This window comes from Panthera onca, chromosome E2, assembly GCF_046562875.1.
Source record: "Panthera onca isolate mPanOnc1 chromosome E2, mPanOnc1 haplotype 2, whole genome shotgun sequence".
Taxonomy (NCBI): Eukaryota; Metazoa; Chordata; class Mammalia; order Carnivora; family Felidae; genus Panthera; species Panthera onca.
In genome coordinates, this window is record NC_138353.1 from 4,705,589 (window position 1) to 4,849,767 (window position 144,179).

Genomic DNA, 144,179 nt, shown 5'->3' on the forward strand with positions numbered 1-144,179 from the left:
GATAAACAAGGGGAAAAATAATGGCATATTATGTAAATCCTAAGGCCGCAGAGAAAACAGATTACTGGGTATGTTATGCCGTTGTGTTAGGAAAAGAGTTATAGATTCCATCAGTTACCTACAACCTTAAATACAAGAGGATGTGGTAACATTGTTGGTTGGATCACACTTCATTCATTACACATCCATGTTAACACATTAAGAACAATATGTTTTATTAATTAAAATATATTAAGTTCACACAGACCGATTTATGCATTTCAAATCCACTCAACAAATCGTTCAAAATATAGAATACAAGTGGTAAAAAAGCATTCATGTGTTGATGTAATGACAGGGGAGTAGTGATTTCCATAAATATCAGACCGGAGGTAATTGTTGAGAGATGTGGATGTACAATTTATGCCATTTGGGGGAAGAGTTAGCTAGGCTCTGGCTGCCATCTGTGAAGATGTCTTCATTGCAGCCACATCAACTCATGTGCTCTGACTATTGCTGTTATAAAGATCTATCAGTGCACTGGACTGCCACCTCTTTTGCCTTTAAGACCTTATCGTAAAACATTTTCTTTCTAATATTCAGGAAGTTTTTAGAATTAATAAATGGACAATGGTGTTCTCAACACCTGTCTCATGACAACTTACATCAATGGTATAACCACAAACAGCATCTCCATTTAGATTTGCTTCAGATGTTGTGCATCAAACTATCCTTTATCTTCTGTGGAAAATTAGACATGCCTGGGTCCCATCTAATAAAGAAGGGCATCTCATACTTTTGATTCAACAAGTCATCCACATGGTTTCACACATCCACCAGGAATAAATGAATCTTCCGAAGGGATTTGAGAGTAGGAAACATTAATATTTGCTAGTCACAAACCCCAAAGAGGGTCAATGTAAGCAAAAAAACCCAAAAAACAAAAAACAAAACAAAGCACATTTTGATATTAATTATACCTATTCAAAAACCGATCCACTAGATCTTTAGGACCAGAATAGCATATTTGTTTTCTAAGTGTCTAACTCTGTGTTATTCCTTATAAGTATTTTGAAGGAATGTCTGAATGAAATGACTGATATACTCCTTTCTACTTGATTTCTGTAACATGATTCACATTTGATGTTCAATGAAATACTTTTGTAAATCTATCTTTCCAGTTACTTTCTTATATGCATCTCTTGTGTTTCCTAAAGTGTATATTTAAAATGAGGGTCTTCATTCATTACATTTCTAGGGTTTGCATCTAGGGTGCATTTTGTGATATCGAGCAAAGATTGAATTCCAGGTAAAGGCATGGCCACTTTCCATTTCACACTTTGGCTCCTATGTGATAACTAGAATGTGGAGTAAGTTGTGACTTGCAGGGAGAGCTTGCACATTCTTTACATTTGTACAGTTACTCTCTAATAGGAATTCTCTGATGTCCCGTAAGGGCTGGGCACCACTTACAGGCACTGACTTACATTCTTTTTACATTATCAGGTTTCTCTCCAGTGTGAATTCTGTGATGTCGAGTAAGGATTGAGGGCTGGGTAAAGAACTTGCCACATTCTTTACATTGGTAATGTTTCTCTCCAGCATGAATTCTGAGATGTTGAATAAGGTTTGAGCGCCTGGTAAAGGCCTTGCCACATTCTTTACATTGGTAATGTTTCTCTCCAGCATGATCTGAGATGTTGAATAAGGCATGAATGCAAGCTAAAGGCCTTGCCACATTCTTTACACTGGTGAGGTTTCTCTCCAGTGTGAATTCTCAGATGTTGAAAAAGGTGCAAGTGCCTGGTAAAGGCCTTGCCACATTCCTTACATTGGTGAGGTTTCTCTCCACTATGAATTCTGAGATGTCGAATAAGATTTGAGTACCTGGTAAAGGCCTTGCCACATTCCTTGCATTTGTAAGGTTTCTCTCCAGTATGAATTCTGAGATGGCGAGTAAGGTTTGAGTGCTGGGTAAAGGCCTTGCCACATTCCTTACATTTGTAAGGTTTCTCTCCAGTATGAATTCTCAGATGGCGAGTAAGGTTTGAGTGCTCGGTAAAGGTCTTGCCACATTCTTTACATTGGTGAGGTTTCTCTCTAGTGTGAATTCTGTGATGGTGAATAAGGACTGAGTGGTAGCTAAAGGCCTTGCCACACTCTTTACACTGGTGAGGTTTCTCTGCAGTGTGAATTCTGAGATGTTGAATAAGGTGTGAGTGCCTGGTAAAGGCCTTGCCACATTCCTTACATTGGTGAGGTTTCTCTCCACTATGAATTCTGTAATGTCGAGTGAGGTCTGAGGGTCCTTTAAAGGCCTTGCCACATTCCTTACATTTGTAAGGTTTCTCTCCACTATGAATTCTGAGATGTCGAATAAGATTTGAGTACCTGGTAAAGGCCTTGCCACATTCCTTGCATTTGTAAGGTTTCTCTCCAGTATGAATTCTGAGATGTCGAGTAAGGATTGAGTGCTGGGTAAAGGCCTTGCCACATTCCTTACATTTGTAAGGTTTCTCTCCAGTATGAATTCTCAGATGACGAGTAAGGTTTGAGTGCTCGGTAAAGGTCTTGCCACATTCTTTACATTGGTGAGGTTTTTCTCCAGTGTGAATTCTGTGATGGTGAATAAGGACTGAGTGGTAGCTAAAGGCCTTGCCACATTCTTTACATTGGTAAGGTTTCTCTCCACTATGAATTCTGTGGTGTTGAGTAAGGTGTGAGTGCTGGCCAAAGACCTTGCCACATTCTCCACATTGGTAAGGTTTCTCTCCAGTATGAACTCTATGATGTCGAATAAGGTTTGAGTGCTGGCTAAAGGCCTTATCACAATATTTACATTGGTAAGGTTTCTCCCCAGTGTGAATTCGTAGATGTTGAGTAAGGGTTGAGCGCTGGGTAAAGGCCTTGCCACATTCTTTACATTGGTAAGGGGTCTCTCCAGTATGGATGCTCTGATGTCTAGGAAGGTAGGAGTGCCTCCTAAAAGCTTTGCCACATTGTTGACATTTGTGATGTCCCACTCTGATACGGATTTGCCTGTGTTTATTTAGTGATGAGTAGTCCTTAAAGGTTTTACCACATTCTTCACATTTGTACAATTTCGTTCCAAGATGCATTCGCTGATGTTGAGATAGTGCCGAGTGCCAATGAAAGACTATGCCACATTCTCTACAAGTGTACCTTTTCTCTCCAGGACCAATTGTCCTATGTGCATTTAGTCTTTGTGACTGACTCAACACACTTCCAGATTTATTACAAATGTATGTGTTTTTTCCCACACAAATTGTCTGATGATCACCAACACTGGAGGACTCCTTCAGATCTTTCCCACATGCATTATATTTACAAAGATTTTCTTTTATAGGCATACTCTTCTGTATAATATGTTTAGATCTTTGAGACAAAACTTCCTTACCTTTATCACATTCAAAATGGTTATCTGGCAAATGAGTACGTAGACATTTGTTAACAATTGAGCCCTGGTTAAATGTTTTCTCAGATGCAGTGCAAGGAACAATTCTATGTCCATTGAAAATACTCTCGTAGGTTTGTAGGGTTGACTTCTTTGTGACGTGCCCCTCAAATTGACACCCCTTAACAATTTCTTCTTCATTTTTAAATTTATGATTTTCAGAAACAGTTGTCTGAAAGGTCAATCCGATCCTATTTTCAAATTGGTTCAAATACTTATTTTCCACCCGAATGAGGTAACTTTCCACATTTTCCAAATTTTCTTTCGACAAATATTTATGTTTGAATCTTTGACTTGAGTTTTTGGTGACGGAAACACACTGCTTTGTAGAAGTAGCTAACTTAAAAGGGGAGGGTTTGCAAAATACTCTATATCCTTCAGCATATGGGTCAGTGAGATTCTTCCTATGGGCAGATGTCTCCGTTTGGAAATGTCCGTCATATGTTTGATGCCCTTCACTCTCCCCATCGTTGTCACAATCTATTATTAAGTGTAAATTCTCAAGGGTACTATGTTCACCCATTGACACTTTTTGGAGAGAAGGTTCTAAGCACGGCTTTGGCAGGAAATTCTGGGTGCATTGTGAAGATACAGCTGAAAGAGATCAAATAACAGAAGAGTAAAATCATCCCACTTACTACTCTCAGATGAATATACTGAAGACTTCTATTATGTAACCTTAGAATCAATCAGAAAACATCGACTAAATGTTTGAGAAGGAATCATCAGGACTTCATTCCTTCACGGACACATAAAGTTGCATGCAACATACTGACCATATGTCCTAATAGATAATTCTGTAGTACTGTCATGCTATCGTAGAAATCATTTTCTTATACCTTGAATGATCAGGAAAACTACCACATGAGCCCAAAATCACCACAGAAGGAAACTTAAACATAAAACTGAAATCAACAAAATAGCATACAGTAAAACTAAGACCATAGCAACCAGAGGAAGCATTGGCTTTGAGAAAAAATGAACAAAATTGATAGACCTTTCAATCAAGTCAGAATGAAAGAGAAACGACCAACTAAAGCAGCAGTGAAGTGAAAGCAGACATGTTATCACTGATACTGTTGAAATAAAATGAATAAAAGAGGCAACAATGGATAATTATATGCCCACAAACTGATACCAACAGAGGATAATGAATTCAAATAAGGTATAACCACCTATACTCCATCATGAAAACAACAAAAAAAAAATCACTACTGCTGAGTAGTAAGTAGATTCAAAGAGTAATTTAAACAAATACAAACAAAAAAACAAACGAACTCTAAACAAGGAAAGCTGTTATGTCCGATAAATTCAGTGGATCATTTAAACAGGCATTTCACGAGAAAGTACTTAAAATCTCTTCTAGTATTTCCAAGGAGTGAAGATAAGGGAAAATATGAAAATACTCTCTGTGGTACCAGCATTACCAGGTTACAAATGAAAGGAATAACTATTTTAAAGAAGGCTACAAACTCCTAAAAATCTTATCTCTGTTCACAGATGACACGATCTATAGAAAACCCTAAAGGATCCTTATTTTTATTTTGTATTATTTTGGTCATCGCTTGAGTTATTTCTGCTAGGTTTTCTACTGCTTTCGAGTTTTCTATTTTTTAATGCCATAAATGCTTCAGTTAAGGAAAACATTGAAATTAACAACATTACACCAAAAGGAACTAGAAAAGGAAGTCTGTTAGCTGAAATTTAGTAGAGGAAGAAGTTACAAAGCAAAATCTGAAAATATTTTATTTAGAAAGAAAAATCAGAAATAAATGAAATAGAGACCAGAATAAAAAATAACATAACATTGAAAGTAATGCCCAGTGTAACAAGAAAAATAACAAAATTGGTAATGCTTCAACTAGATGTACAATGATATCCTAACAAATCAAATAACTTAGAAAAGAAATCCACTGGGGAGCAGTGGAAAACAACCTGTTTCTTTTCTAAGAAAACAACCTGCAGGTGTCTCTATGTCTAAATGAGTCCTTAGAGGCAGCATATAGTTTTTTATTTTTTTGTTTTTATCTATTTTGATATTCCTGGATCTGGAGGTCTCTTTTCTTCCAGGATTATGGAAGATTTCTGCTAATATTTCTTAAAATAAAGTACTTCCCCCCCCTTTTCTCTCCCTTTTGCTTCTGAGACTCCTATCATGCAAATATTATTACATTTGATGGAGTCTCTGAGTTCCCCGAGTCAATACTGTTGCATGATTCTTCTCCTGTCTTTTGCTTAGAGTCATTATTTTTCTTCATTTTTTTCTTCTTCTAGGTGACAAAGTCATTCCTCTGGTACTTCCAGCCTGCTGTTCACTGCTAAGCCTGTTTCCAATCTTTTCCTTTTCTTTATTTAAAAAAAAACAACTGTTTATTTTTTCCGAGAGATACAGAGACTGAAGGCACAAGAGAGGCAGAGCAAGAGGGAGAGAAAATCTCTATCAGACTCCAGAGGCAGTCACTGCAGAGAACAAGTTGGGGTTCTGTCTCTCAAACCGTGACATCATGACCTAAGCCAAAATCAAGAGTTGGATGCTTAATTCAAGGACCCACCCAAGTGTCCCTCAATCTCATTCATTGCACTGTTCTTCTCTGTTTGATTCTTTTTTAGCGGTTTTAGCTCCCTGGTAAGGTTCTCACTATTCTTTTTTCAACCCAGAGAGTATCCTTATGAATATTGTCTTCAATTCTCCATCATGCATGTTACTTACAACCATTTCACTTAAATCTCTCTTCATGGCCATATCTTCTTCTTTGACTTTGGATAAATTCTTCCACTTTGGCATTTTGTCTAAGGCCCTGCCTTCCTCTGTATGTTAGAAAAGACAGTTATGTCTCCCATAGACCATTTAGACAGCGGCCTGTAGATGCTCTCCTTGATTGCTATGGACAGTGTAGGGTCCCTGGCCTGAACATGGTAAGTCATAGCTAGATGCACTGCAGTCTGCTTGTGAATTGAGACCTGACATCAACTCCACCAGAACTGAGGCCCTCCAGAACTGTTTGGTCAGGAAATGAGGTGTGGGCAGCAACTTGTCCAGGTCTCTTGGGGCAGGGACCGACCTGGCTGAGAATGAGGCAGGCTTGACAGAGAAGGGCAGGCCCACCAGAGCATAGGGAGGTGGGAGCTTGGAGTAAGGTAGGCAGACATCCAGAGTCTCTACTGAGTTACTTCCCTCGGGTGGCTCTGTGTTTATGCTGAGGGGCAGGGGAGAGAAGGGGCTCCAGATAGAACGTTTTTGACCTCAAAACTGACATTGAGGGTGTAGTTTTGTGAGATTTCTCAACATCACTAGAGGCAGAAAAAGACAGAACTGACAGAAGTCTGTTCCAAGATAATAATGAGGTTAGTCCATGTGAAGAAATGATTTGTTCAAGACAATGAAAAGAAAGCATGCTCAAACATTTTCAGAATACACTGAAATTTGTAGCCATGTTGGGGAAAGACAAAGAATAGAAATCTATGTCTGTACGCAAACCACACAACAGGTATTTTTAATACATTTCTGATTGGAATCGTAAAGATAATGATATGTTTGGAAAAAGAAAAAGATTTGTGCCTGTGGTTTCAATATTAGAGAAGATTTCTAAAACATATTAAAAAAACCCACTAGCCATGAAAAAGAATTATAGAGGACCAACATTTATGTTTCTTGTTCTCAGTGGATCATAGAGATGTGATCCGTTTGTGAAATTCTACTGAAGTGTTCCCTTATGATCTGTACATGTGATTTCACTTAAAAAGAAAAAACTCATCAAAAAATAGTAGTCAATAGATAAGTATCAGTGTACATATAGTAACAAATTGAAATTAAATGTAGAAAGTAATGTCACACAGTGACTAGATTTTAAAAGCATGCTTCAAAAAAAAAGTATGTTTTAATTTCTACCTAAAGTAATATGTTACTGAGTATACAATGTCCAGAGAAATAGAATGAAATTTAGAACTATTTTCTGAATATGAATACAGGGAAACACAGGAAACAAAAAATAGGTAAGGTATCTGGAAAAAACAAACGTGGTAAATCCAAACCACAATATCTTCATTAGAATTCTAAACGTAAGTAAACAATATGTTCCTGGCAGCTAAAATTTGCTTGAAGATAGTCCATTGAAATTTTCCTAGAACTATACCTACAAGAAGACGATAACAATAGGAAAAGAAGCAAAAGACAACAACCATGCAGTCATAACCAATCAAACAAGCAACAAAGCAATATATCATATAGAATAATCTTTAAAAGGAAGGGCTTTGGTGGCTCCTGGGTGGCTCAGTCGGTTGAGCGTCCGAATTCAGCTCAGGTCATAACCTCACGGTTTGTGGGTTCAAGCCCCGCATTGGGCTCTGTGCTGACAGCTTGGAGCCTTGAGCCTGCTTCGGATTCTGTGTCTCCTTCTCTCTCTGCCCCTCCTCCACTTATGCTCCATCTCTCACTGTCTCTCAGAAATAAATAAATGTAAAAAAAAAAATTTAATGAAAAAAAAGGAAGGACTTTGTCACTGTATTAATAGTGTTATTTTTCAATATCAAGTTACACTATTTTAATATTCTACTCCCTGGATAAACAATCTTAGTGTGTGTGTGTGCATATTTATACACACATGTACACTTGTATTAAGCATACAAATATAAATACATGTATATAGGGAAACCTTTCTTAGCTCATGAGACATAAAAACATTCATCATAAAGAAGTGACATCACAAAAATAGTGACAGAGGTAATTTCCACTCAGTACTTCTCAGAGTAAGCTCAACTGGCAACTATTCACATGAGACATCACTGGGGAAATCTCAATACCCCCAAATAACAGGTATTGAAAAGGAATTCTTGTCCTTCTGTTGAGCCAATGTGAAATGTGGGTAGAACATGCTACCCTACTTTATCTTATTGGTTTCTACAATTGATAGATATCCTCTTCCCACTCAGGTCCGAATGGGTGTAAGGACAGCCCAGGCTGTGAAACATCATAGCGTCATCTAGCCTAAAAACTGGGTAGGCTGTTTAGAGCAGAAATATGCTCAGTGCTGGTGACTGGTGACCAGCTTCCCAAGCAATCAGTGCTCTGCACACAGTTCGGAGCACAGACTTGACTCACAACAGGGCTGAGTGGATGTGAGGAAGGTCTCTGCCAGCTGTGGGTCAGGATCCCTGGAAGAACACCCATCAACACTGGATCAGACCTATGTTGGGCTTATATTCCTGTGATGCCAGTGCTTTGAGGAACTACCCACATGCCTTGTTGGTTCTAACTGTTAGTGTCCAGCAGCCTTCTTCCTCTTCAACACCATCTCTGGCATGTGACATCTTCAAGCTATGCCCACAACGTTCTCCTCTCCATCAACCTCCACAAAACTGGGCCTGGGAAAGGACAGACACCTATGGCATCCAACATCATCTTGTCCACAGTACCACTAGACAATTTAATCAATCATGAGAAAAGGATCTGACTCAATCCCAGAAAACCACCACGTTGATTCACAAGTCCCCATCTCTGTCACATTTGTTCATCACAAGAAGTTTTCAAAGACCTTGCAGTGACCACAGGGAGCTTCTTGTCAGAGCTTTCATCACATTTCAGGAGTTTCTCATACTTGCTTTTAGTAGGAACTATTTTCCTCTCAAAGTATATTATCCTCATGTTTTATCTGTCCTCATAATTCTCTCCATTCTAAGTGCCTGAAGGAATCCTGTGTACAATTGATGTTTTTTTTTTCCTGTTCCTTCCATTGAAGTGGTGTCAACAATGTATTGCGATATTAGAAATGGCTCAGTTGATTCAACTACCAACCATTTCTTTTATATTAAAAAATTCTAGGAACGCCTGGATGGTACAGTCAGTTTAGCATCTGACTTCAGCTCAAGTCATGATCTCACGGTTTATGAGCTTGAGCCCCATGCATCAGGCTCTGTGCTGACAGTGCAGATCCTGCTTGGGGTTCTCTCACTTTCCCTCTCTGTCCCTTCACCATTCTCTCTCTCTCTCTCTGATAATTAAGCATACTTTTTAAAAATTTAAAAATTCTAAGCTACTAAAAACCAAGAAGAGCCAGCATGGCTTTTGTGGGAGGGGGCAGTCTCCCTAACTGAGGAAAGAACAATCGTGATGGCTACATCACTGGAATGGAGATGAGGAGACAGAAGAACTGGAGAGGATTTGGAAAGAAAACGAGTAAAATTTACCCTTCTATAATTCAGAGTCACTCGTGGAGCCTAGAACAGATGTCCTTCCCCACATGAAGAATTCATGCCAATGCTTCAGCCTGAATGTTTTTTTATCTCTTATCTTGAGCTGCATCATCACTCTTAATAGAATACTGTTTTCTTCCTACAGTTAGAACATCTACTAAACTCTCAGCACTGTCCATGTTCCTTTCAAATAAATTTGAAAACAACCCATGACTCACGGTTCTCCAAGTTTTCACCTCAGCAAATTCTTCCACTAAAGGGAGTAACTTGGATGAGGTCACTCTTGAGAAGGGAAAAGAATAGTATCTAAAGAAGTTTTACTCAGTGTTCTTCTCCAATCAAGAAGGAAGGAAATGTATCAAATACACTACATGGAATTTAATATACTCCCTGTAGAATTACTGCCATATTCAAATAACATTTGAACACCATGTCATTTCATGAAAACTAATCTTAAAATCACTGCACAAGTCATAGAAGCAACAGTTTAAAACTTTGGAACATGGCAACAGAGTACATCCTACATGAGTGATAGCCAGGCAGGCACGACAGGATTTGCATGGGGAGATTCTCACACCAAGATGCACAGAGATATAGGACACATACAGCCAATACAAACAATGTAGAGAAGTATTCCCTTTTTTTTTTTTTTAATTCGTAACATTTTTGGTTGTAAGGAAATCATCAATTTTGAGATTTTGAATATCCTCATTTGAACAAATATTCCCATTCCTTCTTAAGATCTATATTTGGGTACACACATATGCACACGTCTACTTCCTCCTAATTAGTACTGTTATTCCAAAATCATTCTTTAACTTAATATAACATATTGCATTCTGTGCCTATCAAAACCATAAAAATCTGTGTTCCACATGGTCACAGAAACCGCAGAAGGAAAAAAAAAAACTAAACTAAACACATAGGTTAAGACTTTAAATAGTGATTGAGTTCGGTAGAGAGGTCTTATATTTGTAGTAACTTTGTTCGGTTAGTAGGTGTTAGGTAGAACCAGTGTGCATCATTCCGTGGGCCAAGGATCAATAAAGAGAAATAAATGACTACTCATAGGCCATGGAGTATGCATATAACACGTCATGGGGGGCAAGATGTAGAGGTCAAGGATGAGCCCAGGCAGAGGGAATGGCAGGAATTGGGACATGTGTCTTTTTTGGAGTGCGTGGTTGGACAGCTGTGGAGCTCCTGGGCTAAGTCTAGAATGCACAATTCACATCAAAATGAGTGGAGAATGGCAGACGCTCTCTGCAGGGGCCTTCTCTAAAGGATGTGACAGGCAAATATACTGAGAGTGGGCACTCTTACACAAATGATGATTGGGGAACTCCTATCAGGAACCTCTGTTTGCTTGTGACTGTGGGGCTATTATTTACTGAGTTTGCTATTGGGTGAAGCTAGAGTCAGTTGAAATCCCTGTAGTCAGTCTGTTTATACAAAATGGACTGCAAGGCAGCAGTATCAGGAAATTGTTCAGCTACATTCTCAATAATACTCCTATAGCATCCTTATTAAAAGCACCTAATGCCCCAGCACTTAAAAAAGGAAGAAAAGATATAATATGTAAACTTTGGGAAAATTAAGTTCAACGAATTTGAGGTTTAAGTCCACTGGAAAAAAAAATTATTAGTGATAGCACCGCACTGCTTAAACAAGTACAAGTGACCCATAAATAAGGCAGGGGTTTGGTGTACCCACCACCCATGCAGTTGAAAATCTGTGTACAAGTTTGACTCCCCAACACGTCATTTTAATAGCCTACTACTGACAAGAAAAGCAGTCAATTAAAATATACTTTGTATGTTATAGGTGTTTATTATGGTATTCTTACCACCAAGGAAGCCCAAGAAAAGAAAACATTAAGACAATTCAAAGGAAGAGAAGTTATATTTACAGTACTGTACTATAAATAAATCTGCCTATAAGTTGGACCCACACAGCTCAAACTCATCTTGTACAAGAGTCAAGCGTACCTTGTGTTCCTGTTTACCTGCAACCTGGATGAAGATGGGGCAGGCTAAGGTTGCATTAGGATACCACTTCTTTCAGTATAAATCCGTGTTAACATATTCAAATCCATTCAGGATGATTAATGAATATATATTAATTTCAAATAGACTCTTAACAAACCACTACAAAATCACTGTGTGATCCTTGGTCAAAATACACATTGAAATCTTTCAAGAACCACTATGTTTTTCTCTAATGTATTGATTTGTGAGTTGTACTTTCCATGTTGTTCAAACTAAGGCTAATTATTGAGTAAAAGTAGATCGACAATCATCTTTCACCCCTTTAGAGAAGAGTTAGCTATACTTCCTCAGATATCCGTGAAAATATCTTGATTTCGGATACATAACTAATATTCTTGACTTGTAACAATTGCTATTATGACGATATACTCAGGTATTTATGAGCTACCACTGTATTTTTTCTACACACGAATTGGCAAAATATTTAAATTCAGAACGTTTCTCTGTCAAGCATTTTTTTGCAAAACATGATGCCTTGAACACTTCTTGGTGGCTGATGTCACTCTTATATATCCATCACAAACAGCATCCGCATGTAAGATTCCTTCCTACGTAGGACATACCAGAGTCCTTAATCTTCCCAGGAAAAAATAGGTAAACATGAATTTCCTATCATAAAAGAGTCCCTCATGTCTGTGAGACAACAAAAATCAAATCATTTTCCATGCACAGAAGCACTAAAGCCATAGCATGAGATGATTTATGGGTAAAATTAGTAATATATGCCATGTTAAATTAACCCTCAAATATGGACAATAGAAAAAAGGAGACAGACTGAGAATAATTGTCCTTCTGCAGACATCCATTCTGCCTTGATCCTTTCAGACATCTTAAAAATACACCTGACCATTCAATAGCATGCATGTAAACTGGGTGTGTCCATTTATACACAGGTTTTTAAAAATATAAACCCATTCACTACTGTAAATGTGTTTTCATTATAGTTTTCTTAATCTTTTGTTTTCTCAAGCTTCCTTAATTCTAACAATACCATTTATACCACAGACAACTAAGAATGGGATGATTGACTGGTAATGTTGTAGGTAAGCCTTGGGGTCAACAATAGGCTATTTCCATGGAATAGTAGGTATGGTTTTAAGTTCCGAGGACTCAAGAGATACTCAGATTTTCCATGATGGAGGGGTTAGTGCCCCTTATGCCTACACTGATGGAAGTGATATCCAGGTTTCAACTTTGGATTTTCCTCTCCATAAACACTCTGATTTAGAATCATGTCTGAAAAGTGGTATTGACTTACTGCTTCCTGGGGTGAATTCTCTCATTTTATTTAGATTTGCCTTTTCATTCCATACTTTGCCAAATGTCTACATCTTAGTAAAGTTTTTATCCTTTATAAAGGCTTTGGTTTTTCCTGAAGTGTATATTAAAACCCAAAATACTTCCTCATTCATTATATTTCTAAGGTTTCTATCCACTATGTTTTCTCTGATGCTGAGGAAGGGTTCAGTTCCATGGAAAGAGGTTGCCAATATTCTTGACATTTGTAAGTTACCTCCCCAGGATGTATTATCTCATTTTGAACAGTTTTGCTTACAAACTAAATGCTTCACCACATTCTTTACATTTGTAGGGTTTCACTCAGTGTACTCTCGCTGATGTTCAGAAATTTTGTATTTGGGCTTAACAACTTTGCCGGGCGTGTGTGTGTGTGTGTGTTTATATATACTTAAATACATTTATTTAGGGTTCTCCCCAGTATGTACCTCCTTAGGTAGAAGCGTATTGAGTGGTAAAGACTTTGCCTCATTGTATAAATTTGTTAGATTTCTTCCCATTATTAAATACATCTCTGCTGTTGAGTGAGTTTTGAAGACTAGCTAAAAGCTGTCCAGAGTGATTATATTTGTAAGTCTTCTCTCCAGTGTGGATACAATCATGTACAATCAGATTTAAGCTTACATAGAAGACTTTTCCACATTTCTTAATCTTATACTGGTTTTCTGGAGATGGAATTCTCTCCTGTGTACTAACATTTCACCCTGGATTCATGTTTCTCCCACACTCAGTGCCTTGGTACCTTCTATCTCCACTATAAACACACAGTAATTACAGAAGCTAGAGGGCTCAACTCAAGGCCTTCCTAAGATCACAGCACATAAATGCCTGTTCCAAATTAAGTCTTATATTGTAACTATTGAACGGTGATGTGTGGATTAAACCCTCCTGTGTTTATCAAAATCAGAGCCTTGGGAACAGGGGGATTACGTGTTGGTGGAAATATAATGAACCCTCCAAACGGGGCTTCTCAAATCAATCACATTTAGAATTTTTATCTTCCTTTCCAAATGCCTAACTCTCAGAATATTTCAGGGAATGGCTAATCCAACTTTATATTTGAAATACTTCCAGTGACTATTTTCAGTATGGACGAGATGACTTTCCAGCATTTCGAAACATCCTTCCAGAGAATATGTTTGTTTAAAAATGGATTTTTGACTACTGCTTCAAAGACACTGTTCTGCAAATAACTGACTTAAGGTGGGGTTTTCTCCAGAAGGTTTTCTATCCTTGATCTCTTCTAGCAGTAGCATTTCATTACGGATAATTGTTCCTGTTTGGTTATACCCATCATAGTAAACACTCTGCACTTCCCTGCACCCCATCACCTTGCCCATCATCCCTTAAGTATAAATAGTCAGGACCACAGTGTCCACTTCTTCCCATATCACTCTACCAAAGGACTCTTGTTGGTTTGTCTACCAACAAGCCTAGGGTGTTATGGAAAGATACAACTAAGAGATACAAAAGCAGTCATCACAGTTAGTACACTGACATGCATATATGTAAGTACGCTAATGTGCAAAAATACCCATGATAGGATACGACCAGCATGGAGAAATAGGAAGCACCTGGACTTTGCTCCTCCATGGAGACAAAAATAGACCAAAGGACCTTTTTGAGGGCTCCAGAAGCCCATTAGGAGAATACAGCACACACAGTCAAGTACAAATGAAGAAGAGTCACGTGGACACTTGCCTACAACAGCTGCTCACCCTCCCTGACACTCTATGACAATACAGTGAGAAAAGTGTTCCCTCTGTTGAGGACAGAAACAAATGTATGTTCGACGATCTGGCTTCTTCGCTGTCCTGAGGGGTTCCCTTCTGTTATTCATGACATGGAAATCAGAAGGAATGAGAGCATCCTCTGGATACTCTGTGTTGGCTGCTCAGACAGAAGGTGAGCATTTGTTCAAACACGGGAGAGACTACAGAGCTGAAGACAAACCGAGACAGGAAGGTATCACGGGCTCTAAAAAGTAACCGCATTTCTAAACTTGGCAGTTACAGAAATTCAGACATGACAAATGCCCAGAACGTGTGTCACTGCCCCAACAATTACTCTATTTTGTGTTCCTCTTTACAAATCAAGTCCATCATCCAGGGCCCGGAGGCTTTTCTTTGTTTTGTTTTATGTTTTTATGGTTTGCGTTGTTTTTGTTTGTTTGTTAATTACCAATTGTCACCCAAAGATATCAAGGGATGCAAAGAAAGAGGAAATCACGTTCCAATTACAGGAACAAAATATATCTCCAAAACTGGTCCTAAGTTAATAAAGTAGTATTAATTGCCTGACAAGGAATTCAAAATAACCACCATAAAGATGCTCATGGAGGAAGAAGAAAAATAGGTAACTAAATGATAGCACGAAAACTATTCATGACCAAAATGTAAAGCCAAGGAAACAGAACATATCACCAACAATGAACAAGAAATTGGGAGATGAAGAGTACAATTGCTGAATTTAAAAATACACTAAGGGGTCAACAACAGACTTGATCAAGTAGAATAAAGAATCAGACAAACTAAAGTACTCTTGTGTTCAATACCTGCTAAGAATCAAAGGACAGGGTCTATGGACTCATGGAACACCAACAAGTGATCCAATATGTACCTTATGGGAACCCCTTAGGAGAGGGGAGGGAAAGGGGGCAGAGCATTGATATGAAGAGCTCAAGTCTTGTATGTGGAAAGAGGAGACAATTGCAACAAGCTCAGTCAATTCACAGTAGGATAAATATCAAGACGTGAACACAGTGACGCCTTATAATTAACCTATCAAAACTCACAGGCAAGAAGAGAAATTTGACCCAGTATGGCAAAAGCAACTCGTCTCGTCCAAGAGAGCTCCTGTAAGATTAGTTGTGGGATGATTAGTAGATCTTATAGGAAAAAGAGCCAGTGTATTTAAGTATTGAAAGTTCAAAACATATCCACTAAGAATACCCTACCTAGCATAACTGTTTTCCATGAATGTAGAAATGGAGACTTTCCCAAGTAAAAACCAGTCTAAGTTTCCAAGTAGACCTGTCCTACAGGAAATATTAAGCAAATCCTTCTGGTTGAAATAAGAGGATTGTAACCAGTAACTAAAACCACATGAGAACATAAAGCTCTCTGCTAAATATAAAAAATACACAATTGGAGTGCCTGGGTGACTCAGTTGATTAAGTGACTGACTTCTGCTCAGGTCATGATCTCAAGGTCCATGAGTTCTACCCCCATGTCGGGCTCTGTGCTGCAGTCAGAACCTGGAGTCTTCTTCAGATTCTGTGTGTCTGTCTCTCTCTACATTTCCCCCATTTGCACTCTCTGTCTCTCTCTCAAAAATAAAAACACATTACGAAATCTAAAAAAACTACACAATTATAGAAACCTGTCACCTTGTAATGAGGTAGAACAAGTCATTTTAATTTCTGCTACAATACTTTTTTCAGTAAGAGCATAAAAAATCAGGGGTGCCTGGGTGGCTCAGTCAGTTAAGCATCAAACTGCAGCTCAGATCATGATCTCGCCGCTCATGAGTTTGAGCCCCATGTCAGGCTCTGTGCTATCAGAGCCTTCTTTCAATCCTCTGTCCCACTCTCTCTCTGACCCTTCCCTGATCCTTTGCTCTAAATAAATAAAAAAAGAAACAAACTTTAAAAAAAGAGTATAAAAAATCATAAATGTAGGTAATAAAGTACCTATGAAAAGATAGAAATTGTGACATCAGTAAGTTAAGGTGGGCACAGGGGTGGAGATGAAAAGTAGAATGATTGTGTATGCAACTGAGAGTATCAGTTTAAAATGAGTTTTTATACCTTGAAGTTGCTTTAAGTAATCTTTATTAAGCCACAAATACTACAGAGGACACACAAGTTAATGAGAATGGTACCAAATCATGTCATGGGAATAGCACCACAATTAAGGATAAAAATTCTAAATTTGATCCAAATCAACCACAAGAAAACATTTGGAAAGGTAACAAATACTTGGAGACTGAAGAACATCCTACTAAAGAATGAATGGGCTAACCAAGAAGTCAAGGAGGAAATTAAAAAGTATATGGGAGCCAATGAAAATGATAACACCACAACCCAAACCTCTGGGACACAGCAAAGGTGGTCATAAGAAGAAAGTTTATAGCAATCCAGGCCTTCCTAAAGAAGGAAGAAAGATCTCAGATACACAACGTAGCCTTATGCCTTAAGGAGATGGAAAAAGAACAGCAAATAAAACCCCAAACCAGCAGAAGACAGGAAATAATAAAGATTAGAGCAGAAATTAATGCTACCAGAACCAAAAAACAAGTAGAACAGGTCAAAGAAACCAGAAGCTGGTTCTTGGAAAGAATTAACAAAATTGATAAATTAGCCAGTTTGATCAAAAAGAAAAAGGAAGGGACCCCAATAAATAAAATCAAGAATGAAAGAGGAGAGATCTCAACACAGCAGAAATAGAAACAATCATAAGGGAATATTATGGGCAATTATATGCCAATAAAATGGCAACGTGGAAGAAATGGACAAATTCCTAGAAACATATACACTACCAAAACTGAAACAGGAAGAAATAGAAAATTTGAACCACACACATAACTACTAAGGGAATCAAATAGTAATCAAAAATCTTCCCAAAACCAACATTCCAGGGCCAGATGGTTTTCCAGGGGAATTCTACCAAACATTTAAGCAAGAGTTAACACCTATTCTCTTGAAGCTGCTCCAAAAGATAGATATGGAAGGAAAACTTCCAAACTCATTCTATGAAGCCAGCATTACCTTGATTCCAAAATCGGAGAGAGACCCTACTAAAAAGAACTATAGACCAATTTCCCTGATGAACATGGATGCAAAAATCCTCAAGAAGTTATTAGCCATTCAGTTCCAACAATAAATTAGAAAAATTATTCACCACAACCAAGTGGGATTTACACCTGGGATGCAGGGCTGGTTCAAATCTGCAAAACAAATAACGTGATTCATCACATCAATAAAAGAAAGGACAAGAACCATACGATCCTTTCAATAGATGCAGAAAAAGCATTTGACAAAATACAGCATCCTTTCTTGATAAAAAAAAAAAACCCTCAGGTAAGTAGGGATAGAAGGATCACATCTCAAGATCATAAAAGCCATATATGAATGACCCAATGCTAATATTATCCTCAATGGGGAAAAACTGAGAGCTTTCCCCCAAAGGTCAGGAATGAGACAGAGATGTCCACTCTCACCACTGTTATTCAACATAGTATTGGAAGACTTAGCCTCTGCAATCAGACAACAGAAAGAAATAAAAGGCATCAAAATCGGCCAGGAGGAGGTCAAACTTTCACTCTTTGCAGATGACATGACACTCTATATGGAAAACCCTAAAGATTCCACTAAAAATTGTTAGAACTGGTTCATGAATTCAACAAAGTTTCAGGATATAAAATCAATGCACAGAAATCGGTTGCATTTTTATACACCAACAATGAAGCAACAGGAAGAGTAATCAAGGAATTTATCTCAATTACATTTGCACCAAAAATCATAAAATACTTAGGAATAAATCTAACCAAAGAGGTGAAAAAGTTGTACACTGAAAATCACTATAGCAAGTTTATGAAAAAAATTGAAGACACACAAAAAATGGAAAAAGATTTATGCTCCTGGATGGAAGAACAAATATTGTTAAAATGTCAATAGTACCCAAAGCAACCTACATATTCAATGCAATCTGTATCAAAATAACACCAGCATTCTTCACAGAGCTAGAAGAAATAATCCTAAAATCTGTGTGGAACCAGAAAAGACCCCAAAGAGCTAAAGCAATCTTGAAAAGTAAACCAAAGGAGGAGGCATCAGAATCCCAGAGCTACAAGCTACACTACAAAGCTGTAATCCTGAAGACAGTTTGGTACTGGCACAAGAACAGACACGCAGGTCAGTGGAACAGAATAGAGAACCCAGAAATGGACCCAGAAATGTGTGGCCAACTAATCTTTGACAAAGCAGGAAAGAACATGCAATGGAATAAAGACTTTCTCTTCAGCAAGTGGTGCTGGGAAAACTGGACAGCGACATGCAGAAGAATCAACCTGGACCACTTTCTTACACCATACCCAAAAATAAACTCAAATGGATGAAAGACCTCAATGTAAGACAGGAAGCCATCAAAATCCTCAAGAAGAAAGCAGGCAAAAACCTCTTTGATCTTGGCCGCAATAACTTCTTACTCAACAAGTCTCCGGAGGTAAGGGAAACAAAAGCAAGAATGAACTACCGGGACCTTGTCAAAATAAAAAGCTTCTGCACAGCCAAAGAAACAGTCAACAAAACTAAAAGGCAACAGACAGAATGGGAGACGATATTTGCAAATGACATATCAGATAAAGGGTTAGTATCCAAAATCTACAAAGAACTTACCAACTCAACACCAAAAAAAACAAATAATCCAGTGAAGAAATGGGCAAAGACATGAATAGACACTTCTCCAAAGAAGACATCCAGATGGCCAATGGACACATGAAAAAATGCTCAACATCACTGATCATCAGGGAAATATGAATGAAAACCACCATGAGATACCACCTTACACCTGTCAGAATGGCTAATATTAACAACTCAGGCAACATCAGATGTTGGCAAGGATGCAGAGAAAGAGGATCTCTTTTGCATTGTTGGTGAGAATGCAAGCTGGTGCAGCCATTCTGGAAAACAGCATGGAGGTTCCTCAAAAAACTAAAAATAGAACTACCCTATGAACCACCAATTGCACTACTAGGTATTTATCCAAGGGATACAGGTGTGCTGTTCGAAGGGACACACGCACCCCAATGTTTACAGCAGCACTATCAACAATAGCCAAAGTATGGAAAGAGCCCAATGTCCATTGATGGATGAATGGATAAAGAAGAAGTGGTACATCTATACAATGGAGTATTACTCGGCAATCAAAAAGAATGAAATCTTGCCATTTGCAACTATGTGGATAAAACTGGAGGGTATTACACTAAGCGAAATTAGTCAGAGAAAGACAAATATCAAATGACGTCACTCATATAAGGACTTTAAGAGACAAAACAGATAAACATAAAGGAAGGGAAACAAAAATAGTATAAAAACAGGGAGGGGGACAAAGCATAAGAGACTCATAAATATGGAGAACAGACAGAGGGTTACTGGAGGGAGTGTTGAGGGGGGTGGGCTAAATGGGTAAGGGGCATTAAGGAATCTACTCATGAAATCATTGTTGCAATATACACTAACTAATTTGGATGTAAACTAAAAAAAGAAAATTCAGATAAACTATAAGAAAAAAATCCTCATAATAAAATTTATGGAAAAGAGTATAATAAAAAAATTCTAAACTTGATACAGTGGTAGAGAATTATTATTGTTATTTATTTATTTATTTATTTATTTATTTATTTATTTATTTATTTTGAGAGAGAACGGGGGAGGGCAGAAGGAGAAGGAGAGAGAATCCCAGCAGGTTCCATTCTCACCTCAAAGCCTGACATGGACTCAATCTGATGACCCTGAGCTCATGACCTGAACCCAAATCAAGACTTGGATGTTTAACATACTGAATCACCCAGGTACTCTGGAAATATAGAATGTTGGACAATTACTTTCAATTCATAAAAGAGATTCTCTCATGCAAGGAGAATATAAAGTCACCAATAAATACAAGATGAAATTAATGGTCTATTATGACAACTAACCAAGACATTAGTTGTCTATTATTATGACAATTCACTGAGGCATGATAAAACATTCACTGACCACTAACCAAGGAAAGAGAAAAATAAGATGAGTCCCAAATTATGTATGGGTCATATTTATACAAAGAAATACATACATAACCTTACTGGTAAGGGGCATGGCTGATTCATACTTGACTCCAACTCACATGTTCTTAAAATGTACTCGATGAACACTGACATCCTGTAACAAGATACACAGGTAAATGAAACTACAACTAACTCATGTGTGGAACGTCCCATACAAAAGAAAGTACATTATTATAGAATGCAAAACCAGAATCAGACAAAATTTAACTCCAACCAGTCTACATAAAAGAAATAGATTAATCCTTTCAAAGGAAATGTACTATGTAACTATAATTTTGAACTGCAACTATGGACCCATGAAAAAGAAGCTTTTGAATTGTCATGTCTTCATTGGCAATTCACAGGAAAGATATCCATTAAAATCAACTACTGAAAAATTTTACAAATAAGCACGTAAAAGACATTACAAAGGTATTATTTTCTTAAGATATTCCTCTTCTTACACAGAGTGTAAGGGTATAATCCATTCTTTAGAACCAAGCTGACTAAAAAAAACCTTTCCTTTTATATCAACAAACACTGCCAAAGTTGGAATATACAGTGAAAATCACTTCATAATCAAATAAATATTTGGGATGAAATTCAGATACATGCTGAGGAAAGTGAGAGAATAATCTTGTGATTAATTTTTCATGAGGTAAGATTACATTTATAAACAATCCTTTTCTTTTTTTAATATGGATTTTAGTAATTATCTACTTCAATTCCTTTTGTTTTTAAACTTTATTTATTACTGAGAGAGAGATCATGCAAACGGTGGAGGGGCAAAGGGAGAGGGGACAGATAATCTAAGCAGGCTCCACATGGACAGCAGACAGCCCCATGCTAGGTTCCAATTCCCCAACTGTGAGATCATGAACTGAGCCCAAGTCCAATGTTCAATTGACTGAGCCACTCAGTCACCCTCTATTTCCTACAAGGCACATACCCAGGTCATAGAGAACTTTTGATTTAAAAAATCAGAGATGCGTCTCATATACAAGTTTTTAGAAAGTGAAGACACATATGAAAAAGTCACAGGAACTTCCAACTATACAAAATTATAAAATGATGCAATTACTAGGAAATAAAGGTAATGATGGAAACTTTATTATAGACTGTGGGTTCTAACTTGTAAATGTTCTAGCTCCCTTATGGCATTAATGTATAGTTAATTATGAAACACATAGATACATTAAATTATTTCACCATTGAGCAGTGGAACACAGAGTGGATTTTTCAAATTTTAATTACTACAAAGACACATAAATTTTGAGGTGAAATAAAGGATTAGATTTTCTCATTTGAAGGATGTGTTCTGTGATCTTATGAAATTACTGAGCCTCAATTTTGTACACTTAAGATTAAATCCTCTGTAACTTTGGAAATCCTAAACCAGAAAACATGAGATCTCTGTCTCCAGTGTTCTCAAGGCTTCTGCCTCAAACCCCAATGGGCCCACCACTACCCTCACACACTTATCACAAGCAGCAAAACAGAATTTAGAAATGACTTAGCATAGAGTTCCTCAGAAATACAGAGAGATCTTCTAGGGCTCTCACAGCAATGGAGAAGCTCTCAGATTATGGAGGTCCTCACCATGGATATGGTGGACCTTCCCTGGAGCTGAAGGAGACTCTTCGGAGAATCAAAGACATGATGTGTTAGAGAGCAGATGTCCCTCTGTAAGAGGGAAAGACATAAAACTCGGCTTTGCAAATGAATTTCCATTCAAGGAGAGCTACCTGAACAACATTGTAAGATCCATCTTCCTCCTTCACATTTGGACCTCACCTGTGTCGTGTGCTTCACTCCCACCTACCTGGGTGTGAGGCTACTGTCTCTTTTCTCTTCACACCCCACAGTTCCTTCTTTTGCTCCAAAACGATGACCAGGTCTGGTTTTGACACAAGACCTGTTTATCAGAACGAAGGAATATAATTATTGCTGGAGTTTCTACCTTTCAACGTGGTAATGTACTCAGCAAACAACAAGGGACATGGGAGAATTCTAAAAAATTATTTCCCAAACACTGTTGCACAAGAAAAAGTCCCTTTACAACATGCAGGAGGACTTTCAAACATTCAATCATGACCTGCCTTCCAAGTGCTACCAATACAATAAGGAGTAAAAGTTGGAGTTTAAGATGTGGGCCATACCGTCTTATGCCACTCAATGTTTAGAATTGCCATTTATCTACAAAAATGATGATGGTACCTTTAAAAGATAGGAGGCTAAACCTGAAAGGGAAATATCATGAAGATATTTCTCTATGTCTACAAATCCCCATTTCTTTCCCTTGCTGCAGGCATCTGAGTCCCAGTCATATAAAGGGGAAGCTTCCAAGAGAGACTCTTCAAGGGAAGGAACAAAACCCGAGCGGGGTTTGGGAAATCTAGAAGGAGATGTCCTCACCCAAGAAGAGGAGGTGTCCATAGGTCTCTAACATCACATCTCTGTACAGTTCCCTCTGACTGTGATTCAGGCATCCCCATTCCTCCTGAGAGAATTCAATGGCCACGTCCCTGAAGGTCAGCAGTGTCTGCAATAAAAACCACAGTTATGAAGTGGCCATTGGCAGAGTTCATAATGGCACCTAAGAGGCAAGAGAAAGCTAATGTCACCAGCTAGACTCCAAGAGTTGTTCTTCACCGCTTACCTACTTGTACCCACAGACCATACTCCATCATTTTACTTCACCTCTTTTTTCTACCTTGTCTTTTACTTCTGGCAAACACCCTATGGGCACAGTCTCCTGTCATGGAAACAGAAAACATACAACAACATGTAATGACTGCCCTAAGGAAGAGCTTGGGCAGGCCAACTTTGCGCTTAACCCCCGACTCATACCTATGTAGATGGACGACTGGGTTAACTCATGGAGTGAGGACTGTTACCTTGACCCCCGTCTAATACCAAAATCTCCACCCGAGGGGGAGTACAAACCTCATTTGCATAACACATGCGTATGTACAGAAGTGTTCTCTTAAGGCACGTGTGCCGCCCTATGCCCAGTTCAGAGAAAATGACATGGCTCCACTTCCTAATTGTCCATCAAAACTTAAATAAAAGGAAGTGATCACGCCCCTCCCTCTTGCTCTGTGCATCTCTCCTTTGGAAGTTATTCCCTCTGATCTGCTTATTGGCTGCAAATCAAGGTTCCTGTGTGTGACAACCTCACGTGCTGCACTTTCTATCTACGACTCTATTATATTTGAGGATTTTAACACACAAACATGTCAAGTATGTGAATCTTGTTTTCATTTTCTGAAAATATAAAGCAGTAAATAGAAGGGTGTTTCTGTGACCAGAGTGTGGAGGTAAATACAAACTTTCTTGGCTTTCTTTCATTTTTGTCATTTTATCATGTTTTGCTGTTTTCTCCTTTTTCTCTCCACCTGGTGACAAGACCCTTTCAGTGGCAGGACTTCAAGGGGACAGATGACTCTTTCTGTTCACGGAAACTCCCACATGTTATCAACTCTAAAGACAACTGCCTTGCCTTTCCAACTCTTACTAAATTCTCAACTGGCCAACCTCCACTCAACGGTAGGAACCGATTCAGCAGGAAGAAGCTACTGAAGAGGAGACCTTCCATCTTTAACAACCTTAAGGATGTAAGGCTGTAATTCGTTCAAGCGGGGAAATGTAGCTTCAATTAAATTTCCTTACACCTTGCAGCCAATGATAGGCACCTAAGACATGCAGGATATGCCCTACCTCAAGGAAATCATAGCTGCTTTCATGCCTCAATGTTTAATTTTTATTAAATACTTGAGACAGGCAGGGTATAACGTTCCTTTATTAATGGGCTTCAAGGTGTAAGGAAATTTAATGGAAGCTACATTTGTTTTGGCTCCGTTCTCCTCACCAGAAACTACAAGCAAAGAGAAACCCAGAAGAAAGAAGTTTCCAGCTGAAATGTGATGATTCTGCACATCACTCAGTAAATCTAAGATCCTTAGCAAAGATGGGGGGAAAGATCAACGTTATAGAGGAGAAATCTGGCAGAGTGAACCAGGCCAGTTAAAGAAGTGAACACGAAGTGTAAGGAGACGAATTGCTATCAGTGCCTAAGACACACCAAAGAACACATGATCCCTGGTGTGTTCTGTTGGCCCCCAAACAGTGAATCTGATTGTCAGTCTAATTATGAGAGAATACAGTGGATTTATACAAACTTCAATCACATATACTTTCAGTAGAGGCTGCTTTGAGGCAAACAGGCTTGAGCACCAGATTGTAAAGGAGTTCACAGGGCCCACCTGGCTGAAGAGAGGCAGGCCCAACAGGTGACCTGCCTTAAAATATCTATAGGCCCTAACGAACTAACAAATGGGTACTTACAACCCATTTGTAACCCATTACAACCCAGGCAGAATTACCACATGAGGGCAAATTCCGTAAGTTAGCATACATACGCAACTTCCCCCTGCAAAATTAGCCCCAAGTCACTGCCTCAAGGCAGGAGCCTCTCCTCTGCTGTCCTGCCCACCACTCCCTTGAGGTGTATTCACAAATCTATCACCTTTTCTGCCATAGGTGAATTCTTTTCACTGCTCATGCCCTCAGCTTCCACAGGATCATTGACCTGCATTTGGAAGCCCCCATCTGAATGAACAGCCACATTTAGATGGCTGTTTCCCTGTCCTGTAATGTCTAGTATATTTAAACGGAGTATCTTTTTCACATTTTACAAACCAAGACTACCCCCCCTCCCCCCGCTTTTTTTTTTTAAATTTTATTTATTTATTTATTTATTTTATTTATTTTTTTTTTCAATATACGAAGTTTCTGGTCAAATTGGTTTCCATAAAACACCCAGTGCTCATCCCAAAAGGTGCCCTCCTCAATACCCATCACCCACCCTCCCCTCCCTCCCACCCCCCATCAACCCTCAGTTTGTTCTCAGTTTTTAACAGTCTCTTATGCTTTGGCTCTCTCCCACTCTAACCTCTTTTTTTTTTTTCCTTCCCCTCCCCCATGGGTTTCTGTTACGTTTCTCAGGATCCACATAAGAGTGAAACCATATGGTATTTGTCTTTCTCTGTATGGCTTATTTCACTTAGCATCACACTCTCCAGTTCCATCCACGTTGCTACAAAAGGCCATATTTCATTCTGTCTCATTGCCACGTAGTATTCCATTGTGTATATAAACCACAATTTCTTTATCCATTCATCAGTTGATGGACATTTAGACTCTTTCCATAATTTGGCTATTGTTGAGAGTGCTGCTATAAACATCCCCCCCCCCCCCCACTTTTTTAACTTTCCAAGTTGTTCTGGACCTTATATCAAGGCTGTGTATATTTGTATTAATTTTTTTACTGCGAAAAAGTGGCTTTATTATGGCACAAGGAGAGGACCTGTGGGCACCATGTGCCACAGTGGGGTTGTGAAGAGTGACTGGTTATATACTATACAGGTGTGGGAGGGAAAAACAAAAGGGTGGTCTCCAGAAGGACTCTCATATGCTAAAGAGGACTCCTAAGATACTGGGGGCCTTGTATTTTTCATTTTCTTAATCCTGCTCTACAGACAGGTACTAAGTGGGGAACTAAAGGGGAACGGTTCTTCTCGACTGAAATCCCAGCACCAGACCCCATCAGCAACAGGAATCTTGGACTCAACACCTTCCCCTTTGGATCTGTCCTAAAGGGAATGTTTGCAATACTTGCAGGACTTTACCTCAAAGTGACAAGTGTTGATGTCCTAGTGAAAGCCTGGTTGGAGAATGTAGAGAAGATCCGTGCTTATACGGGGGAAGAGTTCTAAAGACCTAACCTTGAATATCTTTCCTGAGAAAGTTTTAAAGCTTTGGTGAAAACATACAGCAGAAACACCAAACACAGAGAAATCAACATTTGTGATTTCTAAATGCATGGAATTTTAGGGGGAAAAGGTGACACAGCCTCTGACCTGGGCACCAAGCTTACCTGAGAGCTGGCCATTTCTTATTTCCCCTTGTCCTCTAGATTTCTTTCTCAGAAGGTATTTGTGGAAAAATCTCAGCTACATCAGGAGAAAATGCCTTTAAAGGCACCAATAGAACGTCTTCACCAGAAAAGTGCTCACTGGCAGGGAGGACTTTGAAGTGCAGGTGGGCCAAACTTCCGAGTTTTTTGTGTCAGGAGCTTTTCAGAAATGGAGACTACGTACTTGGAGCCCAATCTCTTGAGTTTTCCTTGTATACTTTCAGTGGCTTCCACTCCCACAGACACCCACAAATTCTGCTACAGCATAGGAACAGTGTGCTGCACAGACCTAATCCTCCCACACTCACGTAGAAGAGATCCTGTTACCTCTCCTTGAGCAAAAGCCTGCACTCAAATCTCATAAATTAATGGGAAGCCTTGCCGACTGACTCTGGCCTTAGGTAGCATCACCTGGAGCACTTAATTAAGCCAACACTGTTGTTTCCCACTACAACAATCGACAGAATCTGAGGAGGGGGCCAACAGCAAGGGTCGGTTTTGAAACTCCACACGCGATCCCATTGGGAACCATTGGGAGCAGTAAGGAAGGCTTTGGTTATTATCCAGGTTTAAACCCATTTCTTCCCCAGTGATCAGAGTTTCTGGACATTGGAAAAAAGAGAGTTACAAAATTAAGAGCCAAACACACTCTTTAGCTCTTTAGCCAGCCTTTTCCATGTCTTCCTAATTCCCAAAGACAGGGCTCCAAGGAACCACAGGTGTCTTCCTAGACCTCCCTGTCAGTTGGCTCGGAGAAACTACTCTGTGCCCTGGGAATAAACCTGTCTTTGTCCTTACTGACACCTGAGCTACACTCTTAATGCTCCAACCCAATGCTACCAGCAGCCCCTGCCTCAGAGAACTAAAACAATTCAAAGAATACAGGTCTTCAATAAATACCAATGGGTCCCTGTCTATGAACTTACTCCTTTTTGTCTAGGCCTTTGGAGCATTACACACCCATTTCTCCTTATTCACTTGCTGCAGTTCTTTTACTGGACTGAGATTTCTTTGGAAAATGTCATGCCAAAATTTCTTTTTCCCAAAAAGGGGGAAAATCTAGGATTTGACAGTAGTAACCACATTTGGAAACAAGGGGAGATAAATGACATTTCAACGTGTTTTCTATGCTCTGTCTCTGATGGCACTTGAGGTGAGGTTAGTGGAACTGATCATTTAGTCCTATTGGATGAGCTACCAACCTTCTTGTGAGGAAAATGTTCAATGGATATTGGCACAGTCCACAGGGCATCACTCATTGAGTTTCAAATAGATCCCTCAAAATCTATGCTTGGAATTATTACCCTATAAGTAAAGAAACAGAACAAGGCATCAAGCACATTATAGTGGATTACAAGGCTTAGGCCCTAGATCAATGGTCATGCTCAAGCCATATTGGGCCACTGCTGCTATGAAGGCCAGGACCTGGGACCATGGTAACCTTGGGTGAGGGGGCAGAGAGCAGGGGGTGGAGGAGCTCCTTTGGGGAAGAGGAGGGGTCCTGGGGGAAAGGGGGTTCCTGGGAAGGAGAGTCCTGGCAAGGGAAGGGTATATCAGGAGGGGAGTTGTTCCAGTCCTGTGTCACCCCTATTGTAACTGTGAGAAAACCCGAAGGCTGAGGATGGAAGTTTGATTAGGACTCCTGAGCAATAAATAACACTCGTATCTGTCTGTGTCCTGTTTTTCCCAACATCCATGCCCTAATGACATTGATTCCTACTGAAAACCAATTTTTACCTGAAACTGGCCCATGTAGTCCTTTTAAAAATAGTCCATTTGACAGGGATATCCAGTATCTTTTTACCTTTACTTGGGAGGAAAGTCAATACACCTGGGCAGTAATGCCTCAGGGTCCCACAGAGGGTCCATCCTATGGATGACAATCTTAAGGCTATATTGGATGATAGTAAGTTTTCTGCAGGCTCTCCTTTGTTATAGTATGTACATAATTTTGTTCTCTGCTCCCCTTCTCAAGATTCTTTGCATGACACCAGCATACACCTGTGAAAACTTCTGGTTTTTAAAGAGATATCAAGTGTCCAAAGAAAAATTGCAGTTTGCTCAAAACCAGCATGGGTATTTAAGGCACTTGCTGTCAGAACAAGGACTAGGTTTCAAGGCATCCTGAAAATCAAAAACCTACCACTAAGTACCAATTCTGAGGCTTTTTGTGACTGTTTGGTTTTTGCCGAAATTCGATTCCAAAATTCTCTCTTATAGCTCAAAGTGTATGTACTTTACCAAAAAAGGACAAACTTAACCCTATCATTTGGAAAGATGGGGATGACATAGTAATTGAGACTTGAATGAAAAGTCTAAATCTATAAAAAACTTCTCAACGTCAACACCCAAAAAAAACAAGCAACCCAGTTAAGAAATGGGCAGAAGACATGAATAGACACTTTTGGGAGAAAGATAGGCAGATGGCTAACAGACACATGAAAAGATGCTCAACATCACTCATCACCAGGGAAACACAAATGAGATATCACTTTCCACTGATGAGATATGTCAGAATGGGTAAAATTGACAACACAAGAAACCACAGGTGTTGGAGAGGATGAAGAGAAGGGGAACCCTGTTGCACTGTAGGTGGGAATGCAAAGTGGTGCAGGAGCCATTCAGGAGAACAGTAGATGAGGTTTTAAAATAACTAAAAATGGAATTGGAGATGTTTGGGAGCCTCACTTGGTGAGGTGTCTAACTCTTGATTTTGCTCAGGTCTTGATCTCATGGGCATGGGTCAAGCTCCACATGGGGCTCCACAGTGAGTATGGAGCCTCTCTCCCCCTCCACCACTCACACTTGTTCACTCTCTATCGCTCAAATAAATACACATTAAAAGCAAAGAATAACTTAGTTTCTGTCCATGGTGGCCAAAATAAGATACTTGTATGATTTTACTCTTCCTAAATTTCCTAAGACTTCTTTTGCAGACTCTCACATCCTCTAGACAGGATGATGTTCCTCACACCTCAGATATTTTGTGTTTAGGACTCATTTATGGTTTTCCTGCTTTGCATGTGCAAGCTGAGGGGCCAACCTATTGATAGGAGTAGTACCACAAGTAGATTGTCTCCTGAAATAACAGCTACCCCAAGCATCCTTGTCCTAGGGAGCATCTTTGTAACCTTTATACCCAAACTCCCCCATCTCATGAGAAAAATGTAGTCTGTTGTTCTTCCTGTCAGTCATTTATATATTCATGCCTCCCAGAATGTTATGCCAATTACATGTCAGTGATGTTGTAAGTAAAATTGTGAATAAAGTAATGTATTCTAGGGAATCCTGGGTGACCCAAGCGGTTAAGCCTCTGAGTTTTGATCTTGGCTAAGGTGATTTCACGGTTTGAGGTTCAGCCCCAATCAGGCTGTGCACTGATGACGTGAAGCCTGCTTGGGATTCAGTCTTCCCTTCCCTGTCCCCTCCCCTTCTTGTGCTGGAAGTCTCTCTCTCTCAAAATAAATTAATTAAAATAAACTAAGAAAAAATGTAATCTATCTAGTAAAAAATAATAAATTACAGGCATAAAATGAAACCTTTCATAATTATCATATAAGCAGCTTGTTATTAACAATTATGTTGTTAATGGTTCCAGCAATAAGGCCAGAGTCTTAGCAGTAATATAACAGTTTTCCCTGTAATAATGAAGAAACACTTGAAATTATCTTTGAATGTGTATCTTCAATATGAGACATTATAGTTTCCCAATTTATCTGGGTGCGGAGTTTGAAGACTGTTGCACAAAGACAGTTTAAAGGTTAGAAGGTCCTTCAAGAAACAGGGGTAAGGGAAATTGTTTCTGAACTGTAATGCAACTGACTACAGGTGAAGCTGTAGGGAAAGCTAGGATTTAGGGAATGCAGGCATTAGAGACCAAGTGGTGAACATTGTGTCTTGTATCCTAGGAGAAATGTTGATGTCTTGACAGATGAAATACTCAAGGAAATCCGTTAGCATGTTTAAGTATTTTCAGTTATAATTGTAATAGTGAACTGCCTGGGACAGAAGAAAATGCAGGTGGATGTGTCAGCTGATACATATAAAAAGAAAGCTGGTGGTAGTCAATAATGAATAGACATTTCCAGGCTGAGGAACTGAAATAGATAGATGTGCTGAAGTTCACTTGGTCTATATTGAGCTTTGATGTCAATTGACTCTTTTGAAAAGAAACAGGTTACAAGGATAGTCTTTGCCAGTCTCAATTTTCTTAAAAATGTTAGTTTATTGATTTTGAGAGAGAGACAAGGGAGACAGAGAGAGAGAGCAAGTGAGAACCAGGGAGGGGCAGAGAGAGAGGGACAAAGAGAATCCCAAACAGGCTCTGTGCTGTCAGAGCAGAGCCTGATGTGGGGCTTGATCTCACAAACCCTGATCTCATAAACAAAATCAAGAGACCCTCAACCAACTGAGCCACCCAGTCTCATGTCAATTTCTTAGTTCAGCCTGAACAACCGGAAAGGGACAGGAATTCTGACACCCCCAAAAGGGGATAGGACATTCGTGTTCCATGGGAGTTTCAGGAGCCAACCCATTCATCACCCTGTTTCCCATTTGTGAACATCTAGAGGTCAGTCAAGTTTTAAAAAGTAAATATATACATAGACTTTGTGAAATGGAAAGAAGACCCAGCAGTGCCTTCAACTGTCTCTCTTTTGACCTTGTCTGTACTTTCTAACTGATTCCATTCTTCTTTCCAGGTCAGCATTTAGCTCAGGAAGAAGCCCCAGCAGGCAAAGCATCCCAGGATGGGGAAGGAAACTACCTCCTCCAGCAATAGGGACTGCCCTGAGCCAGCAGGACCCTACCTGCCTGACAGCAATGCAATGATTGGCCTGGCCTTCACCACCTGCCTGTACCACCACCCTTCGTCCTACATTTTCTTTATATAAACCTGGAAGGATTTTCAGCAGGTTGGGGACAGTGTTTGAGATGTTGGTCACCTCTCTTCTCAGTGTTGGCCTCCGTGAAATCTCTTTCTTGTTTTATCACCACTCATCCCACTGCTGTTCTTGCCTTCTCTGGGGGACCCACACAGACCAGGTTTGGCCACTTGTCACTGACAAAATCCAAAGGCAGAGAGATGAGAGGTGGTGAAACACGAGAGGTAGTTATTTCAGGGAGGCTGACACTGCAAAGATGGCTGAATAACGTCTCAAGGACTGTCTCCAAAGTGCTGGATACACTTCCAGGTGTATGGAAGGGAAAAGGGGAGAGGTGGGTGGAGGGGCAAAAGGAGTCAGGACCTGCAGGTAGACAGTGAAGTCTGTCATTGTCTAGGAGTCAGTCTAGGGTAGGGTCTTTCTGGCTCAGGACAGTCTTTGAGGCTTGAGGGGTAGTTCCATTTCCCCTGAGGGATACTTTGTCCTCAGGGTCTTCCTCCTGAGCCAGGAGACAAGCTGGAAGGAACCCAGTGAACAAGTTTGAGGTCAAAATTGAGGCAGCAAAAGTCCTCTGTCTTGCCCTTGGATTTGGTCAGCCATGAGTGGCAGAACTGGGTCTGTCTGGGGCCACTGGAACCAGGTGCTCCTGTACCCTTGGGTCCTGCTTACAAAGTCATTACCACAATCTAGCCAATAAACATATCCCTCATCTCCCATTGTTAATATGTGTTTGTGTACGCGTGTGTCTTGAGAACACTTCCGATAGCCTCTCTTAGCAAATCTCAAGGGTACAATACACTAGTATTAAGCACACTCACCGAGGTGTAAACATTCACTGCTCACACATCCTGCATTAGTAGTGCCTTTTGCCAGTTGTCCAACATCTAAACATTTCCCCCATCCTCAGCCCCTGGCAACAAACTTGCTAATCTTTAATAATTTTGCCGTTTTTAAGATTTGCGTTTATGTGATTTCATATAGTATATATTTTTCTGTATGTGGTTTATTTAACTTAACAAAATATCCTCTAGCAACCTCTAAGTTGCTGGCAATGGAAAAATGTCCTTTTCTGAGGCTGATACATATACCAAGAATAAATTAGATGAAGGATCTCTACCAGGAAGGAGCTAACAGCAAAGATGAAACTTTAATTTTTATTTATTGTAAAGTTTATTGATTTATTTTGAGAGAGAGACAGAGAGAACGAGCAGGGTTGGAGCAGATAGGGAGACAGAGGATCTGAAGTGGGCCCTTTGCTGACAGCAGAGAGCCCCATGTGGGGCTCAAACTAACCAACTTAGTTCATGACCTAAGCCAAGGAGGGACACTTAACTGACTGAGCCATTCAGGTGCACCCACGATGAACATTTTATAAAGAGTTACCTGCTTGGCAGGGCAAACATATGTTGGATAACATTTGCTCTTTCCTTTCTCTTTGAATGTACTTCCTACTTTTTGAGATGTAAATCCCTATCCCCTTCTCCTTAATTCAAAATGGTATATAAGTATCAACTGCCTGACTTTGAGTCTCATCATCTTTCAGTTTTTCATAACTAAGAAATTATTTTTTTTTCTCTTGTGACCATGTCTTATGTCAGTTTAATTGATAGGCTGGCCAAAGAACAGAGAACAGATGAAGAAAAATATTGTCTTCTCGTACACATTCTTTCTGCTGTTAAAAACTGATTTCTGTTCTTCAGAGCTAAAATATAACGTGAAGACAGAGTTTGGGAAAAGAGGAATAAGAGCTTTATTGTTTTCCCAGGCAGAAGAGGCTGAAGCAGGTTAAAGCCTTCAACCTTGCAAACCCACCCAGAAGAAGGGGCTGGGGGTGGGGGTGGGGGGTTATAGGGAAATACACGATCCATAGGTTTCAACAGGAATTGTGTTTGTGTTGCCAGCCTTTGTCATCATATTTCCAGTGTGGGACTTGGTTCCTTAAAAGAGGGGGTAAGAAGGGATAAGGAGAGGTTTCCCCAATAGAAAAAAAGCTTACTTAGTTTAATAGCAAGACTTGCTGTTGGTTTCATGTCACCATTTTGGCCTGAAGAAAACAGTTGTATACAGGGGTGCCTGGGTGGCTCAGTTGGCTGAGCATCCGACTTCAGCTCAGGTCATGATCTTGCAGGCTGTGTGCTCAAAATCTTGCGGTTTGTGAGTTCGATCCCTGCATTGGGCTTTGTGCTGACAACTCAAAAGACTTGAGCCTGCTTCTGATTCTATGTCTCCCTCTCTGTCCTTCCCCTGCTCATGCTCTGTCTGTCTCTCTCTCAAAAATAAATACACATTCTATTTTTTTCTTTTTTAAAGAAAACCCTTCTATACATACTCTGGATATTACATAGTAAATGAGGTTTGTGCTTACCCTTGGCTGGAGAGTTCAGTATTATAATGAGGTCATGGTAACAATCTTATTCCCTTGGTTGGCACCACTGTCCACGTGCTTAGGAGTGAGTCAGGGGATGAGCTCAGACACGGTGGGTATAAGCTCTTTCTCAGAAGACATTACCTTTTGTTGTAAACCTTCTGTTTCCATCACAGGAGACGATAGCCCTGGGGTGTTGTTGCCTGAAGTAACAGATAAGGTTGAAAGAAGAATTAAAATAAAATGAGGGCCTAAGGGCAGTGGGTATCAACAAGTAAGCAGTGAAGGTCAGGTCTTGGGGTCCAGCTGGTGACATTAACTCCCTCTTGCATCTTAGGTACCATTATGAATGCTGCCTATGGCTACTTGGTAACTGTGGCATTTGTCACAGGGACTGCTGACCTTCAGGGATGTGGCCATAGAATTCTCCCAGGACGAGTGGGGATGCCTGAACCAGAGTCAGTGAGAAATGTACAGGGATGTGATGTTAGGGACCTATGGACACCTCCTCTTCTTGGGTGAGGATAACTCCTTCCAGACTTCCCAAACCACACTCAGGGGTTTGTTCCTTCCTTTGAAGACTGTCTCTTGGAAACATCCTCTTTGCATGACTGGGATTCAGATCCCTGCAGTCAGGGAAAGAAGTAGGGGTTTGTAGATACAGAGAAATATCTTCCTGAGGTGTCCTTTTCAGCTGTAGATTCCCCTTCTCTAAGGTTTGGTAAGAGCATCATGATCTATAGATGAGTGGTAATTGTAAACATTGAGTGGCATAAATTGGTACTGCCCACGTATGCTCCCAACTGCTACTCCTTCCTGTAGTGGTAGTACTTGGAAGTGAGGTCATGATGTGAACACTGGAAATTCCTGTTGAGTGTACTAAAGGGGCTGTTGGGCCACAGCATTTGGGAAATCATTTTCTAGAATTCTGCACTGTCCTCTCTTGTGTACTGAGCACAATATTGGGTTGAAAGGTAGAATCTGAGAAATAGTTACATTCCTTTTTTTTTTCCTGATAACCAAGTGTCACTGTGTCAAATCCAGACCTGGTTATTTTATTTTATTTTTTTTTTAGAACAAAAGAGGGAGCTCTGGAATGTGAAGAGAAAGAAGACTGTAGCCTCACCCCTAGGTTGCTGGGCATGAATGAAAAGATGACAAAAGTGAAATGTAAACAGGGTGAACTAGACCTTAAAATGTGGTGGGAGTAGCTCTCCTTGAATGGAAATTAGTTTGAGAAGCCTAGTATTATGTCTGTCCCTCTCATGGCAGGACATCAGCTATCCAACACATCATGCTCTTACATTCTCTAAGGATTCTTTCTTCTGTTCTAGTGATGGTCCATCATCTCCACAGTGAGTGCCAGGAGACCCCCCCTTGGAGTTTGATGTTCTCCAAAGTCTTAGAGCTTCTCCATTGCGTTGAGGGGACTGGGGAATTCTCCATATTTCTGAGATATTCTATCCTAAGCCATTGCCAATTTCTGTTTTGCCTCCTGTGAGACGGGTGTCAGGGTAGTGGTGGACATACTGTGTTTGGTGCCCAAATCGCAAGAACACTGGGGACAGGGATCATGTGATTTCTGGTTTATGCTTTCCAATGCTACTGAGGCTTTAATTCTTTTCTTAAATTTTTATGTTAGAGTTCTCGGCAGTGTAGAGCATCTGTAGCCCCAGAACTCTATAAATCATGGAAAAGCAAAACAGACAACTGAATGCTCCTCACCCAGGAATGAATTTACCATCTGACTATCCTCCTCAATATCCTTCAGCAACACTCCAAGGACCTCCAGGACATACTGGCTGCCCTGGCCCCAGGTTGGCTACCCTGGCCCCCAGGCTGGCTATCCTGGCCCCCAGGCTGGCTACTCAATTCCACCAGCTGGTTATTCAGGTGCTGGCCCAGTAGGGTTTCCTGTCCAACACCAGCCTGTGTATAATCAGCCAGGTGGACCTGCAGGGGTACCCTGGATGCCAGCACCACCACCTCCATCAGGCTGTCCACCCAGATTGGAATATTTAAGTCAGACAGATCAGATACTGGTTCATCAGCAAATTGAGCTTCTGGAAGTCATAACAGGTTTTGAAACAAATAACAAATATGAAATTAAGAACAGCTTTGGACAGAAGATTTACTTTGCAGTAGAGGATACAGACTGCTGTACCCGGAATTGCTGTGGGGCTTCTCGGCCTTTTACCATGAGGATTATTGATAATATGGGCCAAGAAGTTATAACTCTGGAGAGACCACTAAGGTGTGACAGCTGTTGTTGCCCTTGCTGCCTTCAGAAGATTGAAGTCCATGCTCCTCCTGGTGTACCTGTAGGTTATGTTACTCAGACCTGGCATCCATGCCTGCCAAGGTTTACAATTCAAAATGAGAGGAGAGAGGATGTACTAAAAATTATTGGTCCATGTGTTGTGTGCAGCTGTTGTGCAGACGTTGATTTTGAGATTAAATCTCTTGATGAAGAAACTATAGTTGGCAAGATTTCCAAGCAGTGGACTGGTTTTGTGAGAGAGGCATTTACGGATGCTGATAACTTTGGTATCCAGTTCCCTTTAGACCTTGATGTGAAAATGAAAGCTGTAATGCTTGGTGCATGTTTCCGCATTGATTTCTTGTTTTTTGAAAGGAGTGGAAACACAGAATAAAAAGAAGGAGTGTGGTAGGGGATCAACGAAAACCTCAGAAAGTGTGAAGTCTGTATACTTACTGGGACTTTGCCAAGGAAAAACTAATTGGTTTTCTTTTCTTTATTGAAATGACTTCTAGCATTTGTGAATTCTACTGTGATGCCTGGTATATGTGATGACTTTTCAAATTATAGAGTTTATTTTCTATATCACTTACCTATAAATGTTTTTATGCATTTTGTTTTGTTTTATACATTTTCTTTTTCATTGTGTATTTTAGAGAAAGGATATGTTAATTTTTTTATATTTAATCATGAAACTTCCTGTGGCAAATTGTTCTGAACTACAATCTGTTTTATTTTCAAATTTTACACCAAATTAAGTCCTTATTAATTTTAAAATATAAATGTGCATTTTATTAAATATGGTTCCAATTTATTTCACACGTAACAATTGTTATTTTCCAAATAATGTATGTTCAAAAAAGTTAAAAATGAATATAATTTGTTTCCTTTACAATTATGTTAAACTAATACTTAATATTCATATTACCAAAGAAAAATAAAACATGTATTTGTCTTTTGTTCAGCAAGTCACAGTATATTAAACTTCTTTTGTAAGCTAATCTGCTACTATAAAAAAATTTTCATTATTGATAAGAAAATAAATTACAGATTTTTTAAATGATTTTCTGAAAAAGACATGCCCTAAAGAAGGATGCATTTAAAAATTCATTTAGAACTGGAGGATTGTTATAATTTTTGAAGTAATTATTTACACGTGGAATGTTTAGCTCCAGTATTCATTCTGTCTTTCACAGAGCATGATAGTTAGGAGAGCACTCAGGTGTTCAATAGAACATATATATTCCATCTGAGTAGAAACTGCAGTAACTGTCTGTTATTTACATGAACAAACAACTGAATTAAAAATTATGGATATAAAAAATTTTTATGTTAATTTATTTTTGAGCAAGAGAGAGAGGGAGACAGAGCCATTGTGGGGGAGGGACAGAGAGAGAGGGGCACAGAATCAGAAGCAGGCTCCAGGCTCTGAGCTGTCACCACAGAGCCTGACGTGGGGTTCAAACTCACAGATCATGAGATCATGACCTGAGCTGAAGTCGGATGCTCAACCAACTGAGCCAGCCAGGCACCCCACTGAGGCTTTCATCTTCATCGTACAACACTGAGATTGAGTACTTTCATCAGATAAAAAAGCACTTTCTAAAATGAGAAAATCTCATCCTCTGTTTCACTTCAGAAGTTCATTTTTCTTATGAACGATAAGAAATTTCCACTCTATGTGTTCCATTCCTCAATGGTGAACTAGTCTATGTGTATTCTCGCATTCCTACCAACATTAATGCCACAGGGGAACTAGAACATTGAGAACTTAGAACTCACAATCTGTAATGAAGTCTCAATGGTTACATTATTTCTTAGTAACTTCATCATTTCCAACTTTTTTTCTTGTATAATAGCAAATTCCTGTGTCTTTGTCATAAACGTTTTTACTTTCTGAGGGTTCTTCATGAGATTCATTTCTGATTCATTAGATCGAAATTCTGACATGGCATGCACCTCATGAGGTATGAGGTAGATCATTTGGGTTGACCTGTTGGTCGTGCAGAGTTTTCCTGATATCATTTAGTTACGTGTTCCCTCTTCTTCCTCCAGGAGTCTCTCTAAGATGATCATTTGAATTGTTTGCCATGCTTTATTGGCTTGATATTTGAATAAAATGGATATTTTCATGTTGGCATGTAGACACTGATTACATATTTGTTCTGGACGTTTATTTCACAGCTGTCATATGTGTCCTTTGAAGAATGTTAGGCACTTGATCCCAATGTGACCCATTACAGGTTCCTTATTTCCTGTGTGCTCTATGCTGGATCCCTCCACTAGAAGGTGGATATATTTTCTCTGTTATCATTAAGTATCTTTATGGGAAGATATGCATAATCATCTCATTTATTCTGGAAGCTTCCTCCTTCATTTCTCTTTGTTTCTTGTCTGCTTTGGAATGAAGGATTTCTCCTATGTGTGCTGTAGGAATTGCTGTTTGAAGTAGAGATTGTGAATCAGGGCTCAGTCCTGTAAATTTCCATTGTATTCTGCCGGTGTGACCCATATATACTCTTCCTTATCTCTTTTCTGTTGCTCCAGAAAAAGAAAATATGCATCATATATGTTCAAATGCCTTCAAATTGTAAAATGTAATCCAGCACAAAAGAGAATTGAGACCTAGACTTTCAATGCTATAAAAGACTCAAAAACAATACCTATTTCTATTTGTGAGTGTGTATATTTGTGGTGTTAGCAAGTCACCAAACCCTTCTCCACCAATAGATATATAAGCTTTATGTCATTGAAAACATTTCTTAGTTTTAAGGAGAGTAAACATTTTATTCTATCACTTTTATTCTTTTGTATTCAATTTGTAATATTTGTAATTTATGTGGTATCCTCACTTTTCGTTTTATGTTACTCAGTTTTGTGGTTTTATCATATTTGCATTACCATTGTCATATTGAAACTTTCTGTGAACCTTCTTATAGGATGATCTCTGTATAATGGTTGGTGTGTTTCTCTTAGGTGAATTAAGTCAGATCATCTGGATAAAGACACATACTATACTATTACTGCAATTGTGCCACATATTCTTTTGAAAGATGAAAAACAATACTAGTGTTCTTATAAGTTACTGGGATTGGTGGGTGAATTTATGCAAAACTGTTAGAATGGTCTGTACTGTGTAGTAAGTGTTCAAGGAGAATGGTTGTTTCTGTTCATGATATGAGGAGTAGTAATTTGCTCATTATTCTTCAAGTTCAAAGTCCTCCGTGATTTCTTCTTCTTCTTTTTTTTTTTTTTTCTTGGAATATAGAAGTGTGGCTCTTGAAGTGAAGATGTTGGCATGAGTTTCAGGCTTGTGAGAAATGTAGAAACTCAGGCCCCACCTAAAAATCCAAATCAAAATGTGAGTTTTAAGAAGATGCTCTGTTTGTTTTCATACACATTGACATTGAAGTGCACGTGTAGGTCACCATCACTTTTTCATTATTGCATGCCTCTGTTTTCTTCTGTAGTATATTATTTTGATAAATGATTTTCTAGTATGCTGCAAATCAGGAAGTTTGGTGCCACCAGAGTACTCTTTATGTTTCAAGATTATTGTGGTTATATATTATCCTGTAATATCCATGTGAATGTTCCATTTGGTTGTGATCTTTCTGCCAAAAATGTCATTGGGAATTTGATGGAGGGGGCAAGAAATCAGTAGATCATTTAGAGTATACTGACAGTTGGATAATTTGATGTATTCCAATGTAAGAACATGGATGTGTTTTCACTTACTTCTTTCGATTCTTCACAATATTTTATAGTTTTCTTTTCACTAGTTTTGGCCTCTAACATTATTTTAAGTCTTAAGCAGTTTATTCTTTGTGACGATAATGTAACTGTAATTATATCTTTGGGGGAATTGTTCTTTGTTGTGTATAAAGAATGAATTTTTGTGTGTTGGTTTTGTAATCTCCAATTTTGTAAAATTTGTTTGAGTTTTAATAAGTTTTTCAAAATGAGGATTCTTCAGGGGCACCTGGCTGATTCGTTGGTGGAGTGTCTGACTGCTGATTTTGGCTCAGGTCATGATCCCAAGGTCATGGAATCAAGCCCTGCCTCAGACTCCACACCGCATGGAGCTTGCTTGAGAGTCTCTGCCTCCTTGTGCCCCTCTCCCTAGTTGCACAAACTCTCTTTCTCCAATAAAATAATTTAAAATAAAAAAAAAATAGGGATTCTTCAGAGAAAAAGAAAATAGTATCGTGACAGACTAAGAGTATCCTACCCTCATCACATCCCACCCACACACATGTAGATAACCACCAAGCTATCCTAAGTATCCCAAAAAGTAACCTTAAGACTGACAGAGGAACTACTCAGCTAATGAGAGAGAAGAGGCACATCGAAGATTGTAGGAAGTATAGAGATTTGGCTGGGGAAGCAACAGATTATAGTGCTGCTGAAAGCAGGGAGCAGTGGTTGTGGAGAAGGGTAGGAGAGTGGAGCCCAAAGGAGAATGCACAAGGAGAATATTTCCCTAGTGTCATTGTCTTGGAAAATGAGAAGGCCTGCATTTTTGGTGTTCTTGCAAGCAGTGTGGCTTCAAGCCTCGAGTTTTCAAGATCAGCAAGCTTGGCTGGGAAAGATTCTAGAGGGCTCTGCACTGCTCCTGAACAGAAGGTAGGCCCACAACCTGAGGGTAGACAGCATGGAAACAGCAATGTGAAGAGCACTTGGGGCACACATGAGTGAGATTATTTGATATCCTAGTGGCCCTTCAATGAGGTGCATGATGGGAACAAATGAGCTGGCTCGTTCCATTTCCTTCCCATCCTCCTCAGCAGGAACACAGAGCACCCTGAGAGAAAGGGCACAGCGGGGACACTGGCTGTCTGCCTTACTTACAACAAGCCCCAAGCCCCTATCCTCTGGTGGGACTGCCCATCTCAGTCAAGCCTGACTCAATCCCAGCAAGGCTGCCCCTCCCCAAGAGATTTGCTTAAGCTGTTTCCCACACCTCACATGACCACACAGTTCTGTAGGGCCTCAGTTCTGGTGGAGGTGATGTCAGGTCTCATCTCACAAGCAGCCCACAGCATAACTAGTTAAAACTCAATCCATTGAGGACAGGGTCCAAACCCTGGAAGGAGAGCCTCAGCAGACCACTGGCCACAACGAAAGAGCAGGAGACATAACTGAATGTTTTAACATACAGAGGGTGCCAGAGACTTAGACAAAATGCCAAGATGGAAGATTTTATCCATAATGAAAGAACAAGTTATGGCCACAGCCAGAGTTCTAAGTGAAACCTTTGTCAGTAACATTCTCAATAGTAAACTGAAGGAACTACATTATGGATACTCACTGGGCTTGTGAAAAGACAACAACAGTGAGACTCTTAACACAGAGACAAGAGGCTTAACAAAGGATGAGAGATGCAGAATGCAATAAATGAGATGAGAAACACATTGATTCAATGAACAGCAGGTTGGGGGAATTAGAGCAGCAAATTAGTGACCTTGAAAACAAAATAATGGAAAATAGTGAAGCTTAAGGTGGAGAGAGTGAGACAGACAGACAGACAGAGAGAGGAGACTTAGGCAACATGTAATAGACTTAGGAAATCAGGGGCTCCATCAAAAGTGATAACATTTATATTACAGGGGTCACAGAAGACGATGAGAAAGGGGGTTAGAGAAGTTATTTCAGGGAACAGTAGCAGAAGGCATCCCTAATCAGTTGAAGGAAACAGACCTACAGACTCAGGAGGCACAGAACTCCATTGAAATCACCAAAAGGAGGCCAGCACCAAGACATCTTGGAATCAAGTTTGCAAACGATGATGAGAATGACAAAATCTTAAAAGCAGCAATGTGGAAGAAGTATTTCACCTACCATGAACAAACCATAAGACCAGCTCAAGATTTCTCAACGGAAACTTGGCAAGCCTGATGGGAGGAAAGGTAGATTCAAAATGCTGAATGGGGAAAATATGCAGCTAGGAATACTGTATCCAGGAAGACTATCATCCAGACTAAAGGGGAGAGAAAGCGATTTCCAGTCAAACAGAAACTAAAGGAGTTTGTGACCACTGGAACAGCACTCCAAGGCATGTTCAAGGATAGTCTTTGAATGCAGAGGAGTCCAAAGGGGCTGAGACTCACAAAGTGTCAGATCAGGAGCCACTTGAAAACCAAGAGTCAGACAATTAACTGACTGAGCCAACCAAGCGCCCCCAATTTGGTCTCCTTTTATGTATTTTTTCTTGCCTAATTGTTGTGAAGAGTCCCAGTACTGTGTGGAATGAGAGTGGGATAGTCGCTTCATTACCTTGTTTCTGATCCTATAGGAGGAGCTTTTGGTCTTCTCATTGATTATGTTAGATTTCAGCTTTTCACACATACATGATCTTTATTAGGTTGAGTAAGTTTCCTTTGATTTCTCCTTTATTGAGTATCTTTAATCGTAAAATGGTGTCCAATATGCTCACTTCCTGTCCTGTATCAATTGAGATTATCCTCTCTTTGTGATCTTTAGTCTGTAATGTGCAGTCCCAACTCAGTCCCAACTCGATAGTTTGCCATATGGTGAAACACCCTTGAATTTCAAGAAGAATTCCCAGTTGATTATGTTGTAAAATGTTAAAATGTGCTTTTGATTCAGTTTGGTTTTTGTTTTTTTGAGAAGGAGAAGGAGGAAGAGGAGAATGGGAGGGGTAGAGAGTGAGGAGGAAAGAGGATCCCAAGCAGGTTTCACAGTCTGCAATGAGCTGGACATGGGGTCTGATCTCCCGACTGAGATCATGATGTGAGCTGAAGTCAAGAGTTGGGTGCTTAACTGACTTAGGTACCCAGGCTCCCCTATTTGCTTAGTTTTATGGTGGACTTTGCATGAATATTCCCCACAGGTAGTAATTCATATTCTTGTATACTTGTCGCACCTTCCTTTGGCTTTGATAACCTGTTAATGCTCATATGATCAAGTGGTTTCATAATCTCCCTTCTCTTCCCTCCCTGGAAATGTTTGGGGAGATTTCTAGTACTTTGTCGTGTGTGTCTATGAATGATCCTGTGAATTCATGTGGTACAGGACTTCCTTGTTGGGAGTTTATTTGTTACAGTTTTAATATACTTAGTGGTTGTAAATCAGTTGACTTTATTCTTTTTCTTTTTCTTTTTTTTTGAATGTGAGAGATTCAGTGAGTGGGAGTAGAGGGAGAGAGAGAGAGAGAGAGAGAGAATCTTAAGCAGACTTCATGCTTAGGGCAGAGCCTGATATTGGGGTCCATCACATGACCCTAAGATCATGACCTGAGTCAAAATCAAGAGTTGGACACTCAACCGACTAAGCCACCCAGGCTCCCCTTTCATTATGTTCTTTTCTCCATGATGATGTCAGGTAGGTTATACCTTTTTTGAAATACGTAGTTTTTTTTTTTTTTTGGATACATATTTGTTAGCATGTTATTATCCTTTTTCCCAATTATAATTACTTTTATTTCTATGATATCACTTGCACTGTGTCTTGTTTTATTTCTTCACTTCAGATTTTAGGTGAACTTCAATTTTTCATCCTTACTTGATGGCGTTATAGATCTGTGAAATTTTTGGGTTATTTCTGAAAACAAACTCGTCCTGTTGTTTTATTCCTACTTTTGCTATATCGTATTTGCATAATTTCTGTTTGACTTTTCAGTTAAATGTCCTTCTAAATTTTGGCTCATAAAGTACTTTCCTGATTCTTGTGGCACAGGAATGTGATTTGTGCTACACTGTTAAACAACTACAGAATGATCTATTAGGCTATATCTTCAGCACGTTGTGTTTAAGTTTCTGTGTCAAGGAAGAATGAATTCCCGATGAATCCTTCTCAACATCTTCCTGACATTCTCTGACTGATTTGAAGGTTGTATATTAGAAGTTGTCAGTACATTCATGTGAGAGTAGTAATTGGAATGATGTTCCTTTTTTTGTTATTTGCTATCTTTCAGCTATATCTTCACATGGCACCCAGAGCTTCCTGCCAAAGCCATGCATAGAAGCCTCTTCCCAAAATGTGTCACTGGGTACATGGAAACATCATGCCCTTGAGAATTTACACTTAATGATAAACTGGGACAGTGGAAGAAAGAATGAAGCACATCAGAAGTTTCATGAAGGACGTGGTCCAATTGAGACGACCGCCCATAACAAGAACTTCACAGCTGCAGGTGGCCAAGGACATAAAACTTCTCGGAAAACTGCCCTTTTTACATCCACTATTTGTGCAAAGCACTGTTCACCTGTAAGCAGAAGTTCCATTCAAATATGCAAACATACATATTTGTACAACGAAAATTTGGAACATTTGGAAAGTTACCTCGTCCACGCTGAAAACAATGCTTTGAACCGTTGTGAAAGTGGGATTGGATTGGCCTTTCAGTCAAATATTTCTAAAACTCAGAGATTCAAAAATGAAGATAAAAGGCCTAGGACGTCTCAATTTGGGAGGTGCTTCACAGAGGAGGTGACCCTGCAACATTACCAGAGCATTTTCAATGGAGATACACTGGCTCAATACAGTGAATCTGAGACACAGTCTAACCAGGGCTCCCATGTTAGCAAACGTCTGAGGACTCCTCTGCAAGAAAACCATTTTGAATCTAATAAAGATGAGGAAGTCTTTTATCCAAACTCCAAATGTACCAAGAGTAAGAGTATGCAGAGGGGAGAAAATACTTCTAAGTATGATGAATGTGGGAAAGCTCTGAAGCAGTCCTCCAGTATTGCTGATCATCAGAGGATTCATGGGGGTGGAAACCCATACACATATAATGAATCTGGGAACATGTTTAATCAATCATTAAGCCTAAATACCTATAAGACAAGTGGTACTGGAGAGAAAAGGTACATTTGCAAGGAATGTGGCAAAACCTTTGACAGGCACTCGACACTACCTCAACATCAGCAAATGCATACTGCAAAAAAATTGACAAATGTGAAGAAGGTGGTCAAACCATTAAGCATGGGTCATCACTCCATGCACACAGGCAAATCCATACTGCACAGAAACCTTACAAATGTCAAGAATGCAGCAAGGCCTTTAGCCAGCAAACATCCCTTAGTCAACATCACAGAATCCACACTGGAGAGAAACCTCACAAATGTCAAGAATGTGGCAAGGCCATTAGCTAGCAATTATCCCTTAGTCAACATCACAGAATCCACACTGGAGAGAAATCTCACAAATGTCAAGACTGTGGCAAGGACTTTAGTGAATACTCAACCCTGACTCGGCATCACAGAATCCACACTGGTGAGAAACCTTACCAATGTCAAGAATGTGACAAAGCCTTTATCCAGCACTCACACCTTAGTAAACATCACAGAACTCATACTGGAGAGAAATCTTACACATGTCAAATGTGGCTAGGCCTTTAAGGTGTACTCACAGCTTACTCGACATGAGAGAATTCATGCCAGAGAGAAACCATACAAATGTCAAGAATGTGGCAAGGCCTTTAGTGAGTACTCAATCCTTACTCGACATCACAGAATTCATACCAGACAGAAACCTTACCAATGTAACAAATGCAGCAAACTCTTAATTTCTGTTCTAGCGTTATTCAGCATCACAGAATCCATATTGGAGAGAAACCTTACCAATGTCAAGAATGTGGCAAGGCCTTTAGGTTGCAGTCAAACCTTACTGATCATCACAGAATTCATACTGGACAGAAACCTTAACAATGTAAGACATGTGGCAAGGCCTTTACCAAACACTCAAAACTTACTCGACATGACAAAATTCACAGTTGAGAACCTTACCAATGTAACGAGTGTGCAAAAGGCTTTAATCACCATTCACCCTTTATTCAATATCACACAAACCATTTTGGAGCAAACGTTTAAGACAGAGTTTAAGACGTTGAGAGAACTTTTTTTTATTAAAAATTTTTTTTCTTAGACAGAATGAGTAGGAGGGTGGAGAGAAAGAGACACACAATATCAAAAGTAGGTTCCAGGGTCTGAGCTGTCGGACTAGATACCTCCGAGCCTGAGGCAGAGTTTGAACCCACAAGTCGTGATATCATGACCTGAGGTAAAGTTGGATGCCTCAGTGACTGAGCCACCTAGGCTCCCAAAGACTCTAAGAGAACTTTTAAGGACTGTTCAATGCTACTCCACATCACAGACTCCACATGGAAGATTAACGATACACAAGTAAACAATGTGGCAAGACTTTGCTCAATGCTGATCCCTGATTTCTTGTCAAAGAATGTGTTATAGAAATGATTTTCCACATAGAAAGAATCTAGGAAGCCCTTTAATGGTGCTCAATCTTCATTCCACACCACCAAATTCATACTTGAGAGAACTCTCATAATTGTAGAGAATGTGGTGAAACGTTTCACATGGCTCAAGCCTTAGTCACTATCACATGGTTCATACATAGGAGGAACATTGCAAATGTGATGAATGTGGCAAACCCCTAGGTGGAAGTCCTACCTTATTCAAAATCATAGTTCTCATATAAGAGGAAATCTCTAAAATGTAAAGAGAATGACAAAGCTTTCATCTGGAATTCAATCCTTATTCAATATCTCCAAATGCATGTGAGTTCAAACCATACAAACCTAATGAATGAAGAAAGCCCTTCTTCATAAATATACCATTTGGAAAACAGCAGAGAGTACCAAAAATAACGTAATTTGAATTGAAGAAGATATAAAGAAATGGAAAAAATTTCCGTGCTCATGGATTGGAAGAATAAATATTGTCAAAATGTCAATACTACCCAAAGCTATCTACACATTCAATGCAATCCCAATCAAAATTGCACCAGCATTCTTCTCGAAACTAGAACAAGCAATCCTAAAATTCATATGGAACCACAAAAGGCCCCGAATAGCCAAAGTAATTTTGAAGAAGAAGACCAAAGCAGGAGGCATCACAATCCCAGACTTTAGCCTCTACTACAAAGCTGTCATCATCAAGACAGCATGGTATTGGCACAAAAACAGACACATAGACCAATGGAATAGAATAGAAACCCCAGAACTAGACCCACAAACGTATGGCCAACTCATCTTTGACAAAGCAGGAACGAACATCCAATGGAAAAAAGGCAGTCTCTTTAACAAATGGTGCTGGGAGAACTGGACAACAACATGCAGAAAATTGAAACTAGACCACTTTCCCACACCATTCACAAAAATAAACTCAAAATGGATAAAGGACCTGAATGTGAAACAGGAAACCATCAACGCCCTAGAGGAGAAAGCAGGAAAAGACCTCTCTGACCTCAGTCGTAACAATTTCTTACTTGACATATCCCCAAAGACAAGGGAATTAAAAGCAAAAATGAACTACTGGAACCTTACGAAGATAAAAAGCTTCCGCACAGCAAAGGAAACAACCAACAAAACTAAAGGGCAACCAACGGAATGGGAAAAGATATTTGCAAATGACATATCGGACAAAGGGCTAGTAACCAAAATCTATAAAGAGCTCACCAAACTCCACACCCGAAAAACAAAGAACCCAGTGAAGAAATGGGCAGAAAACATGAATAGACACTTCTCTAAAGAAGACATCCAGATGGCCAACAGGCACATGAAAAGATGCTCAATGTCGCTCCTCATCAGGGAAATACAAATCAAAACCACACTCAGATATCACCTCACGCCAGTCAGAGTGGCCAAAATGAACAAATCAGGAGACTATAGATGCTGGAGAGGATGTGGAGAAACGGAAACCCTCTTGCACTGTTGGTGGGAATGCAAATTGGTGCAGCCACTCTGGAAAACAGTGTGGAGGTTCCTCAAAAAATTAAAAATAGACCTACTCTATGACCCAGCAATAGCACTGTTAGGAATTTACCCAAGGGATACAGGAGTACTGATGCATAGGGGCACTTGTGCCCCAATGTTTATAGCAGCACTCTCAACAATAGCCAAATTATGGAAAGAGCCTAAATGTCCATCAACTGATGAATGGATAAAGAAATTATGGTTTATATACACAATGGAGTACTATGTGGCAATGAGAAAGAATGAAATATGGCCCTTTGTAGCAATGTGGATGGAACTGAAGAGGGTGATGCTAAGTGAAATAAGCCATACAGAGAAAGACAGATACCATATGGTTTCACTCTTATGTGGATCCTGAGAAACTTAACAGAAACCCATGGGGGAGGGGAAGGAAAAAAAAAAAAGAGGTTAGAGTGGGAGAGAGCCAAAGCATAAGAGACTCTTAAAAACTGAGAACAAACTGGGGTTGATGGGGGGTGGGAGGGAGGAGAGGGTGGGTGATGGGTAGTGAGGAGGGCACCTTTTGGGATGAGCACTGGGTGTTGTATGGAAACCAACTTGACAATAAATTTCATATATTGAAAAAAATAAATAAAATAAAAATTTTTCTATTCAGTTAAAAAAAAAGAACGTAAGTTGAAAGAAGTATTTAAAAACATATGTAACTGAACATAAAATGTCAACACGTGTCACAGGATTCACAGCAGAAAGCAGTAAGTCAGTGTATTCAGATATTACATCAAAACACTTATTAGAAGGAATAATACAAAGTTAAACATTTAGATAATGTATACGTTATTATGCTTTAAATGATAAAAGGGATGGAGTTTTGCATAGGTATAATCTCAATGTTTTTACATTAACCTTATTTAAGATTTGTGACTAGTAAACCTTAATATACTCCTTATTCTCAAATCACTTCAGAAAATTCATTTATTCCTACTGGGTGTGTGAAAGTATGTGCCTGAGTGTTGCTACATCGATGATATGAGTTCCCTTCTTCTTTAGGTCGGACTTATACGTATGTAATTCTCCAAGGAATGTGAAGAAGAGTTGAATACAATCTAAATGGAGATACTTTCTGTGCTTCTAACCTTGCTATAATTATCATGAAAGAGGTGTTCAGGACACCATTGTCCATTTATTTCAACTAAACGTGTCTATTACAAATAAAATGTTGTAGTAAATGGTCTTTAAGGAAAAGAGGGTCAGTCCACTCAAAAACGTAATGCGGCTTATCATAGCAATAGTTACAAGTACGGAATATCAACTGATGTGATTGAAAGGAAAAAAAAACATTCACAGATATCAGAAAGAGAATAGCAAAACCTTCCTAAAATGGCTAGGATTCTACATTCACATTTTTGAAGAATCACCTCAGGCCTGAAGGAATTTCAGTAGGCAAATCTAAGGTGTATATAACTTAAAATAGACTGTCATGTCTTCTGAGTCCTCATGGTAACCACCAAGCAAAACTGTTAATTGATACCCAAAAGGTAAAGAGAGAAGAATCAAGGTTTACTATTCTTGAAAATCATCAGATCACAAAGGTAAAGAGAAAATGGATAAGAAAGGGAGCAAGAATTCTAAAGTAGCCAGAAAACCAAGAAAAGAATGACAACAGTAACTCCATGCCTGTATCAATGCTTCCTTTAAATATAATGGGGCTAAATTCCCCAATCAAAAGATAGAGATTGGCTGAATGGAAAGAAATCCAAGACCCAATACTATGCTGCCTTCACAAGACTCACAACACACTCAGCCTGAAAGTGCAGATATTCAAAACGATATTGCATGCAATCAGAAACCAAAAGAAATGGGGTAGCTATGCTTCAGACAAAATAGAATTGAGTGCAAGGACTATAATAAGACACGGCAAAGGTCAGTATTAAACAAACAGGTCAGTTTGTGCAGGGTTTCTAGTTAATGTGCTATTTGGCAGAATTACAATAAAGTTTGTCCCCATTTTGTTTTTGGAGGACAGTAATAGTGTGGTTCTTTAACTCACGTACTGACCACATTGAAAAGAAACACCTTTTTCCATAAGTGTTGGTGGTTTTTGTGCAGGTGCCTGAGTTGTAGTTTGTGTAATGTTTCTGAACATCTGTATCTTATGACTCCTCGAAATGGCAACTTGATATTCAAAAACCGATTGCTCTGTTTAGAGGGTTGGGAAAAAAAAAAAAAAAAAAAGAACGCTAAATGACAATGTTGGAAAGACTAATGCTTCCAGATTTTGAAGTGTGGGGGAAAATACTGTTGCAATGAAAATCTTGGTAATTTACTGCAAAAGCAGCCAAGAGTTCATCAAAACCAACCTGTACAGGCTAATACATCTTTCCCAGATTATTCACTTTTGAAACATCGTGCTATTATACCTTGCAATTTTTTTCACTCACATGGTATTTAATTTTCATTGTTATCTATGCTTATAAACACATCAAGCAAGTTATTTTTTATTTCAGGCAGGGTACCATAATACCTCTCAGTAATGTTTCTGATATTTCTGGGCAGTTCTTTGTATACATTTGCAATGATGGTTTTTTTATGGATCACTGTGTCAATATAGCAGATTTATTTCAAGTTGAGTTATTTCTGAAATGTGTATCTTTCCATAAGCTAACCTTACATTCCACTTGGGTCCCACATTTTAGATTACATTACATGTGACTAAAGTTTTTATACATTATATGCCTATTTACTACATAGAAGACATTCACTCCTTTAATGTAGGAGAAAGGTAGCTATCCCATGTACTTAGGATTTGTTTGTGTTGCATTACAGCTGTAGGTTTGTAAATGTGTGTAGCATTTGTATTGACAAACCATTTAGTTGTGTCTTGCTTTTTGTTCCATGAGTTACATAATACTCTTATTGTGCATTGAATTGTTGTGTTGATTTGGTCACATTTGGATACATACGCATCACTTATTTTTAAAATCACTTTCTTTTATAGATATATAGTAAACTTTTACAGTTTTTTGGAATAAATATAAGCTGCTTTTGCTAAGAAGAAAACTGCAAAAATAAAGGAGTCAACTCCACCAAAGGATAGAACTTGTATATTTACCGCCCCCCCCCCCCCACATAAAAGCACCTATATAAGTATACAGCAGGACTTCAGCACTGCGCTTTCCATAATGTATTGAGTATTCAGACACAACATCAATATGGAAACATCGGACTTCAAGGACATTCAGCAGACGGACTTACAACATTGCATCCAACAGCAACAGAAAACACATTCTTCTCACACGGACACAGAACATTCTCCAGTATAGATTATATGTTGGCACACAAAGCAAATCTTAATAAATTTATGAGTGAAATCCCATCAAGCAGCTTTTCAACCATAATGGCATGAAACTAGAGTCAGTTACAAGGACAAAACTAGAAAACTCACAAATATGTAAAAACTAAACAACATGCCCCATTATTCATAATAACCAAGACATGAAAATAACTTGTGTCCATAGTCAGTTGTGTAGATAATATGCTGCATATATACAATATAGGCTGGCTAAAATGAGCAATGCTGCATTGGTCTCTTAGTCTAAGCACACTGAGGAATTACTATCTCACAGTTCTGGATGTTCTTGAAGTCTGAAGTGAGCAGTTGGCAGAGCCACACTGTACCTCAAGAATTGAGACTTTGCTCTTTCTAACTCCGAGGACTGTCAGCTGTCCCTGGTCTGGCTTGGCTTGTCAGTGTATCTCACTCCATCATTGCCTTCATCATCACATCTTGTTCTGTGTGTCTTCATTTTTCTTTTCTTATAAGGATACCAGTCATTGGAGTAAAATTGACCCAAATCTAGCATGACCTCATTTTAATGTAAAGACATCTGCCAAGAGCTTACTGCCCAATAAGGGTACAATTACAGGTACTGAGGGTTAGCACTCGGGCATATTTATTTGATGCACACTATGTAACCCACACTAAGGCTAAAAGACACTAGGTTGTGAAATGTGACTGAGGGGTTAAGGTGCACTACCGGTTTGAGGTTGGGAGTGGAGTGTAGGCAGGGACAGTAAGGCTGGCCTATATGTGTGGAGAGAATAAGAGGGTAAAAAAAAAATCCTAGGAAGGAGGGGAATAATGGATGACAAATTAATTCGCGAAAGGGAGTGAAGTGGCAAGGTTGGGTTGAGAGCATACAAACGTTTTCTGCCTATGAACGGTTAGAGAACATAGGGATGGAAGGGAGATAGTTGCCTGTGAATGGAGTCCAGAGAGAATTCAGTGCTCCAACCAGAGAGAAAGCGTGGAAAGAAAAGATGATTAGCGTGGGTGTTCGGGGACATTGACAGCTGGGAGAACGGCGGGAATCAGTAAGCTACAGAGCCCATGAGAAACAGTCAGGAAGTGTAGGGGTGGGGATAATAAGTTCTGGGTCATGAGGAAGTAAAGACTCCTGATAAATGTTGGCTGGCACACGAGAGCAGTGGACATAAAAGACACAGGAAGTGGGCTGACGTACTGGAATGGGGAAGGAGGAAAGAATGGAGAATGGAGTATTTAGGGGCAGTGGAAGGGAAGGAAATTCGGGATGAGGGCTCTGGGATCACGTGAAATGTGCTTTGTTTGTATAGAGGTCTAAATACACCTGATGGCATAGGGCTCGCTGCTGTCATGCAGAGCCAGCTTCAGATCCCCTGCCGCTCTCTCCTTTTACCTGTCCCTTGCTCATGCTTTCTCAAAAGCAAATGAACATGTTATTTTATTTTTTAAATGAGAAAGAAACATAGATGCCAGGTGCCTCAGTAGGTGGAGTGTCCAACATTGGCGCAGGTTTGATCTAACGGTTCATGGGTTTGAACCCCACATCAGGCTTGCTGCTGTCGTGCTTAGCCCACTTCAGAGCCTCTGTCCCCTTCACTCTGTGCCCCTCCTCTGCTCAAACTCTCTCAAAATTAAATAAACATATAGAAATAAAAAAAATTGCACCTGATGGACTGAGAACAGCAATGAAGACGACCAGAAGTGTCATTTGCAGGGAAAGAGTCAGGTTTCATGGATATCTAGAGGCTCCAGGAGTGAAGAGATTGCGGTCACAATGTGGGACACAGAGGAGAAGAGGGGTGCAGCTGGGGGAGATGACAATTGCAGGGTCCATTTGTCTGTCATGAATTCATTCTACCCATTAATTCTCTGATTTCACAATTGTGAACGGTTTTGAATTTCAGCCCATGAGGCAAAAACCTTACTTCTATAAAACACCCAGTAAGCCTTTCAACTGAATAGACAATGAAGGACCACAGTTGAAATCTTGAGTAAACAGTGAGACTCAACACTTTTTCTCTTCTTTGGACATACCACGCACAAGGTGTGCCCATGGAGATCATGTGGAAACCATGGTAACAAAAAATGGATTCTGCCAACAACCTGAATGGTCCTGGAAGTGACTGCTCTTGTAGAGGTTCCCAAGTAGATCCAATGCCTCATGAGCCTTGATTTTAACATTAGAGTGTCCTCCACAGAAAGCTCAGCCAAGTCCACTGAATTTCAGGCTTATTAACAACAGAATTATGTTTTTATAGCTCCTCAATGCATGCAATTGATTGTGGTAGTGGTAGAAAACAACGACACATTGGCATGTCATTAAAAGTAAAATGAAGGGGCGCCTGGGTGGCTCAGTCGGTTGAGCATCTGACTTCGGCTCAGGTCATGATCTCGCCGTTGGTGAGTTCGAGCCCCGCGTCAGGCTCTGGGCTGATGGCTCAGAGACTGGAGCCTGCTTCCGATTCTGTGTCTCCCTCTCTCTTTGCCCCTCCCCCGTTCATGCTCTGTCTCTCTCTGTCCCAAAAATAAATAAACGTTAAAAAAAAATTAAAAATAAATAAATAAATAAATAAAATAAAATGAAATCGATAAACTCATAAAATATTTAAATCAAGTAAAAATCTCCATTAATTACCTATATCAATAATAGATCGATCTTCAAACATAACAGTCTGTGAGGTTGAGGTGGATCCTGCCTACTATGCAGTTTCACAGTGTATGTAAATTGCATTTGCAATTGTATAACACAAAGACACTAAAATAGTTTGCACTTGGTTCAACGTTTACATAAGTATTGTCACATTGAACTTAATCAAATGCTTTCCTTAACCATGTTACATGAAGGTGATATTTTCACACAGGTAGAAACGGATCTACTGCAACACAGAAACACCTCATATCCCAAGGTAATTGTAAGGAAAACCTCCATGTGGAAACACTCTTTTTTATACAACTGCATGGTTGAATGTATCTGTCTTCTGTTATCACACACATGTTGAAATGTGGATCTTTGTTTTGTATACATGTGACTTAATTGGGTGGTTCTGGGACAGGGATTTTTGTACCATAAGAACCATTCTTACAATGGGTGGACAATTGCTAAATCACACTGGCAAATGGATAAACAAACCAACCAACCAAAAGGGTGCCCTAGTGGTTCAGTCAGCTGAGAAACCAATTAGTGATTAGAGCCCAGCTCATATTCCCAGTGTTGTGGGATCCAGCCCTGAGTTGGGCCCCACTCTGAGCATGGTGCCTGCTTAAGACTCTTTCTCTGTCCTCTGCCCCTCTCCCCCTGCTTGAACTCTCTCTCTCAAAATAGAAAAAAAAAGGAATGAAAGAAAAAAGGAAAAGAAGAAAAACAAACGAAAAACAACAAGAACAACAGACAATAAAACATATGAATCCGGTAATGTCCTACCAAATGTGTTTCCACTGTTAAATAAATAGTGAAGCCAAAACCTGAAGAGGCTCTAATGCCTTGGTAGACTCTATAAGGAAACCATAACTTAATTCTCAGTATTGCACTTGAATGGAAAAAAAATATGAGCAAATAATTGCAGTCAATTAGGACTCCCAAAAAGAAGGGAAATGCTTAAGATATATCCAATCAAACCCTGCATTTGCTTTGTTTCCACATCGTCTCTATAAAAACCTTACCACAACTTCCTACAGATAGACCATGCCTATTTGAATGGACAAATCAAAGAGCCAAATGAAGTCTTGAAAATTGGAATGCACATCAGTTCATCTTTTAACCCTGCACAGTACCCCTTTTTATTTTGATCGCTTTTCCCACTTGGTCTGAACACCTCGCCCACTTGCACCTTGGACAGAAGACTCAGTATGACACCATTACCAGCATCTCACCATTCCCTTTGCACTGGCACCTAGGACACCAGTGTGATTCTGCCCTCCCTCGCCTAGACCTCACTTTTGGCAAAGGCTCTCCACAGCTCCTGCACAGGTAGAGTTTCTCCAACAAATGTACATGCGCACAGAGGATGGGTGGCACCAACAGCTCCTCCAGCGCCAAAACCTGCATTCATGTGCTCCTTTTCCCACCATCCCAGGTCTCCAGGGCACAAGTCTTGAATCCCATTTCAACCAAGCCCACACACCTGAGTTCACATTTTTGATAAACTGACACCAGAGCCTATGTCCAGACCAATCCTCCCTCTGAACAATGTTGTAACCACACCCAGAGTTTTTCTTCTTCTTCTTTTTAATGTTTATTTTTGAGAGAGACAAAGACAGAGTGCGAGTGGGTTAGGGACAGAGAGACAAGGAGACACAGAATCTGAAGCAGGCTCCAGGCTCTGGGCTGACAGCACAGAGCCCCAAGCAGCACCCAAAACCACAAACTGCTAAATCATGACTTGAGTCAAAGATGGACACTCAACTGACTGAGTCACCTAGACACCCTTATCATACCAAGAGTTTTTGATATCCTCTCCCAATTCTGTCTTTCCTGTTGCCAAAACTTCCCACATGTGCACAAGGTGAATGCAGGTGAAGCCCTCCAGGACCTAGATGAGGACCTTCTCGCAATGCACAGGACCACAGAGAAGGATGGGGAGTGGGGTCTGGCTCCCCAGGACTACCTGTGTAGTAGAAACTCATAAGCCAACCATCAGTTCCACCTCTCCAGTGGAACTTCTCACGTCCCCAGTTGCTGGTTTCATACTTCAGGCTTAATGTTGTGGGTACACAGCTCAGCTGCCCCAGAATATGAATCGGGAATAGTACCTCTGCCTACATGGGGCTTGCAGACCCTAACAGAGACTTCTCCCTTCAGATTCTGTCAAAAATTACCTCTTACACCAGAAATTGTTCTCCACAGCTCCACTGCTAGTCTCTGATCCCCCCCTCTCAAAACAGCTCTGAGAACAGAGTTCCTGACTACTATACCTGCTGGGCGGCCCAAGTTGGCATTCATACTTTTCTGACATTCAGACTAGAGGAGAGAAAGGACTTACAGTTTGGGGAGGCAGTTTCACCTTTATGGTTCAAACTGTGCCTCCAAGGTAATATGTCACATCTCATCTTCCAGTTCTGGGATGTGCATTGACAGTCACACATTCAAATTGACCAAATACACAAATGCAAATGATTGGCCCATCAAATTTTCCTCAGAGCCTCTATTTCAGCCTTCTTTACTATCTCCCACTCTGCTGTGTATACTTGTGCCCTCACCTCCAATATTATTCTTAATATTATTTTTAAGATAATGCAAAAGAAGAGAAACAATCTCTACTCCCAGGAAGGCTCACCCAGCAACCAAACCCTCATTTGATAAATGAACATCTCATACTCATTTCCCAGGGTTTTAGAAGGAAGAATTCACATAAAATAAGATTACCAATCCAAGGTAAAAAAGATTACTTTCAATTCCAAAACCTGTTTGCTTCTCAAAGAGAATATAAATTCACCCACAAATAGGTGATGACAAGAATACCATATGACAGCCTACCCAGGGTGAAACAACCTTTGACAAGTTACCATGAAAAGAAACAAACAAGTTAAGTCATACCGAAAATGTACATTTAATATTGACACAACAAATACACATATAATGTTACTGACAATTGAAATCTGACTGATTCCTATTTGGATTAAAACTGATACAGTCTTCTGCGTGCCTGGGTGGCTCAGTTGGTTAAGCGTCCGAAGTCAGCTCAGGTCATGATGTTTGGGTGTGTGAGTTTAAGATCCACACCTGCATGCGTGCTGAGAGCTCAGAGCCTGGATCCTGCTTTGGATTCTGTGTCTCCCTCTCTCTCCCAAAAGTAAATAAACAACAATAAAAAAAAAAAAAAAACAACTCTACAGTCTCTTCAAAAGTACTCAGGTGAAAATTGTTATCCAAAAGTATAAAAAATAGGTGAAAATCCAAAAATACAATTAATTAATGTAGTGGCTACTATCTTTACAAAGAAGGTTTATAGAGAGCAGTTGACAAAATATAGCATCCTTTCTTGATAAAAACCCTCAAAAAGGAGGGGTAAAAGGAACATACTTCACAACCACAAAGGCCATATATGAAAGACCCGCAGCTAATATCATCCTTACTGTGGAAAATATGAGAGATTTTCCCCTAAGGTCAGGAACACAACAGGGATGTCCACTCTCACCACTTGTTCAACATAGTACTGGAAGCCCTAGCCTCGGAAATCAAACCACAAAGAGAAATACAAGCCATCCAAATTGGCGTGAAAGATGTATAACTATCACTCTTCACAGACGACATGATATTCTATGTAGAAACCCCAAAGACTCCACCAAAAAACTGCTGGAACAGATACACGAATTCATCAAAGTTGTAAGATATAAAGTCAAAACACAGAAATCATTTGCATGACTATACTCCAGTAATGAAGCAGGAGAAGGAGAAACCAAGACATCGATTCCAGAGCCCAAATGTCCATTGACGGATGAATGGATAAAGAAGTTGTGCGGTGTGTACACACACACACACACACACACACACACACACACACACACAATGGAGTATTACTCAGCAGTCAAAAAGAATGAAATCTTGCCATCTGCAACTACATGGATGGAACTAGAGGGTATTATACCCAGCGAAATTTGTCAGTCCGAGAAAGGCAAATATCATATGACTTCACTCATAGGAGACATTTAAGATACAAGACAGATAAACTTAAGGGAAGGGAAGCAAAAATAATATCAAAACAAGGAGGTGGGAAACATAAGAGACTCTTAAGTTCAGAGAACAAATTGAGGATTGCTGGAGGGATTGGAGTGTGGGCATGGACAAAATGGGTAATGAGCATTATGGAGGACACTTGCTGGGAGGAGAACTGGGTTTATCATAGGGGATGAAACACTAGAATCTACTCCTCAAATCATTAGAGCACTATATGCTAACTAACCTGGATGTAAATTAAAAAAAGAATTTAAAAATAAAGAAAGAGATCAATTCTATTTATAATAGCACCAAAAACCGCAAGATATTTACAATTGCACCAAAACCCGCAAAAAAAACCTAGGAATACACTTAACCAAAGAGGTAGAATATTTGTACTCTAAAAACTATAGAAAACTTCTGAATGAAGCTGAAAATGACACAAAGAAATGGAAAAGCATTCCATGCTCATGGCTTAGAAGAACAAATATTCTTCAAATGTCTATACTCTGCAAAGCAATCTACGCATTCTATGCAATCCCGAACATAACACTGATATTTTTTTCAGAGCTGGAATAAACCATTCTAAATGTGTATGGAACCACAAGAAAACATAAATAGCCAAGTGTTGTTGAAAAAGTAAAGGAAAGCAGGAAGCGCCACAATTCTGGACTTCAAGCTATGTTACAAAGCTGTAATCAGCAAGACAGTATGGTATAGGCACAGAAACAGACAAGTAGATCAGTGGAACAGAATAGAAAACCTAGAAGGGGACCCATAGCTATATGGTCAACAAATCTTTGACAATGCAGGAAAGAACATTCAAGGCAACAAGACAGTCTCTTCAATAAATGGTGTTGGGAAAACTGGAGAGTGACATGCAGAGAAATGAAAGTAGGCCATCTTCTGGGGTACCTGGGTGGCTCTGTTGGTTGGGCATCTGAGTCTGGATTTCAGCTCAGGTCATGATCTCGTCGTTCATGGGTTGTAGCCCGGTGTCAGGCTCTGTGCTGTTGGCGTGGATGATTCCTTTTGGAATCTTCTCTCTCTCCTTCTCACTTTCCCTCCCTCTCACCACTCCCCTGCTTATGCTCTCTCTCTCTCTCAAAATAAATAATTAAACTTAAAAAACAAAGAAACTGGACCCATTTCTTATACCATACACAAAAATAAATTCAATACAGATGAAAGACCTAAATGTGACACAGGAAACCATCAAAATCTTACAGGAGAACACAGGGAACAACCTCTTTGACCTTGGCCACAAAAAACTTCTTACTAGACATGCTGGCAAAGGCAAGGAAAACAAAAGCAAAAATGAAGTATTAAGATAAAAACTTCTGCACAGCGTAAGAAACAATCAGCAAAACTGAAAGACAACCTAGAGATTAGAAGAAGATACTTGGAAATGACAGCTCAATTAGTGGGCAAGTAAACCAAGGCTATACACAGGTTATCAAAACCAACTCTCCAAAAATAAATAACCCAGATAAGAAATGAGAAGACATGAGTAGACATTTTTCCAAAGAACGCATCCAGATAGCCAACAGACATATGAAAAGATGTTCAACATTACTCATCATCAAGGAAATACAAGTCAAAACCACAGTGAGCTGCCACCTCACACCTGTCAGAATGGCTAAAGTTAACAATTCAGGAAACAACAGATGTTGGTGAAGATACCAAGAAAGGGGAACACTGTTTCACTGTTGGTATGAATGCATTCTGGTGTAGCCAGTTTGGAAGACAATATGGAGTTTCCTCAAAAAGGGAAAAATAGAACCCCCCTATGACCCAGCCATTACACTGCTAGGATTTACCCAAAGAATACAAAAATATAGATTCGAGGGGCACATATACCCCCATATTTATAGTAGCCCTATCAACAATAGCCAAATTATGGAAAGAGGCCACATGTCCATGGAGGGTTGAATGGATAAAGAAGATGTGGTATATATACACAATGGAATATTATACAGCCATCCAAAAGAAGGAAATCTTGCCATTTGCAACAATGTGGATGGAACTAGAGTGTATTAGGATAAGTGAATTCAGTCAGCCAGAGAAAGACAATTGAATTCCCTCATATGTGGAATTTAGGAAACAAAACAGATGAACATAGGGGAAGGAAAAGAAAAGTAAAATACAATAAGAACAGAGAAAGAGGCAAATCTTAAAAGACTCTTGAGTATAGAGAACAAACTGAGGGGTGCCAGAAGGGAGGTGGTAGTGGGCTGGGCCATATGGATGACAAGCATTAAGGAGAGGACCTGTAATGAGCACTGGGTGTTGTATGTAAGTGAGGAACCACTGAATTCAATGCCTGAAACCAATACTATACTATATGTTAAGTAATTGAATTTAAATAAAAACTTGGAGAAAAAAAAAGATATTTTAAAATAAAGCTATTTTCCTTTCACAAAAAAGGAAGCTTTTTTATTGAAATACAAAACAACAATAAGAGTAGTTGTAACAAAAAAATCTGAATAAAACATTTATTATTTTAAAAGGATCCTTTCATATCAGTATAAACTGAGACTGTACACTCAAAAATCCCATGCATTTGAGGCACTAGCATATGTTATATGACATGAATTGCTCAGAATGGGGTGACTGTGTGGCTCATTAGGTAAAGTGTCCAACTCTTAATTTCTGGCTGGACACGATCGCATGGTTCCGGGGATTAAGCCCCACAGCAGGCTCCTCACTGAGAGCCAGGAGTCTTCTTGGGATTCTCTCTCCACCACTCTGTCTACCCCTCCCTGCCCTCTCTCTTAAAACAAAGAAACATTAAAGAAATAAATTTCTCAGACAATCCATTATTACTGAGCATGGGTTGTAATAACTGAGACTGAAATTGGAAGTAAAGAAATGGGTGGTAGGAAAAATTTTATGATAAGCCTTTAAATGACATTAGAGAATTTTTTATTAAGAGATAATCTCACTGTTACAGAAAATGCCAAGGGTGTTATTCGTCCTTTGCAAGCAACAGCAACAACAGTAAGAAATTTCTGCATAAAGAAACACTATGATTGTTGTTAAATATGCTGAGTAATATATATAGAACACAGTCACAGGAACTTCACATAAATAAAACTAGAATATCCTACTTGTTAAGAAATACGGTAAAAAGCAACTTCTGTCATGAGGGCAAAATGGAACTTAGAAAATGGCTAGTGTAGAGTTCCTCAGAAAATTGCACAAATTTCCCCAGACCCGCAAAAACCATAGAAAAGTAGACAGATCCTGCAGACCCTAACTGCTTATGGAAAGTTCTTTGCCCCTCACTTTGAATATGATGGAAGAGCAGGGGAGAAGAACAAGAATCTCACAGGATGTAAAAGCTTGGTGAGTGTTAGGATTGTCTGTTGGTGACAGCAAGATCAATGAACGGAAGCTTCTTGAAAATCATTTCCATTCAAACTACATGGCAAGGTGCAGTCTCCTCCTTTGCCTTTGGACCGAACCTGTGTCATCTGCTGATTCATTCCCACCAATCTGGATGTAAAACACTTTTTCTTTACATCCCAGGGCTCCATCTTTGCTCCAAAATGGTGACCAAGTATGGTTTAGATAGAACAAAATCCATTTATTTTAAAAATAGGAATATGAGTTGTGTTGGAGATTCTCAAATTTCCAGCCCAACATTGCCCTCGGTAGATAGAGGAGAGAGGGCAATGTAGAATTCTCGAAAATCATTTCCTAAAAAAGCTAATACTTGAAGGATTTGAATCGAATGCTCTTATGGCAAGTACAAGTTCTCCTGGTATCTGAATTATGACAGCAATCCATTTTAAACATTAAGTAGTCACTAGACAGCCTTGTAACAATTCTTTGTAAGTTAATGCAAAACAATAAATACAAAAATAATTTGAGACCAAATATATAATTCCTTTGGCTTTTATGACAGTATTTTGCCAAACAACCAACAAATGGAAAACAAGCTTTTACCAAGGTTATCTGACCTAGAGTTTATCTAACATGATGCACAGCTCTGTATGCAGAGAATACCTTAAAGCAATGTTCCCTAGGGGCCGAGGATAGGTTGCCCCAAGATGAGTAACTTTGGCATAAAGGATTTTGGGGCCAAAGACAACTGATACACTGTAGGCCCAAGAGAATTTTTTTTTTTTTTTTTTTTTTTTTTTTTGGTGTTTAAGTAGAGGCCCAATGTGTGGCTTGAACTCACCACCCAGAGACCAGGACCGGAGCAGAGAATGCACACTACAGGTCATATGTGGCCCCAGTCCCAGCTGTGCCAGCCAAAGATTATGCAGCCGAAGCTCAAGAGATAGTAATGTAACCCCACTAGCTTACAAGCAGTTAATCAGCACTACCCTACAGATTGAGCTACCATATGCACCTAATAAATCCTTTAAGAAAAAGAAGAAGATATTTTTGTAACTCAAAGTCTTTTGAGATGGAATACACCTCTGGGGTATCAGGCAAAGTGGCAGCAGAAGTTATCAAGTAACATCTGCTAACATGGCCTCACAGGTCTCCAATCAAGGACACCCAGTTTCTTAGTGATCCTCAACTAAACCATGCCCTTGAGCTCTCTAAGCAACAGAAATTGCTAAGAAACAAAATCAGAGTTTCAGGCAAGTTTTTTTCCTTAGTGTCAGCAGGCTAGGATTATTCTGTTTCTCAGATGTTCTTGAAAAGACTTCATGTTTTCCCAAATGTTCAAGAGAAATGTATTGCACCTCTGAGCTCTACACAAGCATGTATGTGCTTTGCTCTTGAATGCAGAAGAATGGTCAGTTTTGAAGATTTATTTTACAAATTTATACCATCTGGACAGTATTGGCCTGAAGAGAGGTCACCAACCTAAACAATATTTGGTATTAAAAATGGACTTAAGAAAACTAACTACGAACCAGAAGTAATGCATTTATAATGCAAGGAGTTTTTAGCAGACTAATATTTGTGACATTTTTACATTTGTTGTGATACAGACACACCACAAATGTCACCTGACCCAAACTTTATGCATCTGCTTTCAACCTAAAAATATATACATCAGGAAAATTCATGTCAAAACAATTGTTCTATATTAAAGGCACACAAAAAAATTTAGAATTAGGTTGTCAGGAACACACACACACACACACACACACACACACACAAAGGGTAGTTCATTTTTATTTTTATCATTTTTTTAAGTTTATTTCTTTGAGGGATATAGAGACAGTGAAAGTTGGAGAGGGTTTGAGAGGGAGAGAGAGGATCCTAAGCAGGCTCTGTGCTGCCAGTGCCGAGCCCAACTGGGGCTCAGATGCATGAAACTGTGAGATCACGACCAGAGATGAAACCAAGACTCAGACTCTTAACTGACTGAGCCACCCAGGTGCCCCACAAAGGGTTAGTTTAAAATGACTGAGCAAATAAAAAAGTTACCTTTGAGAAGACTATGAAGGAAAATGTGAAATGTCTCTTGACTATGGTGCTTTCATTTTGCAGTGAGAGAAATAAGGAATCTGGCTGGAGAGAAATAAGGAATTAAGAAAGTAAAGAACTTTCTTAATTACTTGGTTGGTGTTTCATCATCAACTCATTTTCCTGAGGACTGGTTCTCTTCTGTTTATAGCAGGTTTCAGCATCTGAGATGCTCTCTCATTCTAGTTTTCTGTGTGTGATGTTTCAGTTGCTTCTTGGCTAGCAATGGGCAAGTGTTGCTGATTTGGCTCCCCACGTGCAGCCTGTGAGGCTGCATGTTACACAATCAATTGGTGTTCCCTTGGGACTCTACTAAAAGAAAGACAAATTTGTTGGTAACACTGCACGACCACAATAAACTTTATGGTCAGGAAACCACAGATTGCAGGTGTGTGGCAGAAATGACTCTTTGTCTTAGAAACTTAAACTTCTTCACAGTGTTTCCAATGTAAATGCTTGATACATTCTGTAGATGAGATTCTGAATGAATCCAAAGACAAAGGGCATTAGCTCCATCATTAGACAGGGGCAGAGTCAATAGCACCCAAAAGCCATCCTACAAGGATTCCCATTCACAACACAAATAATTTAGTTGCACTCTCACATCAAGAATAGACAAATGAGACCCGTAACATTTGTAGCACTGTGAATTTAGGCAGGCTAAGTCCAGAGAAAACCAAGACACAAAATACAATCAACCAACTCCAGAATGATGCCTGAGGAAGCAAGATCATTCACAGCTGAAACTCCTAAAGTAGTGCTGAGCATCTAATCCCACTAGGAATCAGAATAAACCATCACAATGAGGAAAAAGGATGGAGAACCACCTTCCAACAATCTGGTGGGACTCGTGTTTAACACACACGGAGGACATGTTTGCAAAAACCTAAATAAATAGAAAATGATCCTAAGGATGATTTCAATGCTCAAGTGGCTTAAGTGAGGTCCCTTGAAACATTTAATCTGTGTGCTTAATCACCCACCTTCAGAGAGCCATCTAATCGGCTAGACAAATTGAGCGGGATACATATTTTGAGTGCTCCTTAGAAGCTTTTAAGGAAAACACTGACAAGCTAGTGTCCACACTGATAATAAATAAGGAATCTGCTGAAATAGTGACAAAAACTGTGCTCAAAAAGATGAACTCCTGTGGAAGTACTTTCTACTGCCCCAGCATCTTTTTATACGTGAAATGGAATGACAGGAAATGAGGCATTAAAGTCAAACCCTCTGTCAGAGAACAAGAATTCTTGTCTCCCCAAAGGTCCTTCTAGCTGGATGAGAAATCAAATGGACATGAGACAGATTGACAGGCGAAAATCAAATTTAATACACATATGTACAGGAAATCCACACAAACATGGAAATTCCAAAGACTGTCCAGCAGCATCAGGGCCAAATATCATGGTGAACTAAGGAAAAAGGGATAGGGGCCTGAAGCTTCAGAGGAAAGCAATGCACTTCACGGGGTGATCAGAAGAGCCCATTCTTGGTAATTAGATGTTTGTCCTACCTTACAGATGGGTCACTGAGGTAACTTTGGCTCTGTTAATAACTCTTTTTCTGGGAAGACTCCCCAATTTAGACTCTTCTGGGTGGTTAAGGGGGAAAAGCTTCTCCTGAACCAGCAGGTTCTCAAGTACCTTCATGTCAAAGTATCTGCATGACAAAGTGGCCATCCTGGGGGTGAGGGGACTGGAAAGGCTGTCCTAAACCCCTTCCATTCCCCCATATGAAACTTCCCTGGAAGCTGCACATATTAAAATTGGCCTACATTGTTTCACGTCACTGATCTAGCATTTTAGTCCTGACGATAGAACTGTTTAGTCAAACTTGTTTTAGGAGGCCACGATGAAGGTGCCTTTTCAAAGTTAGCCCTGTGGTTCATGTAATGTTATTCAATGAGCCATTTCTATGAAAACCAAAGAAAACAACTATGCTTCATGATGAGATCAACTCTTATGCCAGTCTCTGACTTCTCAGGGTAGCCAGAGGCACAGACGTGTAGATGTCAGACTTATATCATCTTCAGATACAGTGAGGGCAAGTAGGAGCAACCTGAAGGATCTTCCTGGTTTATAGTTCAAATGCCTCTGGTAATCTTTTCAGTGGCCTATACAGCCACAGAACTAAGATTGTCTGTACATGAGCTATTATGACGATTTCTTTCCATCAAGTACTTATATAAAGTTTCCAGAGCTTCAGGAAAGAAGGCAGTTTTAGTTCTCAAATGATTCCAAGACAGAAAGGTAGGAGAAAAATCAAAATATTCCTTTATGGGGGTGGTGGGCCCATGGGTGGCCGAGTCCATTAAGTGTCCGAATCTTGATTGTGGCTTGGGTCATCACTGCACAGTTGCTGGCATTGAGCCAGCCTTGGGCTGTGCCCTGACTGACAGCACGGAGACTTCTTGGGATTCTCCCTCTCACTCTCTCTCTCTGCCCCTCCCTCACTGGTGCACTCTTTCTCCCTCTCTCTCTCTCTCAAATTTAATGCAGATTTAATAGAAATTTTCTTCTCAGGATTTCTAGCCACTCATTGGAGGACACAAGAAGAAAACAGGATCTGGTACAATTTATGATGAATACTATTAAAGTCTAAATCTACAAAGATGTGTTATTGAAACATTTTTGTCTATAATCATCCTCAGTTTACCAAGTAGAGCCAAATTAACAGTAATGGGATTGCAAACTCAGTGTATTTGGAGAAAAAAATTTGACCTCCTTATTTACATAAGTGCAGCCACAATAGAGATTTGACCAATAGACTCTTTAAAACCAGCTTTGCTGGAATTTTTCATAAGACGTCACTAGATTAAACTTTTAGTAGCCTCTCAAGGGCAGAAACGAAGCCAAATACTTGCCGTCAGGTTTCACTTGCAACATCCATAGTTTTGGGTGAATTTCTATATTCTTGAGGTCTCTAAAACATGCCAAGATTATTGAACCTATTAGGAAATAAAGTTCTTGATTCACCTGGGAAGGCTTCCAGGGACTCTGTAAGCAAGGAATCATGCTCATACTTCCAAGGGGGCTTGATTGGGTCCATGAAGTCCATCAGAGATCCTTATAGCCGTCTCCTCATTTCTGAATCGATTTCGGTCTTTCTCAGCTATGACATTCTAGTCAAAGTCTTGGTTACCTAACAGTGTTTTCCACTGCGTCTTGTCACACGGAGAAATGATTCTTATGGAAATTACGCAAATACATGTATTAGAATAAACATATAAGAATAGAGAGTTTCTGAGATCTGGAAGAACCAGGTAGGAAGAAGAGATAAATGTTTCCATTTGTTCACCAAGTTATATTCTGTGCACTTGCTGAAGTCAGTTAACCTAAGAGGAAAAGGTTCCTCAATCAGTAAACAACAAAACACTTCCCAGAGGTTTTTTCTTTAACTTCCAGGTAGTTAACATACAGTGTAACATTAGTTTCCTGTGGACAATATACTGACTCAACAATTCCATAGAACACCCAGGTCTCAACTCACAAGGGACCTCATTATTCCCCATCACTTATTTAACCCATCTGCCTACCCATTTCCACTCTGGTAACCATCAGTTTGCTCTCTATAGTTAAGCATCTTTTTCTTGGTTTGCCTCTCCCTTTTGCTATTTTTCTTTCTCTTTGCTCACTTGTTTTGTTTCTTGATTTCCACATGTGAATGAAATCATATAGGATTTGTCTTTCTCTGACTGTTTTCACTTAGCATAACACTCTCTAACACCACCCATTGATACAAATGCCAAGATTTTAGGGATGCCTACGTGGCTCAGTTGGTTGAGCTTCTGACTCCAACTCAGGTCATGGTTTCCCACTTCATGAGTTCAAGCCCCACATTGGGCTCTGTGCTAACAAACACCTCAGAGCCTGTAGCTGGCTTCAGATTCTCTATCCCTCTCTCCCCCCCTCTCCTACTCATGCTCTGTCTCTCACAAATAAATGTTAAAAAATGGCAAGGTTTCATACCTTTTTGTGTCTACTAACATTCACATACACACCAAATCTTTATTCTTTCAGGAGTCAGTGAACACTTGTGCTGGACTGTTGGAATCAGGAAAACTCACTGCCTGTCACAGTTGAACTGCTGCTCCAACAAATCTGGGCCCTGGACAGAGCAAGAGGACAGGACTATACTCATCTTGAGGCTGACTGATGACAGGAATATCCCTCACAACAATGAATTGTCTTCACCCATCTACACTGGATCTCACTTTCATTGGAGTTATATCTTGGGGTATTAGTGCTTGAACGACCACAGCACACGTCCTGCTGATCCCATTACAGTGTCCAGAAATCTTCATCTCCAAAAGTGACTCTACCATGTGATATTTTAAAGCTATGCCCAAAATGTTTGCATCATCTAATACCCCTCCTCCATCCACTGCCTCTAATCTAGGCTTGGGCAAACCAGTAATCATTGTCATCTGACAGCTTCTGGGCCTCAGTAAGACAAAGGAATTCAGTACAATCATGGAGATAAAGGAGGACATCCCCAATCTTCAGAAACCCACCATATTTGCCAATTCCTTATCTCCATGACACTTATTCATCCAATGACACCACCAAGAACTGCCTAGGACCCTGGGTGACTAAAGGGTACCACCTCCAGGTACCTCCCTGCATTGGAAAGAGTTCTTCAATTTTATTTTCATAGGTCTTAGCTTACTCTCTGAGGATGATGGCTTCATCATGTTTTACTTATATTCCCACCCATCATCCCAACACTACAGGTCTGAATACCTACAGACTTACATCTCTCTCATCTCAACTAAGCAGCTAGTGAGGACACTCTCACCACAACACAGGCACAGAAGAATGTTTGTGATGTCTACAAATCTGGCACCAAAAACAAACAAACATAGCACCGGAGATATGGTGACAACTGGGAAATAAAGCAAGTAGAAGTTATGTTTCTATATGCATTCTCAGTTGTGCAACCTGGGACAGGTGTTTCCTCCACACGCAGAATCCACTATGCTAATTCTTTACCTTGTATATTTTCTATGTCTCATCTGGGCTACATTATCACTGCTATTGGAATTTGTTTCTCCTACTTATGGGGTATCTATTACACACCCAGTACTAGCATATGTGCATGTTTGCTTCATATGCACATGAAAACAACACCCACCCCCCAATGACTGGAGGCTAGCTGTCTTAGCTGCCATGATGGCATGCTTTAGAGCCCCGGCTAAGTCCAGATTTTGCCAAACTAAAGCAGGTTTAAGCATGCTTTGTGCCTTCTGTAGGGGACACAGAGGGGAAAGCACTGGGAGAAAGCAGACCCGGTTGGTCACAGGGGCAGATTAAAACGGTCTTATCAAAAGTTACATTATCTTGTGAGTCTGTAGGGTGTTGTCTAGGGAATGTACTAGTGAGAGGGGCTGGTGTCAGTCAAGACCCTGTAAAACTCCTGGCTAGGGGCACCTGGATGCCTCAGTAGGTTAAGCATGTGGCTCTTGATCCCACAGTTAATGGGTCTGAAGCTTGTGTCTGGCTGTGTGCTGACAGCAGAGTTGCTTGGGATTCTCTCCCCACTACTTCGCCCCTCCCATGCTTATGCTCTGTCTCAGAATAAATAAACTTAAAAACAAATGGACTGGCTGTGCAAAATGAATGCCAAATAGCGTTTCACGGGGGACCTTAGGTAAAAGGTCAGCAGTACCCCTCTAGACTCCATAATATATCCATAATAATATCACAGTATTCACAAAGAGGAGAAAATGGTATCATGGATAAACGAGAGGAAAAATAATGGCACATTATGTAAATCCTAAGGCCGCGGAGAAAACGGATTACTGGGTATGTTATGCCGTTGTGTTAGGAAAAGAGTTATAGATTCCATCAGTTACCTACAACCTTAAATACAAGAGGATGTGGTAACATTGCTGGTTGGATCACACTTCATTCATTACACATCCATGTTAACACATTAAAAACAATTATGTTTTATTAATTAAAATATATTAAGTTCACACAGACCAATTTATGCCTTTCAAATCCACTCGACTCAACAAATCGTTCAAAATATAGAATACAAGTGGTAAAAAAGCATTCATGTGTTGGCACAATGACATGGGAGTAGTGATTTCCATAAATATCAGGCAGGACGTAATTGTTGAGAGATGTGGATGTACAATTTATGCCATTTGGGGGAAGAGTTAGCTAGGCTCTGGCTGCCATCTGTGAAGATGTCTTCAATGCAGCCACATCAACTCATGTGCTCTGACTACTGCTCTTATAAAGATCTATCAGTTCACTGGACTGCCACCTCTTTGCCTTTAAGACCTTATCATAAAACATTTCCTTTCTAATATGCAGGAAGTGTTTAGAGTTAATAAATGGACAATGGTGTTCTCAACACCTGTCTCAGGACAACTTACATCAATGGTATAACCACAAACAGCATCTCCATTTAGATTTGTTTCAGATGTTGTGCATCATACTGTCCTTTATCATCTGTGGAAAATTAGACATGCCTGGGTCCCACCTAATGAAGAAGGGCATCTCATACCTTTGATGCAACAACAGTCAGCCACATGGTTTCACACACCCACTAGGAAGAAATGAATATTCTGAAGTCATTTGAGAGTAGGAATACATTAATACTTGCTACTTACAAATCCCAAATAGGGTCAATGTAAAAAAAAAAAAAAAAGCACATTTTGAAATTAAGTATACCTATGCAAAAACCTATCCCCTAGATCTTTTGAACCAGAATAGCATATATGTTTTCCAAGTGTCTAACTCTGTATTATTCCTTAAGTATTTTGAAGCAATGTCTGAATAGAGTGACTGGTGTACTCCTTTCTACTTGATTTCTGTAACATTGACATTTGATGTTCAATGAAATACTTTTGTAAATCTACCTTTCCAGTTACTTTCTTATATGCAGTCTCTTGTGTTTCCTAAAGTGTACATTTAAAATGAGGGTCTTTGTTCATTCATGACATTTCTAGGGTTTGCATGTAGGGTGCATTTTGTGATAGTGAGCGAAGATTGAATTGCAGGTAAGGTGTGGCCACTTTCCATATCACAGTTTGGCTCCTTTGTGATAGCTAGAAGGTGGAGTAAGATGTGACTTGCAGGAAGAGCTTGCACATTCTTTACATTTGCATGGCTACTCTCCAATAGGAATTCTCTGATTTCCCGTAAGGCCTGGGCACCACTTATAGGGACTGACTTACATTCTTTTTACATTATCAGGTTTCTCTCCAATGTGAATTCTGTGATGTGGAGTAAGTATTGAGGGCTGGCTAATGGCCTTGCCACATTCCTTCCATTGGTAAGGTTTCTCTCCAGTATGAGTTCTGAGATGGTGAGTAAGGATTGAGTGCCTGGTAAAGGCCTTGCCACATTCCGTACATTGGTAAGGTTTCTCTCCAGTATGAATTCTGAGATGTTGAGTAAGGATTGAGTGCCCGGTAAAGGTCTTGCCACATTCCTTACATTTGTAAGGTTTCTCTCCAGTATGAATTCTGTGATGTTGAATAAGGTTTGAGTGCTGGCTAAAGGCCTTGCCACATTCCTTATATTTGTAAAGTTTCTCTCCACTATGAATTCTGAGATGGTGAATAAGAATTGAGTGCCTGGTAAAGACATTGCCACATTGTTGACATTTGTCAAGTCTTTCTCTATTATGGATTTGCTCGGTACTATTTAGTTATGAGCAGTCCTTAAAGGCTTTACCACACTCTTTACATTTGTATGATTTTTCTCCAGCATGCATTTGTTGATGTTGAGATCGTGTTGACTGTCAATGAAAGACTATGCCACAGTCCTTACACATGTACCTTTTCTCTCCAGTACCAATTGTCTCATGTGTATTTAGTCTTGGTGACTGACTAAACACACTTCCAGATTTATAACATCTGTATGGGTGTTTCCCCTCACACATCGTCTGATGATCACCATCAGAAGACTGCTTGAGATCTTTTCCACATTCATTATATTTATAAGGATTTTCTCTCATATGTGTACTCTTCTGTATAATACATTTAGATCTTTGAGAAAAGACTTCCTTACCTCTATTACATTCAAAATGGTTGTCTGGCAAATGAGTACGCAGACATTTGTTAACATTTGAGCCCTGGTTAAATGTTTTCTCAGATTCACTGCAAGGAGCAATTCTATGTCCATTGAAAATACTCTCATAGTTTTGTAGGGTTGACTTCTTTGTGTCTTGCCCCTCAAATTGACACCCCTTAACACTTTCTTCTTTATTTTTAAATCTATAGTTTTCAGAAAGGTCATTCCAATCCTATTTTCAAATTGGTTCAAGTACTTATTTCCCACCTGAATGAGGTAACTTCCCAGATTTTCCAAGTTTTCTTTCGACAAATAAATATGTTTGAATCTTTGACGTGAGTTTTTGGTGATGGAAACACATTGCTTTGTAGAAGTAGCTAACTTACAAGGGGAGGTTTTGCAAAATGCTTTATATCCTTCACCATATGGGGCAGTGAGATTCTTCTCATGGGCAGATGTCTCCATTTGGAAATGTCCATCATGATATGTTTGATGTCCTTCACTCTCCCCATCGTTGTCCCAGTCTATCATTAAGTGTAAATTCTCATGGGTACTATGTTCACCCATTGACACTTTTTGGAGAGAAGGTTCTAAGCACGGCTTTGGCGGGAAATTCTGGGTGCATTGTGAAGATACAGCTGAAAGATATCAAATAACAGAAAAGTAAAATCATCCCACTTACTACTCTCAGATGAATATACTGAAGACTTCTATTGTGCAACCTTAGAATCAATCAGAAAACGTCAGCCAAATGTTTGAGAATGAATCATCAGGACTTCATTTCTCCATGGACACATAACCTTGCACACAAGACACTGACCATATAGCCGAATAGATAATTCTGTAGTATTGTCATGCTATCCTGAAAATCATTTTCCTATACCTTGAATAATCAAGAAAAGTACCACATGAGCCCAAAATCACCACAGAAGGAAACTTAAACATAAAACTGAAATCCTTAAGACAGGATACAGTAAAACTAAGACCATATCAACCATAGGAAGTGTTGGCATTCAGAAAAGATGAACAAAATTGATAGACCTTTCAATCAAGTCAGAATGAAAGAGAAAAGACCAACTAAATGCAGCAGTGAAGTGAAAGTAGACACATTATAACTGACATGACTGAAATAAAAATAATTATGAGAGGCAATAGAGGATACTTATATGCCCACAAATATATACCAAGAGATGAGAATGAATTCAAAAAATGGTAGAAGGACCTGTACTCCATCCTGAAAAAAAAAAATCACTACCGCTGACAACTATGTAGACTTAAAGAGTAATAAAAAACATGCAAAACAAATGAAAAACAAAAAAATCAAACTAACTCCAAATAAGGAAAAGTCCTATGTCCGATGAATTCATTGGAGAATTCAAACAAACAGCTCATGAGAAAGTACTTTAAATCTCTTCAAGTATTTCCAAGGAGTGAAAAGAGAAAATATGAAAATACTCTGTGGTACCAGCATTGCCAGGTTACTGAATCAAAGGAATACACTACTCTAAAGAAGGCTACAAACTCAAAAAAAAAAAAAAAAAAAAAAAAAAAAAATCTCTGTTCACAGATGATATGATCTTTAGAAAACTCTAAAGAATCCTTATTTTTATTTTATATTATTTTGGTCATTGTTTGTTTCATTTCTGGTAGGTTTTTCACTACTTTCGATTTTCCTATTTTTTAAGGTTTTAAATTTTAAAAATTTATTTTTTAAATAAATGCTTCAAATAATGAAAACATTGAAGTCAACAACATTACACCAAAAGGATCGAGAATAGGAAGACTCTTAGCTGAAATTTAGTAGGAGAAGAAATAACAAATGGAAATCTGAAATCATTTTATTTAGAAAGATAAATCAGAACTAAATAAAATAGAGACCAGAATAAAAAATAACATAACCTTGAAAGTAATGTCCAGTTTAACCAGAAAAATAACAAATTGATAATGCTTCAACTATATAAACAATTGTATCCTAACAAGTAACTTAGAAAAGAAATCCTCTGGGGCTCTTGGGTGGCTCAGTCAGTTGGTCACCCAACTTCAGCTCAGGTCCTGATCACAGGGTTAGTGAGTTTGACCCATGGGTCAGGCACTGTGTTCAGAGCTCAGAGTCTAGAGCCTGCTTCTGATTCTGTGTCTCCCTCTTTCTCTGCACCTTCTCTGCCTGCTCTACTCTCTCTTTCTCTCAGAAATAAATGAACATTAAAAAAAAAATCCACTTAATTCCTAAAAATGTTACTAAGATTAAATTGTGAACCTTAAACCCACAAATTTAGAAATCTTCTTATAGGTAAAAGAAGAATGAAAGTTGAATTCAGAATCAAAAATCTCTCAGCACAGAAAAGCCCAAGATCACATGCATTCCATGGTCAATTCTAACTGACATTTAAAAAAATAATAACTAAAGGTAATCTTTTCAAAATCCTATAAAGCGTGGAAGATCAGGAACACATTCCAAACTATCCTGTGAGGCCAGCATTACTATGACACCAAGCAGGATAAACACAATAGAAGAACAAAAAAGTCTTGTTTGTCTGATAGAAGTATTGCCACTCTGACTTTCTTTTGACATCCGTTGCATGCTATGTGTTTCTTCATTTCCTCATTGTCAATCTGCAGGTGAGTTATGTCTGAATGAGTCTCCTAGAGGAAACATATATTTTTTTGTTTTTATCCATTTTGCTACTCCTGGATCTGGAAGTCTGTTTCCTTCCAGGATTACCAAGATTTCTGCTATTATTTCTTTTTTTTTCAATATATGAAATTTATTGTCAAATTGGTTTCCATACAACACCCAGTGCTCATCCCAAAAGGTGCCCTCCTCAATACCCATCACCCACCCTCCCCTCCCTCCCACCCCCCATCAACCCTCAGTTTGTTCTCAGTTTTTAAGAGTCTCTTATGCTTTGGCTCTCTCCCACTCTAACCTCTTTTTTTTTTTTCCTTCCCCTCCCCCATGGGTTTCTGTTACGTTTCTCAGGATCCACATAAGAGTGAAAACATATGGTATCTGTCTTTCTCTGTATGGCTTATTTCACTTAGCATCACACTCTCCAGTTCCATCCACGTTGCTACAAAGGGCCATATTTTGTTCTTTCTCATTGCCATGTAGTACTCCATTGTGTATATAAACCACTATTTCTTTATCCATTCATCAGTTGATGGACATTTAGGCTCTTTGCACAATTTGGCTATTGTTGAGAGTGCTGCTATAAACATTGGGGTACAAGTGCCCCTATGCATCAGTACTCCTGTATCCCTTGGGTAAATTCCTAGCAGTGCTATTGCTGGGTCATAGGGTAGGTCTATTTTTAATTTTCTGAGGAACCTCCACAGTGTTTCCCAGAGTGGCTGCACCAGTTTGCATTCCCACCAACAGTGCAATAGGGTTCCCGTTTCTCCACATCCTCTCCAGCACCTATAGTCTCCTGATTTGTTCATTTTGGCCACTCTGACTGGCGTGAGGTGATATCTGAGTGTGGTTTTGATTTGTATTTCCCTGATAAGGAGCGATGTTGAGCATCTTTTCATGTGCCTGTTGGGCATCTGGATGTCTCCTTAAAGAAGTGTCTATTCATGTTTTCTGCCCATTTCTTCACTGGGTTATTTGTTTTTCAGGTGTGGAGTTTGGTGAGCTCTTTATAGATTTTGGATACTAGCCCTTTGTCCGATATGCCATTTGCAAATATCTTTGTCCCATTTCGTTGGTTGCCTTTTAGTTTTGTTGGTTGTTTCCTTTGCTGTGCAGAAGCTTTTTATCTTCATAAGGTCCCAGTAGTTCATTTTTGCTTTTAATTCCCTTGCCTTTGGGGATGTGTCGAGTAAGAGATTGCTTCGGCTGAGGTCAGAGAGGTCTTTTCCTGCTTTCTCCTCTAGGGTTTTGATGGTTGCCTGTCTCACATTCAGGTCCTTTATCCATTTTGAGTTTATTTTTGTGAATGGTGTGAGAAAGTGGTCTAGTTTCAACCTTCTGCATGTTGCTGTCCAGTTCTCCCAGCACCATTTGTTAAAGAGACTGCCTTTTTTCCATTGGATGTTCGTTCCTGCTTTGTCAAAGATGAGTTGGCCATACGTTTGTGGGTCTAGTTCTGGGGTTTCTATTCTATTCCATTGGTCTATGTGTCTGTTTTTGTGCCAATACCATGCTGTCTTGATGATGACAGCTTTGTAGTAGAGGCTAAAGTCTGGGATTGTGATGCCTCCTGCTTTGGTCTTCTTCTTCAAAATTACTTTGGCTATTCGGGGCCTTTTGTGGTTCCATATGAATTTTAGGATTGCTTGTTCTCGTTTTGAAAAGAATGCTGGTGCAATTTTGATTGGGATTGCATTGAACGTGTAGATAGCTTTGGGTAGTATTGACATTTTGACAATATTTATTCTTCCAATCCATGATCAGGGAATGTCTTTCCATTTCTTTATATCTTCTTCAATTACCTTCATAAGCTTTCTATAGTTTTCAGCATACAGATCTTTTACATCTTTGGTTAGATTTATTCCTAGGTATTTTATGCTTCTTGGTGCAATTGTGAATGGGATCAGTTTCTTTATTTGTCTTCCTGTTGCTTCATTGTTAGTATATAAGAATGCAACTGATTTCTGTACATTGATTTTGTATCCTGCAACTTTGCTGAATTCATGTATCAGTTCTAGCAGTCTTTTGGTGGAGTCTATCGGATTTTCCATGTATAGTATCATGTCATCTGAAAAAAGTGAAAGCTTAACTTCATCTTTGCCAATTTTGATGCCTTTGATTTCCTTTTGTTGTCTGATTGCTGATGCTAGAACTTCCAACACTATGTAGGTCAGCATGAATTTCCCATCATAAAAGAGACCCTCGTGTCTGTGAGACAATAGTCAAAACATTTTGCATGACATAAGCAATAAAGCCATAGCATGAGATGATCTATGAGTAAAACTAATAAAATATGGCATGCAGGGGCGCCTGGGTGGCTCAGTCGATTGAGCATCCGACTTTGGCCTAGGTCATGACCTCGCCATTTGTGAGTTTGAGCCCCGCATCTGGCTCTGTGGTGACAGCTCCGAGCCTGGAACCTGCTTCAGATTCTGTGCCTCACTCTCTCTCTCTCTGCCCCTCCCCTGCTCACGCTCTGTCTCAAAAGTAAATAAACATTAAAAAAAATTAAAAAATTAATAGAATATGCCATGCAAAAAAAAAAACCCTCAGATATGGTCAATAGAAACAAAGAGAATAATTATCCTTCCCAGATATCCATTACCCCTTGATCCTTTCAGGCATCTCCAAAATATAGCTGACCATTCAATAATAAGGGTCTAAACAGTGTGCATCCATTTATACAGAGATTATTTTAAATATAAATCCAATGAACTACTGTAAATATGTTTTCATTATAGGTTCCTTAATCTTTTGTTTTCTCAAGCTTACTTAATTGTAACAATACCACTTATAATACAGACAACAAAGAAAAGAATGGGATGATTCACCAGCAATGTTCTATGTAAGGCTTCAGGTCAACACTAAGCTATTTCCATGGAAAAGTAGGTATGGTTTTAAGCTCTGGAGACTCAAGAGATACCCACATATTTTCCATTGGGGGGAGGGGGGTTAGGGCCCGATACGCCCACACTGATGTAAGTGTTCTCGGTGTTTAAACTTTGGGTTTTACTCTAAATAAACACTCTGATTTAGAATCATATGTGAAAAGTGGTATTGACTTATTGCTTCCTGCTGTGAATTCTCTGACTTTCTTAGATTTACCTTTTCATTCCATAGTTTGCCAAATGTCTACATCTGTAAAGTGTTTACCCTTTATAAAGACACTGGTATTTACTGAAGTGTATGTTAAAACCAAAAGTCCTTCCTCATTCATTACATTTCCAGAGTTTCCGTCCAGTATGTCTTCTCTGATGTTACGTAAGGGTTCAGTTCAGGTCAAGACTGCCAATATTCTTGACATTTATAAGTCATCTCCACAGGACGTATTATCTCATGTTGAATAGTTTTGCTTACAAACTAAACGCTTCACCACATCCTTTGTATTTGTAGGGTTTCATTCAGTGTGCTCTCCCTGAGGTTCAGAAAGTTTGTAGTTGGGCTTAACAATTTTGCTCATATTTAAATATTTTTATTTAGCCTTCTCCCCAATATGTATTTCCTTAGGTTGATAAGTTTTGAGTGGTAAGGACTTTGCCTCCTTGTATAAATTTGTTAGATTTCTTCCCATTATGAAATCTCTGCTGTTGAGTGAGTTTTGAAGACTAGTTAAAAGCTGTCCCAGAGTTACTACATTTTTTAAAATTCTTTTTGCAGTGTTTTAATCCATGTAGGCATGCAACTATCGTAATTTAAATGATACTGCTTAGTGCTTAGTAATTAATTGGACTGTAAGAAAAAACTCTACCACAAAATTACATCTCTAAGTGATCAGGGTCCTCAGAATCTCTACATTTTTAAGTCTTCTCTCTAGTCAGGATACGATGATGTACAAGAAGATTCGAGCTTACATAGAAGACTTTCTCACATTTCTTACTTTTATACTGGTTCTCTGGAGATGGAGTTCTCTCATGCTTATTAGCATTTCACCCTCAATTCATGCTTTCCCCACACTCATTGCTTTTGTAACTTCTGTCTCCACTATAAACACCTCAGTAATTACAGAAGCTAGAGTCCTCAACTAAAGGCCTTTGTAACAACACACACACAAATAGTTGCTCCAAATCAAATGTTGTATTGTAACTATTGAACAGTGATGTTTGGATAAAACCCTCCTGTGTTTATCAAAATCAGAGCCTTGGGAACAGGGGGATTACGTGTTGGTGGAAGAATAATGAGACCTCCAAGCAGGACTTCTCAAATCAATCACATTTAAAATTTTTATCTCCCTTTTCAAATGTGTAACTCACAGAATTGTTTCAGTCAGTGGTTAATCCAATTTTATATTTGGAATACTTTCAGTATGGGCTAGGTGACTTTTCAGAATTTCCAAATGTCCTTCCAGAGAATATGTCTCTTTAAAAACTGGATTTTTGACTTTTGCTCCAAAGACATTATTCTCCAAATATAATGAGTTAAGGTGAGGTTTTCCCCAGAAGGTTTTTTATCCTTGATCTCTTCTAGCAGTAGCATTTCATTACCAGTAATTGTGCCTGTTTGGTTATATCCCTCATAATAAACATTCTGCATTTCCCTACACCCCATCACCTTCCCCATCATCCCTTAAGTTTAAATACTCAGGGCCACAGTGTCTACTTTTTCCCATATCACTGTACCAAAGGACTCTTCTTGGTTGTCGACCAACAAGCCTAGGGTGTTATGGGAAGACACAACTAAAAGATACAAAAGAAGTCATCACACTTACTACATTGCATATATGTAAGTATGCTAATGTGCAAAAGTAATATCCATGATAGGACATCAGCAGAATGAAGAAATAGGAAGCACCAGGACTTTGCTCCTCCTTGGAGACACAAATAGACCAAAGGAGTTTTTGAGGGCTCCAGAAGTCCATTAGGAGAATACAGCACACCCAGACAAGTACAAAGGAAGAAGAGTCACAGTGAAAAGACAAAGAACGTTTAGGACACTTGCCTACAACAGCTGCCCACTCTCCATGAGAGCTGCCTGACACTCCATGACAACACAGTGACAAAAGTCTTCCCTCTGTCGAGGAGAGAAACAAATGTACGTTCAACGATCTGGTTTCTTTGCTGTCTTGAGGGACTTGTTTCTGTCATGCACGGCATGGGAAGCAGAAGGAATGAGAGCATCTTCTGGATACACTGTGGTGGCTGCTCAGACAAAAGGTGAGCATTTGTTCAAACACTGGGGAGACTACAGAGCTGAAGAATGAGAGAGGAAGGTATCATGGTCTCCAAAGAGTAACTACACTTTTTACCTTAGCAGTTACAGAAACTCAGACATGACAAATGCCCAGAACATGTGTCACTGTACCTAGAATTACTGTACTTTGTGTTCCTCTGTACAAACCAAGTCCATAATCCTGGGCCCAGAGGCTGTTATTTTCACTTTTCTGTTTTGTTTTGTTTTCATTGTTTTCGTGGGTTTTTGTTTGTTTGCTTTTTAATTCCCAAATGTCAACCAAAGATATAAAAGGATACAAAGAAATAGGATTTTGTGTTCCAATTGGAGGAACAAAATACATCTCCAAAAGTGGCCCTAAATTACAAGCACTATTAATTGACTGACAAGGCATTCAAAATAACCGTCATAAAGATGCTCATGGGGGAAGAATAAAAATAGGTAGGTAACTAAATGATAGCAGGAAAACTATTCATGACCAAAATGTAAAGCCAAGGAAACAGAACATATCACCAACAATGAACAAGAAATTGAGAGATGAAGAGTACAATTGCTGAATTTAAAAATACACTAAGGGGTCAACAACAGACTTCATCAAGTAAAAGAAAGAATCAGACAACCTAAAGTACTCTTGTGTTCAATTACCTGCTAAGAATCAAAGGACAGGGTCTAGGGACTCATGGGACACCAAGAGCCATCCAATATGTATATTAAGGGAACCCCTGAGGAGAGGGGAGGGAAAGGGGAAGAGCATTGATATGAAGAGCTCAAGTCTTGTATGTGGAAAGAAGAGACAAATGTAACAAGCGCAGTGAATTCATAGTAGGGTAAATGTCAAGACGTGAACACGGTGACACCTTATAATTAGCCTATCAAAACTCACAGGCGAGAAGAGAAATTTGAACCAGCATGGCAAAAGCCACTCATCTCGTCCAAGAGAGCTCCTGTAAGCTCAGTGGGATGATTAGCAGATCTTATAGGAAGAAGCGCACAGGCCCGTGTATTCAGGTATTGAAAGTTCAAAACATATCCACTAAGAATACCCTACCTGGCCAAACTGTTTTTCATGAATGTAGAAATGGAGACTTTCCCAAGTAAGAACCCCTCTACGTTTCCAAGTAGACCTCTCCTACAAGAAACATTAAAGGAGGTCCTTCAGGTTGAAATAATAGGATTCTAAACAATAACTAAAAACACATGAGAACATAAAGCCCTCTGCTAAATGTAAAAATTTATACAATTGGGGAGCCTGGGCGACTCAGTTGGTTAAGTGACTGACTTTGGCTCAGGTCAGGATCTCAAGGTCCATGAGTTTTGCCCCCACTTTGGGTTCTGTGCTGACAGAGCGTGGAGTCTGCTTCGGATTCTGTGTCTCTGTCTCTCTGCCTCTCCCCCATTTGCAATGTCTTTGTCTCAAAAATAAAAACTCATTAAAAATTTATAAAAAATACACAAATCTGTCATGTTGTAATGAGCGAGCACAAGTCACTTTAGTTTCTGCTACAGTATCTTTTTCAATGAGAGTATAAAAAATCAGCGGTGCCTGGGTGGTTCAGTATGGTAAGCAACAGACTTCAGCTCAGGTCATGATCTCACAGGTTGAGTTTGAGCCCCACATCAGGTTCTGTTTTGTCAGCACAGAGCCTACTTCTGATCCTCTATCCCCACCTATCTCTGCCCCTTCCCTGCCGATTGTCTCTAAATAAACAAATTTAAAAAAAAAAAGAGTACAAAAATCATCAATCTAGGTAAGTACATATTAAAAGACAGAAATTGTATTATCAGTAATTTAAGGTGGGTGCAGGGGTGGAGGTGATATGTAGAATAATTTTGTATGCAATTGAGAATATCAGTTTAAAATGTGTTTGTATACATGTTTTATGTAATCTCTATGTAACCACAGAGAAAATACTACAGAAGTTGGAAAAGTTGAAGAGAATGGTACCAAAGCATGTCATGAGTATAAGACCACAAATAAGGATAAAAAATCTAAATTTGATACAGAGGTACAGAATATGTGTGTGTGTGTAATATACACACATACATACATGAGAGAGAGAGAGAGAGAGCAGGGGAAGGGCAGAAAGAGAGAGGGAGGGAGGAAGCGAGAGAGAGAGAGAGAGAGAGAGAGAGAGAGAGAGAATCCGAAGCACGTTCCATTCTTAGCTCATAGCCTAACAAGGGACTCAATCTCATGACCCTGAGTTCATGACCTAAGCCAAAATCAAGACTCAGATCCTTAATAGATTGAGTCACCCAGGCACCCTGCAGGTATAGAATGTTGAAAAATGACTTTCAATGCACAAAAGTAATTCTCTCACGCAAGAAGAATATAAGGTCACCAATAAATACATGATGAAATTATTTATCTGTTATGATGACTCACCAAGACATTAGTTGTCTGTTATTATGACAATTCACCTAGACATGATAAAACATTTACTGACCACTAACCAAGGAAGGAAAGAAGATGAGTCCCAAAGTATGTATGGGTCATATTTATACCAAGAAATACATACATAAATTTATTGGTAAGGGGCCTGGTTGATTCATAATTGACTTAAACTCACATTGTCTTAAAATGCACTAGATGAACATTGTCATCCTGTAACAAGATACACAGGTAAATGAAACCACAACCACTTCGTGGGGAAAGTCCCATACAAAAGAAAGTACATTATTATAGAATGCAAAACCAGAATAAGACAAAATTTAACCGCAGTCTACATATAAAAAAAATAGATTAATCCTTTCAAAGGAAACCTACTATATAACTATAATTTAAACTGCAACTACGTACCCATGAAAAAGGAGCATTTGGATTGTTGGCATGTCTTCATTGACAGTAAAACAGGAAAGGTATTTTTTTTATATCAAGCATAAAATGCTTTAACGAAAAATTTTACAAATAAGCACTTAAAACCCATTAAAAATGTATTATTTTCTTAATATATTCCTCCTCTTACACAGAGTGTAAGGGTATAATCCATTGTTTAGAACCAAGCTGACTAGCACAAAACTTTCCTTTCTAAATCAACAAACACTGCCAAAGTTGGAAAATATCCTGACAATCACTTTATAAACAAATCAATATTTGGGATGAAATTCAGATACATTCTGACAAAGTAGAAGAATAATCTTGTGATTAATTTTTTTCTGAAGTAAAATTACATTTATGAACAATCCTTTTTTATATGGAATTTCTTCTTTAAATGTTTATTTATTATTGAGAGAGAGAGAGAGCACACGGGCAAAGGAGGGGCAAAGGGAGAAGGGACAGGTGATCTAGAGCAGGCTCCACAAGGACAGCAGACAGCCCATGCTAGGCTCTAATTCCCCAACTGTGAGATCATGAACTGAGCCAAATTCCAATGCCCAATTGACTGAGCCATTCAGGCACCCACTAACTCATGTCTTATATGGCACATACCCATATCATATAGAACTTTTGATTCAAAAAATTTCGAGATGTGTCTCATATACAAATTATTTCAAAGTACAAACACTTATGAAAAAGTCACAGGAACTTCCTACTAAAGTATAAAGTATTTAGTATACCTACTAAAAGTATAAAATGATGCAATTACTAGGAAATAAGGTAACCATTGAGACTTTATTATAGGCTGTGAGATCTAACTTCTAAATGTTATAGCTGCTTTATGGCATTAACATGGAAACATGCTAGGAGACACAGAGATGTGTTAAATTATTTCATCATTGAGCAATAGAACACACAGAGTGCAAATTTCAAATGTTGGTTAATACAAAGACAAGTGAAATTTTGGTGTGAAATAAAGGATTAGATTTTCTCATTTGAGGGAGGTGTTCTGTGATCTCATGAAATTACTGAGCCTCAATTGTGTACAATTAAGATAAAATCCTCTGGAACTTTGGAAAGCATAAGCCAGAAAACATGTGATCTCTGTCTCCAATGTTCCCCACATTTCTGCATCAAAACCCAATATGCCCACTACTACCTTGACACACTTGTCACAAGAAGCAAAACAGAATTCAGAAATGGCTTAGCATAGAGTTCCTCAGAAATACAGAGAGATCCTCTAGGGCTCTCACAGCAATGGAGAAGCTCTCAGATTATGGAGGTCCTCACCGGGGATGTGGTAGACCTTCAATGGAGCTGAAGGAGAATCCTTGGAGAATCAAGGAGCATGATGTGTTAGAGAACAGATGTCCCTCTGTGAGAGGGAAAGACATCAAACTAGGCTTCACAAATGAAACTCCATTCAAGGAGAGCTACCTGAACAACATTTTAAGATCTATCTTCCTCCTTCACATTTGGACCTCACCTGTGTCATGTGCTTCACTCCCACCTACCTGAGTGTGAGGCTACTGTCTCCTTTCTCTTCACACCCCACAGCTCCTCCTCTTGCTCCAAAACGATGACCAGGTCTGGTTTTGACACAATGAGACCTGTTTATCAGAAGAAAGGAATAGCAATACTGCTGGAGATTCTACCTTTCAACTCAGTATTGTACTCAGCCGACAAGAGAGGACATTGAAGAATTCTAAAAAATGATTTCTCAAACACTCTTGTGCAAGAAAGAGCCCCTTTAGAACATGCAGGAGGAGTTTCAAATATTCACATCATGACCAGCCTTCCAAATACTACCAATACAATAAGCAGTAAAAGTTGGAGTTTAAGATGTGGGCCATACTGTCTTTTGCCACTCAATGTTTAGAATTGCCATCAATCTACAGAAATGGTGATGGCATCTTAAAAAAGGGAGGCTGAAGCTGAAAAGGAAACATCATGAAGATATTTCTCTACATCTACAAATCCCCATTTCCTTCCCTTGCTGCAGGGATCTGAATCCCAGTCATACAAAGAAGAAGCTTCCAAGAGACAGTCTTCAAAGGAACGAACAAAACCCTTGCTGGGTTTGGGAAATCTAGAAGGAGATATCCTCACCCAAGAAGAGGAGGTGTCCATAGGTCTCTAACATCACATCCCTGTGCAGCTCCCGCTGACTGTGGTTCAAGCATCCCCATTCCTCCTGAGAGAATTCTATGGCCACATCCCTGAAGGTCAGGAGTCCCTGAAATAAATACAACAGTCATCCAGTGGCCATTGGCTGTGTTCATAATGCTACCTAAGATGAAAGGGAAATGAATGTCATCAGGTAGACTATAAGAACTGATGTTCACCGCTTACCTGCTTGTACCCAATGACCGTACTCCCTCATTTTACTTAACCTCTTTCTTCTACTTCTGGCAAAACACCCTGTGGACACAGTCTCCTGTCATGGAAACAGAAAACATTCAACAAAATGGAATGACCGCCCCAAGGAAGAGCTTGGGCAGGCCACGTTGAGCTTAACCCCTATGCAGATGGATGATGGAGTGAACTCAGGGAGGACAGTTCCCTTGACCTCCTTGTAATAGCAAAATCTCCACCCAAGGGGGAAAACAAACCTTGCGTAACACACAACGTATGTATGGAAGTGTCCTCTTAAGGTACGTGTGCCACCTTATGCCCAGTTCAGGTAAAATGACAAGGCTCTACTTCCTAATTGTCCACCCGAATCTTAAATAAAAGGAAATCAGGGGCGCCTGGGTGGCTCAGTCGGTTGAGCGTCCGAATTTGGCTCAGGTCATGATCTCTTGGGCCGTGGGTTCGAGCCCCGCGTCAGGCTCTGTGTTGACAGCTCAGAGCCTGGAGCCCGCTTCGGATTCTGTGTGTCCCTCTCTCCCTGCCCCTCCCCTGCTCATGCTCTGTCTCTCTCTGTCTCAAAAAAAAAAATTAAAAAAAAATTAAAAAAAAATAAATAAATAAATAAATAAAAGCAAATCGTCGCCCCAACCCCCTTACTCTGTGAGTCTCTCCTTTGGAGGTTATTCCCTCTGATCTCCTTATTGGCTGAAATCAAGCTTCCTGTGTGTGACAACCCCAGCTGCTGCACTATGACTCTATTATATTTGAGGATCAAGACACACAAATATGTCAATTTTTTTATTCTTGTTTTCATTTTCTGAAAATATAAGGCAGTAAATAAAAGGGTATTTCTGTGACAAGACTGTGGAGGAAAATAAAAATTTACTTTGGCATTTTTTTTCTTTTTGTACTTTATCATATTTTGCTGTTTTCTTTTTCTCTCCACCTGGTGATGAGACTCTTTCAGTGACACAACTTCAAGGGGACAGATGATTCATTATCCTCAAGGAAACTCCCACATTTTATCAACTCTAAAGACAGCTGCCTTAGCCTTCCTAACTCCTACTAAATTCCCAACTGACTAATCTTCACTCATAGGTAGGAACCGATTCATCAGGAAGAAGTTACAGAAGCAGAGACCTTCCACTTTAACAACCTTAAAGATGTAAGGGTCTACGTTGTTCAAGGGGGGCAATGATGAGGGACACAAAGTCAAGAGTTGTGTAGCTTCAATTAAATTTCCTTACACTTTGCAACACAATGACAGGATATGCCCTTCCTCACGTAAATCATAGCTGCTTTCATACCTTAATGTTTAATTTTTATTAAATACTTGAGACAGGCAGAGTATGACATTCCTTTATCAATGGGCTCCAAAGTGTAAGGAAATTTAATTGAAGCTACACTTCTTTTGCCTCAGTTCTCCCCACCAGAAACTACAAGCAAAGAGAAACTCAGAAGAAAGAAGTTTCCAGCTGAAATGTGATGGCTTCTGCACATCGCTCAGTAAATCTAAGATCCTTAGCAAAGGTCGGGGTTGGGGTGGGGGGGAAGGATGAACGTTACAAGGGAGAGATCTGGCAGAGAGAACCAGGCCAATTAAAGAAGTGAACACGAAGTGTAAGGAAACAAATTGCTATCAGTGCCTAAGACACACCAAAGGACACATGATCCCTGGTGTGTTCTGTTGGCCCCCAAACAGTGAATCTGATTGTCAGTCTAATTATGAGAGAATACAGTGGATTTATACAAACTTCAATCACATACACTTTCAGTAGAGGCTGCTTTGAGACAAACAGGCTTGAGCACCAGGTAGTAGAGGAGTCCACAGGGCCCACCTGGCTGAAGAGAGGCAGGCCCAGCAGGTGACCTGCCTCAAAATATGTAGAGGCCCTAACTAACAAGTGGGTACTTACAACCAGGCAGAATTACCACAGGAGGGAAAATTCCATTAAGTTACCATACATACTCATCTTCCCCCTTCAAAATCAGCCCCAAGTCACTGCTCACAGCAGGAGCCTCTCATCTGCTGTCCTGGCCACCACTCCTTTGGGGTGTTTTCATCAATCTAACATCTTATTCTGCCACAGATGAATTCTTTTCACCACTCATGCCGTTGGCTTCCACAGGATCATCGGCCCATATTTGGGAGCCCCATCTGAATGGGAGAAACACCACTTTTAGATGGCTGTTTCCCTGTCCTGTCATGTCTAGTATATTTTAAAGAGTATCTTTTTCACATTTTACAAAGCAAGACTGCTCTCTCCCTGCTTTTTTAACTTTCCAAGTTATTCAGGCCTCATATCCATTCTCTGTTTTTTTGCATTTATTATTAGGTCCAAAAAGTTTGTTTTATTATAACACAAAGAGAGGACCTGTGGGCACCAAGATCCACAGTGGGGTTGTGAAGAGTGACACTGCAGCCAGGGGAGGAAAAGGCAAAAAGGAGGTCTCCAGAAGGATTCCCATATGCTTAAGAGGATTCCTAAGATACTGGGGGCCTTGTATTTTTCATTTTCTTCATCCTGCTCTACAGAGAGGTACTAAATGGGGGAACTAAAGGGGAACAGTTCTCCTTGACTGAAATCCCAGCACCAGACCCCATCAGCAACTGGAATCTTGGACTCAACAACTTCCCTTTTGGATCTGTCCTAAAGGGAGTGTTTCCAATACTTGCAGGACTTTACCTCAAAGTGACAAGTGTTGATGTCCTAGTGAAAGCCTTGTTTGAGAATGTAGAGAAGATTCCTGTTTATAGGGGAGAAGAGTTCTAAGGACCTAACCTTGAGTATCATTCCTGAGAAGCTTGTAAAACTTTAGTGAAAACATAAGGCAGAAACACCAAACACAGAGAAACCAACATTTGTGATTTCTACATGCATGGGATTTTAGGGGGAAAAGATGACACAGCCTCCGACCTGGAACACCAGACTTACCTGAGAGCTGGCCATTTCCTCTTCTTCCCCTTGTCCTCTAGATTTCTTTCTCAGAAGGTATTTGTGGACAAATCACACATGCATCAGGAGAAAATGCCCTTAATGCACCAACAGAACATCTTCAAAAGAAAAGTACTCACTGGCAGGCGGGTTTTGGAATGCAGAAGGACAAAACTTCCTAGTTTTTTGTGTCAGGAGCTTTTCAGAAATGAAGACTATGTACTTGGAGCCCAATTCTGAATTTTTCTTCTATAGTTTCAGTGGCTTCCATCCCAAAGGCACCTGCAAATTCTGCTACAGCATAGGAACGGTGTGCTGCGCAGACCTAATCCTCCCACACTCACGTAGAGGAGACCCTGTTACCTCGCCTTGAGCAAAAGCCTGCACTCAAATCTCATAAATTAATGGGAAGCCTTGCCAACTGACTCTGGCCTCAGGGAGAATCACCTGGAGCACTTAATTAAGCCAACACTGTTGTTTCAATCCACACTAATTGACAGAATCTGAGGAGGGGGGCAACAGCAAGGGTCGGTTTTGAAACTCCACACAGGATCCCTTTGGGGACCATTTAGGGAAGTAGGGAGGCTTTGGTTATTATCCAGGTTTAAACACATTTCTTCTCCAGTGATCAGAGTTTCTGGACATTGGAAAAAAAGAGACTTACAAATTTAAGAGCCAAACACACCTTCAGCTCTTTAGCCGACCTTTTCCATGTCTCCCTAATTCCCAATGACAGGGCTCCAAGGAACCACAGGCATCTTCCTAGTCCTCCCTGTCAACTGGCTTGGAGAAACTACTCTCTGCACTGGGAATAAAACTGTTTCTGTCCTTACAGCTGACATACACTTTTAGTGCTCAAACCCAGTGCTACCAGCAGCCCCTGCCTCAGAGAGCTAAAGCAGTTTGAAAAATATGGGTCTCCCATAAATAACAATGGGTCCCTGTCTATGAATTTATTCCTTTGTGTCTAGGCCTTTTGAGCATTACACACCCATTTCTCCTTAGTTTATCTGCCCCAATTCATTTACTGGACTGAGATTTCTTTGAAAAATGTCATGCAGAAATTCTTTTTCCCGCAAAGGGGAAAATATCTAGATTTTGACAGTAGTAACCACATTTGAAAACAAGAGGAAATAAATGACATTTCAACGTGTTTTCTATGCTCTGTCTCTCATGGCACTTTAGCTGAGGTTAGTGGTACTGATCAAATGATCAGTCCTATTCGATGAGCTACCAACCTTCTTGTGAGGAAAATGTTCAACTGATACTGGCACACTCGACAGTGCATCACTCATCAAGCTTCAAAGAGATCCGTCAAAATCTCTGCCCTGAGTTAATCATTGCCCCATAAATAAGGAAACCCAACAGGGCAGCAAGCACATAATAGAGGAATACAAAGCTTAGGCCCTAGATCAATGGTCACGCTCAAGCCATCTTGGGCCACAGCTGCATCGAAGGCCTGGACTTCGGCCCATGGCAGCCATGGGGGGCAGGGGCTGGAGAGCATGGGGTGGAGGTTCCAGGGGATAGGAGGTTCCTAGAAAGGAGAGTCCTGGCAAGGGAAGGGGATACTAGTCCCTGTATGACCCCTATTGTACCTGAGAGAAAACCCAAAGGCTGAGGATGGAAGTTTGATTAGGACCCCTGAGCAAAAAATAACATTGCTATCTGTCTTTATCTTTTGTTCCCAACATTCATCCACTAGTGATGTCGATTCCCACTGAAAACTGATTGTTCCCTGAAACACCCATGCAGTCCTTTTCAAAATAGTCCAGTTGATAAGGATAGCCAGTACTTTTTACCTTCAGTTGGGAGGAATGGCAATACACCTATTGAGTAACGCCTCAGGTTTCCACAGAGGGTCCATTCTATATGTGACAAACTTAAATGTTATACTACATGACAGTAAGTTTTCTGCAGGCTCTCCTTTGTTATAGTATGACATAATTTCATTCTCTGCTCCCCTTCTCAAGGTTCTTTGCATGACACCAGCACACACCTGTGAAAACTTGTGGCTTTAAAGAGACATCAGGTGCCCAAAGAAAAATTGCAGTTTGCTCAAAACCAGCTTAGATATTTAAGTCACCTGCTGTGAGAACAAGGACTAGATTTCAAGACATCCTGGGAATCAAAAACCTGAAACTAAGTACCAATTCTGAAACTCTCTGGGACTGTTTGTTCATTTCTGAAGTTTGATTCCAAACTTCTCTCTTACAGTTGAAAGTGCATATGCTTTACTAAAACAGGACAAACCTTACCCAATTATTTGAAAAGAGGGGGATGACACAGTAATTGAGACTTGAATGAAAAGTCTAAATCTATACAAGCTTCTCAAAGTCAACACCCACAAATCAAGCAACCCAGATAAGAAATGGGCAAAAGACATGAATAGACACTTTTTGAGAGAAGATAGCCAGAATGCTAACAGACACATGTAAAGATGATCAACATCCCTCATCATCATGGCAACACAAATCAAAACACGGACGAGATACCACTTCCCACCTGCCAAAATGGGTAAAATTAACAACACAAGAAACCATGGGTGTTGGTGAGGATGAAGAGAAGGGGAACCCTGTTGCACTGTAGGTGGGAAAACAAAGTGGTGCATCAGCCATTCAGGAGAACAGTATGAGGTTTTAAAATAACTAAAAATGGAATTAGAGGTGCTTGGGTGCCTCAGTTGGTGGAGGGTCTAACTCTTGATTTTTCTCAGGTCTTGGTCTCATGGGCATGGCTCAAGCCCCACATGGGGCTCCAAAGTGAGCATGGAGCCTCTCTTCCTTTCTCTGCTACTCCCCCATTCACACTTGCTCACAATCTCCCTCAAATAAATAAACATTAAAAACAAAGAACAACTTAGTTTCAATCCACGGTGGCCAAAGTAAGATATTTGTATGATTTAACTCTTTCTACATTTCTTAAGACTTTTTTTTTTTTTTTTGCAGGCTTGCACATCATCTATACTGGATGATGATCCTTATACCTCATATATTTTGTGTTTAGGACTCATTTATGGTTTTCATGCTTTGTGCATGCACAAGTTGAGGAGCCAACCTATTGATAGGAAGTAATCACAAGTACATAGTGTCCTGACATAACAGCTACCCCAAACATCCTTGTCCTAGGGAGCATCTTTGCAACTTTCTATACCCTGTTCCATCATTACAATTTTTCTGTTTTTCAGTAGGCCACCTGGAAGGAAGTAAAAACTGGGGCTTAATCAAGGCATTTTTCCCAACTGTCAGGACATTTGTCCTGAGTGACAATCACTACGTGTTCACGCTCTTCTCTGTAGCCTGGAGAAATTACAAAACCTCCCATCACATGAGAAAAATGTAGTCTGTTGTTCTTCCTGTCAATCATTTATATATTCATGCCTCCAAGAGTGTTAAGGTCAATTATACATCAGTGACCTTGTAAGTAAAATTGTGACTAAAGTAATCTATTCTAGGGACGCTTGGGTGGCACAAGTCAGTTCAGCCTCAGAGTCTTGATCTTGGCTAAGGTCCTGTTTTCATGGTTTGAGTTACAGCCCCACATCAGGCTGTGTGCTACAGGCATGTGATTCTGTCTTCCCTTCCCTGCCTCCTCCCCTTCTTGTGCTCTCTTTCTCACATACACACACACAAAATACATTAGTTAATAAGCTAACCAAAATATATCTATTCTAGTAATAAATAATAAACTACAGGCATAAAATGAACCCTTTTATAATTGTCATATAAATAGCTGTTCAAATACGTTGTTAATGGCCCCAGCAATCAGGCCAGAATCTCATCAGTAATATAACAGTTTGTCCTGTAATATTGAAGAAATACTTTGAATTATCTTTGAATGTGTATCTTTCAATAGGAGAGATTATAGTTGTGCAACATTTATCTGCGCATGAAGTTTGAAGACTGTTGCACAAAGACAGTTCAAAGGTCCTTCAAGAAATAGGGGTAAGGGAAACTGTTTCTGAACTTTAATGTGACTGACCACAGTTGAAGGTGTAGTGAAAGCTAGGTTTTAGGGAATGCAGGCATTCGAGACCAAGGGTTGAACACTGTGCCTTGTGTCCTAGGAGAAATGTTGATGTCTTGATAGATGAAATGCTCAAGGAAATCCATTAGCATATTTAAATGTTTTCAGTCATAAGTGTAATAGTGAACTGTCTGGGACAGAAGAAAATGCAGGCGGATGAGTCAGCTGATACATACAAAAAGAATGCTTGTAGGTAGTCAATAATGAATAGACATTTCCAGGCTGAGACACTGGAATAGATAGATGTGCTGAAGTACACTTGGTCTATATTGAGCTTCGATGTCAATTGATTCTTTTGAAAAGAAACAGGTTACAAGGATAGTCTTTGCCAGTCTCGATTTTCTTAAAAATGTTAGTTTATTGATTTTGAGAGAGAGAGAATGGGAGACTGAGAGAGAGAGAGAGGGAGAGCAAGTGAGAACCAGGGAGGGGCAGAGAGAGAGGGACAAAGAGAATCCCAAACAGGCTCTGTGCTATCACAGCAGAGCCTGATGTGGGGCTTGATCTCACAATCCCTGATCTCACAAACAAAATCAAGAGATGCTCAACCAACTGAGCCACCCAGTCTCATGTCAACTTCTTAGTTCAGCCTGAACAACTGGAAAGAGACAGGAATTCTGACACCCCCAAAAGGGGATAGGACATTCGTGTTCCATGGGAGTTTCAGGAGCCAACCCATTCATCACCCTGTTTTCCATTTCTGAACATCTAGACGTCAGTCAAGTGTTAAAAAGTAAATATACATAGACTTTGTGAAATGGAAAGAAGACCCAGCAGTGCCTTCAACTGTCTCTCTTTTGACCTTCGTCTGTACTTTCTAGCGGATTCCATTCTTCTTTCCACGTCAGCATTTAGCTCAGGAAGAAGCCCCAGCAGGCAAAGCATCCCAAGATGGGAAAGGAAACTACCCCCTCCAGCACCAGGCACTGCCCTGAGCCAGCAAGACCCCACATGCCTCACAGCAATGCAGTAATTGGCCTGTCCTTCACCACCTGCATGTACCACCACCCTTCGTCCTACATTTTCTTTATATAAACCTGGAAGGATTTTCAGCAGGTGGGGACAGTGTTTGAGATGTTGGTCACCTCTCTTCTCAGTGTTGGCCTCCGTGAAGAAAATCTCCTTCTTGTTTTATCACCATTCATCTCGCCGGTGTTCTTGCCGAATCCGGGGGTCCCACACAGACCGGGTTTGGCCACTTACCACTGACAAAATCCAAAGGCAGAGAGATGAGAGGTGGTGAAACATGAGAGGAAGTTATTTCAGGGAGGCTGACAGTACAAAGATGGCTGAATAATGTCTCAAGGACTGTCTCCAAAGTGCTGGATACACTTCCAGGTGTATGGAAGGGAAAAGGGGAGAGGTGGGTAGAGGGGCAAAAGGAGTCAGGACCTGCAGGTAGACAGTGAAGTCTGCCATTGTCTAGGAGTCAGTCTAGGGTGGGGTCTTTCTGGCTCAGGGCAGTCTTTGAGGCATGCGGGGTAGTTCCATTTCCCCTGAGGGATACTTTGTCCTCAGGGTCTTCCTCCTGAGCCAGGAGACAAGCTAGAAGGAACCCAGTAAGCAAGTTTGAGGTCAAATTGAGGCAGCAAAAGTCCTCTGTCTTGCCCTTGGATTTGGTCAGCCATGAGTGGCAGAACTGGGTCTGTCTGGGGCCACTGGAACCAGGTGCTCCTGTACCCTTGGGTCCTGCTTACAAAGTCATTACCACAATCTAGCCAATAAACATATCCCTCATCTCCCATTGTTAATATGTGTGTGTGTATGCGTGTGTCTTGAGAACACTTCTGATAGCCTCTCTTAGCAAATCTCAAGGGTACAATACACTAGTATTAAGCACACTCACCGAGGTGTAAACATTCACTGCTCACACATCCTGCATTAGTAGTGCTTTTTGCCACTTGACCAACATCTAAACATTTCCCCCATCCTCAGCCCCTGGCAACAAACTTGCTAATCTTTAATAATTTTGCCATTTTTAAGATTTGCGTGTATGTGATTTCATACAGTATATATTTTTTCTGTATGTGGTTTATTTAACTTAACAAAATATCCTCTAGCAACCTCTAAGTTGCTGGCAATGGAAAAATGTCCTTTTCTGAGGCTGATACATATACCAAGAATAAATTAGATGAGGGACCTCTACTAGGAAGGAGTTAATAGCAGAGATGAACATTTAATTTTTATTTTATTTTTTTATAGTTTATTGATTTATTCCAGAGAGACAGAGAGAGAATGACCAGGGTTGGAGCAGATAGGGAGACAGAGGATCTGAAGTGGGCTCTGTGCTGACAGCAGAGAGCCCGATGTGGAGCTCAAACTAACCAACTGCTAGTTCATGACCTAAGCCAAGGAGGGGCACTTAACTGAGCCATTCAGGTGTCCCCAGCGATGAACCATTTATAAAGAGTTATCTGCGTGGCAGTGCAAACATGTTTGATAAACATTTGCTCTTTCCTTTTTCATTGCATGTAGATATAGTTCCTCCTTGAGTTGTAAAGCCCCACCCCCTTCTCCTTCATTCCAAATGGCATATAAGCATCGATTGCCTGTCTTTGAGCCTCAAATCTTTGAGGTTCCCATCATCAAGAAATTTTTTTTTTTGTCTTTTGAACCTGCCTGATGTCAGTTTAATCGTTAGACTGGCCAAAGAATAGAGCACAGATGAAGGAAAATGTTTCCTTCTCGTACACATTCATCCTGTTGTTGAAAACTGACCTCTGTTCTCCAGAGCTAAAATATAATGTGAAGACAGAGTTTGGGCAAAAGAGGAATAAGAGCTTTATTGTTTTCCCAGGCAGAAGAGGCTGAAGTAGGTTAAGGCCTTCAACATTGCAAGCCCACCCAGAGGAAGGGGCTGGGGATTTTTATAGGGAAAAACAGGATCCATCTTGTTTTGACAAGAGTTGTTTTTGTGCTACAAACATTGGTCATCATATTTCCAGTTTGGTACTCTTTGGTTAAAAGAAAAGGGGGGGGGGGTGGTTAAGAAGGAATTATGGGAGGTTTCCCCAAGAGAAAAAAGGTTACTAAGTTTAATAGGAAGCTTTGTTGATGTTTTAATGCCACCATTTTGAATTGTTTAACTTTATGCTTTTAAGTGGTTTCAGTTTCAGGCAGCAGCACAACTGTCTTAGATCACTCTATATTTTACTGTGAGAAACCACTCAATATTTTCTAGAATGGCCAAAATAAGGAAAAGAGGATAACACCAAATTTCAGTGAAAATAATGAGGAATTAGAAATCTCAAATATTCCTGGAAGGAGTTAAAAAATGCATTCAGTTGGGAAAACTGTTTAGCGGTGACTTAGGAAAGTAAACTTTGCTACTGAATGGGAGCATTTTACCATTCCAAAATGCGTCTCTTTGGCATAAGAATTACTTTAAAGGAGCAGACAAAGGAAAAGGTCTGAAACCCTTTTGAAAGAGGCATTTGCATGTATAAGGGAAAGCTCCCTGTGGAAGGGTGTCTCCCACTGCATAGAAGAAAGAGGGGGGGTGTGTAAATCTCCAGAAACTCTGATCAGTGGAGAAGGCATGGATTTAAATATGGACAAAAACCATAGCTATGATCGTGCTTTTTGTCTGGTCACCTTCCTAAATACTTCCCAATAGGATCACTTGTGGAATTTCAAAAAATGATCATATCGCCCCCTCCCCCCCCCCCCAGATTCTGTCAATCAATGTTTGTTGAAACAATGGTGTTGTTTTAATTAAGTGCTCCAGGTGATTCTAAGAGAATCCAGGATGAAGCACAAAGGTTTCCCAACAATTTAGGAGGGGTGAGTGCAGGCTTTGGCTCTAGGAGAGGTGCCAGGTTCTCCTCTATAGGAGTTGGAGAGGATCAAGGCCGTGTAACAAAGTGTGCCTATGGTGTAGCAGCATTTGTGGGATGTAGTGGCATCTGTGGGAGGAGAAGCATCTGTGGAAAGGAGAAGAGGAAAACTCAGAGGTTGGCATCCAATTAGGAGCTCAAAATGTTCTGAATAGCTTTTTACACAAAGGAGTAGGAAGTTGGGCCTTTTCTACATTTCAAAGTCTGGCCTGCAGGTGATCAGTTTACAAGTGTAGAGGCTGTGTTAGTGGCTTGGAAGACATTTTCTGCTGATGCAGCTGTGAGATCTCCAGCAAAATCTTCAGAGAAGAAACCCAGGGGACCAGGTGAAAGAAGAAATGGCCAGTTCTCAGGTAAGCTGTGCATCTGAGGGCAGGGACCCTGCCCTGTTTTTCTCTTGAAGGCCCATGCAAACTGAAATCGCAAGTGTTGGTTTTTCTAGTTCTGAGATTTCTGCTTTATTTTTTCACCCAATTTTTAACCTTTTCAGATGATACTCAAGATTAGGTTTGTAGAACACTTTTCCCTTGTATCGCTGAGCCTTCTCCCCCTTCTCCAACTCCAAATTAAAGTTCTGCAAGTATTGAAAATATTCCCTTTGTGAACGATCCACAGGGGAAGGCGTTGAGTCCAAGATTCCTGTTGCTGGTGGAGTCTGGTCCTGCATAGCACTCAAGGAAAACAGTTCCCATTTAGGTCAGATCTGGATGCTTAATCACCTCTCTGGAGACCAGGATGAAGAAAATGCACAAATACACAGGATGGATATGAGGCCCGGATTAACTCCAAAGTTGTCAGATAAAAGGAAGACTCTTGCTGCTTAGAATGTTGAAAAGATACCCCATTTGCAGGTTGTTTCATTACAATTTCATTTCAATTTATTTCATAAGGTAGATTTACCGAGTGATATGCAGAAACCATCCCATTTCAACTGGAACAATCTTTCTTCTGGCCAAGTTTCTCTTTGCCTGTAGTTTCTGATGAAAGGAACAGAGGTAAAAGAAATGTCGATAGGATTAAATTTTCTTACAGTTTGTCATCCATTGATAAACACTAGATATAGGCAGAGTATGACATTGCTCAAGGAATTCACAATTGCCTTCATGTGAATGCTTTGCCAGAGGCAAAAGGGAAGCTCAGCTTGAGGAGAGCCAGACTGCCAGTATCCTGTAAGTCTTCTTAACTATCTGAAAATGCTTTAGAAACTTCTTTTATCTCTATGCCTCCAACTTAAAGCATACCATCAGTGTCTCCTCAAATCCTACTGCAGCCCTTGGCGCCCACAATTCCTCTCCCTGTGCTTTCATGAAAACAGCTTTTTTGACCAAAGAGGTCTCCAGAATCCTTTCTTGACCACTTGCTCCCAACCCACATCCCACCCGTTGCCACTGGACAATGAAGACTCTCACCTTTGTGTAGTAGAGATAATGACTTCTGGGAGTGGAGGTTCTAAATCACTCGGACCTCCATCCTGTAGACAGTTTACTCCACATTCTTGATGCAAATCTATTCTTCTATTTAGTTTGTATTTTCAGAACAAGAAAAGAAGAATCCCATAGTTTACATGCTTGCACCTTCGAAACCTGAAACAGAATAGAGCAGAAATGAGGACTGAAACAAAAGCTTTCAATGAAACAGTATATGGTGGGATCATCAAGCACAATGGTCAAGAAACAATTCTGGAGATGTTGGATGATGCAAGATAGCTTATTGGAGTCGCACAGACACTGGACCTGTGGGCAGAGGGAGCCATATGGTGGCTTCATGAAGCTTATATGTCCTGGGGGGGAGGGGAGCTGCACGCAGTATTAGATCACAAATGTTCCTTTTATTTTTTTTTAAGTTTATTTACTTATTTTGAGAAGGAGACAGAGTACGTGAGCGGGGGGGGGGGGGAACGGGGAAAATTTGGGAGAGAAAGAATCGCAAGCAGGCTCCACATACTCAGCAGCATGGAGCCCTCCTGGGGGCTCAAACTCATGAACTGTGAGATCATGACCGAAACCAAAACCAAGAGACAGAGGCTTAACCCACTGAGCAACTCAGGAGGCCGTTCCTTTGAATTTCTGAGTGTAAAACTGCTTCTGCAGGATTTCTCTGGTGATTACCATTCAGTTCAAGGTTACTTATTGAGACATATAGGCAGTCAGGAGACCCCTTAAGAATGTAGCAACCAGCACTTACTTGATGCTTATTAAAACTCTGCAGGCTCTAGGTCAGGCTTCTCTGGTGGAGGTGCACATTTTGCTGTTTGTATCCCTCATCATACTAGATTCAGAAATAATAGCTGGTTTATGTATATCATTCAATGTGTTTGTGTTGACAGTGTGAATAAAAGACCTAAGCATCATTATCCAAAACTAGATTTATGAGTGTAATGTCATTGAGGATGTTTCTTAGTTTCCACGACCATTTTCTGCTCTTCCCTTGTTTCCTGTAGTTTGTGTGAGAGACGGGGAGATTGAGAGAACAAGTGGAGAAGGCGCAGAGAGAGAGAGGAAGAGAGAGAGACAATTTAAAAGCAGGCTCCCTGTTATCATCGCAGAGCCCAATGTAGGGTGCATACACAGGAGCCTGGAGATCACAATCTCAGTCAAAATCAGAAGTCAGATGCTTAACTAACTGAGCCACCCAGGTGGCCCTCCACTCTATCACTTTTAATATGTATATAACTGCTTTCTAAATGTATGGGTGTGTGCATGAAGTGTAAAACAGAAGACCAATTTTGTGTGGACACTTTCTGGTTTCCATCATTCTTTTCAGCTTTCACACATGTTACTAACGTTGCTTTAGGGTCCCGTCTGGATATTGACCACTGTGTCGTTTTAGATCAACTCTAGGTCAGATAACCCAGGTTAAAACGGAATCTCTTCCATGTACTGGATGCTTGACAAAATATCCACAGAGAAATAGAATAACCTGTTTGCTCTCATAGATGATAATTGTTTATAATTATGATTATTATTCATTTTCCATTAATTTATGAAAAATGAGTAGATGCTATCTACTAAGTAGGAAATGCTCAGAAAGGCGCCTTGTTGCCTTTTTTGCTATTCTAGTAGAACCTGTGGTTGTTATAAAACCCATTTAGTTCCAAGTACTCCATGAGTTCCTGCCTTTGAATTCTTGCTCTTTGTTATTCAAATATCTATTCCCTGGCCAATAGGCTAATGTCTTGTCAGCAATGCAGAATCTGGGGGCACTTGGGTGGCTCAGTCAGTTAAGCATCTGACTCTTGATTTCAGCTTAGGTCAGTAGCTCATGGTTCCTGAGATGGAGCCCCAAGTCAGGCTCTGCACTGTCAGTGGGGAACCTCCTTGGGATTCTCTCTCTCTCCCTCTCTACCCCTCCCCCACTTGCTCTCTCTCCCCCTCTCTAAAAATAAGCATATAAACTTAAAAAAAATAAAGCTCTTCAATGCACCATTGTGAAATTGTAATTCATATTAGAATATGCTACGTACATTGTAACACACCCAGACTTTCCATCTAAGAAATAGACACCAGGTATACTACGTGATATGAATATAGTATGTAAAAATGTGGATGCCTTTGTTGATGCCTTCATTTTATAAATTCGCTTGAATAAACACAATATTTACACTGGTTCTTACCTCAAAGTAAGAAAATAGATGAAAGCATATCATTGTGTTGAAAAATGTCTTCCTGCGGAAAGCAGGAAACTCCTCAAAGTCAGAACCAGTTTTCCCAATATACCTAAACAAACAAGAATTCACTTCTTGGTGAGTCACAGATAGAATATATACCAGCTGGGGTTGTCACACAAAGGAAACGTGATTTTCAACAATTAAGGAGATCACAGGGAATCACTTCCAAAGCAGAGACCCCGGGAAGGGAATGGTTTCATATATAGTCAGGGTGGAGAATTAGAGGGAGAGCCCATCACCTTATGTAAAGGTGCAGATCAGGTTACACTTGGGCCTGAAGAAAACAGTTGTATACAGGGGGGCCTGGGTGGCTCAGTTGGCTGAGCATCCAGCTTCAGCTCAGGTCATGATCATGCAGTCTGTGTGCTCGAAATCTTGCGTTTTGTGAGTTCGAGCCCTGCACTGGGCTCTGTGCTGGCAGCTCAGAGCCTGGAGTCTGCTTCCAATTCTGTCTCCCTCCCAGTCCTTCCCTTGCTCCTGCTCTGTCTCTCTCTCTCAAAGATAAGTAAATACACATTGGAATGTTTACTTTTTGAAAACAAGCAGTTCCATACCTACTCTGGATGTTACATAGTAAATGAGGTTTGTGCTCACTCTTAGGTGGAGAGTTTAGCATTAGAATGAGGTCATGGTAACAATCCTCTCCCCGTGGTTGACACCACTGTCTACTTGCTTAGGAGTGAGTCAGGGGATGAGCTCAGACACGGTGGGTATAAGCTCTTTCTCAGATGACATACCTTTTGTTGTATACTTTCTGTTTCCATCACAAGAGTTGATGGCCCTGGGGTGTTGTTGCCTGAAGTAACAGATAAGGTTGAAAGAAGAACTAAAATAAAATGAGGGACTGAGGGCAGTGGGTATCAACAAGTAAGCAGTGAAGATCAGGTCTTGGGGTCCAGCTGGTGACATTAACTCCCTCTTGCATCTTAGGTACCATTATGAATGCTGCCTATGGCTACTTGGTAACTGTGGTATTTGTTGCAGGGACTGCTGACCTTCAGGGATGTGGCCATAGAATTCTCTCAGGAGGAATGGGGATTCCTGAACCAGAGTCAGCGAGAACTGTACAGGGATGTGATGTTAGAGACCTATGGACACCTCCTCTTCTTGGGTGAGGATAACTCCTTCCAGACTTCCCAAACCACACTCGCGGGTTTGTTCCTTCCTTGGAAGACTGTCTTTTGGAAGCTTCCTCTTGCATGACTGGGATTCAGATCCCTGCAGTCAGAGAAAGAAGTCGAGTTTGTAGATATAGAGAAATATCTTCATGAGGTTTCCTTTCCAGCTGTAGATTCCCCTTCTTTACGGTGAGGTAAGAGCATCATCATCTGTAGATGAGTGGTAATTGTAAACATTGAGTGGCATAAAATGGTACTGCCCACTTAAGCTCCCAACTGCTACTCATTCCTGTCGTGGTAGTACTTGGACGTGAGGTCACGATGTGAACGTTGGAAATTCCTGTCAAGTATACTAAAGGGGCTTGTGGGCAACAGCATTCAGAAATCATTTTCTGGAATTCTACAATGTCCTCTCTCGTGTACTGAGCACAGTATTGGGGTGAAAGAATCTGAGAAACAGGCATGTTCTTTTTTTTTTTTTTTTTCCTGATAATCAGGCCTCATTGTGTCGAAACCTCACCTGGTCATTTTTTTGGAACAAAAGAGGGATCTCTGGGATGTGAAGAGAAAGAAGACGGTAGCCTCACCAGCAGGTAGGTGGGCATGAACAAAACAGATGACAGTGGTGATATGCAAATATTTAAAATATGGCTCAAGTAGCTCTCCTTGAATGGAAATTAGTTTGGAAGCCCAGTTTTATGTCTGTCCCACTCATAGCGGGACATCAGCTTTCCAACCCATCATACTCTTACATTCTCGAGGGATTCTTTGTTCTGCTCCAGTGATGGTCCATCACATCCACAGTGAGTGCCAGGAGACTCCCCTTGTGCGTTGAGTATCTCCAAAGTCTGAAAGCTTCTCCTTTGCTTTGAAGGCCCTGGAGAATTCTCCATATTCTGAGAAACTCTATTGTAAGTCATTCCCAGTTTCTGTTTTCGTGAGAAATGTGTCATAGTAGTGGTGGACAGAGTGGGTTTTGGTGTCCAAATCCCAGGAGCACTGGAGACAGGGATCACGTGATTTCCGGTTTATGCTTTCCATTGTTCCTGAGGCTATAATCTTTGTTTTTATTTCAATGTTTGTTTTTGAGAGAGAGACAGAGAGAGGCAGACAGACAGAGCAATTGTGGGGGAGGGGCAGAGAGAGACAGAGACATAGAATTTGAAGGAGCCTCAGGCTTTGAGCAGTCAGCACAGAGCTTGATGTGGGGTTCGAACTCACAGACCACAAGATCATGACCTGAGCTGAAGTTGGATGGTCAACCAACTGAGCCACCCAGGCGCCCCACTGATGCTTGAGGCTTAATCATACAAAACTGAGATTCAGTAATTCCCTCAGATAAAAAAGCATTTTCTAAAATGAGAAAATCTCATGCTCTATTTCACTTCAGAAGCTTATTTTTCTTATGAATGATAATAAGAAATTTCCAATTTATGTCTTCCATTCCTCAATGGTGAAATAATTTGTCCATGTGTATTCTAATATTCCTACCAACATTAATGCCACAGGGGAACTAGAACACTGAGAACTTAGAACTCACGGCCTGCCATAAAGACTCAATGGGTACGTTATTTCTCAGTAACATCATAATTTTCATCTTTTTTCTTGTATAATAGAAACTTCCTGTGCCTTTGTCATAAATGTTTTCACTTTCTGTGTGGCTCTTTATGAGATTCATTTCTGATTTATTAGATCAAAATTCTGACATGGCATGTGCATCATGAGGTATGAGGTAGATCATTTGGGTTGACCTGTTGGTCTTGCAGAGTTTTCCTGATATCATTTAGTTACCTGTTCTCTCTTCTTCCTCTGTAAGTCTCTCTAAGATGACCATTTGAATTGTTTACCATGGAATAGTGGCTTGATATTTGAATAAAATGGTTATTTTCCTTTTGGCTGTTAGACCGTGATTTACATATTTGTCCTGGACATTTATTTCACAGCTGTCGTTCTGTGTCCTTTAAGAACATTAGCCACCTGATCCCAGTGTCACCCATTACAGGTTCCTTACTTCCTGTGTGCTCTCTGCTGGATCCCTCCACTAGAAGGTTGATATTTTTTCTCTGTTATCATTAAGTATCTTTATGGGAAGATGTGCACTAATCATCTCATTTATTCTGGAAGCTTCCTCCTTCATTTCACCTTGTTTGTTGTCTGCTTTGGAAAATGAAGGATTCCTCCTATGTTTGCTGTAGGAACTGCTGTTGAAAGTAGAGATTGTGAATGAGAGCTCTGTCCTGTAAACTTCCATTTTATTCTGCCCTCATGTCCCATAGATACTCTTCCTTATCTCTTTTCTGTTGCTGCAAATAAAGAAAATGTGTATCACATTAGTTCAAATGCCTTAAAATTGTGAATGTAATCCAGCACAAAACATAAAGGAGACCTAGACTTTTAATGCTATAGAAGACTCAAAAACAATACCTATTGGTATTTCTTTTTTTTTAAATATGAAATTTATTGTCAAATTGGTTTCCATATAACACCGAGTGCTCATCCCAACAGGGGCCCTCCTCAATACCCATCACCCACCCTCCCCTCCCTCCCAACACCCATCAACCCTCACTTTGTCCTCAGATTTAAGAGTCTCTTATGGTTTGCCTCCCTCCTTCTCTAACCTGTTTTTTATTTTCTTTCCCTCCCCCATGGTCCTGAGTTTCTCAGGATCCACATAAGAGTGAAAATACATGGTATCTGTCTTTTTCTGTATGACTTCTGTCACTTAGCATAACACTCTCCAGTTCCATCCACGTTGCAACAAAAGGCCATATTTCACTCTTTCTCATTGCCAAGTAGTAGTCCATTGTGTACGTAAGCCACAATTTCTTTATCCATTCCTCAGTTGATGGACATTTAGGCTCTTTCCATAATTTGGCTATTGTTGAGAGTGCTGCTATAAACATTGGGGTACAAGTGCTCCTATGAATTAACACTCCTGTATCCCTTGGGTAAATTCCTAACAGTGCTATCGCTGGGTCATAGGGTAGCGCTATTTTTAATTTTTTCGGGAATCTCCACACTGTTTCCCAGAGCGACTGCACCAGTTTGCATTCCCACCAACAGTGCAAGAGGGTTCCCGTTTCTCCATCCTCGCCAGCATCTAGAGTCTCCCGATGTGTTCATTTTAGCCACTATGACTGGCGTGCGGTGGTATCTGAGTGTGGTTTTGATTTGTATTTCCCTGATGAGGAGCGACCTTGAGCATCTTTTCATGTGCCTGTTGGCCCCCTGAATGTCTTCTTTAGGGAAGTGTCTATTCATGTTTTCTGCTCATTTCTTCACTTGATTTTTTGTTTTTCGGGTGTGGAGTTTGGGGAGTTCTTTATACATTTTGGAAACTAGCCCTTTTTTCATATATTATTTGCAAATATCTTTTGCCATTCCGTTGGTTGCCTTTTCGTTTTGTTGATTGGTTCCTTTGCTGTGCAGAAGCTTTTTATCTTCATGATGTCCCAATAGTTCATTTTTGCTTTTAATTCTCTGGCCTTTGGGGATGTGTCAAGGAAGAAATTCCTGCGGCTGAGGTCAGAGAGGTTTTTCCCTGCTTTCTCCTCTACGGATTTGATGGTTTCCTGTCTCACATTCAGGTCCTTCATCCATTTTGAGTTTATTTTTGTGAATGGTATAAGAAAGTCATCTAGTTTCAACCTTCTGCATGTTGCTGTCCAGTTCTCCCAGCACCATTTGTTAAAGAGACTGTCTTTTTTTTCCATTGGATATTCTTTCCTGCTTTGTCAAAAATTAGCTGGCCATATTTTTGTGGGTCTAGTTCTGGGGTTTCCATTCTATTCCATTGGTCTATGTGTCTGTTTTTGTGCCAATACCATGCTGTCTTGATGATGACAGCTTTGTAGTAGAGGCTAAAGTCTGGGATTGTGATGCCTCCTGCTTTGGTCTTCTTCTTCAATATTACTTTGGCTATTCGGGGTCTTTTGTGGTTCCATACATATGTTAGGATTGCTTGTTTTAGCTTCGAGAAGAATGCTGGTACAATTTTGATTGGGATTGCATTGAATGTGTAGATAGCTTTGGGTAGTATTGACATTTTGACAATATTTATTCTTCCAATCCATGAGCATGGAATGTTTTTCCATTTCTTCACATCTTCTTCAATTTCCTTCATAAGCTTTCTATAGTTTTCAGGATACAGATATTTTACATCTTTGGTTAGGTTTATTCCTAGGTATTTTATGCCTCTTGGTGCAATTCTGAATGGGAGCAGTTTCTTTATTTGTCTTCCTGTTGCTTCATTATTAGTGTATAAGAATGCAACTGATTTCTGTACATTGATTTTGTATCCTACGACTTTGCTGAATTCATGTATCAGGTCTAGCAGACTTTTGGTGGAGTCTATCACAGGTTTTCCATGTGTAGTATCATGTCATCTGGAAAAAGTGAAAGCTTGACTTCATCTTTGTCAATTTTGATGCCTTTGATTTCCTCTTGTTTTCTGTGTGCTGATGCTAGCACTTCCAACACTATGTTAAACAACAGCGGTGAGAGTGGACATCCCTGTCGTGTTCCTGATCTCAGGGAGAAAGCTCTCAGTTTTTCCCCATTGAGGATGATATTAGCTGTGGGCTTTCATAAATGGCTTTTAGGATGTTTAAGTGTGTTCTTTCTATCCTGACTTTCTCAAGCGTTTTTATTAAGAAAGGATGCTGAATTTTGTCTAATGCTTTTTCTGCCTCTATTGACAGGATCATATGGTTCTTATTTTTTCTTTTACTAATGTGATGTATCACGTTGATTGATTTGTGAATGCTGAACCAGCCCTGCGGCTCAGGAATGAATCCCACTTGATCATGGTGAATAATTGTTTCTATATGCCGTTGAATTCGATTTGCTAGTATCTTATTGAGAATGTTTTCTTTCATATTCATCAGGGATATTGGGCTGTAGTTCTCTTTTTTTACTGGGTCTCTGGTTTAGGAATCAATGTAATGCTGGCTTCATAGAATGAGTCTGGAAGTTTTCCTTCCCTTTCTATTTTTTGGAGTAGCTTGAGAAAGATAGGTATTATCTCTGCTTTAAATGTCTGGTAGAATTCCCCTGGGAAGCCATCTGGCCCTGGACTCATATTTTTTGGGAGGTTTTTGATAACTGATTCGATTGCTTCGCTGGTTATGGGTCTGTTCAAGCTTTCAATTTCTTCCTGTTTGAGTTTGGAAGTGTGTGGGTGTTTAGGAATTTGTCCATTTGTTCCAGGTTGTCCTGTTTGTTGGTATATAGTTTTTCATAGTATTCCCTGATAATTGCTTGTATTTCTGAGGGATTGGTTGTAATAAATCCATTTTCATTCATGATTTTATCTATTTGGGTCCTCTCCCTTTTCTTTTTGAGAAGCTTGGCTAGAGGCTTATCAATTTTGTTTATTTTTTCAAAACCCCAACTCTTGATTTCATTGATCTGCTCTACTGTTTTTTTAGATTCTATATTGTTTATTTGTGCTCTGATCTTTATTATTTGCCTTCTTCTGCTGGGTTTGGGTTGTCTTTGCTGTTCTGCTTCTGTTTCCTTTAGGTGTGCTGTCAGATTTTTTATTTGGGAATTTTCTTGTTTCTTGAGATAGGCCTGGATTGCAGTGTATTTTCCTCTTAGGACTGCCTTCACTGCATCCCAGAGGGTTTGTATTGTTGTATTTTCATTTTCGTTTGTTTCCATATATTTTTTAATATCTTCTCTAATTGTCTGGTTGACCCATTCATTCTTTAGTAGGGTGTTCTTTAACCTCCATGCTTTTGGAGGTTTTCCAGACTTTTCCTGTGGTTGATTTCAAGCTTCATAGCATTGTGGTCTGAAAGTAGGCATGGTATGATCTCAATTCTTTTATACTTATGAAGGGTACAGTCTTTAATTTAAAGTCAGTTTGTCTGATATAAGTATGGCTACTCCAGCTTTCTTTTGAGTTCCAGTAGCATGATAGATAGTTCTCCATCTCCTCACTTTCAGTCTGAAGGTGTCCTTAAGGTCTAAAATGAGTCTCTTGTAGATAGCAAATAGATGGGTCTTGTTTTGTTTTGTTTTCCATTCTGATACCCTATGCCTTTGTTTGGAGCATTTAGTTCATTTACATTCAGTGTTATTATAAAAAGATATGGGTTTAGAGTCACTGTGATGTGTGTAGGGTTCATGCTTGTAGTGATGTCTCTGGTACTTTGTTTCACAGGATCCCCCTTAGGATCTCTTGTAGGGCTGATTTAGTGGTGATGATTTCCTTCAGTGTTTGTTTGTTTGTTTGGGAAGAACTTTATCTCCTTCTATTCTAAATGACAGAATGGCTGGATAGAGGATTCTCAGCTGCATATTTTTTCTGTTCACCACATTGAAGGTTTCCGGCCATTCCTTTCTGGCCTGCCAAGTTTCAGTAGATAGATCCGTCACGAGTCTTATCAGTCTCCCTTTATATGTTAGAGCATATGTATCCCTAGCTGTTTTCAGAATTCTCTCTTTATTCTTGTATTTTGCAAGTTTCACTATGATGTCATGCAGAGGATCGATTTAAGTTACGTCTGAACGGAGTTCTCTGTGCCTCTTGGATTTCAATGCCTTTTTCCTTTCCCAGATCAGGGAAGTTTTCAGCTATGATTTCTTCAAGTACACCTTCAGCACTTTTCCCTCTCTTCCTCCTCTGGAATCCCAATTATGCGTATATTATTGTGTTTCTTCATATCACTTAGTTCTGTAATTCTCCCTCATACTCCTGGATTTTTTTTTTTATCTTTTTCTCAGCTTCCTCTTTTTCCGTAATTTTCTCTTCTAATTCACCTATTCTCTCCTCTGCCTCTTCAATCTGAGCTGTGGTCGCCTCCATTTTAATTTGCACCTCATTTATAGCATTTTTTATCTCCTCCTGTTTCTTAGTCCCTTGATCTCTGTAGCAATAGATTCTCTGCTGTCCTCTATACTTTTTTCAAGCCCAACGATTAATTTTATGGCTATTATTTTGTTTTATTTTATTTATTTATTTTTCAACGTTTATTTAATTTTTGAGACAGGGAGAGACAGCATGAACGGGGGAGGTTCAGAGAGAGAGGGAGACACAGAATCTGAAACAGGCTCCAGGCTCTGAGCTGACAGCACAGAGCCCACGCGGGGCTTGAACTCACGGACCCGAGATCATGCCCTGAGCCGAAGTCGGATGCTTAACCGACTGAGCCATGCAGGCACCCCTATTATTTTAAATTCATTTTCTGTTATATTGCTTAAATCGTTTTTGATCAGTTTGTTAGCTGTCACTACTTCCTGGCGTTTCTTTTGAGGAGAATTCTTCCGTTTTGTCATTTTGGATAGTCCCTGGAGTGGCACAGAACTGCAGGGCTCTTCCCCTGTGCTGTCTGTGGTAACTTGTGTTGGTGGGCGGGGTCGCAGTCAGACCTGATGTCTGCCCCCAGCCCACCACTGGGACCACAGTCAGACTGGTGTGTACCTTATCTTCCCCTCTCCCAGGGGCAGGACTCACTGTGTAGTGGTGTGGCCCCTGTCTGGACTACTTCCACACTGCCAGGCTTGTGTTGCTTCCTCTGTGGGATCTGGCTTATTAGCCAGGGTGGATCCACCGGGTACACAGGGGCGGGAGGGGCAGGCTCAGCTCACTTTGCCTTTGGTGCTCCAAGGCCAGCTGCGGGAGGGACCCTGCAGCACTGGGAGGGAGGCAGACCCTTTGGAGGGATGGTTGCATAGAAGCACAGTGTGGGTGTTTTTGCAGTTCAAGCAAGTTTCGTGATGGGAACTGGTTCCCTTTGGAATTTCAGCGGGTGGATGGGCGAGGGAGTTGGCACCGCCAGCACCTTTGTTCCCTGGTGAGCTGAGCTCTGTTCTCCAGGGTTCAACAACTCTTCCTCCCATTATTTCTAGTCCTTCTGCTCTCCGAGCAGAGCTGTTGACTTATAACATTCCAGATGTTATGTCCTGCTTGGCTGTCAGAAAACACTCGGTATGGCCCCTCTGCATTTGCAAGTCAGACTGGGGGCTCTGCGTTGCAGGGCAGGCTAACCCTCCACTGCTCCGTCTCCCTCCCACCAGTCCATGTAGTGCGCACCGCCTCTCCGCCCTTCCTACCCTCTTCTGTGGGCCTCCTGTCTACGCTTGGCTCCAGAGAGTCCATTCTGCTAGTCTTCTGGCAGTTTTCTGGGTTATTTAGGCAGATGTGGGTGGAATCTAAGTGATCAGCAGAACGTGGTGAGCCCAGCATCTCCTACACTGCCATCTTCCCCTCCTTCTGTCCTCCTCTGTATTTCTGAGTTTGTGTGTTTGTGGTGTATTTGCGAGTCACAAAAACCTTTCTCCACAATAGATGTATAATCTGTATGTCACTGAAAACATTTCTTAGTTTCAGGGAGAGTAAACATTTTTCATTCTATCACTTTTATTCTTTTGTATTCAATTGGTAATTTTTGTATTTTATGTGGAATCTTCACTTTTCTCTTTATGTTACTCAGTTTCATGGTTTTAATATATTTGCATCACCATCACCACGTTGAAACTTTCGGTAAACTTACTTTTAGGATTGTCTCTGTATAATGGTTGGTGTGTTCCTCTTAGATGAATTTAAAGTCGGATAATCTGGATAAAGACACATATTATAGTATTATTGCAATTTTGCCAGATATTCTTTTGAAAGATGAAAAACAACACTATTGTTCTCATAGATTACTGGGATAGATGGGTGAATTCATGCAAAACTGTTAGAATGGTCTGTACTGTGTAGTAAGTGTTTAGGGAGAATTGTTGCTTCTGTTCATGATATGAGGCTTAGTAATTTCCTCATTATTCTTCAAGTTCAAAGTCCTCCCTGATTTCTTCTTGTGTTTTTTTTTTTTTTTTTTCTTGGAATATAGAAGTCTGGTTCTTGAAGTGATGATGTTGGCATGAGTTTCAGGTGTGTGAGAAATGTAGAAACTCAGACCCCACATAAAAATCGAAATCCGAATGTGAGTTTTAAGAAGATGCTCTGTTCGTTTTCATACATCACACTGACAATGTCACATTGACATTGAAGTGCACGCGTAGCTCACCATCACTTTTTTATTATTCTGTGTCTGTTTTCTTCTGTAGTACATTATTCTGACAACTGATTTTGTGGTATGTTGTAAATTAGGAAGTTTGGTGCCACCAGAATACTCTTTATGTTTCAAGATTATTGTTGGTATATATTATCCTGCCATACCCATGTGAATGTTCCATTTGGTTGTGATCTTTCTGCCAAAAATGTCATTGGGAATTTGATGGAGGTCGCATGAAATCAGTAGATCACTTTGAATATAGCGACAGTTGGATAATTTGAAGTATTCCAATGTAAGAACATGGATGTGTTTTCACTTACTTCTTCTTTCAATTCCTTCACAATATTTTATAGTTTTCTCTGCACCAGTTTTGACCTCTAGCATTATGTTGAGTCTTAAGTAGTTTATTCTCTGTGATGCTACTGTAACTGTAATTATATTTTGCGAGGGATTGTTCTTTGTTCTGTATAAACCATGAATTCTTATTTGTTGGGTTTGTGATCTCCAATTTTGTAAAATTTGCTTGAGTTTTAGCAGGTTTTTCAAAATGAGGATTCTTTAGGGGCACTTGGGTGGCTCAGTTGGTGGAGTGTCTGACTGTTGATTTTGGCTCAGGTCATGATCCCAGGGTCATGGGATCAAGCCCTGCCTCAGGCTCCACACCTAACATGCAGCTTGCTTGAGAGTCTCTGCCTCCCTGTGCCCCTAACTTACTTGCACACAGACTCTGTCTCAAAAGATAATAATTTAAAATTAAAAAAAAAATAGGGATTCTTCAGAGAAGAAGATAGTATCATGACAGACTAGGAGTACCATACCCTCATCACATCCCACAAACACATCTAGCTTACCACCAAACCGTCCTACATATCCCAAAAAGCAACCTTAAGACTGACAGAGGAATTACCCAGCTGATGAGAGAGAAGAGGTACATCGAAGATTGTAGGAAGTATAGAGATTTGGCTGGGGGAGCAACAGATTATAGTGCTGCTGAAAGTAGGGAACTGTGTTTGTGGAGAAGGATGAGAGAGAGTGGAGCCCAAAGAAGAATGCACAAGGAGAACATTTCCCTAATGTCATTATCTTGGAAAAGGAGAAGGCTTGCATTTTGTGCTTTCTTACAAACAGTGTGGCTTCAAGCCTTGAGTTTGGAAGTCGGCAGAATTAGCTTGGAAAGTCCAGGAGGGTACTGCACTGTCCTGGACAGAAGGTAGGTTCACAACCTGGGGGTAGACAGCATGGAAACAGCAATGTGAAGAGCATTTGGGGCACAGATGAGTGAGATTATTTGATATTCTAGGGGCCCTTCAATGAGGTGCATGATGGGGAACAAAGGAGCTGACTGGTTCCATTTCCTTCCCATGTTCCTCAGCATGAACACAGAGCACCCTGAGAGAAAGGACTCAGTAGGGACACTGGCTGCCTGCCTTGCTTACAACAGGCCCCAAGCCCCTATGCTCTGGTGGAACTGCCCTTCTCAGTCAAGCCTGACTCAATCCCAGCAAGGTTGGCCCCTACTTCAGGGGACCTGCATAATCTGCTGCCCACACCACATGTGACCACACAGTTCTGCATGGCCTCAGTTCTGGTGGAGTTGATGTCTGGTCTCATCTCACAAGCAGACCACAGCATAACCAGTCAAAACTCACCCCATTGAGGACAGGGTCCAAACACTGGCAGGAGAGCTTCTGCAGACCACTGGCGTCAAAGATAGAGCAGGAGACATAAGTGGCTATTTTAACATACAGAGGGTGGTGGAGATGTAGACAAAATGCCAAGATCGAAGAATTTTTCCAAAATGAAACAACAAGATATGGCCGTGGCCAGAGATTTCAGTGAAACACAGTATCAGTAACATTCCAAATGGAAAATTGAAGGCAACTGTCATAAGGATTCTCACTGAGCTTGTGAAAAGAAGACAGCAGTGAGGCTCTTACTACAGAGATAAGAGGCTTAGCAAAGGAAGAGTGATGTAAAATGCAATAAATGAGATGAGAAATGCACTTGATTCAATGAACAGCATGTTGGAAGAATGAGAGCAGCAAATTGGTGGCCTTAAAGACAAAATAATGGAAAATAATGAAACTTAAGGAAGAGAGAGACAGAGAGACAGAGTAGAACTATGCAACATGAAATAGCCTTAGGAAATCAGGGACTCCCTCAAAAGTGATAAGATTTATATTACAGGGGTCACAGAAGAAGATGAGCAAGGGGGTCAGAAAAGTTACTTCAGGGAATAATAGAAGGAAGCATCCCTAATCAGTTGAAGGAAACAGACCTGCAGATTCAGGAGGCACAGAACTCCATCGAAATCACCAAAAGGAGGCCAACACCAAGACATCTTGGAATCCAATTAGCAAACTACGGTGATAATGACAAAATCTTAAAAGCAGCAACACAGAGGAAGTATTTCACCCACCCTGAAAAGCATAAGGCCAGCTCAAGATTTCTCAACAGAAACTTGGCAACCCTGAGGGAGGGACATGACAGATTCAAAATGCTGAATGGGGAAAATAGGCAGCCAAGAACAGTCTCTCCAGGAAGACTATCATTCAGACTAGAGGAGAGAGAGAGATTTCCAGTCAAACAGAAACTAAAGGAGTTTGTGACCACTGGAACAGCCCTCCAAGACATGTTTAAGGATAGTCTTTGACTTCAGAGGAGAGACCAAAAGTGAGAAAGACAAGAAAGTATCAGAAAAAAATCTCCAGAAACAATGCCAAAAGTAATAATAAAATGGCAGCAAATAGGTATCTAGTCAATGATTCCTTTGAAGGGAAATGTACTATGCACTCCAATCAAAACACATAGGGTGTCTGAATGGATTTAAAAAAAACCCAAACCGATTAATCTGCTGCCTACAAAAGACTCAATTTAGACCTGAAGCCGTCTGCCAATTGAACGTGAGGGGCTAGAGAAGTTATCATGCAAATGGATGTCAAAAGAAGGCCAGTGTAGCAATATTTATATTCGACAAACTAGCCTTTTTTTGTTCTTGTATTGTGGTTATGTCCTCTTGGGTACCAGGGTAATGCCTGCCACCTAGAATGATTTTCAATGGGTTCCCTGTATTCTATTATTTGTAGAATTTTGATGAATTTTATCAGCAATTGCTTTTTTAAAAAAATATAATGTTCTCCATTACCATTTTAATAACTATTTATTTTGAGAGGAGAGATAAGAAGGAAGAGGTAAGGAGAGATAGAGATAGAGAGAATCCCAAGAAGGATGCCCAGTATCAGTGCAGAGCCCAGTGTGGGGCTGGAACTCACAAAGTGAGATCATGACCTGAGCCAAAACCAACAGTTGGATGCTAAACCAACTGAGCCACCGGGGCATCCAAGGAATTACTTGTTTAAAAGTTTGGTCCATTGACCAGTGAAGGCATGTGGTCTTGGTCTTTTCCAAATTGTCTAATATGTTAGTGTATGTTTGCTTTAGGAATCGTTTATCACACTATATGTTTCTGTGTGTAACTGTTGCCTCGTTTTCTTTTCCATTTTTCTTTTTCGTTGGTGTGTTTTTTTTTTCACTGTAAATATATTTAAAGTATTGTCAAGTTTGTTTGTTGTATTGGAGAAACGGAATTACTTTCAATGTTATGTTTATTTGGGTCTTCATTTTACCTCTTTCTTATTTTTCTTTAGCATTTCCTTTTACAGAATTTTAGATAAATTTCTTCATTCTTTTGTTGATTGAGGTGTAATAAAAGAAAAAGGTGAAATACAATAATTAACTCAATCATTTATAGCATAAAAAATTGAAAGTGGAGGGTCTAGTAGAAAAATTAGGAAAAAATGAATAATAATGATTACCAAAAAAAAAAAAAGTTTCCTTGGATTTTGTATAGATAATGTCATCCTCTAACAGCAATAATTTTGCTTTTTCTCTTCCAAGTTGTTTCCATTTTAGAATTGTTTTAAGTTTATTTATTTTGAGAGAATGGGAGTCGGGAGAAGCAGAGAGAAAGGGAGAGAGAGAGACAGAGAGAACCCCAACAGGCTCTGTGCTGTCAGCATGGAGCCTGATGTGGGGCTCAAACTCACATAGTGCCAGGTTGAAAACCAAGAGTCAGACAATTAAGTGAGCCAACCAAGTGCCCCCTATTTGGTTTCCTTTTATGTATTTTTTTCCTAATTGTTCTGAATAGTGCCAGTACTGTGTGGAATGGACATGGGAAAGTTGCTTCAATATCTTATTTGTGATCCTATAGGAGGAGCTTTTGGCCTTCTCATCGATTATGTTGGATTTCAGCTTTTCATACATACATGATCTTTATTAGGATGAAGTAGTTTCCTTGGATTCTTCCTTATTGAGTATCTTTAATCATGAAATGGTGTCCAATATGCTCACTTCCTGTCCTGTATCAATTAAGATAATCCTCTCTTTGTGATCTTTAGTCTGTAATGTGCAGTCCCAACTCGATAGTTTTCCATATGGTGAAACACTCTTGAATTTCAGGAAGAATTCCCAGTTGATTATGTCGTAAAATGGTAAAATGTGCTTTTGATTCAGTTTGTTTTTCATTTGTTTATTTGTTTTGAGAGGGAGAGGAAGGAAGAGGACAATGGGAGGGGCAGAGAGTGAGGCGGAAAGGGGATCCCAAGTAGGTTTTTCAGTTTGCAATGAACTGGACATGGGGCCTGATCTCACGACTGAAATCATGACCTGAGCTGAAGTCAAGGGTCGGGTGCTTCACCAACTTAGGCTCCCAGGCTCCCCTATTTGCTTAGTTTTATGGTGGACGTTGCATGAATATTCCCCACAGATGGTAATTCATAGTCTTCTATACTTCTGGCATCTTCCTTCAGCTTTGATAACCTGTTAAGGCTGGTATGATTAAGGGTTTTCATAATCTCCCTTCTCTTCACTCCCTAGAAATGTCTGGGGAGATTTCAAGTACTTTGTCATGTGTGTGTATGAATTATCCCGTGAATTCATCTGGTATAAGCATTTTCCTTGTTGGAAATGGTTTTTTTAAAAAATTTTTTTAATGTTTATTTATTTTTGAGACAGAGAGAGACAGAGCATAAACGGGGGAGGGTCAGAGAGAGGGAGACACAGAATCTGAAACAGGCTCCAGGCTCCGAGCTGTCAGCACAGAGCCCGACGCAGGGCTCGAACTCACGGACCGCGAGATCATGACCTGAGCCGAAGTCGGCTGCCCAACCGACTGAACCACCCAGGCGCCCCGGAAATTTATTTTTATATTTATTTTTAATTAAAAAATGTTTTTTAATGTTTTCATTTATTTTTGAGACAGAGACAGACAGAAAGAGACAGAGCATGAGCAGGGGAGGGGAGGAGAGAGAGGGAGGCACAGAATCCGAAGCAGGCTCAAGTCTCTGAGCTGTCAGCACAGAGCCTGATGCGGGGCTCAAACTCATGGACTGTGAGATCCTGACCTGAGCTGAAGTCAGATGCTTACCCAAGTGAGCCACCCAGGCGCCCCATTGGGAGTTTATTTATTACAGTTTTAATCTACTTAGTAGTTGTAGATACGATGATATTTTTCTTTTTTTCTTTTCTTTTCTTTTCTTTTTTTTTTTTTTTTTTTTTTTTTTGAGTGTGAGAGTGTCAGTAAGTGGGGGAAAAGACAGAGGTATATATAGAGAGAATCTTAAGCAGGCTTCTTGCTTAGGGTAGAGCCTGATACGGGGGTCCATCACATGACCCTAAGATCATGACCTGAGCCAAAATCAAGAGTTGGACGCTCAACCAACTAAGCCACCCAGGCTCCTCTTTCATTATGTTCTTTTCTCCATGATGATGTCAGGTAGGTTATTCCTTTTTTTGAAATAGGTACTTTTTTTTTTTTTTTGGATACCTATTTGTTAGCATGTAATTATTCTTTGTGCCAATTATAATTATTTTTATATCTATATCACATGTACTGTGTCACGTTACTTCTTCACTTCTGATTTTAGGAGAACTTCAATTATTCATCCTTACTTGATGGTGTTATAGATCTGTAAAATTTTTGGGTTATTTCTGAAAACAAACTCGTCCTGTTGTTTTATTCCTACTTTTGCTATATCGTATTTTCATCATTTCTGTTTGACTTTTAAATTAAATGTCCTTCCTTCTAAATTTTGGCTCATAGGATACTTTCCTGATTCTTTGTGACACAGGAATGTGATTTGTGCTACACCATTAAACAACTGCAGGATGATCTATAAGGCTATGTCTTCAACACGTTGTATGTAAGTTTCTGTGTCAAGGAAGAATGAATTCCCGATGAATCCTTCTCAACCATCTTCCTGACATTCTCTGACTGATTTGAAGGTTGTATATTAGAAGTTGTCAGTACATTCATGTGAGAGTAGTAATTGGAATGATGTTCCTTTTTTTGTTATTTGCTATCTTTCAGCTATATCTTCACATGGCACCCAGAATTTCCTGCCAAAGCCATGCATAGAAGCCTCTTTACAAAATGTGTCACTGGGTACATGGAAACATCATGCCCTTGAGAATTTACACTTGATAAACTGCGACAGTGATAGAAAGAATGAAGCACATCAGAAGTTTTATGAAGGACGTGGTCCAATTGAGACGAGTGCCCATAATAAGAACCTCACGGCCGCAAGTGGTGAAGGACATAAAACATCTTGGAAAACCGCCCTTTGTACATCCACTATTTGTGCAAAGGAGTGTGCATCTGTAAGAAGTTCCAATCGAATACACAAACATACATATTTGTGCAATGAAAATTTGGAACATTTGGAAAGTTACCCCATCCACAATGAAAACAATGCTTTGAGCCATTGTGAAAGTGGGATTGGATTGACCTTTCAGTCAAATATTTCTAAAACTCAGAGATTCAAAAATGAAGACAAAAGGCCTAGGACGTGTCAATTTGGGAGGCGCTTCATAGAGGAGGTGGCCCTGCAACATTACCAGAGCATTTTCAGTGGAGATACACTGGCTCAATACAGTGAATCTGAGACACAGTCTAACCAGGGCTCCCATGTTAGCAAACATCTGAGGACTCTGCAAGAAAACCATTTTGAATCTAATAAAGATGAGGAAGTCTTTTACCCAAACTCCAAACGTACCAAGAGTAAGAGAATGCAGAGGGTAGAAAATACTTCTAAATATGATGAATGTGGGAAAGCTCTGAAGCAGTCCTCCAGTATTGCTGATCATAGGAGGATTCGTGTGGGGGAAAACCCATACACAGGTAATGAATCTGGGAACATGTTTAGTCAATCGTTAAGTCTAAATACGTATAAGACAAGTGGTACTGGAGAGAAAAGGTACATTTGCAAGGAATGTGGCAAAACCTTTGTCAGACTCTCAACACTATCTCAACATCAGCAAATGCATACTGCAAAGAAAATTGACAAGTGTGAAGAAGGTGGTCAAACCTTTAAGGATGGGTCATCACTCCATGCAGACAGGCGAATCCGTACTGCACAGAAACCTTACAAATGTCAACAATGTGGCAAGGCCTTTAGCCAGCAATCATTGCTTACTCAGCATCAAAGAATCCACACTGGAGAGAAACCCTATGAATGTCAAGAATGTGGCAAGGCCTTTAAATGTCACTCATACCTTATTAAACATCACAGAACGCATACTGGAGAGAAACCTTACAAATGTCAAGAATGTGGCAAGGCCTTTAAGCAGCAATCATCCCTTACTAAGCATCACAGAATACATACCGGAGAGAAACCTTACAAATGTCAAGAATGTGGCAAGGCCTTTAGCCACCGATCATCCCTTGCCCAGCATCACAGAAGGCATACTGGAGAGAAACCTTACAAATGTCAAGAATGTGGCAAGGCCTTTCCCCAGCAATCATCCCTTAGTCAACATCACAGAATTCATACTGGAGAGAGACCTCACAACTGTCAAGAATGTGGCAAGGCCTTTATCCACCCATCATCCCTTACTCAGCATCACAGAATCCATACTGGCGAGAAACCTTACCAATGTCAAGAATGTGGAAAAGCCTTTAAGTGTTCCTCACGACTTACTGAACATCACAGAATTCATACTGGAGAGAAACCTTACAAATGTCAAGAATGTGGAAAGGCCTATAAAGCGTACTCACAGCTTACTCAACATCACGTAATTCATACCGGAGAGAAACCTTACAAATGTAAAGAATGTGGTAAGGCCTTTAGCAGGTACTCAACCCTTTTTCTACATCGCTTAATTCATACCGGACAGAAACCTTACCAATGTAACAAATGCAGCAAAACCTTTAATTTACCTTCAAGGCTTACTCAGCATCACAGAATCCATACTGGAGAGAAACCTTACAAATGTCAAGAATGTGGAAAGGTCTTTAGCCAGCAAGCATCCCTTAGTCAGCATAAGAGAATTCATAGTGGAGAGAAACCTCACAAATGTCAAGAATGTGGCAAGGCCTTTAGGTTGAAGTCAAACCTCAATGACCATCACAGAATTCATACTGGAGAGAAACCTTTCCAATGTCAACAATGTGGAAAAGCCTTTAGGATTAAGTCAAACCTTAATGGCCATCACAAAATTCATACTGGAGAGAAACCTTACGAATGTCAGATATGTGGCAAGGGCTTTACCAAATGCTCAGAACTTCATCAGCATCACAGAATTCATACTTGAGCCAACCTTACCAATGCACCGTGTGCAAAAGACTTTAATCACCAATCATCCTTTATTCAAGATTACAGAAATCATCTTGGAGCAAATGTTACAGAGTTTAAGACTGTGAAGGAATTTTCCCCCCATTTTTTAAAAAGTTTTTCTTCAATAGAATGAGAGGGAGGGTGCAGAGGCAGACACACACACAGAAGGAAAAGCAGGTTCCAGGCTCCGAGGTTTCGGCACAGACAGCTCAGAATCTGATGCAGGGCTCGAACCCATAAACTGCTATATCACGACATGAGGTGAAGTTGGATGCTTCACCGACTGAGCCACCCAGGCACCCCAAGACTGTAAGAGAACTTTTAAGGAGGGCTCATCGCTACTCCACATCACAGAATCCACATTGAGGATTAACGATACCCAAGTAAACAATGTGGCAAGACCTTAACCAATGCTGATCCCTGATTTCTTGTCAGAGAATATGTTATAGAGATGATTTTCCACAAAAAAAGAGTCTGGGAAGCCCTTTAATGGTGCTCAAGCCTCATTCCACACCACCAAATTCATACTTGAGAGACACCTTACAATTGTAGAGAATGTGGTGAAACGTTTCACTTGGCTCAAGCCTTACTCACCATCACATTGTTCATACATAGGAGGAACATTGAAAATGTGATGAATGTGGCACACCCCTAGGTGGAAGTCCTAACTTATTCAACATCATAATTCCCATATCAGAGGAAATATCTAAAATGTAAATTGAATGACAAAGATTTCAGCTGGAATTCAATCCTTATTCAATATCTCTAAATGCATGCTGAGTTGAAACCATACAAACCTAATGCATGAGGAAAGCCCTTCTTCATAAATACACCATTTGGAAAACATCAGAGAGTACCAAAAGGAAAGTAAGTTGAAAGAAAAGTACGTTTAAAAACATATGTAGCTGAACATAAAATGTCAACACGTGTCACAGGATTCACAGCAGAAAGCAATAAGTCAGTGTATTCAGACATTACATCAAAATACTTATTAGAAGGAATAATACAAAGTTAAACATTTAGATAATGTATACGCTATTATGCTTTAAATGATAAAAGGGATGGATTTTTGCATAGGTATAATCTCAGTGTTTTTACATTAACCTTTTTAAGATTTGTGACTAGTAAACATCAATATACTTCTTATTCTCAAATCACTTCAGAAAATTCATTTATTCCTAGTGGGCATGTGAATGTACGTGGCTGAGTGTTGCTACATCAATGATATGAGTTCCCTTCTTTCTTAGGTGGGACTCCTACATATGTAATTTTCCATGGAAGGTGAAGAAGAGTTGAATAAAATCTAAATGGAGATACTTTCTGTGCCTCTAACCTTGCTGTAATTATCATGAAAGAGGTGTTCAGGATACCATTGTCCATTTATTTCAACTACAAGTGCGTATTACAAATAAAAAGTTGTACTAAATGGTCTTTAAGGGAAAGAGGGTCGGTCCACTGAAAAACGTGATGCAGTTTCATCATAGCAACAGTTACAAGTACAGAATATCAACTGATGTGATTGAAAGGAAGAAATGTTCACAGATATCAGAAAGAGAAGAGCAAAACCTTACTAAGATGGCTAGGATTCTACATTCACATGTTTGAAGAATCACCTCAGGCCTGAAAGAATTTCAGTAGGCAAAATTAAGCTGTATATAATTTAAAATAGACTGTCATGTCTTCTGAGTCCTCATGGTAACCACCAAGCAAAACTGTTAATTGATACCCAAAAGATAAAGAGAGAAGAATCAAGGTTTACTATTCTTGAAAATCATCAGATCACAAAGGTAAAGAGAAAATGGAGAAGAAAGGGAGCAAGAATTCTAAAGTAGCCAGAAAACCATGAGAAGAATGACAACAGTAACTCCATGCCTGGATCAATACTTCCTTTAAACATAAAGGGATAAATTCCCCAATCAAAAGATAGAGATTGGCTGAATGGAAAGAGATCCAAGACCCAATGCTATGCTGCCTTCATGGGACTCCCATCTGCTTTCAGAACACACTCAGCCTGAAAGTGCAAATATTCAAAACGATATTGCATGCCATTGGAAACCCAAAGAAATGGGGTAGCTATCCTTCAGACAAAATAGACTTGAATGCAAGGACTATAATAAGACGCGGCAAAGGTCAGTATTAAACAAACGGGTCAGTTTGTGCAGAATTTTTAGTTAATGTGCTGTTTGGCAGAATGGCAACAAAGTTTGCCCCCATTTTGGTTTTGGAAGACAATAATAGTATGGTTTTTTAACTCACGTACTGACACATTGAAAAGAAACACCTTTTTCCGTAAGTGTGGGTGGTGTTTGTGCAGATGCCTGACTTGTAGTTTGTGTTATGTTTCTGAACATCCGTATCTTATGACTCCTCGAAATGGCTACTTGATATTCAAAAACCGATTGCTACTTTTAGAGGGCTGGGGAAAAAAAAAAAAAAAAGAACGCTAAATGACAATGTGAGAAAGACTATTGCTTCCAGATTTTGAAGTGTGTGGGAAAATACTGTTGCAATGAGAATCTTGGTAAGTTACTGCAAAAGCAGCCAATAGTTCATCAAAACCAACTTGTACAGGCTAATACATCTTTCCCAGATTATTCACTTTTCAAACATGCTATTATATCTTGCAGTTTTTTTCACTCACATGTTATATGAATTTCATTGTTATCTGCTCTTTTAAACCCATCAAGCAAGTTATTTTTTATTTCAACCATAATACCTCTCAGTAAGATTTCTGATATTTCTGGGCAGTTCTGTGTATACATTTGCAATGATGGGTTTTTTATGGGTCACCGTGTCAATATAGCAGATTTATTTCAAGTTGAGTTCTTTCTGAAATGTACATCTTCCCATAAGCTAATCTTACATTCCACTTGGGTCCCACATTTTAGATTACATTACATGTGACTAAGGTTTTTATACATCATATGTCTCTTTACTACATAGAAGACATTCACTCCTTTAATGTAGGAGAAAGGTAGCTATCCCATGGACTTAGGATTTCTTTGTGTTGCATTACAGCTGTAGGTTTGTAAATGTGTGTAGCATTTGTATTGAGAAACCATTTAGTTGTGTCTTGCTTTTTGTTCCACGAGTTACATAATAGTCTTATTGTGCATTGAATTGTTGTGTTGATCTGGTCACATTTGGATACATACACATCACTTATTTTTAAATCAATTTTCTTTTATAGATATATAGTCAACTTTTATAGTGTTTTGAAATAAATACAAGCTGCTTTTGCTAAGAACAAAACTCCAAAAATAAAGGAATGAATTCCACCAAAGGATAGAACTTGTATAAATATTTATCCCCCGCCCCCCCGCATAAAAGCACCTGTATATGTATACAGCGGGACTTCAGCACTGCACTTTCAATAATGGATTGAGTATTCAGACACAACATCAAGATGGAAACATCGGACTTCAAGGACATTCAGCAGACGGACCTACAACATTGCATCCAACAGCAACAGAAAACACATTCTTCTCACACGGACACAGAACATTCTCCAGTATAGATTATATGTTGGCACACAAAGCAAGTCTTAATAAACTTATGAGTGAAATCCCATCAAGCAGCTTTTCAACCACAATGGCATGAAACTAGAGTCAGGTAAAACGACAAAACTAGAAAACTCACAAATATGTAAAAACTAAGCAACATGCCCCATTATTCGTAATAACCAAGACATGAAAATAACTTGTGTCCATAGTCAGTGTGTAGATAATATGCTGCATATATACAATATGGGCTGGCTAAAATGAGCAATGCTGCATTGGTCTCTTAGTCTAAGCACACTGAGGAATTACTGTCTCACAGTTCTGGATGTTCTTGAAGTCTGAAGCGAGCAGTTGGCAGGGCCACACTGTACCTCAAGAAGTGAGACTTGGCTCTTTCTAACTCCTGGGGACTGCCAGCTGTCCCTGGCCTGGCTTGGCTTGTCGATGTATCTCACTCCACCATTGCCTTCATCATCACACCTTGTTCTGTGTGTGTCTTCATTTTTCTTTTCTTATAAGGATACCAGACATTGGAGTAAAATTGACCCATATCTAGCATGACCTCATTTTAATGTAAAGCCAAGAGCTTACTGCCCGATAAGGGTACTATTACAGGTACTGAGGGTTAGCACTCGGGCATATTTATTTGACGCACGCTATGTAACCCACACTAAGGCTAAAAGGCACTAGGTTGTGAAATATGACTGAGGGGTTAAGGTGCACTACCAGTTTGAGGTTGGGAGTGGAGTGTAAGGGACAGTAAGGCTGGCCTATATGGGTGGAGAGAATGAGAGGGTAAAAGAAATCCTAGGAAGGAGGGGGATAATGGATGACAAATTAATTGGCTAAAGACAGTGAAGTGGCAAGGTTGGGTTGAGAGCATACAAACGTTTTCTGCCTATGAAGCGTTAAAGAACATATGGATGGAAAGGAGGTAGTTGCCTGTGAATGGAGTCCGGAGAGAATTCAGTGCTCAACCAGAGAAAGAGTGGAAAGAAAAGATGATGCCTAGGAAACATCATGGGCACAGGGAGTTAGCATGGGTGAATGGGGACCTTGAGAGCTGGGAGAACGGTGGGCATCAGGAGGCTAGAGGGATCATGAGAAAGAGTCAGGAAGTATAGGGTTGGGGATAATAAGTGCAGGGTCATGAGGAAACTAAGGACTCCTGATAAATGTTGCCTGGTATACAAGAGCTGTGGACATAAAATACACAAGAAGTGGGCTGATGTATTGGAATGGGGAGGGAGGAAAGAATGGAGATGGAGTATTAAGGGGCAGTGGAAGGGGAGGAAATTCGGGATGAGGGCTCTGGGATCACATGAAACGTGCTTTGTTGGTTTAGAGGTCTAAATACACCTGATGGCATAGGGCTTGCTGCTGTCATGCAGAGCCAGCTTCGGATCCCCTGCCGCTCTCTCCTTTTGCCTGTCCCTTGCTCACGCTTTCTCCAAAGCAAATGAACATGTTATTTCTTTTTTAGATGAGAAAGAAATATAGGTGCCGGGGTGCCTCAGTAGGTGGAGTGTCCAACATCGGCTCAGGTTTTGATCTAACGGTTCATGGGTTTGAACCCCACGTCAGGGCTGAGCCCACTTCAGATCCTCTGTCCCCCTCACTCTCTGCCCCTCCTCTGCTCAAACTTTCTCAAAATTAAATAAACATAGCCAAATTAAAAAATGCATCTGATGGACTGAGAAGAGCAATGAAGACTAGAAGTGTCATTTGCAGAGAAAAGTCAGGGTTCATGGATATATAGGCTCCAGGAGTGGAGAGATTGAGGTCACAATGTGGGACAGAAAGGAGGAGAGGGGTGGAGCTGGGGGAGATGACAATTGCAGGGTCCATTGTATGTCATGAATTCATTCTACCCATTAATTCTCTGATTTGCACTTGATTCACAATTGTGAACGGTTTTGAATTTCAGCCCATGAGGCAAAAACCTTACTTCTATAAAACACCCAGTAAGCCTTTCAACTGAATAGACAATGAAGGACCACAGTTGAAATCTTGAGTAAACAGTGAGACTCAACACTTTTTCTCTTCTTTGGACATACCACGCACAAGGTGTGCCCATGGAGATCATGTGGAAACCATGGTAACAAAAAATGGATTCTGCCAACAACCTGAATGGTCCTGGAAGTGACTGCTCTTGTAGAGGTTCCCAAGTAGATCCAATGCCTCATGAGCCTTGATTTTAACATTAGAGTGTCCTCCACAGAAAGCTCAGCCAAGTCCACTGAATTTCAGGCTTATTAACAACAGAATTATGTTTTTATAGCTCCTCAATGCATGCAATTGATTGTGGTAGTGGTAGAAAACAACGACACATTGGCATGTCATTAAAAGTAAAATGAAATCGATAAACTCATAAAATATTTAAATCAAGAAAAATCTCCATTAATTACCTACATCAATAATAGATCGATCTTCAAACATAACAGTTTGTCAGGTTGAGGTGGATCCTACCTACTATGCAGTTTCACAGTGTATGTAAATTGCATTTGTAATTGTTTAACACAAAGACACTAAAATATTTTGCACTTGGTTCAACGTTTACATAAGTATTGTCACATCGAACTTAATCAAATGCTTTCCTTAACCATGCTACATGAAGGTGATATTTTCACACAGGTAGAAACGGATCTACTGCAACACAGAAACACCTCATATCCCAAGGTAATTGTAAGAAAAACCTCCATGTGGAAACACTCTTTTTTATACAACTGCATGGTTAAATGTATCTGTCTTCTGTTATCACACACACATTGAAATGTGGATCTTTGCTTTGTATACATGTGACTTAATTGGGTGATTCTGGGACAGGGATTGTTGTACCATAAGAACCATTCTTACAATGGGTGGACACTTGCTAAATCACACTGGTAAATGGATTAAAACAAACAAACAAACAATGTGCCCTAGTGGTTCAGTCAGATGAAAACTAATTGGAATCTGGAGCCCAGCTCATATTCTCAGGGTTGTGGGATCCAGTCGTGAGTTGGGCCCCACTCTGAGCATGGTGCCTTGTAAGACTCTCTCTATCCTCTGCCGCTCTAACCCTGTTTGCACTCTCTCTCTCTCTCTCTCAAAAACAAAAACAATGAAAAGAAAAGAAAAACAAAAAACACAATAACAGCAACAACAACAAAAAACATAAATCTGGTAGTATCCTACCAAATGTGTTTCCACTGTTAAATAAATAGTGAAGCCATAACCTGAGGAGGCTCTAATGCTTTGGTAGCCTCTCTAAGGAAACCACAACTTAATTCTCAGTATTGCACTTGAATAGAAAAAAATATGAGCAAATAATTGCAGTCATTTAGGACTCCCAAAAAGAAGGGGAATGCTTAAGATATATCCAATCAAACACTGCCCTTGCTTTGTTTCCACATCGTCTCTGTAAAAATCTTACCACAACTTCCTACAGAAAGACCATGCCTATTTGAATAGACAAATCAAAGAGCCAAATGAAGTCTTGAAAACTGGAATGTACATCAGTTCATCTTTTAACCCTACACAGTACCCCTTTTTATTTTGATCGCTTTTCACACGTGGCTTGAATACCTTGCCCCCTTGCAACTTGGGCAGAAGACTCAGGATGACACTTTTCCCAGCATCTCACCATCCCCCTTGCACAGGCACCTAGGACACCAGAGTGACTCTGCCCTCCCTTGTCCAGACTTCACTCTTGGTAAAGGCTGTCCACACCTCCTGCACCGACAGTTTCCCCAACAAATGTTGTACATGTGCACAAAGGATGGGTGGCACCAACAGCTCCTCCAGGGCCAAAACCTGCATTCGTGTGCTCCTTTTCCCACCATCCCAGCTCTCCAGGGCACCAGCCTTGAAACCCATCTCAACCAAGGCCACACACCTGAGTTCACATTTTTGATAAACTGACACCAGAGTATGTCCAGACCAGTCCTCCCTCTGAACAATGTTGTAACCACACCCAGAGTTTTTCTTCTTCTTCTTTTTAATGTTCATTTATTTTTGAGAGAGACAAAGACAGAGTGCACGTGCGTTAGGGGTAGATAGACAAGGAGACACAGAATCTGAAGCCCGCTCCAGACTCTGAGCTGTCAGCACAGAGCCCCAAGCAGCCCCCAAAGCCACAAACTGCTAAATCATGCTTGAGTCAAAGACGGATACTCAACTGACTGAGTCACCCAGACCCCCTTTTCATACCAAGAGTTTTTGATGTCCTCTCCCAATTCTGTCTTTCCTGTTGCCAAAGTTGCCACATGTTCACAAAGAGAATGCAGGTGAAGCCCTCCAGCAGCCGGATGAGGCCCTTCCCACAATGCACAGGACTGCAGAGAAGGATGGGGAGTGGGGTCTGGCTACCCAGGACAACCCTGTGTAGTAGAAACTCATAAGCCAACCATCAGTCCCACCTCTCTAGTGGAACTTCTCATGTTCCCAGTTGCCGGTTTCATACTTCAGACCTAGTATTGTGGGTACACAGCTCAGCTGCCCCACATTATGGATCACCAATAGTATCTCTGCCTACATGGAGCATGAAGAGACTAACAGAGACTTGTCCCTTCAGATTCTGTCAAAAATTACCCCTTACACCACAAAATTGTTCTCCACAGCTCCACTGTTAATCTCTGATCTTCCCTTTTGAGAACAGAGTTCCTGACTTTTCTACCTGCTGGGTGGCCCAAGTTGGCATTCATACTTTCCTGACATTCAGACTTACATAGAGGAGAGAAAGGACTTACAGTTTGGGGAGGCAGTTTTACCTTTATGGTTCAAACTGTGCCTCCAAGGTAATATGTCACATCTCATCTTCCGTTTCTGGGATGTCCATTGACAGTCTACACATTCAAATTGACCAAATACACAAATGCAAATGATTGGCCCGTCAAATTTTCCTCAGAGCCTCTATTTCAGCCTTCTTTACTATCTCCCACTCTGCTGTGTATACTTGTGCCCTCACCTCCAATATTATTTGTAATATTATTTTTTAGATAATGCAAAAGAAGAGAAAAATCTCTACTCCCAGGAAGGCTCACCCAGCAACCAAACCCTCCTCGATAAATGAACATCTCATACTCATTTCCCAGGGTTTTGGAACGAAGAACTCACATAAATAAGATTACCAACCCAAGGTAAGAAAAAAAATTACCTTAAATTCAAAAACCTGTTTGCTTCACAAAAAGAATATAAATTCACCCACAAATAGGTGATGACAAGAATACCATATGACAGGCTACACAGGGTGAAATAAACTTTGACAAATTACCATGAAAAGAAACAAACAGAATAAGTCATATACCGAAAATTTATGGGTAATATTGACACAACAAATACACATATAATGTTATTGACAATTGACATATGACTGATTCCTATTTGAATTAAAACTAATACAGTCTTCTGGGTGCCTGGGTGGCTCAGTTGGTTAAGCGTCCGAAGTCAGCTCAGGTCATGATGTTAGAGTGTTTGAGTTTAAGATCCACGTCTGGATCCATGCTGAGAGTTCAGAGCCTGGATCCTGCTTGGGATTCTGTGTCTCCGTCTCTCTCTCAAAAGTAAATAAACAACAACAACAAAAACCCTACAGTCTCTTCAAAAGTACTCAGTTGCAAATTGTTATCCAAAAGTATAAAAAATAGGTGAAAATCCAAAAATACAATTAATTAATGTAGTGGCTACTATCATTACAAAGGAAGGTTTATAGAGAGCAGTTGACAAAATATAGCATCTTTTCTTGATAAAAACCCTGAAGAAAGTAGGGATAAATGGAACACACTTCAACAATCAGAAAGGCCATGTATGAAAGACCCGCAGCTAATATCATCCTTACTGCGGAAAATGTGAAAGCTTTTCCCCTAAGGTCAGGAACACAACAGGGATGTCCACTCTCACCACTTGTTCAACATAGTACTGGAAGTCCTAACCTCAGAAATCAGACCACAAAAAGAAAAACAAGGCATACAAATTGGCGTGAAAGCAGTATAACTATCACTCTTCACAGAAAACATGATATTCTATGTAGAAAACCCCCAAAGACTCCACCAAAAAACTGTTAGAACAGATACATGAATTCATCAAAGTTGTAAGATATAAAGTCAAAACACAGAAATCATTTGCATAACTATACACTAGTCATGAAGCAGGAGAAGGAGAAACCAAGAAATCTATTCCAGAGCCCAAATGTCCATTGACGGATGAATGGATAAATAAGATGTGGGGTGTGTGTGCGCGCGCACACACACACACACACACACACACACACAATGGAGTATTATTCAGCAATCACAAAGAATGAAATCTTGCCATCTGCAACTACAAGGACGGAACTGGAGGGTATTATGCTCAGCAAAATTTGCCAGTCAGAGAAAGGCAAATATCATATGACTTCACTCATAGGAGGCATTTAAGATACGAAACAGATAAACATCAGGGAAGGGAAGCAAAAATAATATCAAAACAAGGAGGGGGAAAACCATAAGAGACTCTTACATGCAGAGAACAAATTGAGGATTGCTGGAGGGGTTGCAATGTGGGCATGGGCAAAATGGATACTGAGCATTATGGAGGACACTTGCTGGGAGGAGAACTGGGTTTATCATAGCGGATGAATCACTGGAATCTACTCCTCAAATCATTAGAACACTATATGCTAACTAACCTGGATGTAAATTAAAAAAAGAATTTAAAAATAAAGAAAGAGATCAATTCTATTTATAATTGCCACAAAAACCACATGAAACCTAGGAATAAAGTTAACTAAAGAGGTAAAATATTTGTACTCTAAAAACTATAGAAAACTTCTGAATGAAGCTGAAAATGACACAAAGAAATAGAAAAGCATTGCATGCTCATGGCTTGGAAGAACAAATATTCTTCAAATGTCTATACTCTGCAAATCAATGTATGCACTCAATGCAATCCCTAGGAAAACAACACTGATATTTTTTTTTCAGAGCTGAAAGAAACCATTCTAAATGTGTATGGAACCAGAAGAAAACATAAATAGCCTAAGTGTTGTTGAAAAAGCAAAGAAAAGCAGGAAGACCCAAAAGTCTGGACTTCAAGCTATGTTACAAAGCTGTAATCAGCAAGACAGTATGGTATTGGCACAGAAACAGACAAGTAGATCAATGGAACAGAATAGAAAACCCAGAAGGGGACCCACGGCTATATGGTCAACAAATCTTTGACAATGCAGGAAAGAATATTCAAGGAAAGAAGACAGTGTCTTCAACAATTGGTGTTGGGAAAACGACAGTGACATGCAGAAAAATGAAAGTAGACCATCTTCTGGGGTACCTGATTGGCTTTGTTGGTTTGGCATCTGAGTCTGGATTTCAGCTCAGGTCATGATCTCGTCATTCGTGGGTTGTGGCTTTGTGTCAGGCTCTGTGCTGTTGGTGTGGATGATCCCTTTTGGGATCTTCTCTCTCTCCTTCTCACTTCCCCTCCCTCTCACCGCTCCCCTGCTTATGCTCCCTCTCTCTCAAAATAAACAATTAAACTTAAAAAGCAAAGAAACTGGACCCCTTTCTTATACCATACACAAAAATAAATTCAATACAAATGAAAGACCTAAATGTGACACAGGAAACCATCAAAATCTTACAGGAGGACACAGGGAACAACCTCTTTGACCTCGGCCACAAAAACTTCTTACTAGACATGTTGGCAAAGGCAAGAAAAACAAAAGCAAAAATGAAGTATTATGACCTCATCAAGATAAAAAGCGTCTGCACAGCGAAAGAAATAATGAGCAAAACTGAAAGACAACCTAGAGATTAGAAAAGATATTTGGAAATGACATCTCAGATAGTGGGCTAGTAAACCAAGCCTATACACAGGTTATCAAAACCAACACTCCAAAAATAAATAATGCAGGTAAGAAATGAGAAGACACGAGTAGACATTTTTCCAAAGAACCCATCCAGATGGCCAACAGACATATGAAAAGATGCTCAACATCCCTCATCATCAAGGAAATACAAGTCAAAACCACAGTGAGCTGCCAACTCACACCTGTCAGAATGGCTAAAATTAAGAATTCAGGAAACAACAGATGTTGGTGAAAATGCCAAGAAAGGGGCACCCTCATTCACTGTTGGTATGAATGCATTCTGGTACTGCTAATTTGGAAGACAATATGGAGTTTCCTCAAAAAGGGAAAAATAGAACCCCCCTACGACACAGCCATTATACTGCTAGGATGTATCCAAAGAATACAAAAATACAGATTAGAAAAAAAATACAGATTCGAAGGGGCACATGCACCCCCATATTTATTATAGCAGCCCTATCAACATAGCGAAATTATGGAAAGAGTCCAAATGTCCATGGAGGGTTGAATGGATAAAGAAGATGTGGTATATATACACAATGGAATATTATGTAGCCATCCAAAAGAAGGACATCTTGCCATCTGCAATGGTGTGGGTGGAACTAGAGTGTATTAGGATAAGTAAATTCAGTCAGCCAGAGAAAGACAAATGACTTCCCTCATATGTGGAATTTCGGAAACAAAACAGATGAACATAGGGGAAGGAAAAGAAAAGTAAAATACAATAAGAACAGAGAAAGAGGCAAATCTAAAAAGACTCTGAAGTATAGAAAAGAAACTGAGGGGTCCTGGAAGGGAGGTGGTAGCAGGCTGGGCCATATGGATGATACGCATTAAGGAAAGGACCTGTAATGAGCACTGGGTGTGTAAGTGAGGAACCACTGAATTCAACGCGTGAAACCAATACTATACTATATGTACTGTAACTTTTTAAATAAAACCTTGGAGGAAAAAAAAGATATTTTAAAATAAAGCTATTTTCCATTCACAAAAAAGGAAGCTTTTTTAGTGAAACGCAAAACAAGAATAAGAGGAGTTATAAGAAAAAATCTGAATAAAACATATATGATTTTAAAAGGATCCTTTCATATAAGTATAAACTGAGACTGTACACTCAAAAAGCCCATGCATTTGACGCACTAGCATATTTTATGTGACAGGAATTGCTCAGAATGGACAGCCTGGGTGGCTCAGCAGGTAAAGTGTCGAACTCTTGGTTTCTGCTCAGGACATGACTTCGCGGTTCCAGGGATTAAGCCCCACAGCAGGCTCCTTGCTGAGAGCCAGGAGTCTCCTTGGAATTCTCTCTCCCCTACTCTGTCTACCCCTCCCTGTCCTCTCTCTTAAAACAAAGAAACATTAAAGAAATAAATTTCTCAGACAATACATTATTACCGAGCAATGGGTTGTAATAACTGAGACCGAAGTTGGAAGTAAAGAAAAAGGGCAGTAAGAAAAATTTTATGGTAAGTCTTTAAAGGACATTAGAGAGTTTTTTATTAAGAGATAATGTCACTTTTACACAAAATGCCAAGGGTGTTATTCATCCTTTGCAAGCAACGGCAACAACAGTAAGAAATTTCTGCATAGAGAAACACTATGATGTTAAATATGCTGAGTAATATATGTAGAACACAGTCACAGGAACTTCATATAAATAAAACTAGAATATCCTACTTGTTAAGAAATATGGTAAGAAGTGACTTCTGTCATGAGAGCAAAATGGAACTTAGAAAATGGCTTAATGTCGAGTTCCTCAGAAAATTGCACAAATTTCCCCAGACCCCCAAGAGCCATAGAAAAGTAGAGAGATCCTGCAGGCCCTCACTGGTTATGGAAAGTTCTTTGCCCCTCACTTTGAATATGATGGACGAGCAGGGGAGAAGAACGAGAATGTCACAGGATGTAAAAGCTTGGTGAGTGTTAGGATTGTCTGCTGGTTTCAGTAAGATCAATGAACTGAAGCTTCTCGAAATCATTTCCATTCAAACCACATGGCAAGGTGCAGTCTCCTCCTTCACCTTTGGACTGAACCTGTGTCATCTGCTGATTCATTCCCACCTACCTGGATGTAAAACCCTTTGTCTTTACATCCCAGGGCTCCTTCTTTGCTCCAAACTGGTGACCAAGTATGGTTTGGATAGAACAAAATCCATTTATTCTAAAAATAGGAATATGAGTTCTGTTGGAGATTCTCAAATTTCCAGTCCAGCATTGCCCTCAGTAGATAGAGGAGAGAGGACAATTCTCGGAAATTATTTCCTAAAAAAAACAATTACTCGAGGAATTTGAATCGAATGCTTTTTATGGCAAGTACAAGTTCTACTGAAATCTGAATTATGACAACAATCCATTTAAACATTAACTAGTCACTAGATAGCCTTGTAACAATTCTTTATAAGTTAATGCAAAACAATAAACACCAAAATAATTTGAGACCAAATATGTAATTCCTTTCACTTTTATGACAGTATGTTGCCAAACAGCCAGTAAATGGAAAACAAGCTTTTACCAAGGTTATCTGACCTAGAATTTATCTAACATGATACACAGCTCTGTATGCAGAGAATACCTTAAAGCAATGTTCCCTAGGGGACGAGGATAGGTCGCCCCAAATGAGTAACTCTGGCATGAAGGTTTTTTGGGCTAATGGCAACTGATACACTGTAGGCCCAAGAGAATTTGTGTGTGTGTGTGTGTGTGTGTGTGTGTGTGTGTGTGTGTGTGTGTTTAAGTAGAGGCTCAATATGTGGCTTGGACTCACCACCCAGAGACCAGGACCTGAGCAGAGAATGCACACCACAGGTCATATTGCCCCCAGCCACAGGTGGGCCAGTCAAGGATTATGTAGCTTAGGCTCAAAAGATAGCAATGTAAACTCACTAGCTTACAAGCAGTTAATCAGCACTACCCTACAGATTGAGCTACCAGATGCACCTTTAAAACCTTTCAGAAAAAGAAGACAGATATTTTTGTAACTCAAAGTCTTTTGAGATGGAATACACCTCTGGGGTATCAGGTAAAACGGCAGCAGAAGTTATCAAGTAACATCTGCTAACACGGCCTCGCGGGTGTGCAATCTAGGACATCCAGTTTCTCAGTGATCCTCAACCAAATGATGTCCTTGAGCTCTCTAAGCAAAAGAAATTGCTAAGAAACGAAATCAGAGTTTCAGGAAAGTTTGATTTTTTCCTTAGTGTCAGCAGGCTAGGATTATTCTGTTTCTCAGATGTTCTTGAAAAGACTTCATGTTTTCCCAAATATTCAAGAGAAATGTATTGCACCTCTGAGCTCTACACAAGCATGTATGTGCTTTGCTCTTGAATGAAGAATGATCAGTTTCAAAAAATTCTTTTACAAATTTATACCATCTGAACAGTATTGGCCTGAAGAGAAGTCACCAACCTAAACAATATTTGGTATTAAACATGGACTCACGAAAACTTACTATGAAATGCCGACACACTCTATATACATTGTTTTTTAAGTATATCCCGTTTTATCAAGAACCAGAAGTAATGCATTTATAATGCAAGGAGTTTTTAGGACGCTAATATTTGTGACCCTTCTACATTTGTTGTGATATAGACACATCACAAATGTGACCTGTCCCAAACTTTATGCATCTGTTTTCACCCTAAAAATATATACATCAGGAAAATTCATGTCAAAACAATTGTTCTATATTAAAGGCACACAAAAAAATTTAGAATTAGGTTGTCATGAACACACTAACACACAAACACTCACAACACACATACAAAGGGTAGTTTGTTTTTATTTTTATCATTTTTTAAGTTTATTTCTTTATTTTGAGAGAGACAGAGACAGTGCAAGTTGGGGAGGGATTGAGAGGGAGAGAGAGAATCCTAAGCAGGTTCTGTGCTGCCAGTGCTGAGCCCAACTGGGGCTCAAATGCATGAAACTGTGAGATCACGACCAGAGATGAAACGAAGAGTCAGACTCTTAACTGACTGAGCCACCCAGCTGCCCCACAAAAGGTTAGCTTAAAATGACTGAGCATATCAAAAAGTTACCTTGAGAAGACTATGAAGGAAAAATGAAATGTCTCTTGACTATGGTGCTTTCATTTTGGAGTGAGAAATAAGGGGTCTGGCTGGAAGGACTCTCTTGGTAAAGAACTGTCTTAATTACTTGGTTGGTGTTTCATCATCAACTCATTTTCCTCAGTACTGGCCCTCTTCTGTTTATCGCAGGTTTCAGCATCTGAGATGCTCTCTGGTTCTGGTTCTCTGTGTGTGATGTTTCAGTTGCTTCTTGGCTAGCAATGGGCAAGTGTTGCTCATTTGGCTCCCCACATGCAGCCTGTGAGGCTACATGTTACACAATCAGTGGTGTTCAACTGGGACTCTACAAAAAGAAAGACACATTTGCTGGTAATACTGCACGACCATAATAAACTTTATGGTCAGGAAACCAGAGATTGCAGGTCTGTGGCAGAAATGACTCTTCGTCTTAGAAACTTAAACTTCTTCACAGTGTTTCCAATGTAAATGCTTGATACATTCTGTAGATGAGATTCTGAATGAATCCAAAGACTAAGGACATTGGCTCCTTCATTAGGGGCAGAGTCAACAGCACCCAAAAGCCATCTCACAAGGATTCCCATTCACAACACAAATAATTTCGTTGCACTCTCACAGGAAGAACAGATGAATGAGTCCTTTAACATTCGTAACGCTGTGAATTTAGGCAGGCTAAGTCCAGAGAAAACCAAGACACAAAATACAACGAACAAACTCCAGCTGATGCCTGAGGAAGCAAGATCTTTTATAGATGAAACTCCTTAAGTAGTGTTGAGCATCTAATCCCACTAGGAATCAGAATAAACCATCACAATGAGGAAAAAGGATGTAGAACCACCTTCCAACAATCTGGTGGGACTCGTGTTTAACACACACTGAGGACATGTTTGCAAAAACCTAAATAAATAGAAAATGATCCTAAGGATGATTTCAATGCTCAAGTGGCTTAAGTGAGGTCCCTTGAAACATTTAATCTGTGTGCTTAATCACCCACCTTCAGAGAGCCATCTAATCGGCCAGACAAATTGAGCGGGATACATATTTTGAGTGCTCCTTAGAAGCTTTTAAGGAAAACACTGACAAGCTAGTGTCCACACTGATAATAAATAAGGAATCTGCTGAAATAGTGACAAACACTGTGCTCAAAAAGATGAACTCCTGTGGAAGTACTTTCTACTGCCCCAGCATCTTTTTTATACGTGAAATGGAATGACTGGAAATGAGGCATTAAAGTCAAACCCTCTGTCAGAGAACAAGAATTCTTGTCTCCCCAAAGGTCCTTCTAGCTGGATGAGAAATCCAATGGACATGAGACAGATTGACAGGAGAAAATCAAATTTAATACACATATGTACAGGAAATCCACACAAACATGGAAAATCCAAAGACTGTCTTGCAAGATGAGGTCCAAATATTATGGTGAACTAAGGAAAAAGGGGTAGGGGCCTGAGGCTTCAGAGGAAAGCAATGCACTTCACAGGGCATTCAGAAGAGCACATACTGGGTAATTAGATGTTTGTCCCACCTTACAGATGGGTCACTGAGGTAACTTTGGCTCTGTTAATAACTCTTTTTCTGGGAAGACTCCCCAATTTAGACTCTTCTGGGTGGTTAAGGGGGAAAAGCTTCTCCTGAACCAGCAGGTTCTCAAGTACCTTCATGTCAAAGTATCTGCATGACAAAGTGGCCATCCTGGGGGTGAGGGGACTGGAAAGGCTGTCCTAAACCCCTTCCATTCCCCCATATGAAACTTCCCTGGAAGCTGCACATATTAAAATTGGCCTACATTGTTTCGCGTCACTCATCTAGCATTTTAGTCCTGACGATAGATCTGTTTAGTCAAACTCATTTTAGGAAGCCACAATGAAGGTGCCTTTTCAAAGTCAGCCCTGTGGTTCATGTAATGTTATTCAATGCGCCATTTCTATGAAAACCAAAGAAGACAACCATGCTTCATGATGACATCAACTCTTAAGCCAGTTCCTGAATTCTCAGGGTAGCCAGAGGCACAGATGTCTAGATGTCAGACTTGAATCATCTTCAGATACAGTGAGGGCAAGTAGGAGCAACCCGAAGGATCTTCCTGGTTCATAGTTCGAATGCCTCTGGTAATCTTTTCAGTGGCCCATACAGCCACAGCACAAAGATTCTCTATACATGAGCTATTATGACGATTTCTTTCCATCAAGTACTTATCTGAAGTTTCCAGAGCTTCAGGACAGAAGGCAGTTTTGTTCTCAAATGATTCCAAGACAGAAAGGTAGGAGAAAATTCAAAATGTTACTTTAGGGGGGTGGTGGGCGCATGGGTGTCCGAGTCCATTAAACGCCCGAATCTTGATTTTGGCTTGAGTCATCACTGCACAGTTGCTGGGATTGAGCCAGCTTTGGGCTTTGCCCTGACGGACAGCAGGGAGACTGCTTGGGATTCTCCCTCTTGCTCTCTTTCTGCCCCTCCCTCACTTGTGCGCCCTTTCTCTCTCTCTCTCTCTCTCTCTCTCTCTCTCTCTCTCTCTCTCTCTCTCAAATTCAACACCGATTTAATAAAAACGTTCTTCTCAGGATTTGTAGCCAGGCATTGGAGGACACAAGAAGAGATCAGGATCTGGTACAATTTATGATTAATATTATTAAAGTCTAAATCTACAAAGATATGTTATTGAAACATTTTTGTCTATAATCATCCTCAGTTTACCAAGTAGAGCCAAATTAACAGTAATGGGATTGCAAACTCAGTGTATTTGGAGAAAAAAAAATCGACCTCCTTATTTACATAAGTGCAATCACAATAGAGGTTTGACTGAAAGACTCTTTAAAACAAGCTTTGCTGGAATTTTTCATAAGATGTCACTAGATTAAACTTTTAATAGCCTCTCAAGGGCAGAGATGAAGCCAAATACTTGCCATCAGGTGTTGCCTGCAACACTTATAGTTTTGGGTGAATTCCTATATTCTTGAGGTCTCCAAAACATCCCAAGATTATTGAATCTATTAGGGAATAAAGTTCTTGATTCACCTGAGAAGGCTTCCAGGGACTCTGTAAGCAAGGAATCATGCTCATACCTCCAAGAGAGCCTTATTGGTTCCATTAAGTTCATCAGAGATCCTTATAGCTGTCTCCTCATTTCTGAATCGATTTCGGTCTTTCTCAGCTATGACATTCTAGTCAAAGTCTTGGTTACCTAACAGTGTTTCCAACTGTGTCTTGTCATACGGAGGAAAGATTCTTATTGAAATTATGCAAACACATGTATTGGAATAAACATATAAGAATAGGCACCGAGTGTTTCTGAGATCTGGAAGAACCAGGTAGGGAGAAAAGATTAATGTTTCCATTCGTTTACCAAGTTATATTCTGTGCACTTGCTGCAGTCAGTTAATCTACGAGGAAAAGGTTCCTCAATCAGTAAACAACAAAACACTTCCCAGAGGTTTTTCTTTAACTTCCAGGTAGTTAACATACAGTGTAACATTAGTTTCCTGTGGACAATATACTGACTCAATAATTCCATAGAACACCCAGGTCTCAACTCACAAGGGACCTCATTATTCCCCATCACTTATTTAACCCATCTGCCTACCCATCTCCACTCTAACCATCAGTTTGCTCTCTATAGTTAAGTGTCTTTTTCTTGGTTAGCTTCTCCCTTTTGTTATTTTTCTTTCCCTTTGCTCACTTGTTTTGTTTCTTGATTTCCACATATGAGTGAAATCATATGGGATTTGTCTTTCTCTGACTCTTTTCACTTAGCCTAACACTCTCTAACACCACCCATTCATACAAAAGGGAAGATTTCAGGGGTGCCTGGGTGGCTCAGTTGGTTGAGCTTCTGACTTCAGCTCAGGTCATGGTTTCGCACTTCATGAGTTCGAGCCCCGTGTTGGGCTCTGTGCTAACAAACAGCTCAGAGCCTGGAACTTGCTTTGGATTGTGTCTCTCTCTCTCCCCCTCCCCTACTCATATTCTCTGTCTCTCAAAAATAAATAAGTGTTAAAAAATGGCAAGGTTTCATACCTTTTTATGCCCACTAACATTCACATACACACCAATACTTCTTTATTCATTCAGGAGTCAGTGAACGCTTGTGCTGGACTGTTGGAATCAGAAAAGCTCACTGCCTGTCACTGTTGAACTGGTGCTCCAACAAATCTGGGCCATGGACAGAGGAAGAGTACAGGACTATACTCATCTTGAGGCTGACTGATGACAGGAATATCCCTCACAACAATGAATTGTCTTTCCTGAAAGGTCACCCATCTACATTGGATCTCACTTTCACTGGAGTTATATCTTAAGATATTAGTGCTTGAACAACCACAGCACACATCCTGCTGATCCCATTACAGTGTCCAGAAGTCTTCTTCATCTCCAAAACCTACTCTGCCATGTGACATTTTAAGGCTATGCCCAAAACGTTTGCATCATCTAATACCCCTCCTCCATCCACTGCCTCTGATCTACACCTAGGCAAACTAGTAATCATTGTCATCTGACAGCTTCTGGGCCTCAGTAAGAGAAAGGAATTCAGTGTCATCATGAAGAATCACAAAGGAGGACATCCCCAATCTTCAGAAACCCAGAATATTTGCCAATTCCTTATCTCCATGACACTTATTCATCCAATGACATCACCAAGAGCTGCCTAGGACCCTGGGTGACTAAAGGGAGCCACCTCCAGGTATTTCCCTGCATTAGAAAGAGTCCTTCATATTTTATTTTCATAAGGCTTATCTTTCTCTCTGAGGATGATGGCTTCATCATGTTTTACTTATATTCCCACCCTGCATCCCAGCGCTACAGGTCTGAATACCCACGGTCTTACATCTCTCATCTCAACTAAGCAGCTAGTGAGGACACTCTCACCACAACACAGGCACAGAAGAATGTTTGTGATGTCTACAAATCTGGCACCAAAGATGAACAAACACAGCAGTGGAGATATGGAGACAACTGGGAAATAAAACAAGTAGAAGTTATGTTTCTATATGCATTCTCAGTTGTGCAACCTGGGACAGGTGTTTCCTCCACACGCAGAATCCACTATGCTAATTTTTTACCTTGTATATTTTCTATGTCTCATCTGGGCTACATTATCACTGCTATTGGAATTTGTTTCTCCTACTTATGGGGTATCTATTACACACCCAGTACTAGCATATGTGCATGTTTGCTTCATATGCACATGAAAACAACACCCACCCCCCAATGACTGGAGGCTAGCTGTCTTAGCTGCCATGATGGCATGCTTTAGAGCCCCGGCTAAGTCCAGATTTTGCCAAACTAAAGCAGGTTTAAGCATGCTTTGTGCCTTCTGTAGGGGACACAGAGGGGAAAGCACTGGGAGAAAGCAGACCCGGTTGGTCACAGGGGCAGATTAAAACGGTCTTATCAAAAGTTACATTATCTTGTGAGTCTGTAGGGTGTTGTCTAGGGAATGTACTAGTGAGAGGGGCTGGTGTCAGTCAAGACCCTGTAAAACTCCTGGCTAGGGGCACCTGGATGCCTCAGCAGGTTAAGCATGTGGCTCTTGATCCCACAGTTAATGGGTCTGAAGCTTGTGTCTGGCTGTGTGCTGACAGCAGAGTTGCTTGGGATTCTCTCCCCACTACTTCGCCCCTCCCATGCTTATGCTCTGTCTCAGAATAAATAAACTTAAAAACAAATGGACTGGCTGTGCAAAATGAATGCCAAATAGCGTTTCACGGGGGACCTTAGGTAAAAGGTCAGCAGTACCCCTCTAGACTCCATAATATATCCATAATAATATCACAGTATTCACAAGGAGGAGAAAATGGTATCATGGATAAACGAGAGGAAAAATAATGGCACATTATGTAAATCCTAAGGCCGCGGAGAAAACGGATTACTGGGTATGTTATGCCGTTGTGTTAGGAAAAGAGTTATAGATTCCATCAGTTACCTACAACCTTAAATACAAGAGGATGTGGTAACATTGCTGGTTGGATCACACTTCATTCATTACACATCCATGTTAACACATTAAAAACAATTATGTTTTATTAATTAAAATATATTAAGTTCACACAGACCAATTTATGCCTTTCAAATCCACTCGACTCAACAAATCGTTCAAAATATAGAATACAAGTGGTAAAAAAGCATTCATGTGTTGGCACAATGACATGGGAGTAGTGATTTCCATAAATATCAGGCAGGACGTAATTGTTGAGAGATGTGGATGTACAATTTATGCCATTTGGGGGAAGAGTTAGCTAGGCTCTGGCTGCCATCTGTGAAGATGTCTTCAATGCAGCCACATCAACTCATGTGCTCTGACTATTGCTGTTATAAAGATCTATCAGTGCACTGGACTGCCACCTCTTTTGACTTTAAGACCTTAATGTAAAACATTTTCTTTCTAATATTCAGGAAGTGTTTAGAGTTAATAAATGGACAATGGTGTTCTCAACACCTGTCTCATGACAACTTACATCAGTGGTATAACCAAAAACAGCATCTCCATTTAGATTTGTTTCAGATGTTGTACATCATATTGTCCTTTATCTTCCATAGAAAATTTGATATGCCTGAGTCCTGCACAATGAAGAAGGGCATCTCATACCTTTGATGCAACAACAGTCAGCTACATGGTTTCACACACCCACTAGGAATAAATGAATAATCTGTAGTGATTTGAGAGTAGAAATACATGAATATTTGCTAGTCACAAAACCCAAAGAGGGTCAATGTAAGTAAAAAAAAAAAAAAAACAAGGCACAATTTGAAATTAATTATACCTATGCAAAAACCGATCCACTAGATCTTTAGGACCTGAATAGCATATATGTTTTCTAAGTGTCTAACTCTGTATTATTCGTTATAAGTATTTTGAAGCAATGTCTGAATGAAATGACTGATATACTCCTTTCTACCTGATTTCTGTAACATGATTCACATTTGATGTTCAATGAAATACTTTTGTAAATCTACCTTTCCAGTTACTTTCTTATATGCAGTCTCTTGTGTTTCCTAAAGCGTATATTTAAAATGAGGGTCTTTGTTCACTCATTACATTTCTAGGGTTTGCATCTAGGGTGTCTTTTGTGATATCGAACAAAAGTTGAGTTCCAGGTAAAGGTGTGGCCACTTTCCATTTCACACTTTGGCTCCTATGTGATAACTAGAATGTGGAGTAAGTTGTGACTTGCAGGGAGAGCTTGCACAGTCTTTACATTTGTATGGTTACTCTCCAATAGGAATTTTCTGATGTCCCGTAAGGGCTGGGCACCACTTACAGGCACTGATTTACATTCTTTTTACATTATCAGGTTTCTCTCCAGTGTGAATTCTGTGATGTCGAGTAGGGATTGAGGGCTGGGTAAAGGACTTGCCACATTCTTTACATTGGTAAGGTTTCTCTCCAGTATGAATTCTGAGATGTTGAATAAGGTTTGAGCGCCTGGTAAAGGCCTTGCCACATTCCTTACATTGGTGAGGTTTCTCTCCACTATGAATTCTGTTATGTCGAGTGAGGTCTGAGGGTCCTTTAAAGGCCTTGCCACATTCCTTACATTTGTAAGGTTTCTCTCCAGTATGAATTCTGAGATGGCGAATAAGAATTGAGTGCCTGGTAAAGACCTTGCCACATTGACATATGTCAAGTCTTTCTCTGATATGGATTTGCCCATGTCTATTTAGTGATGAGCAGTCCTTAAAGGCTTTACCACATTCCCTACATTTGTAAGGTTTCTCCCCAGTATGAATTCTGAGATGTCCAGTAAGTTTTGAATGCTGACTAAAGGCCTTGCCACATTCTTTACATCGGTAAGGTTTCTCTCCACTATGAATTCTGAGGTGTTCAATAAGGTTTGAATGAAAGCTAAAGGCTTTGCCACATTCTTTACATTGGTAAGGTTTCTCTCCAGTATGAATTCTGTGGTGTTGAGTGAGGTGTGAGTGCTGGCCAAAGGCCTTGCCACATTCACTACATTGGTAAGGTTTCTCTCCAGTATGAATTCTATGATGTTGAATAAGGTGTGAGCGCCGGCTAAAGGCCTTATCACAATCTTTACATTGGTAAGATTTCTCTCCAGTATGAATTCTGAGATGTTGAATAAGGTTTGAGTACATGGTAAAGGCCTTGCCACATTCCTTACATTTGTAAGGTTTCTCTCCAGTATGAATTCTGAAATGTCCAGTAAGTTTTGAATGCTGACTAAAGGCCTTGCCACATTCTTTACATTGGTGAGGTTTCTCTCCAGTGTGAATTCTGTGATGGTGAATAAGGACTGAGTGGTAGCTAAAGGCCTTGCCACATTCTTTACATTGGTAAGGTTTCTCTCCACTATGAATTCTGAGATGTTCAATAAGGTTTGAATGAAAGCTAAAGGCTTTGCCACATTCTTTACATTGGTAAGGTTTCTCTCCACTATGAATTCTGTGGTGTTGAGTGAGGTGTGAGTGCTGGCCAAAGGCCTTGCCACATTCACTACATTGGTAAGGTTTCTCTCCAGTATGAATTCTATGATGTTGAACAAGGTGTGAGTGCCGGCTAAAGGCCTTATCACAATCTTTACATTGGTAAGGTTTCTCCCCAGTGTGAATTCTGAGATGTCGAGTAAGGTTTGAGTGCTTGCTAAAGGCCTTATCACAATCTTTACATTGGTAAGGTTTCTCCCCAGTGTGAATTCTGAGATGTCGAGTAAGGTTTGAGCGCTGGCTAAAGGCTTTGCCACATTGTTTACATTGGTAAGGGGTCTCTCCAGTATGGATGCTCTGATGTCTAAGAAGGTAGGGGTGCCTGCTAAAGTCTTTGCCACATTGCCGATATTTGTCAAGTCCCTCTTTGATGTGAATTTGCCTGTGTCTATTTAGTGATGAGCAGTCCTTAAAGGTTTTACCACATTCTTCACATTTGTACAATTTCTCTCCAGCATGCATTCGTTGATGTTGAGATAGTGCCGAGTGCCAATGAAAGACTATGCCACAGTCCTTAGAAGTGTACCTTTTCTCTCCAGGACCAATTGTCTTATGTGCATTTAGTCTTTGTGACTGACTCAACACACTTCCAGATTTATTACACGTGTATGTGTTTTTTCCCACACAAATTGTTTGATGATCACCAACACTGGAGGACTCCTTCAGATTTTTCCCACAGGTATTATAAGGATTTTCTCTCATATGCATACTCTTCTGTATAATATGTTTAGATCTTTGAGGCAAAACTTCTTCGCCTTTATCACATTCAAAATGGTTGTCTGGCAAATGAGTACTCAGATATTTGTTAACATTTGAGCCCTGGTTAAATGTTTTCTCAGATTCACTGCAAGGAGCAATTCTATGCCCATTGAAAATATTCTCGTAGTTGTGTAGGGTTGACTCCTTTCTGACATGCCCCTCAAATTGACACCTCGTTACACTTTCATCTTCATTTTTAAATCTATGATTTCCAGAAGCAGTTGTCTGAAAGGTCAATCCAATCCTATTTTCAAATTGGTTCAAATACTTATTTTCCACCTGAATGAAGTAACTTTCCAGATTTTCCAAGTTTTCTTTCGACAAATAAATATGTTTGAATCTTCGACTTGAGTTTTTGGTGACAGAAACACACTGCTTTGTAGAAGTAGCTAACTTAAAAGGGGAGGGTTTACAAAATGCTTTATATCCTTCACCATATGGGGCAGTGAGATTCTTCTCATGGGCAGATGTCTCCATTTGGAAATGTCCGTCATGATATGTTTGATGCCCTTCATTCTCCCCATCGTTGTCCCAGTCTATCATTAAGTGTAAATTCTCATGGGTACTATGTTCACCCATTGACACTTTTTGGAGACAAGGTTCTAAGCACGGCTTTGGCGGGACATTCTGGGTGCATTGTGAAGATACAGCTGAAAGATATCAAATAACAGAAAAGTAAAATCATCCTACTTATTACTCTCAGATGAATATACTGAAGACTTCTATTGTGCAACCTTAGAATCAATCAGAAAATGTTGGTCAAATGTTTGAGAATGAATCATCAGGACTTCATTCCTCCATGGACACATAAACTTGCACACAACACACTGACCATATAGCCTAATAGGTAATTCTGTAGTATTGTCATGTTATCATACAAATCATTTTCCTATACCTCAAATGATCAGGAAAAGTACCACATGAGGCCAAAATTACCACAGAAGGAAACTTAAACATAAAACTGAAATCAACAAAATAGCATACAGTAAAACTAAGACCAGAAACTAAGTAAAACTAAGACCAAAACTAACTCCAAACAAGGAAAAGTGCTATGTCCGATAAATTCAGTGGATCATTCAAACAAGCATTTCATGAGAAAGTATTTTAAATCTCCTCGAGTATTTCCAAGGAGTGAAGATAAGGGAAAATATGAAAATACTCTCTGTGGTACCAGCATTACCAGGTTACCAAATGAAAGGAATAACCACTGTAAAGAAGGCTACAAACTCCTAAAAAAAATTATCTCTGTTCACAGATGACACGATCTATAGAAAGCCCTAAAGGATCCTTATTTTTATTTTGTATTATTTTGGTCATTGCTTGAATTATTTCTGCTAGGTTTTCTACTGCTTTCAAGTTTTCTATTTTTTAATGCCATAAATGCTTCAGTTAAGGAAAACATTGAAATTAACAACATTACACCAAAAGGAACTAGAAAAGGAAGACTGTTAGCTGAAATTTAGTAGAGGAAGAAATTACAAAGCAAAATCTGAAATTATTTTATTTAGAAGGAAACATCAGAAATAAATGAAATAGAGACCAGAATAAAAAGGTAACATAACTTTGAAAGTAATGCCCATGTAACAAGAAAAATAACAAAATTGGTAATGCTTCAACTACATATACAACGATATCCTAACAAATCAAATAACCTAGAAAAGAAATCCACTGGGGCCCATGGGTGGCTCAGTCAGTTCATTGTTCCCTTTTGGCTCAGGTTTTAATCTCAGGGATAGGGAGTCTGAGCCCTGCATCAGGCTCTGTGCTGACAGCTCAGAGCCTGGAGCCTGCTTCCAATTTTGTGTCTCCTGTCTCTGCACACCCTGCCCCCAGCTTACACTCTGTCTCTTTCAGAAAGAAACATGAAAAAAAAAAAAGACTTCCACTTAATTCCTAAAAATGCACAAGTTACTATGATTGAATTATGAACCTTAAACCCAAGAAATCAAAAATCTTATACCTACAAGAAGAATAAATGTTGAAATCAAAATAAAAAATCTCTCAGCACAGAAAAGCCAAA

The 144,179-nt window shown here is 39.9% G+C and overlaps 6 protein-coding genes and 1 pseudogene across 6 annotated transcripts; 3 read left to right on the forward strand and 4 right to left on the reverse strand.

Moving 5' to 3' along the window:
• Nucleotides 1-260: 260 nt before the first annotated feature.
• LOC132691074 (uncharacterized) lies at nucleotides 261-22,701 on the reverse strand. The gene is given in 3 exon segments (XM_078439373.2): nucleotides 261-1,670; nucleotides 1,672-4,048; nucleotides 22,616-22,701. Coding segments are annotated over 2 exon segments (2,514 nt in total). The 5' UTR covers nucleotides 3,978-4,048; nucleotides 22,616-22,701; the 3' UTR covers nucleotides 261-1,462.
• LOC132674764 (KRAB domain-containing protein 5-like) lies at nucleotides 22,602-26,746 on the reverse strand. The gene is made up of 4 exons (XM_060627303.3): nucleotides 26,732-26,746; nucleotides 25,322-25,384; nucleotides 23,209-23,353; nucleotides 22,602-22,708 (listed from the first exon to the last, which is right to left on the reverse strand). The coding sequence occupies exons 1-4, from the start codon at nucleotides 26,744-26,746 to the stop codon at nucleotides 22,602-22,604; spliced, it is 330 nt and encodes a 109-aa protein (XP_060483286.3).
• LOC144614675 (uncharacterized) lies at nucleotides 26,173-46,114 on the forward strand (annotated as a pseudogene).
• Nucleotides 35,668-37,320, forward strand: LOC132675295 (phospholipid scramblase 1-like). Its single transcript, XM_060627696.3, is given in 2 exon segments — nucleotides 35,668-35,831; nucleotides 35,834-37,320. Coding segments are annotated over 2 exon segments (963 nt in total). The 5' UTR covers nucleotides 35,668-35,707; the 3' UTR covers nucleotides 36,673-37,320.
• A 24,460-nt stretch (nucleotides 46,115-70,574) lies between the features above and the next one.
• Nucleotides 70,575-87,338, reverse strand: LOC132674638 (uncharacterized). The gene is given in 5 exon segments (XM_078439239.2): nucleotides 70,575-71,635; nucleotides 71,638-72,057; nucleotides 83,550-83,645; nucleotides 84,145-84,271; nucleotides 87,324-87,338. Coding segments are annotated over 5 exon segments (1,719 nt in total).
• Nucleotides 87,339-95,523: 8,185 nt separating this feature from the next.
• Nucleotides 95,524-117,567, forward strand: LOC144614700 (uncharacterized). Its single transcript, XM_078439374.2, has 5 exons — nucleotides 95,524-95,538; nucleotides 99,837-99,963; nucleotides 100,468-100,563; nucleotides 115,346-116,291; nucleotides 116,376-117,567. The coding sequence occupies exons 1-5, from the start codon at nucleotides 95,524-95,526 to the stop codon at nucleotides 117,565-117,567; spliced, it is 2,376 nt and encodes a 791-aa protein (XP_078295500.2).
• A 22,221-nt stretch (nucleotides 117,568-139,788) lies between these two features.
• On the reverse strand, nucleotides 139,789-141,883 carry LOC132675774 (uncharacterized). The gene is made up of 2 exons (XM_078439375.2): nucleotides 141,783-141,883; nucleotides 139,789-141,695 (listed from the first exon to the last, which is right to left on the reverse strand). Exons 1-2 carry the CDS (start codon nucleotides 141,860-141,862, stop codon nucleotides 140,228-140,230), a joined length of 1,548 nt encoding a protein of 515 aa, XP_078295501.2. The 5' UTR covers nucleotides 141,863-141,883; the 3' UTR covers nucleotides 139,789-140,227.
• Nucleotides 141,884-144,179: the final 2,296 nt, after the last annotated feature.

What these genes read in the sequence shown, in the direction of transcription:
- LOC144614700 (XM_078439374.2), top strand. An exon ending in TGGACACCTCCTCTTCTTGG is followed by an intron (nt 99,964 to 100,467) that starts GTGAGGATAACT and finishes CCTGATAATCAG; the next exon opens with GCCTCATTGTGTCGAAACCT. An exon ending in GACGGTAGCCTCACCAGCAG is followed by an intron (nt 100,564 to 115,345) that starts GTAGGTGGGCAT and finishes GCTATCTTTCAG; the next exon opens with CTATATCTTCACATGGCACC.
- LOC132675774 (XM_078439375.2), bottom strand. Translation starts at nt 141,862, where the DNA reads ATGCATGCTGGAGAGAAATTGTACAAATGTGAAGAATGTGGTAAAACC. An exon ending in TCATCACTAAATAGACACAG is followed by an intron (nt 141,696 to 141,782) that starts GCAAATTCACAT and finishes TAGACATCAGAG; the next exon opens with CATCCATACTGGAGAGACCC.
- LOC132674764 (XM_060627303.3), bottom strand. An exon ending in ATTCACCTATGGCAGAAAAG is followed by an intron (nt 23,354 to 25,321) that starts GTGATAGATTTG and finishes GCCACTTCATAA; the next exon opens with CTGTGGTTTTTATTGCAGAC. An exon ending in TGGACACCTCCTCTTCTTGG is followed by an intron (nt 22,709 to 23,208) that starts GTGAGGACATCT and finishes TCTGATAAACAG; the next exon opens with GTCTTGTGTCAAAACCAGAC.